The sequence below is a fragment of the Haemorhous mexicanus genome, chromosome 4, assembly GCF_027477595.1.
Source record: "Haemorhous mexicanus isolate bHaeMex1 chromosome 4, bHaeMex1.pri, whole genome shotgun sequence".
NCBI lineage: Eukaryota > Metazoa > Chordata > Aves > Passeriformes > Fringillidae > Haemorhous > Haemorhous mexicanus.
The window spans coordinates 41,684,682-41,828,860 of NC_082344.1; the positions used below are offsets into that span (position 1 = coordinate 41,684,682).

Here is a 144,179-nt window from a genome sequence, read left to right on the forward strand (position 1 = left end):
ATAAAATTTGGTACAAATGCATATATGAATCCATGTATTTGCGGTCAAAATGCAAAAATTTTTCATGGTATGCAAATTACCAAAACATTTCTGAGTATTACTAGTTGGTCTTGTACTTTAAAAAGGACATCCTTTTAATCTCTTCTTTTAATCAACTTTTTTCCTTAGGATTATCACCTCCTACAGTTCACTTAATTATACCCCATAAATTATGGTATGAACTCACACTATTACTTTTAATTTTTTTTGTGAGCTTAGTGGATTTGGTTTTCCTTTTCATCATCAGCTTCTTTGCCACAGATGAACACTCCTCCCAGTTTAGGAAAGCATTATTTTGTCTAATATTGCCATTTACGATTTTGTTTGATCTTAAAGAAGAACAACAATAAATCTCAAATATCAATTGAAAAGTATTGCATAACACAAATCTGCCTAGGATTTACAGGAACATATAAATATTCCCCCACTTCCTGGTTTTCCCTTAGCATTAGGAATACTGAAGGATGATAGGAATTTCTTTAAGGAGCTCTGCTTTGCCTCCCTAGTGAACATCTTCTCCATAGTTCCTCACAGGGTACCTCACATTTGGATGATGAGGCTGAGAACGAGCCAGGAGGAGAAGGATGAAGAACTGTGTTGGGACTTGGCTGGGCTCAGCATCCGGTTTGATCCGAGCCAGGTGAGATTAACCCTAATGCCAGTCTCAGCCATGTGCAGCTGGAGCAAAGCAGACTGGCAGAGATGCAGGAGGAAGCCAGGCCCAGCAGTGAATTGCCCAGGGGCAGTGATTTTGAAGGGAGCACTAGGAAAAGGGTTAGGGGAAAGCAAACATGAAGGCACAACGCCTGTGGATACACTGGAGGCTGGGCACTGAGAGAAAGAAAAGGAAGTATTGAGCTTGCTGAAGAAAGGCAGGGGAAAATACCTGCTCATACATGTATTTCCATGTGTTAAATGCTGAGAATGAGGCTTAACATTTCTGTCAGAAGGTTTGGAAGATCTGTAGGGAAAAAAATTAACACTGAAGGCCAGAAGCCTGCTATTACCAGAAAGCAAACAAGCTGAACAGGCTAATGAAGAAAAGTCAAAGCTGCTATTATCTCCACAGATGACCGTATCATTTGCAAAGTATCTGATAACTGTGGTAGAATAAAATTATTGCCATTTCTTGTGCGAAGAATTTCACATAATCATTGAATTTACTATATTTCATTAAGGCTGTCATTATTATTACTGTAGCACAGAGGTTAATTAAAAAAATCAATTTATTGGACAATGCATTGTATGCATGTGTGTATATTTAAAATATCTTAAAATTGCAAGCACTTAATGTGAATTATTACATTGACATCTCTCACATGTAAAAATCAGATTTTCCAGGCTCAAATCCCCACTTGTCTTTCTTGTGTTAGTGAAAACAACCTTGCTGCAATGGGGCTAAGGGCTATGACTGCAGCAAATGTCCCCTTCTGCATGACCCCTGAGCTGCTTTAAGTGATACAAGCTCTACTCCATCATTCCATGCAGTTGCATATATGACACATCAGCTCTGCCACCATGTTTCTCATGCTGGGAAGAGATCCTGAGGTCCTGCTGTGACAATTAAAGGTTTACAAGTTTCTCTCGGCCATCTGCTCCTTTCAAGAGAAGCATGGCTTTAGACAGTCCAAAATCACCATGTTTCAGGTAGCATTTGCCCTTTGTACCTTGTTAGAAACTCTCACTCCTCCTAAAGCCCTAGTCCTGTATATATATGTATTATATACCTGTATCTAATGAGGTACAGGTCTCAAGACCAGCTATTACCTTGCAGCTGGGGCTTACGAGGAAAGGAAAATCTTATCTTTCTTTTTTTCTGCCTTCCTTTTTCATTGTTCTCATCCTGCTTTCCAAGCATGTGGTACATCACTGCTCAGTGGCATTGGTACATACCCTCCTCAGTAGAAGCAAGTTTTATGTTGCTTCAGTTCCAATTCAAATCATGGCACAAGGAACAGCAATGTTGTGGAGAAGCAAATAATGAAAGGAAAGAAGAATATGAATTAAACACCTTGATGAGGTATCTGTGCTGAACATGTTTCATACTTCAGAAAAAGGCATCAATATGAGGCATCCAACACTGCCTTCCTGGGAAAGGTTTCCATCTGCTTAGTCAGTTCAAACCAGGCAGCTGAGGAGCCTGACACTTTGCTCTGTGTTTGACTGTGATTTAGTTTATTATTCCATAATGTGATTGTACGTGCAACTAAACTAGCTGAATTGTGAAATTCCAGGAATTGATTCGCATGCTTTAACAGGGACATTCATTTGTTGAGGATAAATTTGTTTCCCCATGAGATTTATTCTAAAATTAATATTTATCCTTACAAAGAAATACATGTGAGCAAAGCTATTTAATAAAATCCAGGACTTACAGTCTCAGAGACCAAAATATTCTCTATTAACCTCAGGAAAGTGATTCATGCTAACTATCATTTTTCTGGGCAACTGAGAAGAAAAAATATTTAGACCCTTTGAAAACCTAGCTCTAATAATCCCTTTTCTGGCCTACACAGTATTTCTGTCTTGAGTAACTCAGGATGTAAAACCACAGGATATTCATGCGAGTCTCTTGGGATTTTTGTTTTGTTTTGTTTTTTAATAGCTCCTAAAGTAGATGCACCTGCCCCCAAACCATCCCTTTCAAACGTGGGAAGCTCAGCAGTGCCAAATCAAAGACCAACTGAAATGATCTTCCCTGAGGCTCAGATTTATCTGACCAAACTCCACTTTACACAGGGAAGGAAAGAGTCCACAGCAGCCTGTGGGAAGAACCTTTTTTTTTTAGGATAAATTTCTCCCTGCAGAGTAGCTGCAAATCTGGCTGATGCTTAGACTACTGCAAGCCAAAGATGATCCACTTCTCTACTAGCCACCATCCCTGTTGGTGTGCCAGCGGAAGCACTTACCTGCCTCCATCACTGCTAATAACTGTTAAACACAGAAGCAACTCTGTGATGTGTTGGGATCCTCTGCAAACACCTGAAAGAACAAGAAACTATAGTTGAAAATTGTAAAATTAAGAAACTGCTGCAGTTCCTCCCTTGTAGAAAATACAACTTAGAGGAATTCATGTGGGCCAGAAAGAGCTGGTAAAGACTCTGTATGCTTTGGACTTGATCTTTCCAATTGATATCTACCCAAAACGGAGGCAGTGCTGAAATGTGAGACATAAATTGGCTTGCTGCTTAACAATATATGTGGGGTTTCTGTGCAACCCAATGAAAATAAAATGATAGGATTTTTTAAAAGAGTGCTTGTAAAAATATCCCCTTTCCTACTGAGATGAAATTTACTACAGTCAGGTCTTTTATAAACTGAGCTGTGTTCTTCAGAAAATCAGCTACATAAATACTTTGGTAACCCAGAAGTGAAAATTTTAAAAATGCACTGGATCTTGATGATGGAAAAGACTCTGTAAACTGTTGCCTTTGACTATTATGGGAAGTATAGTATAGATATATCCTGTCCTAAAATATACTACATCAACTGAAGGTGAGTTGCAATCATGGTAATGTTCAATAAGTACTTAAAATCAATGCATGCATATTACAATTTAAATAATTGCATTAATATAGGAATAAAAGTTGCATACATAATTTTAAATTAATTTATATATATTTTCAGTTATAGTGTAAATCCTCTTACTTTAGATCCTGTGGGAAAAAAATACAATTAACTATTTTGAAATAATTACTAGGCATATAATTTCAGTGTCTCCTGTTTTAACTACATCACCAAACTGCATGGTGCATTGGTTTGAAAATTGCCATTCTCTCTGGCAAGGTGTGAACACAGAGCCCCACATCTGCTGTGCACTGTTGTGCATTGTCTAAATCATGCTGATTCAATGTGTTATCTGCTTGTGCTCAAAGCAGAAAAACTGCTGCTGAGGGAAACAGTCCTGCTGAGGAGTAAAATAATCTTGTGCAAAAGAATAATCTTGTGCAAAAGATCACCATCTGAGTGGGAGACAGGGACTGGGAAGGATATCTACACCAAATTAGTTTTTTAATCTGTTTTGTAACATGTTATTAGTAGTATTTATACTACTAATAAATAGTAAGCTGTGATGAACATGCAAAATTGAGTATCTAGGGCTGAAATCCTCTTAAAATGAAAGTTTTCATTTAACTGCAGCCTTTTGTCCAGCAAAAACCTGCACCAAAATGATTAACCTATAATGTTTTGTTTGTTTCTTATAAGCACAATAGGCACAAGTTTAGATTGAGTACAGAAGAGTTTATAGAAGGCAAGATCCATGCAGCCTACCTCAGGAAAAATCAGCTGAGGCTGTCAACAAACAGAGAAGTCTCTGGAATAAACCAAACATGCTCAGACTTTGAAGTGAATCACTTATGACTGATGTGCTGTGCTTTGGGAAGCTCCTCCACTCCCTTGGCTTGCGCTGCTCCTGCCATTATGATGCAAGTCCTTATTGAGAGCACACAAAGAGCTCCATAACAGCTGGTGAACTGAGAAGCAAACACATTGTGGAATTGTATTTTAAATTATTTTCATTAGTGGTATCAGGTTAGCTGGCACAGCTATAGATCTCTCTTAACCCTTTAAATTACTTTACATGCATGCAAGAAATGTAGTATTGTTATTGAGATATCAAAGTATTAGCTGCTGTACCATCCAGAAATCAGTATCCCCAGCAATATTCAAAGATCAGTTTCTGCTGAGCTGTTCCATATGACACTGTAGTATTGGAATCTTGCCCAATTCTTCTTTTGACTGATATGTCAAAAGTAGAGCAAGCATGACTTCTGCTACCTGGCACTTCCTAGACTATGAAACTCTGCTCTTAGAAAATATTTTACTCTCTTAGTCTTCAGATGTATGATTTCTGACACTAAATGCTGATTAGGAGACATATTTAAAGAAATCTGTGCAATAGCAAGGTCTGTAGGAGAAACAAGCCTCTTCCATTTCTGGTTACAGTGACCTGTCCAGTATAGGCAAAAAAACACTACACAAAGAATTAACAAGAACACAAAGTACACAAGTGTGTTTATTACATTTTGCAAGCACTTTGTTCTACATTTCAAAAACGCCACCATCAAGCTGTTGGCACATTTATGTACAAAACAGATTAATTGTAATGCCTGCTACAAAGCATTCTTTGTGAAAATACAAACTCTAATACCAGAGAAGAGCCAAAAGCATTAACATCATTACATGAGTTTAAAAGACATAGTTTTAAAAATCAGCACAAACATTTTAAGACACAAAACTGAAACACTACAATATAGAGTCCAAAAAGAGGTTCCTAATACTTTTTGCAGAACTGTAATACCTGTACTGCACATTATCAGAAAACTGTTGACCCCGTAGGACAGCTTAAGTGTAAAAAAAAAATCCAAATCAAATCCAAAACCCCAAATCAAAAACACAACCAAAAAAAAAAAAAAAAAACCCAAAACAAGCAAAAGAAAAGAAAAAGAAAAAGAACTCAACCAACTAATACTACTTAATGCATTATCATGCCACAAATAACTATAGTATTACCTTCTACTTACTACAAGAATTGTTAAAAATTACTGATGATGCATGACTAGTAATAGTACAAAGAAGAGTTTTACTCAAGAAGTTTTATTAGAAATGCACTTACACTGAGAGAGAATTCACAATGGTCCAATAAGTGCACAAAACTACCTAAGATTTTTAACACTGACAAAAATGTCTTGTCAGGCTACATCACTTTAAAAGACACTTTACAGCATTCTTGTAGCATTAGAAATAGGCAAAATAAAAAGAAAAAATCCACCAAATTTGGTCCAATAATACCGACTTTTCTTAAATAGGGTTTTTTGTTCTGTTTTTGATACAGGTAATTCTTTCAAATTAAGATGACCTATCATTCTGATAACATTTTCATATCAAAATAAAGGTTCAAATATATTACTACACTTTGAAATAATAAGCTCTGTAGTGGTCTTTCACCTTACTTCAACGTAATACAGGTAAACTGTTATGTGTAGGAAAGCTAGAAGCCAAGCTATAACATTTATGGAAGTCTCCTTTAATATATCTTTTACAGTTCAGACAGGTGCAATCCATTTAAATTTTTAAAGCAGGTAAAAAGACATCTGACTCCTATGGTCACTGCATTTTTGATATATTACTTTCATAAATGTAGCTAAGCAGTAATTTCTTACATCATCACATGAACAGCTCCAATTTAGCATAACCATCATTGAATTAAAGAGAGATTATTCTGTAGAAAACTATGAATAACTATATCACTTAATTAACAGTTGTCTATATACCATAACTCGTTAACAGGTAGCCGTGGTATTGAATTCCTTCAAAAGGCAAGTGGCCATGCATTGTTAGCACCACGGACTGCATGCTCACAATACAAACAGGAATTATCACCCATGGAACTTGAAACAAGAGAATATTCTTTAAAAACATCAATAATACAATGTTAACAAAGATAAGAAGCACTTTTTTCTTTTTTTTCTTTTTTTTTCTTTTTCGCTTTTTTTTTTATTTTTTTACCCACTATTACAAATTTAGAAATTGCACCTTTGATTGTTTAAAACGTTCTTAGGACCTTCATTCAAGTTGATCAGGGTCCCTCTGGCAGGTTTTCCATATATAAAGGAAAGTCATCAGAATGTTTTCTTTATATATTGTACATCATGTACAATGGTCCCTTTGAAGTATACCTGTAGTTAAAGTAGTTTTAGAACTCAAAACTAAAAAGTATAAAAAGCTACTTTTTTTCCAAAAACATATAAGAAACAATGCAAAAGGTGTTATGCATAACACATACAAAGTGATTAAAAAAATCAAACACATAGTTGTATTTGACAATAGTTTAGTATCCTTGACCTATCGGAACTAATTAGCCTAAAGGGATTCGGGAAAGGCTATTTAGGAGCTTTGTGGTATAGAATGATCACACAAAGTAAGAACTAATTAAGAAACCAAGTGCTAGACAACCAAGAATTGTATGTAGGTGATATGTAAGTCACCCAAACTATCTTTCGTGAGAAGCACTTTCAATTGTTTTTAAAATGGTAGGATGGCCTTTAGTTAAACAACAAAGCATTCACATGTTAGGAAGTAAGACAAGGTTTCTTTTATGTATAAGCATTGAGCCGCTCTTTAGAGCGAGTAGAATGAATATCATGCAGCTCTTGTTCCTCCTTTGACTTAATATCCTCATATTTTTGCATTCTGCAAGCATCTTTCACATAGGCCCAGTTGGCAGACAAGACCATGAGATAATGAACCTGCAAGAGAGGTAACACAGCGTTAAGAAACAATAGAGGTAGACAGAATAGAGCACATGTAAACTTGGAGGCTGTAGGGTCTCATCAGCAGCAGCTAGGCATTCTTGTGTCAAGAAGTACTGTAGAACCATGATGGCAAATTCAGGCTTCATTAACCTTCAGATTACTCATCTCATAGCTGTTACTGTTACTATAACTAGTACTTGGAAGCAATAGATATAAGAAACAAAACCCCAAGACCTGAAAAATCTGAATTCCAAATCATCCCTGCATTATTTTTCAGTTAGTCTGCAAAGGTACATGCAAAAATGCCTTCTAGGTTATGTATTTGTTGTACACTTTAACCCACTGAAGAAGTTTTTGTTAAAGTAGTTCTTAAGATCAAAATATGCCATAGACACATCTTATGATTGCATATCTAATACAATAACAGAAAGTTTTGCTTCTTAATTTTTCTTAAAGTTAGCATTTTCTTTCCATTAAGCCATGACTTACTTTCAGCTACAATTGTAACTTTTTATTTAACTCACAAGTCTGGAGGAAAATTGTCAGTAACTGAAAAATAAGTTCAGTTAGGCAAAATATGACAAAATTTAGTAAAAAAAAATTTTGGATCTTTGTTTACTCTGTATTCAGTCAGAAAATAAAAGTGTTCCACCAGGATATTCAACTAGTTTATGCTGGGACTCTCTGGACATTTATTCCTTCCCTAGCAGGCTTTCAGACACTTTCTGATGAGAGCAACTCTTTAACTTATGTTAATCTTCTTCCTCAGAAGCAATGGACAATTTTTTGAGATCCAAAATATTTCACCCTTCTCTATTAAGAAATCGAGGAACTATTCTGGGATTATTCAGTTAATGGAAAATGGAATAATAATACAACAAATAATAAAAAAACACCTTTAGATTATGCAAATTCTCCTTTTCATGTTGTACTATTGTACATATGAGTATCTTAGATTCATATTAAATGAACAGATCCATTCTTGTACATTTGGGTTTTTTTCTTTTGGGATATTTGGACTTTTTTTTCAATTGTTTGTTGGCAATTGTTGCTGATTAGTACAGGAAAAAATACATTTCTTAATCTGTATAATTAAGATCAAAGAAAGTATTCTGAAGCCCTTAAAAAGACCAGATATTTTTGCTACCTTTTTTATCCTTATGTTTTATGTCAAGTTTCCAATTAATCCTTATTTGAGGAATACTCTCTGACTTGAGGAGACATAAAATAGAAAGAAGTTGTTCAGAGCATTTTTCTTTGTTAAAAAATAGACTACTTTAAAGGCATATTGGTAACAGTCTGACCTTCATTAAACACTCACACTTTGCCCATCCCTTCCTTGTGAAGATACTGAATCAAACTACTGTAGAAACTGTTGAAAACTCTTGGAGTTCATATTCAATGTAAGTAGGAAGACTTGCCATGAAACACCTGCTTTAACTGATATCATCTCAAATATACATTCATGTTTATAATGACATATACATTGAACAGTACCACCACCTTTGTTTTTTATTTTAAGTTCCTCGATAACACTGCCGCATTAAGGAGGTCATTTCTAAGTGGCTGTCTAATTGCATTTCACAATTCCATGACCTGAATAGCCTGAAGCCAGTGAGGCCTTCCTTAGTCAAGGCTTATTTAAATTGAAGCCAGGCAGATTCCACAGTCTGCCTCAGGAGGTTTCAATTACAGACAATATGCAAGGCACTGCAGGGTCTTTCCATACCTATTCCTGCTTAGATTTCTTCATAGGGTGAAAGCATGTTTCAGTGTTTAGAAATTGAGGAGTTGGCTATTTGGGGTTTCTTTTTTTTGTTTTATTTTTCCATGCAGGACATGTCACTACTTCCCCAGGACCCAAGTGTAAATAACTTCAATTCCTCCCTTTACATGCATCTCACAACCTGCAGAAGAGCACAATCATACTGGGGAGAAGAACAGACCCCTTTACATTTCCCTTGTTCCTATTTCAGGAGACCTGATTGCACCTCCACCTTACAGGACATCATTTCTGTGGAAGTTAAGGCAAAAGAGTTACCAGGTCACGTGGTAACTTTTGAGAAAGGAAATTTTGCATCTCATAATGAAGTTTTTCCACAGTGTTTCAGGGGAAACACAACAGGTAGAATGTATACTGGCTTTACAATCAACTGTTGAATGCTAGAGCTTACATTTAAACCACTTCAAGTCTTCTGTTTCTATCTAACACAACACTGACAACTGTAAAATTTATAAGTATGAATGTATAAAATTTGCTAGTAATTATCTATTCCAAATGCCTTTGTTATCTATTCAGACATAAGAAAGAACAGTACTGCTCAGAATCCTATATGGTACAAATTAAGTATGATTCAAAAGCCTGGCTATTTTTTTTTCATGATAAAGACTCTCAAAAAGCATTACAGCATAAATAATTCTATCAGGCTTTGGTTGTTTTTTCCCCATCTTGCATTGACATAAGAATGATAAGTTTTCAAAATAAACTCTTTGACTGTGTTCTTTGCTGCAAATGAAACTTTCCTTAACATATACTGTAAAATATATGAGGTTTTCTGTATATCAGTCCTAATATGTAGGACAATTCACCTTTTGAAACCCAAAACCAGCATTCTCCTTTGCAGACTAAAGAGTGATTTGGGAAAAAAATTCCAACATTCATAGGCATATCTGAGACCAAAAGATATGGGGAAATTGTGATTTGCTATCAAATGGTTTTGCAAGTTTTAACAAGTTATTTGGTGATTTTGCAATAAATGACTACTTTTTGAAAAATATTGTTTTAAAAACCTGTTTTATTAAAAGTATCCTGGGGACAGATAGACAGAGTATTTATGAATAAGCTGATTCTTTTGTGAATTTTGTAGAATCATATTGGCATTAAAGAGTTTAAGAAATCTTCAGAAATTACATAGTCTGGTACTTGCAATTGTTTATAAATCCAGAAGTGAGGATATAGTGGAGTATATTCAAGTCATAACTTAAAATGTCATTTCAGGAAGCAGATTTTGCCAATTCTGTCATTCAGCACTGATGTTGTACTACTGCTACTGGCTGGCCATAAATACAATATACTTACCACTTCTGTCAGATGGACTATTCTGGTTTAAAGTAATTGTTTGCAGGAAATGTTTTAAGAGTGAATTATATTAATAAGCTTTTTCTTTTGTAAAAGGCTGGTATTTTAATCCAATTTTCCTGTTTAATTTCACAAACGTGTTCTGGATATACACAAAGACAAATGTCATCCTTTCATATTTATGATTATTCTTGAAGCAGCACATGTAGTGAAGGGCACTGGTTCTCCAATGACTGAAATGACTTCTGCACACTGTTTCTCACTGCTGATGCATTACCTCTGTCTACTAATTTGAGTGTAAGATCTGGAGAAAAAAGATACCTTCTTCTTCCTGGATGAGATAGTTAGGACCCCAAATTAATTTCTCCTCCTTGAAATAAATTTTACCTGGGGAAAGTAAACTTTCTTTAAAGGAGAACCTTGTAGTGTCTGCATGTCCAACCACAAAATTCTGTATTTTCCCTCATTTCCCTTGTGTTTGGGGTACTATGGCAAGTGTGAAGCTCATGTCAGCCTACAGATGTGGTCTGGTATGCTGATTTTAGAAATTACACTACCAAAGATTGGAATCTGCTAGTCTTTAGGTATCTAACAGGTTAGAATGGTGGTTAAAAACAAACAGTATAGTTAGAAACTTGAAAAAAACTGCTGCAAACATTTAATGAAGCATACATCTACCAGCACTAGGACAGTATGAAATTTACTAGCACTTAGAATATTAATTTATATTTTCGTTAGAACAGTGTTATCATGTCTGCTGTGTGTGTTATAGACTTTAACAGAAAGCATGCTTGGGAATAGGTAATCCTTCAAAAATATGTGAATAAATATACACCACCAAAGTGAATCCAAAGGGTATTTGTGCCCAGTGTAATGCAGCTATGTTATCTTTGTTATGCTGAGCTTTGAAGGGACTTTTAAAAAACTTCATTGAAAGTATTATGTATTCAAACTATGTGGCACAATGTATTTACTTAATTTGCTTTCACTGAAGATGTGTTATTTTTAATTTAATATCTTTTGGTGGCTATTTGAATTCAAACCTTTTGTTAGAAATGTAGAATTTTCATCTGAACAAAATATCATTTTATGATATCTACTGAATATACTTCAAAATAATCACACAGTGGAAAACTAATTATCTCTTAGATTTAATTTCCTAACACTAACGGTATATGATCATAATTGCTATATGGTCACCAATTTTGGAACTATAAGCAGAAAAATTTCAGTTTGAAAAAACAATTAAATCATTATTATTAATTTTATTCTATTCTTACACTTATTATTTGTGGGCTTGAAAAAAAAACTGCATTGAAAATCTATATTTTTCATTTAGCTATCTTTGCTGTTTGCAGGGTGTCATGCAATAATGAAAAAATGGCAGATAACAAAAATCATTGATGTAAGAGGAGTACTAACTTCATTGAATATTTTCTGAATGTACTTTTTTATAAATGTAATTCTAAGGATAAAAAAACAAATCATGGCCTTATGATCCATAAAAAATTACTTGTACAAGCAGCACATAGGAATCACTACCACTGACACTTATGAAAGCATCAGAACCAAGTAACAGTCACTTTTAATTTCCCACTCCAGCATGCATAATGCAAACCTACACCAGCAGAGAATTGTGAGTCTAAAAATATCTTTATGCTCAAGCAAATGCAGCTGACAAAAGACAGAAGAGCAGGGTGCTAGCTCACATACTTTTTTCTTAGTGGAACCTTCTCATTGACAAAATGTCAAAATTTAAAGTGATCTTCATTATAAAGGAGCAGAGAAATTAGTCCTGACAGAAAAATCAACACATTCATATATATTCACAGAACTGACAAAAAGCTTCTGCTCCTAAAATAGCAGTGTGGCAAGCCAATGAATACCCAGAAAGGCAGAGATCATAAAAGTATAATACTATGGTTACAAAATAGACATGTGAATTCAGACCCTTGTCTGAATACAGCAAGAGAACAGCAAAAATTCTTAGTATGTACTTAAAGGTGTTTTATCAATTCAAAAAAGTAATCATGATACTCTACTTGAAAAGGAATCCACCAATATATTAAAAAAAAAGAAGAAAAAAAGGGAGAGTACTGAATAACAGAACTACATTTTAATAATAGCTTTGAGTGATAGTATGGAAATTGAAGAGCTGATCCTAAGTCAGAACCAGAAGGTATCAGCAATTTAGATGAGGTAGAGAGGGGTATGGTAGCTTACCATAGCAATGACTGCTGCTCCAGCTCCAGCAAGTGCCACAATGAACAAGTGGAATGTCATGTTTAGCTGCAAAGGGAAGCAAAGAAAAGGACTTCCATGGTTGTACAGCAAACAGAAAATGAACAAAAAATCAGACTAACATAGAACAAATAATTACCTTCCTGGTGCCACCCTTCCACAAAAGTAATGAATAGAAATATTTTTCCAAGAGATTGATATCACCACATGTAATTGTGCTTGTGCTTGTTTTGTTACAATGCTCATGTCAGGGAAAAAGCACAACTCTATTTAAATATACAGCATTTACATAAAAAAAAATTTAAAAAAATTATTTATTTAAAATAAACACTCCAGCACATTTTGAGGGTTTTGTTTGGGTTTTTTTTTATTCTACAGTACTACAATTCTAGCTTACAAGAATTATGTTTGTGGAGGCTCCTCCAGTGGCAGAGACAACCTAAGAAACCCCATTTTCCCTTCATTAACTGTATTTTTCCATCCTCATATATTATCCACTTTCCTCTCAAATTTGTTCATAATGATATAATATAAATCAAGTTACTTACATAATTCAAATTAATCACCATCTTTACCTCACCCCAAACCAAATGATTACATTTGCTTTTAATGTCAGTGACCCGGTTTAGGCAGCAGCCACAGAGAGTCAACTTCACAAGAGCTGATTTTGGAAGGTGGTTTTGGTGTAAGGGAGGATTGTGTACCTTCCTTCTAAGATTGATTCAACCACAGTAAGATCCAGTAAAACACTTAGCATGTATTGACCCTTCTGGCTTCAGAGGGATGAACATTTTAGCCTCTCTTTGTTTTAGGCAGATGTAATTTTGTTTGTCCTGTCTTCATCCTTTATCATTTAAAAACGAAACCAGAATCCTCAACTGCACTGAAACAGGTGGCATTTGCCCAAGGGAAAAACTACAAAGAAAAATGTACTAAGAGCTACTATCCTAATGCTCTACAGGGTTTGGCCAAAGCCATTTGCAATCTTTACTCTCCAGTCACAACAGTAGTCATAAACCCTTCAATCAGTGATTCATTATATGGACCTATTTATTGTGCAGCAGAGGCACTGGCTTTCAAAAACTTCTCAGTTACAAAGGATAAGATACTGGAATTATTAAAAAAACCCCAAAAAAAAAAAAAACATAAGCATATTTAGAAAACAAATGGTTGGAGAAATTGCACTGACTCAATTTGGTAAAAGACTAGGAAAATTACTTGCTTGACTGTAGTTTTCACTGTGGTTTAATTCATCACCATAGCTAGAATTAGACCATTAACAGTAAGAAAACATATATCAGCTACCTTGTACTACAACATATATTATGGATTGCCCAAAATGCTGATATTTATTTACCTCATTAGAGTCACACATCTTGATGAAACTTTCTGATGAGGTGCAAACCTTCTTTTCCTCTCCAACAGTTACAATACCTGGAGAAGAATAAATATTCACATTATTTGCAATTCCTGGTACAGATCAACTTCTTGTATATGAGAAAAGCTAAGAACTTATTTTAACAATGGTATCTGGGGTTTGTTAACAATCAGGAGTCTGGAGCAACTCTCCTGTGAAGACAGCCTAAGGCAGTTGGAATTGCAGAGCCTGGAGAAGAGAAGGTTTTGGGGAGACCTTTAGCAGCCTTCCAGGAACTAAAAGGGTCTGTCAAGAGAGCTGGAGAGGAACTTCATATAAGGGCATGTGCAGTAGAACAAGGGGTAATGGCTTGAACTGAAAGAGGATAAGTTTAGTTTAGACGTAAGGAAGAAATTCCTTATTGGGAGGGTGTTGAGGCACGGAACAGAACATGTTTCCCTGAGAAATGGTGACATTCCATCCTGGAAGTGTTGAAGGACAGGTTGGATGGGGTCCTGAGCAACCTGATCTAGAGGAATGTCTCCCTGCCCCATGGCAAGAGGCTGGAACTTGTCTTTAAGCTGCCTTTCAACTAAAACCATTCTAGAATTCTATTCTATTTCAGCCAGCACAAAACACATTATCTATTTAGTAAAAGCCCCAGTAAAAAACACGTAGGTAACAATTGTTCTGCCATTTTTGAAAATATCTTTATTCCCAATTTTGATCAGCACAATGATTAAAGAACCAGAAATTATTTGCAACCAGTTTATACACTTCAAATGTTCACGAACCTTCTCTACCCTCATGTAGAAAAATGTGCTGTGTATTGGTTTCAAACATATTGATCTGTTATAAAGCTTCTTCCACAAGTTAAAGAAAAGCATTACAAAAACTTATACTTTATTTTTTCTCTTTTCAGCAATAATAAGTAGAATCTGCTACCTTGCTTCCTTTAGCTAGTGTCCAGATACTAAATCAAAAACTATCTTCAAGAAAAAAACTGCAGCTAACTCAGTTACCATGTAAAATGGTTCTTTCCTAACATCAATCTGTGTTTTTTGCACTGAATCTACAGGAAACAGGTACATTCACAGAATACACACTGTATATGTTAGTGTTCTATGAACACTCTAAATAGAATTAATACAAAAAAAGGCATGAATATTAACAAAATAAAAAGTCATAGAAAGAAAAATAATACACTTGATGGGATCTATACAGATAATTGCTTTTTAAACTCACCTGCCATGCTGTGTAGGAGGAAAAAACCAAACAATAAAAACCACCAACTTGCCTTCCTTCTCATGACAGAAAAATGTCAAATATTTAATTTCAGGTTAATTGAAATGTTTACTATCATTGAAACCATTTCCTTGCAAAAGGAAATGGCCAAGGAAACAAAAGGAAAGATAAGAAACTGTCTGTTGAGAGTATGATTGCACAAAGCCCTGTGGGTTGAGAAATCATCAAGATCATAACATGTAGAATCAAACCAGTCTTGTAGAAGGAAGGAATTGAATACCATCACCAACACAAGAATTCTCAGATATTTTAAGATCACAAATTCCTTTCTACCCAAATTTCATCTTCTCTCAAAACACACATAGGTGCACAACCCCACATTATTCTAACCTCCAACATTCAGGCTTTAGCCCCACTCTCTCTCTATTTCTCTTTCCACCACTATCTTAGAGTGTCACTATCAGTATTGTTGGTCCTCATCAAGGTTTTTGAAAGCAATTAATCTTGTGTCCAAATTCACCTCTGCAGAGACAGCTGATACCCCAGGATATAACATCACAAAATGAAAAGTCATTCTCCAGATAGATGACTAATTAAGCATTTTAGACAAGTTACAGCAATTTTTGAAGAGACTAAGCCAAAGCCCCATGCCAGATTTTTATTACTCTGGGAAGATTGACAAGGCTGACTCAATTTTTGTCAGGATGGGCAATGCAGTTTATCTTTTATGCACTGTCTAGACTAGTGGGTAAAAGGGCAGGGAGGGACACTTAACAATTGCTTCAGAAACACTGAACAGTTCATTTCAGATACATGGAAGCAAAGCAGTGGGATGCTTTCTTTTGTGAAATCTTACTTTTCTTTTAGTGCTTTTGATTTACATACCATACTGGCGGAGATCCAAGCAGAGGTTAGCTCCATCCACTACAGTGGCATTTCGGCAAATGGTCCACAGGTTGAAGTACATGTAAACAGGCAGGGAAGTGAAAGCTGTAACTCCAAGCCAGGCCAACATAAAGATGTATGTCAGCATGATAAACTGCAGTGAAAAAAGGAAAAACAAAACAGTGTTAAGTCAGAATTGAACTGGTTCACCACTGGAAGAAAGGAACAACAGAGAAGTAACCAATGCATCTATGACTGGCTTTGTCTGCTTCTGTCCTTATTTAATTTATGGTTTTGGCCAGATAATCCATTAATGATCAGGTCAAAATGATGCCAAAGCATCAGCCTGGTGTTTCTGAAGAACAAGAATGATGCCTCCAGAGTGCAAGCTAACTCCATGTTCCTCGCATTCTGGTGCCAACGATGGATGCAAAGCAATGTACCTGAAGTAGAGACAGCTGCAGGCTCTGTGAAGCATATCTGTCCCACTCTCTCATCACCACTACTCCATAGTTAGGACAAGTGGCCCTGTGGTTGTGTCTTCCACTACCAATCATGAAGTAAAAAAATTAAAATTAAATACTGTAGGCTTTGCTTCTTTTGTTTTTAAAATTGGGCTCTTAATAAAAATGAGTCTTTATCTGTGACTGCCACAAAGTCTCTCTGGCAAATCCTTTTGGCATTGAACCAATGAGACTATATTTTTGCCATTCTGTAATTGCATTCATACATATTTGGGATCTAAAAGCAAATTCATCATTCAGAAAAAAAGTAAGCAAATGTCCTATAAATATGCAAACATGCCACCTTGCTGCTCCTTTGCTGGCCTGACACCACTGGGAAATACACTTATTAATAACAAACCATCTTTTCATTTTATGCTGTGGAAAGGATATGAAGAGGCTACATGATAAAATGAGGAAATTGGTTTCTAAATATTGAATCCAAATAGCCCCAGTATTTGTTGGCTTCAGAAATGCTGATGAATCTAAACACATTACTGGAAACAAAAAAATTTCATCACACTAATATCACACAAACATTTTTTTAGCTGCTTGCCTCAGAAAAATATTGGTCCTGAAAATAAGAAATAGGAAATATTTTTGAAAGCTAAATAAGCTGATCAAGTATCTGCCAAAAATTAAACCTTAAAGAGTGAATAAGGCGAAAATTGATGATATTTTCTTTTTTTTGTTTTGGTTTTGTTTTTTTAATGCAAGATCTCTCAATTCAAGTAATACAGGAAAAAGCCTAATATATGTACAGATTTTAGTTATGGAAATCAAATAAAGTCAGAATCCAAAAGGTTGTAAATGGTACTAAAAATTGTAGCAGTGTGGCTTATCCACATTGATCTGACCAGGAAAAGCAATCCAAAGCAACAAAAGGTCTGAATTCTAAATGAGATACATTTATTGTGTTGAAGTTATGAAATGGATGTTCTTAAGCAATATTAAAGAGACCTTAATTTGATTTACTTTAACTCACTTCCAAATATTATTAAATAAAAGTAATTTTAATTCTGAGGAAGTGTGTTTACATAGGGATTTAATGTAGTTTAATTAATCCAGTTTAAAATTTATTTCAGATTAATTTTCCTGATTGTCTCTAGGTAAATGAGCCTTGTAGTAGTAGTTTGAAAAGCTGTTTAATACTTTTGATAACAGCTTTCTATCCTTTTTTTTGAGTTAGTTGTCCATGCTTCAATATCCATACTTTACATTCATGTTTACCAGTTTGAGGGTTAGAAACTGTTTTAACTTTTTCCTCAACGTCCAACTAGTTTAAAAGAACAGCTGATGTGTCCAATTTACACACAAAGATTTCTAAAAATTCATTCATGCAGGTAACAGCAGTTTTCCTTACGAAATTTTCCCAATAATCCACTTACTACAAACCCGGCTGGTAAAATAGAAAAAGTGATAGCAAAGTCCAAAATAGATATGCACCCTTGAATACTGCTTTAGACATTTCCTTGAGTTGGTTGCTTTATATATTGGAAATTCTAGCCCATCTACTGCAGAGCAAATAGCTAACACAAGTAAATACTGTTCTGTGCGTGCTCCTTTTCCTGTTGTTGTTATTGTTCTTTTACTGTTTTCTTTTTTTTCCTTTCCATATTACAGCGTTAAAATTAATGAAGAAATATCTGTCTCCACCCCAGGCACACACTTACAAATTCCTTGGAAAATTATATAGAAATGTAGATTCAGGGATATGAGATCTAAATTGCTATGTCAGATCTTAATTTGTTATCAAGAGTTACACTCATTGTTTTTCTAAGGCAGGAAATAAATATAAAATAAGAAAGAAGTCTGTCTTTGTATAGACTTTAAATTCTCATTAATTCTAGAAGTGTTTTCAAAGTAAACCAGCCTTCTAGACTATATTCTTAGCTTGACAAAAACAAGTAAGTCTGAAGTCATACTTGTGTTCCTTCTAGAATTTGTGAAATAAACAATACTTAATGCATTTAGTACTTGTCTCAGGGTAGGACATCCAGATAATTTAATGAAGTGCTAAATCTTTTAAATTAGTTACATCACTGAAATGTAAGAACTGTTTTTATGACTGGGCTCCATATAGATTTGAGAATCTTCCTATTTTGTGATTAGCACCAAATAGAAAAAAAAAAAAAAGATAGGCCTTTTCATGAGCATTACAAATTCTTTTTAATATCTTTTTATTTTCTGATCCATAGTAATGATAAAGAAGCCTACTCAAAAATTTCAACTGAGATAATACAAAGCACTAGTATAGCAAGGAGGGGGAAAACAGAGCTCATTAGCCTCTAAAAAAATCTGCCTTGGGCATAAAATGGGCAAATGTCATGATAGCTGCTGTGAGTCACAAGAGCTGCCTTCTCAGAGAGAACTGTCTGCTTTTTATGGAATGGATTCTCCTAAAAACATGAATCTGATTGGTTGAGTATCTCAGAAAAATTGCTCAAATGATGAATTCATTTTAAAAACATATTTTAGAAAAGAAAGAACTTCAGTTTTCCTCTGTCAATGTCTTTCAGCTTAAGAGCCAATGGGCAATGACATACCTAATTTCATGTCATAGCACCAAGAGCACCAAGAAGACAGAAAAATATGGAAGTTTCCTTTGTTTATGTAAGAATAACTAAAACACAAAACTTCAAGTTAAACTGTGTGGTAATGATGGGTTATGCCTGGAAGCTGCTATCACTGATAGCAGTGAAGCAAACCACAGAAATGTGTTCTGGGCAGTAATATACTTCTTGCTGTAAGAGCAGTAAAAAAAGTTTATCTTTCTACAATAAATTAGTTTCTAGCAATAGCAGGTGGTAGCTTCTTTTTATAAGTGAATGGAATTATGAATTATTTGACTTTAAAAAAAACAAAGGGAAGAAAAAAGTCTTTTTTAATATCATTTTCTCTGCTATTACAACCTTCCCTCTTTGCTCAAGAGAACTTACAAGGAATGCTTAAGGAGCCTGTTCTCTCCAGGAATTAAATTCAGAAGCCAATCTCCCGAGATTCAAAGGGATCTTTCTCCTTTGAAGTAGCATTCTGCTATGTGACAAGCTGAAGATTTCTGGAATAGCAGCCTAGCATCTTAAAGTGGTATCACAGCTTGTCCTTTAGCATCCTAGCTATTGTGTTTATAGTGAGAATTACTTTCTCTGATCAGTTTGATTTTTCACTCTAAGGAGCCAAACACATAAACTCAAAACAAAGTAGAAGTGGTAGTGAAATTCATCTACCAAATAATGAAGAAGAAAGATCACGAATTTAAACTCAGCTCATATTTGCAAAGAATAGCTGAAATGAATAATTATTTGAACAAAGAAATATTTAACCTTTTTAGTGTTTTGGCGTTTTTGTATCATCACTGTGGCAGGCAAAATGCTCTTGCCAGATTTTGTAAGCTTTTCAGTGCCTGTAATGGCTTTTCTGAGTTATAAATTATCAAAGCAGGCGAATCATCAACCTTCTGGAATAATTTAAGTAAAAACAAACCAATATCAGGAAGCAGGTATTTCAGAGCATATTCTGAAATTGTTTATGTGGAGCACAACTTCCCTGATGGTCATAGATGGTTGAAATCCTTTTTCCACTGAAAACATTACTCAAATCCTATCTATTTTAATAAGATGAAGATTTCAGTAACTGGTTGGTTTGGGTTTTTTTTCCCTCCTTCTTTCCTAATTTATGGGTACTTGTCCCATGAAAAGCACATTCATTAAATTTCAAACACTCTTCTTGTTTTAGTTTTGTTATAAATAATTTAGTACCCCTGAAGAAACATTGTATGATGGCTTCAATGACCCTAGGGACAGAGACAGTGAAATCATATCTAGAAGGTAGAGTTTCTACAAACAGAAATGGAATGAAAAGGAAACAAATTAAACCTCATTCATGTCATTTTATGAGGACACTACTGCTTACAACAAGAAAAATAATACAGAAATATAGCAACAAATTAAGTGCCCAAATAAAACTTAACTCCAGAGAGCTCACGTTGCCATGTAATTTTATCTTTGTTCCAAACCACTCAGTACTTACTTTTACACTTTCTCTCAATCTCATCATATATTTATTTTATATGAACTCCCTGACGTGAGCTCTCAACACAGAGAGCAGCAAAAAGATGTGCACCTTGTTGTGTTTGCATCACATTTCGATTTATTATCCTATGACACACACACAAAAAATGTTTACTTTCAGCTACATGAGCTAAGAGGTTCCTTCCAAACCTCTTCACTGCTTCAGAAATTCTCTTAAACAGCTTTTGCCAGAGATCAAAACCATACCTACAGAGATCATGTACATCCATCCTGCTCTGAGCCTCTCATGCTTCATTATGAAACCCTGGCTTTGCTGGACATCACCCAGAATAAGCCCAGGGTGAGCCTGGCTGTCTCTTATGGGAATACTGGGAAGCAGCTGGCCTCTGCAGCACAGTGCAGTCCTGGTTTTGGGTGCTTTTTCCAGAACAAGGTGCTGTGTTGGATTTTTTGGCCACACAGAAGCATGAACAGAAAGATCTTTTCAATTTCTTCCTGAATTGTCCTGTCTCTCAAGCATCACATTCACTTTCAATTGTCCATATATTCAATTTCAATACTACTAAAAACTTATTTAGTTTTAGCACTTTGCCCAGCCTCAAATTCATAACTAACCTTTGCCTTTCAGGCCCTCTGCTTCATCTTGTTCATTTTACCCAGAAAAAATTCCTCTGAGTTATTGCTACTGTCTCTTTACCCCGCACATATTCTGCATAAATGCATTTGCATACTCTTTTTTAATTATTTATTGCAGCTGACACATATTTCCTCAACTGCTGAAATTTGTCTTGATGCAGTTGTGCTGGGAGAGTACTGATAGAGTGCACAGTTCTCCCTTCAGGTTACAGGAAGTCAGATTTAAAGTACTACACGTGTTTGTTCCCACTTCAGGCCTGTTGTTTATTTGCATTCAATTTTCTATAATTCATGGTTCTGACTGCACCTTACATCAACAGTCCAGACTCAATAAGGGCTCTTCATCAATAAAATTTTATGACAGAGCAGTTTAATGATTAGATATTTGGTCCTGCTCATCACCTGTATTATTACCTCACAGGAATTTAGTTCTTCTTTGCAGAGGTTCAGATTTAATGCAGAAGATTTTTGCAATTTTTTTTTCATGTTTAAAGAAGACTCTCTCCATAAACACTGCCACCTCTTCCCAGTGATTTTTTTTTTGTGTGACAGTTTTACTTGTAAAATTCCCCATATGCAAATATGAAAGAGAGTGAGTATAAAACTTGCTGAGTTCCTCTGGGAAACATTTTAGCAATGCAGAAGCTCAAACAGCCTCAGCTGCTTATTTTAAAATGTTATCTATAAACAAAAATGCAATTATTTATTAAAATGTAAATAAGTGACAAAATGAAAAAAAAAACCAAACAGTTGTCTTTAGACATAAACATGTTAAAGGAGGACTGTTGGGTAGCTCACAAGGAAATGGTGTCTAATATTTTAATTTCTGTACTAGCTAGCATCTCCAAATTCATGCCTCATTCATGGAGAGAAATAAAAAAATGAAGCAAGAATATTTCAACTGGTCTATTTTATATACAATGCTTCTGGAAGAGACTGTTGTTCTGATATCATCACTAAAAGCACTGTAAACCACAGAAAATACACACATGCAAAGTCTTTTCTATAACATCACTTCCATTGCTAACAATCACTTGTTGGACATTTATAATTGCCTCTACAAAACCTGTTCATCCTCTCTCTCTCTCTCTCTAACATATTATACTCCCAGGCACAGCTCCAAAAGTCTTGTTGAAACATGGATAGATTTCATGGTGTGCTTTTACTGTCATGTGGTTGACATCCCTTGGCTTGCATTCAAGTCAACTGCTTCGAGAGAGAAAAAAAAAAGCCAATATTGGTCCAAATTTCTCTCCATAGAGGGACAGACTTCTCAGGTTTGCCTAATTGAAATTCATTCATTTACTGTATACTACCTAATGAGAATTTTCTTTGATTATTAAAATATGTTAATATAAAAATATAAAATCCCGGAAAACTGAAATTATATTTTGGAACAATTTTGTTTGGCTTTTTAAAACATTTTTCTTCTACAGACAGTTTAGATGGAAGAAAAACTGATTTTGTCAAAATTGGATCAATTCTCACTGTTGCTTTTGGCTTTTCATCTGCACATATATTTTTCTAAATGTGTATTTCAAGGTTAAAATATTCCATGCATTATTTCTATTGCTTTGGAAACCACTTGGATGCATGTAAAAAACTGGCTTTCTTTCTGATTCATGCTGTTGATTTGTTGGTAGCAGTGCAGGAGGAGATTTCCACAGTCATGTGAGAAATTATTCTCTGAGAAATTGATTCACTTTTTGAAATATTGCTTAGTAAACAAATTGGTGAAATATCAGTTTGAAGATGGGTTTGTATTGATGCAAGACAAAAGTTTTACCTTAAGGTGATATAATTTTTCTCTTTGGTGCTTCCTTAGAAACCAAATATTGTAATTTATTTTTTATTTCTGAATTTTCTTTAGAATGTTGATGAGTTTGTAGCATTGTGTTGCCTGAAGTTATCATTAGTTGCTTTATGTCCTTCAGGCAAGACCATAATTTTTGTAGTCTGACAGGCTTCTGAAGCTCTGTAGAAAGCATTGGATCTTTACTGCTGCTTGACAAAAGCAGAATTTCCTATGTAATTTTTTTATAATTTTTCAAACAGGAATTACTTTTTCCCAAAATGCACATGCTATAGTTTCACATTCACAAAGTTATCCTTCTCCTCTTGTTTTCCTTTCTGGTGCTATTTTTCTAATGCTAGGAAGTAGTGTCTGGGAATGTAGTTAAGATATTTGCTTTGTATTTAAATGGAATTGAAGATATATAACTTGCTTTTAAAAATGACTTTTTAAAATATGGATATCTTCATTAATTAACCTTTTTCATGTGCTCTCCTTCCTATGTTCATGCCACATAACTATTCAATTCGAAGACATTAAGTACAAAAAACAATCAGTTCCATCATTATCTTTTCCCTGATAATGTAGGCTGGTCTTAGTAGTAAATTTACTTGGTTATGCTACCAAAGAGCTGATAAATTTTTTATAAACCATACTCTACTGGTTTTCAGTGATGACAAATTTTCTATACACAGATGAAGATGTAACACTCAGCTGGGAAAGGACTGAACAATGCAGATTGTTTACATTTTCCACATCTCCAAAATTTGCAATGCAACATTTTTTTAGGAAGTTTCCATGGTTTGCAGTTGGACACAAGGCAGTGAAGCTTAACCTAGCAAGCAGAAGTAATAGCTATAAGTCTAAACAAGTGTGTCACTCAGGGTTAATACTTGGCTGTCAAAAAAAGGTGTTTTCTTTCCTGTTATATTCTTAATGGGCTTTGAGAAGCCTGTGTGAAAATGAAGGGGTAGGGACCTTCCTTGCTTTATTCCTGTCTTGCCAAGCATTCAAAGTCAATAACACAGTCTTTTAAGATTTTATTGTGACCTTAAATAAATTTAAAAGTTTCCCTATTTCCTATGAAAGCAATGACCAAAAATATTTACAGAGCTAATTATGAATTCATAGGACATCAACAGGAAGATGCAGTTCATAAGAAGAACAAAGGCACATGGGTTTTTTTTATTGTTTTTTCACCATAAAAATAATGAATTTGTGATAATTCCACTAATATTCCAAGGCCTAAAAAACTATAAAAAGAGTAAGATATCTAGATGCAGTTAATAAGTTAGCCAGATGAGAGCAAGAATCAGGGAAAAGTGTCATCATCTGATGAAGCATTCAAGTTAAAGCTGAGATGGATTATTTGTACATGGGGGAAATAAAGCTATCATCTTGAGCATTTTATGATGATCCATAAAAGAAAGGTAAAGCCAATGGAGAAACTACTCCCAAAGTCAAGCATACTTTGGAAATGTATGACAGCAATTTATTAACAAAAAAATAATTGCTGACTGAGTTTACATGCCAAGAAAAACAATCTGTCATCCATGTGCAAGACACGAAGCACCATGTGAAACAAAACCATCCAGTTTATCACCTCCAGCAACAACGTTGCTGTCAGCGAGAGCAAGACCAAGAGAAGATGGGAAGGTACTGGCAAGGCAAATTACAATGTCTGGCACACCCCTCTATCAAAGGAACTAATGAATACCACAGTCAACAAAAGGGCTGCATATACAACACATGGGAAGGTATGGGAGAGAATGAATATCAAAGGAAAGTATGATTTTATATGTGCAATATTACTGAGTGAGAAAATCTGGAGCTGTGCAATAAAGAAAAACAAAAAGGCTTCCACAGAGTACAGAAACAAGACAGAAAAAAAGTAGATTCAGCACATAGAAATACATAACAAAATTTCTGAGCTCGTTGCAAAATATTTCTAAAAATGTAACAAAGAGTGAAAAAAATAATTTGGTTTATTCTTTCTTTTCAAGATGCCATATGTATATCAACAATGCAGTTGGGAGAGAGTGACATAGAGATGACTCTTCTAACCATTCAGCTGAGTTTTGGACTGCTGCTAGGGCTTGTTCTTTCTATTTTAAGATCAAGAGCAGAAAACTACAAGGAACACAGCTCTCTAAAGAAATTCCAAGACTGGTTTAATATCCAGGGATAAAATTAATTCCAACAACCTATAAAATTGCTAATATGTTTTCTTTCATCTACTAACTCCAGCAGTGTTTAGATAGCAAATGTTATTCACCTAAATTCCAGCTAAAGGGGCCAGGCAGGATACATACAACTAAATGTATATAGTTGATTGAAGAGCTTAATATAAAAGACATAACTTAAAAGACTTGAGAGTTTTTCTCTTTGCAGGAAATAGGACAGTGACAAAAAAATTCAATTCACCTGATAAAGTTTGCCTAAGCTGCCCTCTCCTTTAACTACTGAAGGAGCATAGGCCTTTTTCTTGACATCCTTAATTAGGTGGGATATATCTGTGCCATAATATAATCCCTCTGAAGCTAACTACTCCATTAGCTTCTGGGTAATTTGTGGGGAAAAAAAAGTCATGTTGCTGGTTTTCAGTTGAGCAATCTGAAAGGTCAGAGCACTATGAATCTCACCTTCCCCATTTCCCATGTCACAGTGTGAAACCACATACAGCATACACAACTAAACATGTATGAGGACATGATTTTTAGATACTTTCCCCAGTTAAGATGGGTTTAAAGGATTCTGGACCCTTAATTTACTCTGAAATTTACAATTTCTGGACCCTTAATTTACTGATTCTCCTCTGCTGTCTTGGAGAGAAGGTCCTTTATTTCCCACAAATATGGCATGAGGCACACTACATTCCTCACATGGAGCAGAATTTAACAATAAGCAAGGCCTCCCTGTCTGTCAGATCAGCAGTTTTACCCCAGAATATCCAGACATGGTATCTAATTTTCAGAAATGAGAGCTTCATTTCCAACATTCAGAAATAATACATCTGCTCTGGGAGGGAAAGCCAGCTGAGCCTGCACTGAACTCTCTTCCTCCTGTTCCACAAAGAATCAAATGTCAATATGATGCAGTTTCACTGCCTCTAGAATAACTGGTCTTGTAAGGAAAAGATGAAGTGATGAGTTCACAGATGGTTTTTCAAAACATTTGTGCAGCTTCCACGGTTTTTTGCTTTTTTTTTTTTTTTTTTTCAAAATAAAATCTGGAAATATTTGGGAAGTTCATGTTTTACTTTAGGCACTCAAGAAGCATGTATGAATTAGCCCAAAGGTAATCAGATATCCAGAATTATTTTCAAAGGCAGAAAAATCCTTGTCAGTAATTAAATGGAATAGTCCTAAAACTAAAGATACAGAAGGTATATGTGAGTGAAGTTTAGAATATAAACTATCTTTCTCTAGAGCGTTAATGTAGTTCTTTTGAAGAGCAAGGTACAAAGAAATAGAAATACAACTACCATAATTAAGTCTTCATATATTTTTTCTGATGAAATAAAACTAAAACCAAATCTCCTTTCCCATTTTATAGCATAACATGAGGGGGAAAGTGTCATTGTACTTCTTTTGACTCTATGAGCAGATATTCTAAAACAAGGTGTAAATGAGGCTTTCCATGGCCAAGGCAGCTGAATATAAATAGGAAGGGTATTAAATTGCAAGCATGACAACAGTGTTACAGTTGGCTCCAGGCCTGTCTCCCATTCTTCACTGATCGTGCTGCAGCACAGCTATATATGAATGTCTATTTAATACTCTAAAAGCGTGTTCAGGCACGGAAAAATGAGGGCTAGAATGAAAGCCATCCCTCCTCGAATGTGACTGCCATTGTTTTACTGCTTTTGTTTTACTTTTCACAGTAAATTAAGTCTGCACACAGTGCCAGTGAGAGTCCTCACTGTCACTTTCACAATTCCTCTCTCAGATGTGAGAGGCTGTACTCCATGGCAGCGCTGACATGACTTGGATGCTAAGCTTCTGAATGCTCGTATCAGCTGATAAGTCAGCTATACATTCACTGGAAAGGTTAGACTGAGCTGCTTCTTTTTCCATTACTTCAGGCAAAAAAAATTCCTTTTGCCCATTCAGAGCTAGAAACTGAGGTATTTGCAGCTAAGGAGGGAGGTCAGGAAGAGCACATGAAATATTCATTCTGATGTTGGTGTTCTCAAAAGTCTGCTTTTCAAAAATATTTTTTAAGATAAAAAGGTGGGTTTTTTTATGTATTTCCATACATAGAAATATAGCTTATCCATGCAAAGTTAAAATAATTTTTTCTTTCTTGAATTTTAATTGATTTTTTCCTACATTTTCATAATAGGTTTAGTCACAGACATAACAAAGTTGCTCCTGCAAAATAATAATGACAAACAACTGATGGCAATTGTAAAGCTGAAGGGCTTCATTTTCAGACTTTAACTGAAATGTTAAATTTTAAACTTCTATTTAGAAAGACATCAACAAATTTGATGTGAAATCATGTCACAACTGGAATTTTTACAAAGGTGTTTTTGATGTGGAGCCATTTTTATAATTTTAATTTTTCAAAACAACAAATATCCTCTGTGTACATTTCTGTTAATATTAAGGCACTGCTAAAAGAAACCAACTGTTTAATCTTTGACAGTTTAGATTTTTAATATTTACAAAATTACTACCTCAAAACTGTATACAAGGAAGTTTTCTTGCAACTTGTAGTATCTGCCAACCCTTCTCAATAGCATTATCTCATTTTGGCAACTGTACAGAAATAAAATTTATTACAGCACTATTTTAGCAATTGAACAATCTGGCCTTGACACACATTACTGATTTGATTTCATTTACCTCTCCACTATTCTTTTTGTTGTTCTTAGGTCTTATTTCTTGATAACATTGCGTGTGTTATGGAACTGAATAAATTCTAAACACATCTGTCTTGGATTGAAACATTTTGTAATTCCAAATATATGTATTTTTTAAACCTAAGATGTTATTTTTTTTCCCTTAAGAATGTTAAGTATGAGACAATGAAAATCAACCTAGTCAAAAGGATATCAAGTTTTAATTGACATATACTCTCTAGAGTACAGACACTAAAGCCAGAATAATAACCCAGAATAACTCCAGACATTTGTATAGCAATCTTACTGACACAGCATCAAAATGAGACCAGCAATCAAACAGCAGGTTCGTGGGTTTTTTCACCAGGAAAAAGAAGAAACTGACTTCAAGAACAAGGACAAGAAGGTATTTAACTCAAACTGATTGATGAGTTGTTGTAATTGTGGTCATAAAGAGTATACAGCTTGAACCTTAGCTGCACCATGTATATCAACCCAGGGCTTCTCAAAGTAAAACACAAACATTGCAGATTACTGATGAGGAAAGCAAAGTGTTGAAGGAAATAATTTCATCAATAACTAGTAATAACAGTGATATTAACCATGGAATAGCTGCTTAAGCATTCCTTTCCTTTAGACATATACTACAGAGTTATAGTTATCAAAACTGAGAGAAGATGTAGCGCTGCTCTGCTGCAATACTCAGGACAGGCATTCATAGAAGCTGTGAAGAAAAAGTGTTCTGAAAATTTTGCTACTCTGTACAGAATTGGAACTAACTTAGTAGCTCCTCAGTGAATACAAATTAGAGACTTCTTTCCAGAAGATGAAAGCAGTGTTGGCATAAGCAATGACTGCTCTTAATTTAAAATGTTCTCAGTTTTTTTTAATATATTTATTTAAAGGTTTTAAAGCAATCTTAGTCAAAGCGCCAAACCCATACAATGATGACAAGAAGAAAAGGAGATAAAACCACAGATTATTGTGGAGCAGGTTGCATCTAAATAGTAATGGCATACAGACTGCATTCTCCAGTTTACAAGATGCAGGTCAACTGTGTCCAGTTTAACCTTAAATGTCAGGGTATCCAAAGTACTCATTTTTATAGTCTTTGTGTGACTGGAAGTAACTATTGCTTATATTTGTTCAGACTGTATTGCACTTAATTAAGTATTGACAGTTATATCAGAGCACAGTGGGAAACCCAACCCTGCCTGCTAATTAATATGTTATTTATCAATAATATAGCATAAAAACTAAGTGTACTCTAACACCCAGATCTATTTGGCTGTATTTATCCATTTAGTGTTCATCACAAAATATGAGGTTTTCATGCAGACTGTGTTTTCAGAAATATCCAGCTCCAGCAGCTACCAAGTACAGGCCTCTTAGCTTAAATGCAGAACAGTCAAATACCAAAAAAGTAAGTTACTTACCTGACACTGAACAGAAATTTTGAAATAATCCCATTTGAAACAGTCAGCAATTTTACTATGATAAACTTCTAATTAAGTCCTAATGCAAATCAAAATTTTTTGAATCCAAATTTTCCAGGGTCGTAAGTGAATGGTCTCTCCAAACCAGAGATTAACACAGGAGTAAATAATGACCTGTTTGCCATTTAGAAACAAAATAGAACCTGATGACAGGTCTCAGCTTGCTCCAAAGAGGAACAGGCAAGATTTCTGAAACAACTGAAAATATTAGTAAGGGAAATATTTCATTCCCAGTAGAGCTGGAGGCCTTACAGTTTTAGTCCTGCTCAGTACAGCTTATGTTGCTGAGGTAACAAGCTTTCTCACTCAGCTGATGGAACTCATTGCTCCTGAGTAGCAAGAATTACTTAGCATTTAACCAATACAGAGAATATTTATAACGCTCTGTTCTCCTTTGCTGTAATTTTTGAACAGTGAACTGAGGAATCAAAAAATATTAAAGAAAAACAAAACCGAAAATAAACATCACAAAGCACTAAAAATATATACAGAGCATATTGAATTTGTCATAAGTACAAAAGCTTTCTTAGCCACTTACCCAGGCACTCACACATCTGCCACAAGTGGTGATTTTGAAATCTCCATAGAGATCCTTGATGGCACCAGTTGTAAAGAATCCCTCCACCATCAGCAGAATGCCATATACAAAGAATGCAGCTGCTACACCATATATCACGTACTTGAAGATGTCAATCCTGTGTAGGAACAGCAAAAATTAATTATCTGCATAAATATTTAAAGCTGACTCTGAAATTTCAGGGTGAGATAATCAGACCCCCTGAGTCTCAAACTGCATGACTGACTGGAAGTGTAAGTGCTGATGTGCCATAATGACAGGTGAAGCTGAGGACAGGAATGAACTTTGAAATAAAATAGTGTTGATATAAGAAACACTGGGTCATTGAATCTAATTAAATGTAAAAATGGATCTGTTTAGGTTAGACAGCAAAAACTGTCACATCGATTTAAAAGTCAGTTACTTTTCAGTTTTTTGCCTCTAAATGTAGTGGAAAAGAAAAAAAAAAAGAAAAAGAAAGGAAAGCAAAAACCTGACACTTCTCCTAAGACATACATTCTATCCAGCACTTAGGTTATAGAAGATATTTAGTTACAAACTTCAATAAAACTTTCTGCACATACAAGTCTGCAGTGTCAGTCTGTGCTACCTTCTTGTTGTTATTCTCCCACTTATTCTCCAGGGGGCAAAGTGTTTGACACAGAATAATAAAGTCATCAAGAGCAACCCCTTACTTCCAACCAGAAACATATTATTCCAGAAGTAATGAGGTCAGATCATCTGGAAGTCTTTTATAATGAGGCTTTAAAATATCATTTCACAGGCACACAGCTGGAGCAGTGGAGGGATGGCTTGCAGTGTGACAGGCAGGGTCCTAGAAGGCTCAATTCACTACAGAGATTGCCTGGGTTGTGTGGTTGATCTGCCCAGCACTGCCTGTAACTTCAACCTTGGCTCAAGGAGACTGTGCCTCTTAAAGGTTCTCTCATGACCAGCACTTGGGACAAGATTTTTGATAGCACCTCTCTGCTCTTTTGTCTAAACTTTGAAACATCCCTACTGATCATAGCCTTAGATCAGCAGATTTCAAAGTTTTCTACTTGAACTTCTCTAAAAAAAACTAGCCACTGTAAATTTTCAGTTTGTTGATGTGACAGGGAAGGAGCTGTGCAACTCTTTATAAAATTGCTATATTCAGATTTAAGATGGTACTAAATTCCAGTCCTAATCTCCAGGTCAAGATAGTGACATCTCCTAACAGAGAAAGACAAAAAATAAAGCTGAGAATCTTTAGGATCTGCCAGATGAATTTTGACATGCTGTTACCCACACTGGGTATTTTCTCAAGACAATGATTAATATTTTTAATGTTATGAAAGGAAATAGTTAATGATAACAATTCCTTAGGAGCACACTTTTCATCATCACTCAAAAAAACAACTAATACACATTTTACATGTATAATACAATAGAAAAAGCTCAAAAACCTGTTAAAATATCTTTGAGCTTGAATGGTTTTCAAAAGATTCAAAGTCAGGTTCAGGTCTACACTAAAAAATGCAATCAAAATGCAGTTAAACTTCTGACAGTACTGGGGATGGGAGAAGTACTAGAAATGAATGCTTCTGGATATGAGACAGGTTATGTTTTTCCCTAACATTCTAATACCAAAGCACTTCCAGCTTTTTTTTTTTAACATTGCTTTTTGTTTCATACTCAAATGAAAACTAGAGGAAGTCAATTTCTGTATGGAATAGATACTTGAACAACTCAAAAGAGTGAAAATATTCAACACTCTTGATGGTATAAGATGATGCAGATTAAATTTATTTTAATATACATAATACATTGCAAAAATCCAATTTCCCTGATTTGACAGTAATTCAGCCATCGTAACACTTTTTTTTAAACATCAAAACTGTGTTTTAAGCCTGTCTTGCCTATAAGTGATTTAAAAAAAGGTTACAAAAACAACAGCAACTTTGTGACTATTCCATAAAAACTCTTCCAATTCTTATGTATATACATACTTTAAACAATGGTGACCTTCACCAGTGGTTGAAGTCTGGGAGTTCTGCCAGCAGCAGCTCCCCTCAGACCTCAATGTGCTCAGTTACAACCTCTCATTGCCCTAAAGAGATTAGGACTTTTGAGAAGTCCAGAGACTATTTCAGTCCTTACAACAGCCCTTTAAACCATCTGTGCTGAGTCTCCCACTGAGCTGCTTGTGTCAAAAAGTGTGCTAAGAGATCTCTGCTTTTTCCTCAGCCTTATGTGCATCTACAGGAATAACTTTCACTTAAGCCTTCCTTTCATAAAAGGAAAAAATTATATATAGCCCAACAGTAGCCAAATATAGAAATCTATTTCTTTCTCATCCACTCATTACATAGAGGTCATAAAACCTCTACTATATGGGATGAAACAGCCAGGCTTATTCCAAGGGAAAAGGATCTCCTGTAAAGCAAAAAGTAAAAAGATAAATGAAAATGGTGAGACAATCCCTCAGCTACCTCTTTAAAAGACAGACAGAGTCGCATTGCAGTGTAGCTACATTTAGTGTCTGCTGTATTTAAAGAAAATGTATTACAACAATAACTTTATATATATGTGTATAGTTTTGAAGATAGCACTGCTAGTGAGTTATTCTGCAGCATTTAATACAGTTCACATAAACTTTTATTTTCTCATTAAGTTATAACAGGAAATAGATAGACCTTATAAAATGGAGATTGCCTTTCTTTAAAATAAAATGTGATTCTTTGTGGATGAACTCACGGAGATTAATTGCCATCTGTGCTTCAGCAGATTCTCAAAAGCTGCAGACAGAGCATGAGAGCAAGTGGGGAGGTAGAAGGGAATGGCAGAAGGGGAGATGAACGTGAGCCAATGGGCAGGATGGGTGAGGACAAAGAAAAAGAACAAGAAGGGCTTACACTTGTGTAAGCTGAAATGGAAGGAGAGATGTGGGTAATGAGCAAAGGAAGGAGACAAAGCAATAAAGATAAAATTTTGTTCTTCTGACAGGATTGGAAAACATACTCTATTTTACAAAAAAATAATTTATACTGGAGAAATATACATTATTATTAAGACTACTCTGACCTAGGCTGCTGAGTAGAATAAGCTGAATGATTATCTAAACTTAAAATAATTGTGAAAAGCACCTTGAAGTTAGTAAAAGATTAAAAAAACCAAAAAACAACAGAATAATCTAAGCCATATATTCGTCTTACTCTGGTAGATTTTCTGTGGATTCTGGATCTGCCCTTCCTCACGACACTATGGTCAGAAATGTTAAAAACATTATTGTTTTTAAATTACAATTTAAATCAAACTGATCCTTCAATTTTTAGTTCTTTCTCTGCTGCCAGGTCATTAATTATTCAATATTAACCAGACTCCCCTAATTCATTAGCCTGAATCTGGATTCTATCCAACAAGAAGCATATTCAAAATATCTCTAGAGAAAACACTTTCTTCTTCTGGCAGAAGGTAGTCAGGGAAGTCATCAATGCTAACTTCTCTATGAACAGGTTGGAACTGAAAACAGTGTAAACTATCCCAGCAGAGACAAGTCAGAGGTGACTGAAAATATTCTTAGTGAGTCAGACCAATGTTGCAGGTTTCCTACTGTGCGTTTTCATGGTGTTTTGGCAAACTTAGGTATTAAAGATCATTATAAATCAGCAATAAATAAATAATTTCTTAAACAAATTTGTCTATGTTCAGCAGATTTTTGTGAAAAGTGTTTTAATATAGCTTTGGAACAATCTACATATTTGTTAGGGATTTTTTTTTAATTTGGCTAATATAGGGATGCAGTACAGACATTTATTTGTAATTAACAGCTAAAGTTCACACTAATTTCCACGATTCTTATTCTACCCAGAAAACCATTATATTCTAAAAAGTTATGTGTGAACTTTAGCCTAAATGAGTGATAAAAGCCTAATATTCCAAAGATTTTCTTTGGCCTACCCACCAGAACTCCAGATATTACTGTGGGACTAGTTTTCCTGAGTTTATAATTCTGTGTCATGTTTCTATTCCATAATTTATATTATAAATTCTCCAATATATAAAACAATATTAAGATATTGCAGATGTTAAGTAGAACATGATTGTCAGTGAACTGTACCTATACTTCCTGATTGTAAGAAGTTTCAGGCAGTTACATCTATTTCCAAGCTAAAAAAACCCCAAACATAATAAGAAAAATAAAATACCAGAGCAATCAAAGTACCAAAATGTTAATAAGATTACCATAGTACAATATCCAATGAAAACTGCCTTTTTTTGGAGCCTGCATAGAAAATTTAGAAGGATGAGAAATTCATGCAAACGTCACCATTGGAGTAGAAGTGCTTCTCCTGTTTTGGAGGATTGTTCAGTTTTTTAAATATTTTTTTTTCTTTTTGACAGGGAATTTTGAATGCTTGATGTTTACATCTAGAACACACAATAACCTCTGTTACTCTGTAAACCAGCAGAAATGCTGGCCTTCATGCTGATCCTCTTGCCCCCTAAGGGACTGATGCTAAGAGGGTGTTAAGACACTGAGACAGCAGCCTCCCCCCTCTTGTCTCAAGCATGTAGAAATAACTTTGCAATTGTGTTTTCAGAAGACAGACAAGATGCAAGGGGATGTTTGCAAGCAAAAAGGTCTGTTTAGGCTATGCAGAAACCAAGCCCCCTGGAACTTTTGAAAAGATGTGCTCAGGCTTTCCTGTGAACCAGCTGGGAACAATTGTCTTGGTGTCAGTTCATGATACTATTCACTTAAATACATCGAGCAAAGAAGATAGCTGATACCATTAAACAGAGGGAAATTTTTAGGAAAAGGAGGAGACAAGCATAGACAAACTCCAGGAGGAAAACAAACAGGGAGAAAGAAGAATTTATTAATAGTCATGTACTACCTGCAAAGTGAGACAAAAAAGCCCAAGTAAAAGCCCAAATGAGGCAAAAGAAGCTGAAGTATTCTCACTGTGAAGGGAAAAAGAATTGAAAATACTAAAAAAATTTCAGCATAATTCCACAAGGAATTTTTTTCTAGATTAGGTTAATAAGGAGTCTAGCTTCTAAATTTCAGGTGGGAAGAAAATAAAACTGGAGTATAGCATGCTCAACTAAAGTTCATCAGGAAAGGATAAGAGAAAGGATTAACAGTAAATAAAGGATAAGACAAAAAAAGACCAAAAAGTAATTTTTATTAAACTAGAAACAAAATATAATAGAAAGAAAACAGAGACTTGGGTTATGTATTTCTGGAAGAAATTGTGTAATCATAGAAAACATTTGCTCAAAACTGAATCCAGATTGTTAGTATTATATAAAGAAGACATCATCCTACTATAATATGCAAGTTGCATTCGTATTCTGCAAGGGCCAGATTTTCTTGCTCTGAAACAAAGCTGATGTGACATAAGTGCCCATTGGTTTTAATTTGTGATGTACAACTCTCTACAGCCATGCAGAATAGAACCCTAGAGCATCATCCTCTAAAAGTTTGTCGCTTCCTTCCTAAGAATGGAACAGTTAAGTACAGATTTCTTACAGAACATCTAAAAAGCCATATAGAATCCTCAAACTAATGGAAGAAGAGCAAAAGCAGCACAAACCACATTTCTGGTCTGTGACTCTTGTAACTTTCTTGAAATAGAACAAGATCCAGCGTAAGAATTTTAGTAATCATGAAAATTTTCATCCAAAACACTGACTTTTTACTACGACAAGGCTTTTTACTGATGGACAAGGCTTCTCCTCAGCATTGTTTGGGGTTTTTTAATAACCTAATTTTGTTCTGTCCAAAACTACTTTCTTAGAAACATTTTAGAGATACTAATTACAGAAGAGATCAGAAGCCTCCTTTGTCTGAAGGCAAAGCCCCAGTGGAACTAGTGCAGAGTATTGTGCTGATTTCTGGTGGAATTATGTGATGGTTGTTGTACACTACGGATACTGAATTTCCAAACAATCTTCTGTAGCAGGAAAATGTAAAAGATGTTGCAAAAGCATATTTCAGGATTTGTGAGCGTTTCATTAGTACAGCTACAAACTTGGAGACATGCAAAGTACATACTGACAGTGTAAAACAGACAGCTTGTTACTGTATATCCAGATTGATATCATAGTAGTGAATTTATCCTTTTCAGATATCCTGTGGAACAGAGAGCTAGTTTTACACGGCACATAAAGCATATTTAGCCATATGGATATTACATATAAAGATACACTTTCCATTTTATCTGTTTATAAAGTAAGCTAAGACTAAAGAGAAATAAAGGCAGTTAAAAAAGAAAAAGATATTTCTATGGAGATGAACCACCTATTAAGAAAGGGAAAATCACAAGGCATTAAGTTATTATAGCTAATCTAAATTCCAGTCAACCAGGAAGGAGAGCTACTTAACGCAGTACTAAATAATACAGATGTCTGCTGAAAAGTAGGAGACTGTATTTGCACAGAAGAAGACCAATGAATTCTTTATGTAAGATCACTCTGCTGGTATTCACATGCATTGCTATGAATTTTCCAGATTATTCCACTGGTATTCTCATGTGGTGAATTTCCTTATTCAGTTTCATAAAACGAGGACTATGTCTTTGCAGGTAATTGCCAAATCCTAAATTTTACTTACATAAGTTCTCACTGGTATTGCCTTTAACAGAATAAAAAAGGTTGGACTACATAATATAGCTGAGTAGGTGGTAAATGTGACTTTTCAGTGCTGTATAATCTTGTAAAGGTCATGTTCTCAGGTGCTGATATTTTTTGCCGGATTTAATGCATCTGCCAATGATGCCAGATCTAAAATCCTGTGTTCTGCATCTAATATTTAATAAGCTGTATTTGTCCAGTGCTGCTATTTGTATGTGACTCAGTTATTCCAATGAAATAAAGACTGTTCTCCTTAAGTAACCTGAATCTTCAATGACTTTGTGCTCTCTCTGGTGGTACCTGCCAAATTATAATACCTGAAGAAGACACGTGGGTCAAGGTTGGATATTCCACACAGAGAATGGAATTCTTTTCATTCTTCCAAAATATCTCTGTTGCTGTTTCCAAACATGCTATGGCACAGGCCTGCCTCAGTTAGCAATTATTTGATACAGAGCCTTATATGTTTTGCTTTCCAGAAAACAAATAGTATTTAAAACATAATATTTGTTCAAATTTAAAGAATGCTTCTGTAAAGAGACCAAAAATGTATAAAGAAAACCAGATTACTGCTATTGTGTATTAAGTAGATGCCTTAAACAGAATCATCACACAGTCTAATGCAAATGTTTATAAATATCACATTTAATATTAGCTGTCCTTTACTACGGGGCACAATGTAATAACTTTCACAGTGTTCCACTAATATGAGTGTAGAAGGATTGATGATAACAGTAATATTTTAGTGCTACCCCCATTTAACTTGTGATAGCAGAAGAGTCAACAAAAAAAAGACAGCAAATCATACCATCCATTTATCTACCTCTCAAAACATTGCTTTTTATCCCTAAGAGGGGAGATATAAAAGATTCTACACCATTTTGGTTTGTTTTACTCAAAAGAAAACAGTTGTATATACACATGTGTATTACAAAACACTACTGTCTAATAAACCCTGACTATACACTAACAGAAAAGTCATCAGCAAGCATCAAACCTGGCCACAGCAGTACCTGAAACACAGGTTTCACATCCTGAAAGGAAGGAAATTTTTAGACTTGGGAAGGTGGCACCAATAGAGTGTCTATGCAACTTCCCATAGAGAACACAGTGACAACAGAATTACAGATTGCAACTCCGTTGAGTTTACTATTTGGTTTCACACCTTTAAAGAAAGTGAATTTACAACTACCTGAATTAGCTTTGGCTGTAGTAGGAAAATGGGTTTAATGCTACTATCAGGGAGATTGCTTCATTTTCCACTCTAAGAGCATGATTCCCCTGTTCCATGGCCTATATATCACAAACATGTGACAGATGGCACTAACTGGCTTTGTCTACTAAAGAGAAAGAACTGGAAAAGGTTGCTGCTGGGAAATACACAAAACATACCTTGTGCTGCTGATTTTCTAAAATCTTCTTTTGGAATTTGCTCCAAACACCAGAACAATATAAAAGTCCAGCTCATGTGATACATGCTTGATAATCATATGTCTCTTTCTGCTGACGTAGCAATGTTCTCAAAATCAGTGATTAAGTGAGAAAATCTAGTTATACCTGGTACTTTGCAGATAGTGTTCACTGCATTTTATTAAGTTATTAGGAGAATGACTGAAATTTACATCCACCTCAAGCAGATGGCTCAGTTTTATTGAAATCTACAGAGCTGTTAAACTGACAAAGTCAGCAACATAAACCATTCACTTCTTGCAGTTAAATATTGTAAAAGCAGTTTTCAGGATAATTTAAAGCATCATATGTATTTTCTTAGGCTTCCTTTGGATCTCAGGGAAGTTAAATAATTTCTCTACAGCCACTGAAAGAATCCACATCCCAAAAAAAGGCCTATGATTTCTGCAAATTCCCAAACAAGCATTCCTTCCCTAGGTGGGGGAGTGGGTGGAGGGAAACAGCTACCATTAGAACAGTGATATGGTTGATAGTGAAAAAGTCTGGAACTGTAGGGAGTCAAGCTTCCCAAAAATCTTTCAGAAAGCAAAAGAATTAGAGGTTAGTCTCAATGAAATGGTCACACATTGAAAATTCCAAATGTCTTTATGGCCATCCAATTTATTGAGAGTTTACGGATTTAAAAATTACTGTTGAAAGAGAGTCTACCATTCAGCAATGTGATTTTTGTAGATATGTTCTCTCCAAAAGGAATACCTGTCTACACAGCATTTGTTCTCATGAATTTGAACAAATTTGATTTATGTTAGCTTTCAAGTATTTAGAGTAACAGTTTTACCTTTCTCCCCAGAAGAAATGAAAGTCAGGCTTTAATCCAGTGCTTTGAGACAAAATCCTTTTTAAAAAACTTATTGTCTTTTTTTTAAAAAATTTTTGGGTTTTGCATCTTATTACAGGCTGAATTTTGGGTTGTATTTTTCCCCTATAAACAAGCAAGCAAAAAATCACTCTCTCTACCCTACCCAGCACCTCTCTAGGTTGCCTCCATAACTTTGGAATTATTGACCATGATCATTCTGTATTGTAACTTGAAAACAAAATCATAAATTTGAGAAAATTTATGTAACTGACTGGGATTTATAGAGTTCAAATGGCAGCTACAAAACTTGATTATAGTTTTTTAAATTACAAATATTTACTACTTGTCAATATTTCCACAGCAGATATGATGTGCAGCTGTTAAAGACTCCTTGAATTCAGACAGTAATCCAGGGAGCTGGAATGAGGGACCAGTCTGCAGGACCAGCACTCAGATCACCTCTTTTATTCCACAGGACTGTTGCTCTTGGCTGAGTTCCCAAAGGCTGAACTCTCCTTTGCAGGTTCTTTGTTAATTAATCTCCCCCCAAGTGTCAAAGCATCACGTGGAGTGTGGGCAGCCCAGAGCAGCCCCAACCCTGTGGCCAGGAGAGACTGAGGTGGGGTCTGAACCCCTCTGGCTTCACTGAAATGTGGTCCTGGACCATGGGAAGGCAGAGGAGAGGTCAGGCAGGGACAGTCAGGGCTGTTGATGCCCTCAGGGACATCAGGCATTTCTGAATGGCATTGTAGGACCTAGGTATTTTGGCTTTTATTTTAAGCATTTAGAGAGTTTCATATATTTTTTAATGCCCCCACCATGCCCTACTTTCTCTACAGGGGTCTGCTGTTTCTTCTAAATTATAGCCAGTAGCTGCATTGGCAGAGATAAAAGATACAGGGTGGTTTGTGAGCTGTGTTATTTGCATTCAGAACCCAATGCAAAAAGTTAAAACAGCCTTTATCTCTTGCTGCCCACATAAATAGCTCTCAGATTGGGATGATTTTTATGCTGAATGACATTTAAAATCCAGCATGCTAATAAAAATATAGACAGAAACCATAGGCATGATTAAACTGAATCTAACACACTTCACTCCACTGCAGCATCTGCCTGGCACATTTATCACAGAAGGACAGACTCCAGGCCAGCCTGAGACACTTCACAGCACTAGAAGCATTAAGAGCTCAAATGTGTTAAATAACCTTTAAAAAGTACAGTTGAGTAGGGCACACTGCTAGATTTTTTTGAAGTTCTTCTAATTTTTAATCAGAAAAATAAAACCCCTAGGTTTTATTTCCATTTCAATATGTATTGTTTTAAGGATGTAGGCACTACAGCATTTATTTCTACTTACAGATTCTTTTTTCTGGTTTTTGGTCTTTCAAAAGTATGATTACTATAGAGCTTTTGTACTGCCAACAGTTAATCAATACTTGTGAGAAAATATCAAGGATTTATTCTCCCTACAAAATTATTTTTAAAGCAGCGTAATATCTACTTAAACAGGTAGAAAATTAACAAATTTCTTTGCAAGCCACACAGGTTACCCAGTTCAAAGCAATTACTTATCTGCTTTTAATCAATATATTTGATTAAAATATATTGTTATATATTCTACATATTCTCCTCCTACCTTTAAGACATAAGTTTAGATATACCTTTCACAACTGAATAAAATCAAATTTCATTTTACAATAGGTCTAACAAGGAAAGAACTGGGTTTAATATCTCTTTAAGTAAACAAAGAAAACAAATAGGTCCAAAAGCTACTAGCTAAGAAAAACTAATGCCGGGGAAAAAAATACAGTTCCTTAATCTTTTATAGTGAATTTTATGCATTTGGACTATATTCCCTGACTGATTCTTTCACTTTAATATGTGACAGAGAGAAGCTGAAAAACGTGCTATGAAGAGGAAGCATTGATTTGTGGCTGTTCTGCACTAATAGCTTCCTAGGGACTAATAAAATAAGTTAGAGCCTAATAAAATGACTGATCTTTCATTCAGTATAACAATGACCCTTAGCCACCAAGTCAAGCCAGACTCATCATTCTAAATGACAACAAAAAAAGGCAAAGCAGAAGATACATCTTCCCCTTAACCCAACCTGTTATTATACAAGGACATAAAAATTCCTTGATCCAAAGAAGAAATTTTAATTTGGTGCAGCAGTGACATACTTATTTGGTTCATGCTCCCTTCTGGCTACTAATCCCACAGTGAGTACACCTACAATTTGCAGAGAAGCTTTGGAAAGGATGCTGATAACATACCCCAAGAGAAGTAAAGAAATTTCAGATTCCATTTCTAGCTCTCATGTAAACAGTGGTACCCACTCAGATCAAATATCCATATATCTTGTTCATTTTTGAATCGCAAACAATGAATGTAAGGAAAGAGTAAGAGCAGGATCAACAGGATAAGCTCCAACACTAGTCTAGCCTCTGTGACTTCCTGAACTGGATAAGTTTCTGTGTCTTTAGAAATCACTGATCAATTTGTTTTCTATGATTGTCCAGTCTTTCCTTGATGCCTTAAAAACTTCTGGCATCCATAATATGCAAAGAGGTTTCTAGTTTTGCTATGAAAAAATTGAAGAATTTTCTCCTGCTGAACCTGGTGCCTACTACTTTCCTCAAATACCTCAAACATTTTGTACTGGAATAAAACAACAATCCAGGCTTGTCTTATTCATAATACTGTGAATTAATGGAAAACTCATGCAACAGTTCTTAATTACCCCCTTTCTAGACTGAAGAATTCTCCTACACTCAATTTTTAACCGTGTACCTCCTGCTCTATAATTCTATCATTTTCTTTGTGTTCTTTCAGGAACCAACATTGTATACAGTATTTATGAAATGAATTAAAGATGGACTTATGTAATGGCATAAGTATGTTCTCTGTTTCATTTTGATTTTTCCACTTGTTGGTGCTTGGTTTGTTTTCTGATCACTGCTAAGCCCTGAGATGTTAATTATGGAACTCTGCACAAGAAAAGGTCAATGTTTTTAATGATCAAATCACCTTTATGAAAAATATTCATGAAAGAAAATAATTGCAAATTTAAGGATGGGCTTCTTCAGCTTTAGTTACAGCCATTAGCAGCTAGGTAAGAAATTGGATTTCAAATATCTAATAAAATTATGTTTTAAACAGACAATTTTAAAGAGACAAAACATTTCATTTCAGCATAAAATAAACTATTTTTTTAATGTAATAAATTTAACAAAGAGAAGTTGATGCTCAGCAAAACAAAGGTCTTCCAGAAATAGATTTTCAGGAGTAACAAGGCATGAAACCTTCAAAACAGCTTAATTCTAGAAAAACCAGAGGCAACAGAATTTTGACATTTCAAGTCTCAGGGTTTTGAACAACTCCTTGGTTACCTCTTTATTGTGTTTATTCCCAGAACTGATACTTGTTGCACAAGCCTGCTTTATCTATTCATAGTTTTGTGGCCACAGGGTTTGTTTGTTTGTTTGCTTGTTTTTTAAATGCAATGATGCATGGAACAGATTTATCGATATTATATGAAGCAAATTTTAGTAATAAATTAATTAAAGCTGTGGGATATTTAATGGTATTACAAATTGCTTGTAGATACTAAAAATATTAGCTTGGTCAAAACTTCATCTGCTAAGCTTATCCAAACCATTTTCTTTATGATATTCACTAAAAAAAAATATTTTCTTGAGTCAAATTTATATCCCTTGTGGAATATTTTGGCAGTTTTAAAAGGAAACAAGGGAAAAGAACTTACAGGGTGAAGGCATCAATAACATCTCCTGCAGATCTTGTCATCTCAAAGTAGGTTTGCAGAATGTTGACGGTTCCTGAAAGTGCTTCATGTCCACAGCCACAGAACAGCGCAACTCCTGCGTAGAGCAGGATGGTGGCAATCAAAGACGCGTAGGGAATGCCTCCCAGGCATTTGATGCAACACTCGAAGCATCCTACAAGAAAGAAAAAAAAAAAAAGGTTATATGTTTCTAAATTATATCAAAAAGGCAAAAAGAATGTTTTTCTGATGAGAAACACTTCTGAAAATTGAAGACTGTAGGCCAAAGAGAGTTTAGGTCAAGTATAACAATGCAGACAGTCAGAAAACCTGTGAAAGGTTAACCCACCTTCTCAGTTGCTACTTGACCTAATAAATGCAGACATGCCATCTGATTAACATGAAAGGTTAAACAGTCAGTTCCGTGCAGAGCTTCATGTTTTTATTCAGAGCAGGTTACAATGTCAGTCCTAGGTTATATCTATATTACAATTCCTGCTGGCCACCTATCAGATTACAGAGGACTCTCAACAACAGGAAAACCATAAAAAAAAAAAAATCAGTCCAATACCTTCCATCATCATAGGTTTATTTCCATTTTTTTTTACATACTCATTTGACAACAGAATTGCTCCTGCCCACAACACCAATTCCTTGTGTATCACTCAAATACCTCACAAGGATAAATAATGACATCCACCAGAGCACTTTTTTCCAATTAGAAAAAAATATAGTTGAATTTTCTCTCAATATATTTCATTCTATGTGATGTTTCTTAAATGAAGGTAATTGCTCTTGAGTTCTAAAAGGCCAACTTCTTGTCCCGCCATCACAGTGTCTAAAACAATGCCCAGTTCCACAAAAAACCCACTTCAGTAAGTGTGCTCAAGTTTCTGGCACTACCCTGCCTAGTTTCATGAATGCAGCATCTCTGAATCTTCCAAATCTCATCAATCCCATACCACCTCTTACACCCTGTGGAACTCTTCCTATTGCTGTCTGAAGGGACAGGGAAGGTGGGAACCACTGGCTGAGAGAAGGCAAACAGGCATTGACTCAGTAATCAGAAGCTGTGTTTTCTCCTTACACTACCAGCTTATAGCAAAAAGGACCTGGAGAGTACACAAAGTGAGGCATATAGATTTTAAATACTTATACAGACAAGACCAACTAAAAATTGCATATAAGACGCTCAGCAGGTATGATTCAATGTATTTTAACTTGTTCCAAAGGATTTATGCTGTGCTAATTATAGTACCAGAGATATATCAAAAGAAAAAAGCCATTCTTTAAAGACAGTATGTCTACTTTCATTATGTCTAATTCTCAAATGTAGCTTCTCTGTGTAATTTCATATTTTGTCTTTTAATTTGCTATATTTCTATTCACTTTAGCCTAGATAAGCCAAATAATAGTTCTGTCTGTCTGTCAAAACCTTCATTTACTGCTTTTAATGAAAAATATTAGTCATATATATATATGTTTATCATTCATATATATATATATAAATTTATGTACAAGATTGCCTGAAGAGAACAATTTAAGCCATTTTCAAATAGGTACACATTTTATCCAAATAGAAACTCCTTGCTATTTTGTAAATAAAAGTAATATTATGGAAGGCAGTATTCAAATGGCTGGATAGCTCCTGGTAAAAAATATGGTATAATAAACATTGATATATTAAAATAAATATACAAAAGACAAAATAATACCCAAGGATATATTTTAGTTGTATAAAAAGAGAAAGAAAGTTTTAGCTTGAGACTACTCTTGTTTAATGCCAACTTACTGTATCAGAGCCAGCTGTGAAATACCAGAGGTAAAGTGTGCAAATCCATACATTTAAACTGCTGCCAAAGTCTTGCTGAGTAACCTGTAGTACAAATCACACACCTGGAGCATTCACCACACTCTACCAGGGGTGTAACACCTTCCAGGCTTTCAGGTGAGAGCATTCCATCTCACTGCTCCCCCATCTCTGAGCCCATACATTACTGGGTGAAGAGCAGATTGTCCCTGAAATCCCTGCAATTCCACTGCACTGGCAGCAGGCAGCTCCCCTCTTCAGCAGCACAAGGCTTCTGATGTCCAGGGATGGATGAGCCTTTCTTTAGTGACAGATTACAGGGGTTTTATAGCCAGGGACTCAGCCCTTCTCATCAGTGCAAGATCTTAGGAACAGACTAGAAAAACTTATAAATGCTTTTGGAGTAACTAATTCTGCATGCAGATAACTGTAGGAATCTCTTAAAACTTCTTTGGTCCTTTTTTCTAAGATTACCCAACTGTGATTAATTCTTCAATGTTTAAAAGACTATACACATACAAAACAAAAAAAATCATTCACTGGAAAATCTTTGTCTTAAAGACAAAAATCTTATGAAGTATATATTTGAAAGAAGTTCATTGAACAAGAAAAACAGGACAATACATAGTTACCTGACAATAGAGTTGAATTCAGAGTTTATCACAAAATGCCCATTGCCATTTTCAGCACAGAATAACAGCAGGAAAAGCCTCAGAAAACTAATACCACTGTCCAACTATTGACATTATATGAGAAAGTTAACAAGAAGGGGAAAGATAACAATAGGGTAAAACAGGAATGATGTATGAGGCCTTGTAAAGTCAAAGATGAAAAAATAGCATAGACCTAAATATTTTCAGGGACACATGGACTTTAGGGAGTGTTTCTTGATATTGCAATAGCTTGGTGCAGGGAAGAGGAAGAGAGATTTTGTAAAGATTTCTTTTTCCCCTTCTGAGAAGAAGTGGAAGAGAGAAAGTTGTGTTCACTGTTGTCTGGGAGCAGCTGGCTGTGCATGACCTCCTGAAGCTGCTGCACCTCACTCTCTAGGTCCAGTGAGGGTCCAGGTCCACTCAGATGTTCCAAATTTGAATGTCATCAAAACCCACAGCCAGATATATTACTTGAGCTTTCTTATATTGAAACAGTATAAAAGTATATTAAAATAATGTAACAAAGTAAAAACAGTATGAATTATTACAATGTAATTATGTACAATCCAAGGAAAATTTATTTAAAAATAAATCAGGTCTTTTCCCCATCACTTCAAAATTTGTAAAATAACTGAAACAAATGTATAGTTTGTGAAGAAGTTCTTCTATCAATCTCTCACATTAAAACTGTTCATGTTTATAAGCCTTTAAAGGGAAGCTTTTATTGGTATATTTTCCCAACTTGAGATCTTTTCATTCATAAAAAAAAAATACTGGGAATTAATTCAACCACATGAAATTTTCAAATAATCATATACTGTCAAAGCCTTGCTCATTTACTTCACTCTTCTATAGCCCTACTACCTTTCTGCCCATTTACTTCATGAGTAACTCAGTGCTGGCAACTCAAAACTAAAGAAAACCAATGAATCAGCATTATGATTTAAAATGGATATTACACATCATTCATAAACCACACAAGGTAATGTGCCATAGGTAATATCTGCTCCAATTCTTTTCTTTCAGTTGCTCAGAATGTGCAAATGGCTGTTTGATACCAGAACAATAGAAATGCTATTTTAACCTGCACAGTGACATTGAATCACCAGCACAGAGTGTGACTCAGCTGAGAGATGTGTGTGTATGTCTGTGTGAGACAGGCAGTCATTCACCTCTCCCAACACCCTCTTCACAAGGCACTTAACACATACAGCCACAGAAATAATTACTAGGAAAGATGAAAAAGATTCTACGCTCTTTGATGTTTGTTCTCATCTTCAAATGCAGTTTTCAGTACTTTTCAAACTGGTCACTCTGCACAATACACTTGTGCTATATGATTCAACATCCACTGTTCTTATTTTGCTTATGTGTACCAATATTTTTCCTTCAGGTAAAAATCCAAATCTTCTGGGGCCATGTGTGTTTACCAAAACTGCAGGAAGTAATTGAAAACACTATCCTTTTTTTTTGTGGTTTTCAACATGAAAGTCTGTACTGCTCCTTTTTTCTCTATTTTATTAAAATCATTCCATAGAGAAAATTCAATCGTGAAATACACAGTCGATGATAAGAAATTTTATTTTATGCAGATAAATAAAACTCCAAATACTGACTATATTCAGCTATCAAAACACAACATATTAATGTTACATAATATTCATCCATTCCCAGTCAACAAACATCTCATAGACAGCTACTTCTTTGTTCCTCTTAGTACAATTATTACTGTCTACACCAGAAATATTCTTGATATAGATCTCTAAACTTCCTTATACAGTCAAATCTGTGCAAATCTTTTCTCATTTCTGGGGTTTGAGTGCAAATATTCTATTATATCTTCAATTGCAACAGCCAAAACTAAGTTGACTTTCTGTTTATACAATCTCTAAATTAAAAAGGCAAAAAAAATTAGAAATTGAGCAGAAGAAGACATTTTCCCTGTGATTTAAATGTAATTGTGCACACAAATTGCATCACCACAATAATTTCTTTGTTTGTGTGTTATAAGTGAACTCTTTCTCCTCATAGTAGATCAGGACATATAACTAACAAATGAAATACTCAATCCATTTTCTGCTATTTAATAGGAAAAAAAAAGATTCAGGGCTTACAATTTGTGCCACTTCTGTCTGTGAGAGTTAAATCAAAGACATCAGAACCAGTTTCAGAATGCTGTTATGCTACTGCCATTTCCATAAATGGTTAAGAAAATCCATTCACCCCAGATATTAACATGAAGAAAATCAATATTAAAAATATATAGAAAGTAAACATAGGAAATACAGAAGGATATTCTGGCTTTGTTTTTTTCATCCTTTCCAACTCATTTGCAGCTGGAACACCTAAATGATTAATTAGAGACAACTCCATGTCCAAAGAATTACTGATTAATCACAGCTAATTACCTCTCCAATGGAAACAAGTACCTCTGAAGAGCATACAACATTTTAATAACATTCTTTCTTGAATTACTTTTCTTAAAGAGTTTTCTACCTAATATTAGAAGACAGGACAATAGAGTCCAAGTAAAATGCCTGAGAACTACATAAACTTGAGGAGGGAAACAAAATAACAAAATCTTCTCTGTCTTCCATGCCTGGCTAGGCATGCATTTTCTTCATATCTAAATTTGTACCACTTGTCACACAGCTTTCATGGCCAATCAACTCAAATGCAGTTTCACAGCCCCATCATGAAACATGCAGATTTACTTCTGAATTCTATTAAGCTAGACTTAACCTCAAGTCAAACTACTGTTATGTAATATTTTGATTGATAAACACAGCCATCCAAACACAATGTATTGAACAAAAAGCAACACTTTTTACTTATATCTCATTCCCTCAAATTACTCAACATGCAACATGATTTCCTGATCTGAAACTGGACCCCAGGACTACACAGTACAGCAGCAGGTAGAAGGAATCCAGCTCCCTCAATACTATCACAAGGACAGAGGAGGAACAAGACATCCACAATGTGGTTTTATAAAGCTGCAAATTAGGTGAAGCAACATTTGGGAATGAATCATCAAAGATTACTCCTGTACTTTGACTTGGAAAACCTGCTCAAGAAGTGCTGCATGCACAATCCCATGTGATTTGGTCCCAGGCTCATTATTGGAATCCATCCCACTCTGCTTCACCCTCTCCCATTATACAAGATCTACTGGAAACTAGACCAGTAATGCTAACAACTGAAGTTGTTTCTTAATCTTGTTCAGGAGATGATTTCTCAGTTAGATTAACCTTCAATAAGAATGCTTTAAAAAAATTACAGAATTACCCATCAAGCAACAAAAAGAAATTTTACCACAAAATTAATTCTGATATCCTGACTGCTATGACTACAGTGGAAAAGTAAATTCAGCATTGAACACTTGTAAGAAGCATGTTATGTAGAAAAGCAAGAATAGTGCCCCAACAGACACAAAAGGATTTTAGGAAATAGTCAACTAATTGCATGAAAATAAAAAACAATTATCCTTTTATATATTAAAGGTATCCTTTTATATATTAAATATGTATCATTACTGGATCTACTTTGACTTATCTCCACAGTGTGACTGGATATTAGCTAATCAGATATCAGCTAATACTGAAAATGAAATTGTTAGTCCTGAGGCTTTTACAGTCATTCTGCAGTTAACAGCTGCTTCAGTTACTGCACTCAGCATGGGACCAAGGCTAAGAGGAATCATAAAAACTTTTTCTTATTTAGATGCAAAATGCCTCAAACTAAATTGACATACTTAACACTGTGCATTGTCAAAATCACTGTATCATGAGACTCCCACTGGTCAAGATGACAACTTTAAGCAGTGGAGATATAGTCTGGTTATGCTGGATCTTGGAAGCAGCTCCCACAAGCCCTTCCCTTTACCAGGGCATCTCTGTCCTCAAATTGCCTTGCATTAAGAAACATACCATTCCAGAAACCACCCTTGTGGGCTGGTTAGGATAACATTGCTGCCCAAGGAATTATGTGGATGATAAACACATGCAACTTGCAGCCAGAAACTGCTCTACAACATCTCACACAATTCCTCCTTTAACTAAAAAGCAACAAAATATTACCTTGGCAACATCCATCCCACCCATGCTCTGATTCTCTAATTTAGAGAAATGTTCAGTCATAAAAAGAATTTGACTTCAGATATTTAAATGATACTGAGATTATGTCACCATGGATAAACCAGGTCCACACACAGATATTCCCCAGTGACCCCAGGCCAACAAGAAAAATGATCATTTTGCAGCATAAACCCCACAATTTTCCATCTTATTTACTACTACATTTTGTCTACAGGTTGATACAGGATTTTCACTAACATAGAAAAAACCCAATAAAATCCTCCAAAGAGGTTTCAAAGCAAAAATGAAAAGAAAACTTTCATACTTGTAATAAAGTGGTTTGAAAATGCAGGAATTCTTCAGTGAAAAAAAGTTCACATTTTTATTGATAGCTTTAAGAGGTGATGTTTTCCTATGTGGCTAAATGCTGAAATACTTGGAATTGAAGCAATAAAGGTAATATACTGAAATACTTGAAATTGAAGCAAAAAAGGTAAAATATTTGATCCTTCAACTTGTTTTGAAATTAAGAAAATATTCAAAATCTTCTCTATAGTCATTAAAGCAAAAGGAATAGAGTGGTCACAGTCTAAGGAACATAACTCAGTTCAGCTCAGTTTTAGCTACCATTTTTGAAGAAAAATTGAAATAATAAACTGCTTGCTCACTCTATCCTATAACAATATTAGATTGCTCAGCACTTCTACTAGGAAAATACATTGTTGCAAAAACTTTTCTAAACTGAACTTAATTACTTGAGAAGTTTGTTGGAGATTTTAGAATTCCAGCAGCAGCCTAGGTCGATAGTCCAATGCAAATTCAAGGGTTTCCTGGAATGCAAGCAGTTTTTAAGGTTTGTAAAACCTCCTTGTAGCATCATCAATATTTTTAGACGAGAAAAGTGTGCAGCAAAATATTTTTTTCGAAAAGTAAATTACTAAGACCTTCAAAAACCTAATTTAAAATTTCATTTATTAATAACATTTTTTATCCTTAGTGCATATGCAAATTTTAACTTTATTTCTTGCATGGTAATTTTCATTTGAAATATGGAGAGCTGGAGATTGCATGGTATTTTAATAAAATAGGAAGGGACTTGTTCTAGTCCCTTGTTCCATGTTAATCACTCAGTACTCCAGTTCAATTTGTAGTGTTTAACAAACTGCACTCACTACAGAAAAATAGGTAATTCAGCAAGCTCACTAATAATCATGGTACCTCCTACATCAGAAATACAACTTAGATTTGCATTTTCATCATATGCATTGAACACATTTCTTCACTTATAGTCAAGGCAATTAAATCTCAAATGGATTGTTTATATAGATACCTACTAATTCACCCTCTTAATGTAGAGTTAAATGATACAAGCTATTTTGTCAATGAGAAGAAATATTGTTTCAAGAAGCCTCCATCTCTAACACTTAGCTATTCAAACAACTCTGTTTAGGAAATCCACCTTGCCAAGTCACCTATAATATCTGTTTTCCCATCAACTGATATAAAAAAACTTTCAAAGGCAAATCAAAGATGTACTTCATATTTGAGCTAAATTAAAAATAAGTTTTCAGCTAAGTTTAAAGACCCAGCTAACATAAAAAAACATGATTTTAATTCTCATTGAAGCCCAAAGCATGACAACAAACAGCAAGGAAGAAGAGACCCTCTCCTTCTCCTAGTTTAGGAGTCACATGTGTGCACTAATCCCAAGATAGCAAACAAGTTTCTCCTGTTCCCTCCATCTTAACTGCTCTGAAATCTGGAGGGAAAAAACCCCAAACAGGCTACCTATGGCCTCTTTTCCTCAATAACTGAAACACAGCTTAGGATAGCTGAATGTGGATAAATACACATATATCTTTATATACACACATACAAAAATCCATTTTCCATCATAGAGAACAGTACTCTTTTATCAATAATCAAACAGCTTGTTGGTTTCCCCTATTGCACCAAAGTGTTCTGCCAAAGTATGTGCTGAACTTGGATAACTCTCTAAGGAATGATGAGAATCACACATTAATGAAAGAGCACTGTGAAGCAATACACCTGATTAGAACCTTTTGGCAAAATGCAGATCTAAGATCTAGTGACAGCAGAGAAACAGTGGCTTGGCAGCAAAGTCTAATAAAGAGTCACGATCAAAGGTTTAGATTTCATGCAGTGAAGGTACATTCCAAGCTTTAGCAGAGACTGCACAACATCCTGAAAAGGTACTCTGTATTTCTTCCCAATTCCATAACTCTCAACAACAAAGAGAAGCTACCTTGGATTGAATGGAAATTCTTTTTTAAAGCAAAATGCCTCGTTTGCTTTGCCAGTCAGACAGGAAACTAACCTTTTCATCATTCTAAGGTTGTTTTTCTTCGCTTCTTTGATGGACAGGGAAATGATCATCCTGCATGCTGCATGCTTCCTTTAAGGTACCAGTGGTACCTTTCCCAGCCCTGTCAAATGTAATTCTAACAAGAACTAATTTAAGCAAAAGCTCCTGGCTGCACACCCCACAGCTTGTCAAAGAAATTGGCTCAGCTACTATTTAGGTACCTACACAAGGCTCCATTTAGTAAGGTATTGAGAATGTGCTTGGCTGAAAACCTGTGGCTTGTCTAATTGACTTAAAATCAAATTAACACCGTAACTAACAAAATATACAGAATAAGACATAGGTATCCAGAGCTAGAGGACATTACACCAGTTGATATGAGACCTTTATTGTTCCACACTCATATGAAAAATACTGCATATGAGATATTTATGAATGTCCATGTTTTTGTTTATCTGTGCCCAAGGAGGTATTGCTTCTGGTGAGAAAGAAACACATTATTAAGAAGAAATGTTGGGAAAGGGACCTGTACATGCTTGGTAAGATTGATTTTATCAGTATCAGTATAGCTTGCCATGTAAACCAATGCAATCTTTTCAGAAAAACTATAAATTAAAATAATTTCATTATATATATGCAAAAATTTATACATTCACACCTCAGTATTTCTTGCCATGTAAACCAATGCAAACTTTTCAGAAAAACTATAAATTAAAATAATTTCATTATATACATGCAAAAAATTTATACATTCACACCTTGGACAGAAATGAGTACTCCTATTTTGGACATTGATGATTACAATAATGTACAGAACCCTGTGTTGTGATTAGCTGTTATAGAGTCTTCAGTACATTAGGTTCATTGCTGTTTAATGAGACAGATCTCAATCTAGCAGTTAATAAGTATTAAAGTTACTGACACAGAGCAGTCACTGCCTAAAATACAAATCATTCAGGCATAACACAGTCAATCCTCATAATCTTAAAAAAACTTTATGGCTGATTTAACACAGACAACATTTGTCAGCTTCAAAATTGCTCTAAAGCTAAAAGGACAGGAATAAAACAAACTAGCTTCACAAACATGATACAAATCATGAAGATGAGGTTCAGTTAATTCAAAGACTTTATCCATTACATGTGGATCAAAGATCCATGTACAAAGATCATGTATCCAAGATATGTACATTAAATAAATTAACAATTTATTATTAATAACAAATGGGTTACAGGAATATTATATATATATCAATAATGCATATATGATGATGGAAACAATTACAAGTTTTTATTGTTTGATTCAATTGAAAACAATAACTTGTAACACTAATTCCATGTAACACTTACTACTCTAATTATAAAGAGGATGACAATGCCATGAATCATAAAACTAGAAAATAAGTATTCTTTTCATCTCTCTCATCTAGAGTTCATAGAATCAATCTCTCAATTCTTTTCCTCAGCCTTGAACGGAACTACTTCTCCCAAAGGAAAAACTATTATGAAGTATGTACTGAAATATAAATTTTTTCTTTTTTTTAGTGCATTATTCAGATCTTGAAAACCCCAAAAACATTGCTTCATGATTTTTCTGTGCACACATCTGTTAAAATGGAATGTTCTACAAACATCTTAATGGGTATTTTTGGGTTTAGCACACCTTCATTTTAGAGAAGTTAGCATCCTCCTTTTTTTCAAGTGTTGGAACAGACAAACAAACAGGCTATTTGGCAAGTGATTTTCAGTTTGGTAGTGAGAATAATATTAGTATGATTTCCCAGAATACTTCCATTTATACTGCCAAAGCATACATTGCTGTCATCATTTCCAATTCTTAGTGTTTAAAACTCAGAAATAACAAAAATGCAAGTAGACGTGAGATGCAAATACTTAGATTTCAGGAAATTTTCCATCAGTTGTGTAAGGCATAGTGGTCAAAAGCATATGAATAGAACACTAAATATTCAGCATCCTTAAATGATCTTTTTTACCTCGCAAATCTTTTCACTGCTGAAGAGGATAGGGTGTGTATTTTTTACAGCTGTTAGCTGAAAGCAGTGGATTTCTAGAACTCAAAAAGTCCAAACTTTTGGAAATTGCATCAATTAAAACTTTAATTTAATTGGAATTATATAGCCCTTTCTCTTTATTCTACATCATATGCAACTTTTGATTCTAATGGCCTCATGTTTTTAGATCACTTTTATCTCAAAAGCCTCTTTTTGCTTCATCTACTCCCTTTACCCTAAGGCTGTCTTCAACTTGGCTACTCCTATTCCCTTGAACACCTATTTTCCTGAGAAACAATCAGAGCTGATAATCTTGCTAGCTCTCTTCAAAGCTGGGAGACAGAAAACTCATCTACTCTGGGGAATGAGCAGCAGGAGCACAGCATTGCTTCCCTCTTCTCTCCCCATCCTTGTTCACCACCCCCTCCAAGGCACTGAAATATTCCTCAATGAAACAGACATGCACAGGCTGTCATGTTTACTATCCAAAAGGGTAGAGCATCTTCAACTAAAGTAGTAGAAAAAGGAATTACAAAAAGCTTCAGTATGAAAGTTTGAACATTCTGAATATTTCTGGCTGGAAAGAAAACCAGTTAATGGCAGTATTATGCAACTGTCACTTTTACGCCTTGGAAAGGCAAAAAGAAGTAAGAGATAGATCATGACAGGGCAGATAACTGCTGTCCTTCAAGACATGACTGCTTATGAAGACTGCTCCATGAAACTAATCAATGACATTGTACATATTTTTAAAAAATATATGTGAATACATATAACACTTTAAAATGTGCAACTTGAACTCTTCTGTAGAATAACCAACAGCCTAATCTGGTTTAAACACACAAACCAATGAATCTATCAATAAGCAGGTTTGCAGCCATAAATAAAACACAAACATCAGTATTTGTTAATGAACTTGGAATATACAATCTACAGGTATCATTTAGTCAGTCCAAAGTTACACATCCTTTTATTTTGTAGATAATAATTTGAAAGATACAGGTCATAAGCAAAGTCTCTGTGGGCCAGTATGTTCCATGATTTCTCAAGTCTACAACTACAAATCTTAGTGATATAAAATTGAAGGGTTTTTTTTAGAATAGAATCATTAAGTTTCCTTCTACCAAGACCTCAGATTGAGTTATGTATTTCTTCTGAACAGAAACATCTGCAACTGACTTCCACTGGCTTCAAAAAGTCCATATAAATAAAACCTAAGCTATCTCCCACTGGAGTTAAATAACCTTTCTTACTGACTCCCACAGGAATAGAACTCAACAAGTATTAAATGTAAAAACAAGTCTTAAAGTAAAGGAATGAATAACTGTATTGAGGAAAATGGCTCTCAACCAAACAAAATAGAATCTAGTGCAAGATCAATCTGCACCAAGCATGCATTTCCTTTTTACTCTCTATGTAGAGTGGGAAAGGCATTTATACTTGTACACTAAAATACTAAAAGACATTTACAAACAGTATATGGGACACAGGAAAACTGAAATCATATTTCATATTACTTTAACTCACCTGCTGCTTTGCCATGAAAGACTGCCTTCTTGTTTCACAAAAGTTCATATGTAAGATACTTAAATAGAATTATTTTTTTCCTCATAAAAATCTAGAGTTAGAGAATCATTTTTAAGATGGGCACATGAAAGCAAGGAAAGATCTGTGAAAGACCAAAGGCAATACAAGGTGGGAAACATGCTAAAAAAAGGAAATAGAGTTGCCATATAACATTTTCAACCTAATAATGGCAGACATCTACTAATCATTGTTTTAACCATTGGTTCCATTGATTATGAAAGCAAGCCAGACCATCCTAATCCTTACACAAAATTGCATTAAGAGTTTTCTTATTTTAAAATTTCTTTAGAAAGAAATAAATTTCAAATAGTACAGAATGAAACCTATCTAAGTGTGACTTGCACAAAATATAAACTACAAGACTGCATGAAATTCAGCACTACCCAAACAGCTCAATTAGGTACAGTTTCACCTATAGCTCTAGATAAAGATAGCATCTGACAGCTACATACCAGTTCATGCTTCCTATGCCTTAACTTTAAAAAAGGGCAATGCCTGCAGCCATTGAGTCAAGTTTAGGTTGGCTTTAGGCTGTTCTATTATTACAAATTTTGTTCTTCCTAAATCCTAAATACAAAGGAAAGGAAAGCTTTTACATGAAACAGAAAAAGAAAGGCCAATCCTGAAATAAAGAAGCACTGTCCAGCAGCCAGGATCCATGATGACTGGCTCTCATTTCTCATGCCTCTCCTTTTCTGTTAGCTTGCTCTACAGCTGGAGATCTCTGTAGTTCTTCACAGCTGCACCACTGTGATGGGCTCCTTGCTAGTCTCACATATCACAGCCAGAACTATCTACTTTCCAGTAAATTATTTTACTGAAGCAGTTCCAGAGAGAGAAATCAAACAAAGCAAAAATCAAGATGATGTATCACATTTGCATAGAAACAATAGATGCAATAAAAAACAAGTGCAAAAGAATATTTCTCAGTAGTAATAATACTTTGGCAGTGAAAACAAAGTCTTTCCAAAATTACTTGTTGTATATAGATTTATATTGGATTTTCCTTCTTTAAAAGATGTGTACTTATTTAATTATAAAATAATAGAAAACAGAAAATTTTCAAGTAATGTTTGTCTTTAAGATGCAAATTCTTTTTCTCATAACGTCAAAAGATTTGAACTTGAAAGATTTCTTATGTAATATGTGTAATATATTTTAATATAACATAATTTATAAAGTATCTTACGAAATTTGCTGGACATTTAAAACAACGTCACAATAGAAAGGGAGCAACAGATATTTTAGGAACACATAGCTATTACTATATAAATAAAAGACATTTGTTTCTTAGAGAAGTGATTTTTTTTTTCCCCAAAGATTACTGATATAAGTCCAGAGTCAACTGTGGTCATATTTGGTGAATGAATTTATTTTCATTTTATTACCTTCAATTAAAAAGTCTTCCTACTCATTCAATTAACATGAACAAAATAACAAAGGCCTCTTTGAAAAAGCAGTTCAACATTACATCTAACCTTTTAAAAAAAGCTTTTTCTTTAGAGGAAATGAAAATATATTCATTTTTTGTATCAAAATTAAAGACACAATGGTAAAGAGCTAAATTTTTAAATTTGAAACTGTCAGAATTAATCCATTGCAGCTTTTCTGCACTAATTAAATTAGGTTAGCACATCTATCTCCAGAGGTAAGCCATTTAGTGTTACAAAAGGTCACAGTCTCAGGAAGTCTTACTGAGCTCCTATACAGTCTCTTTACTGTAACACTATGCTAAGAGCAATATATTTTACTCCTGGGAAATAAAAAAGTACAGAAGTGAAAAGGTCAACAGACAGACAGGTTTAAGGCAAAAAAAAAAATATAGGAAGAACACAAAGACAAATGCATTTGAGGAAAAATAATTTGCTAATGTAAAAGATATGCATATATGTATATCCATACCACATTTATGTATAAGTATTTATGCAATTTAAATTAAGTTAAACTCTAGGTTTTCTTTGAAAAACTATTGGAGAATATATCTTTTTTTACTGCATCAATTTTTATGTCCAGGGCAATTATGTCTAGGCCATTCTGTCTGGGTTTTCTAGTAAGCTTTACAATGCCATTATTCCAGGGACACATATTCTCCTATATTTACATGGGAAACTCATCACTCCCATGTGAGAACAAAGCTCTGTTGTACTCAGCAGCTGCTGCAGTGTGATAACAGGCCACAGTCACAGTACTCATTATGGGAATACAGAGAAAATTTTAAAAAAGGAAGAAATAGATTCTTTGTGATCTGATATCATCCATACAAACAGCAAGTAGATAATTATTTATTTTCACTGCCACTACACTTCTTTTTGCAGTAGTGAAGGAGCTGCACTGAGGTATACAGACAGGCAAAAGTGTTTTGACTACTTTAACAGGTGTTCTGAACAATGCTTTCACCCACTTGCCCCGAACATTCCAGAAAAATGTTCCTTTAAACCAATCTGTTGGAAGGGACTTTATGATTTTCACAGATTTTTTTAAAGTTTGGGGGGTCTATTTGTTTTTAAAATGTTTTAGCATTTTCAAACGGATGTGTAAATTTAAGCTATCTTTCTTTCTTTACCTGTTTTTTTATAAAATATTATATTAAAGCCAAAATTAAAATACACATTTTTTAATAAAGCCAAGTGATTTCTCTGAATTAACAACTAATAAAATAACTGTTATTTCACAAATTTAGCTGTTTCAGAATAGAGTGTTAGTATGCAGAGTGGACAAATGACTTGTATTTTTAGACTTTGAAGAAACAAGTCAGGGGCAGGCTTTGGTTCATTGTAAAACTTTCCTTTTTTTCTTTTTTTTTCCAGTGAATTCTAAACAAAGATTAGTCAGCCTTCCTACTTTGCCTCTTGCATTACCTCTTCTACCTGGAGGTATTTGAAGAGTTCTGAACTTTTCATTTGGGATTACCTACATTATCTGCACTCTAGACAAGCTTATTCTGATTCACTGCCAAGAACCTGGACTGTACCTTCTCTTTATGTGCAACACAAGAAATGAAACTGAGAGCAGCAAACATCATACAGGGAGACACCCAAGGATTTGGAAGAAAGCTGTTTTGCAGACCAAATCTTCAATGTATGTGGAATGAAGGAGACTGAAATACTGAGTTTTAAGTGAACTCCACATATTCTGATTAGATATCAATAACATGAAGAGCCTACCAACAAGCTGAAGACTAAACAATTAACTATGCATAAGAGAAATATGCAAGTTATTGGCATTTACATTTTGATGGGTGTTTACAACTAGATGTCATACGTGACAGCAGAAACCAGGACACTGGTTTACTATTTAATTTACTGAAACAACATTCATCTGAGAATTTCCATTTTATGAACAGGATATAATCTAACATGGAACACTGCACTATTCTCTGTTAGTCAAGACACAAAAAACATGAGCAACATGTAAACAACTCATGCATATAATGCGGTAAAAGTATCGTAATTATACATACTTTGTTGTTAACATTGCAGCACTGTTGGTATGGATTTACAACTGAAAACAAATCCTTTAGTCTTTTTCATTACACACATCCAAATCTAATGGTGCCTGAGAGCAGGTGAATGCATGAAAGCTCTCTCCTCAATGAATGATCTTCTCCCCACGTGAAGATTTCGGAGCTCTGTATGCTGCAGGCAAACATCACTAGGGAACACTATGAAAAGCATTCTAACTGCTATTGTAACAACTATAATTGACTCTAATTCCACACATTGCAGATAAATATCATGGGAAATTTCCAAAATTGTGCTCAGACCACTGTTAGTCAATCCACTACATTCTTGTAAAAAATAGTATCTGACATTCTTTTCCATTTTAATGCAAGGAGCATATCAGTGTGTTACATGGGTTTTGACAATCAGCTTTCAACCATGGGATAACAGTAACCAGGCTAGGTTACAGACACCAGCACGGGGAAAAAGAAATCATCTGCCTCCAGGGATTTCATCTGCTTCCTGGCCTAGCAGAATTCTTCAAAAGAGATGGTGGAAAAAAATCAATTTGCAGTAAATTATTCCCTTGTGTAGCTAACAAAACTCACTGAGCACTGTGAGTACAGCAGCTCTTTGAATAGCTAAATTCCTGGTGGGCAAATCTCAGTGTGGATGCAGGATGCACAGCCAGGGAGGCAGATGTGTACTTACTGATTATATTAAAGGGTAAATATTTAGAGGTCCAGCAATGCTACAAAGTTACCTTAGGTGTAACCCTGAAAGACTCCAAACAGACATTACTGAGTAGGTTCCATACAATAGCAGGTGTGGGCACTATATACAGCACAGGCAACATCTTCCTTTTCCAGTTACATAATTTCTCATGTGCCTTTCCCTATTCTTATTCAGCATTAAACACTAATGAGGCTTTACATAGCAAAATGCAGACATTGGAAAAAAGAAATTCTTTGCTTTTCTGTACTGGAATCACTACAAAACTTTATTTATCCAACTTGGTAGACTGAAAATTCAGACTACTTCCAGTGGCCTCAGGTTTACAGACTATTGAAGAGTCTGGGTGAAGTAAAATTCTCACACTGTTTACATAGACTATTGAATAGAATTTCAATAACTAAATCAGAAATTGAAGAGTCCTTTAGTAAGCCAAGAGACTAGTTAACACAAGAAACAAGTTAATGGAGATGAAATGGATGTTAGTTTTTTCTTTTTTATCATTTGCTAGTAACATTTGAGAGCACAAGTGTTTCTCCTACAACACAATAAACTCACTTTATAAACCAATGGTCTTCTGGATAAACTATAGTAAACATTACCTGCAATCACATACAGTGACCTCCAGAAACCCATCTTTAGCATCAGAAAACTCACAACTAGTTTTTTTTTTTTAAGTTTGTTTGGGCTCTGAGCCATGAAAGAATGACACATATGCAAAGCAATACAAAGCAATTTGCATGATACGAGTAAATGTACAGTTTTATGCAAATAAATTTCCAATAAAGGGCAGCTCCTCTTGGAGAGAAAAGCAAAGAAAAAAGCTGCAATTTCCATAAATTGCCAAATAGAACAAGTAGAAACTTGTATTTTCTGCCAGTATAGAGGATGCATGCTTTTCTCTAAACATTTGGTTACGAAGGTAGCAGACAGTTTAATCTTGAATTTGCAAATAAATCTGACTTTCGTACATTTTAAATTCTGACAAAAGAAGGCCAGCAAAACAGAGCCAAACCAGCATGTTTTTCATCAGACCCTCACACAAACTCGTCTTTTCTGTAGCTTAGGATAGCACAAATACATGAAAGTTGACACTACATTTTGCCAACTAATTCTAGTCAGCTCAGTAAAAAAGTCCTACTGAATCTTTAAGTATATGTCCTCTAATGACAGAAAACTGCTCATTTCCACAAGCACAAATGGCAATATGTTTATGTGAGCTCATCTAAATGACCTTAAAAGACTTTCTTCTGTTTTCTCAAACAGTACCTTCTGAGGAAAATCACTCTAAAGAGGCATGAAAAGGTCAACATAGTGCTTAAGATGATGATGATAAAGAACCCAAGAATCCTAAAACTTGGCCATACCTTCTGACAGAAAGTGTACATTTCAGATCCACTCAACTAATATTTAATAAAGAGGTCAAAGACTTCAGAAAGTATCTAATGTGGTGGGGCAAATACAACAAAGGAAAACTGCAAAACACACAGCAGGGTGCACCTTCATCCAAACATACAGCATTCTAGTAAAAATCCTTTCTGTTGGAGAGCAGATGGTATTTCAGCATGGAATAATTTGCAGCTCTGCTGATGAAAGATTTTTTGTAGGTTTTTTTTTGCTTTGGCCTTTTTTATTTTAAACCTTACTACAGCTTGAAAGACTCCTACCAACAAGCTTTTGAAGAGCTATGCTGGCTGAATGGGCTCCAAAATTGCACTAAAATAAGAAGGCAGTTCATTTTCTAGATGATTCCCACTCCCACACACCTAAAGTTAGGATGGTTAAGTATCACCAAAGTGTTTGTTCATGTTCTGCTCCATGTGCAGTTTTATATCAGAGTAAACACCCAGTACAATGCCTGGGAGTCTGGTGCAACATTTATTTCTCGTGCAGTGGTAAGGTACACTGTCACACATCCCGTTTCCCAGCCTTCCTGGGAAAGTTATCCCTGGCCATTATACTGGTGTCCAATGCCAAATGGGCCTCAAGAAACACTGAATATGTTCCAGTTAATTTTTTCAGATAAAAAATCTACTCACACACTTTCTTGAAAAGAAGAGGATCAGAATTACTCATTAGAAACACACCTTTGTGCAAAGACAGAGAGGATTATAATTCCTCATTAGAAACACATATGAAAGTTTTATTTTCTTGGTCACACACACACACAAAATTGACTAATAGACATTTCTGGTTTCTGTTCTCAAGACCTCTAGGAATGTCTTCTCTGAGGGATAAAGAAAATCTCCACTTGACTACTATCCAAAAAAGCCCGGACCTTTTAAAGGTCAGCAGCACCACATTACAGGTCCTCCTGAGACAAATATTTCTGCAGTCATCAGTGCACTAGTATTACAAAGACAAGACAAATAAAAATGCAGAAGTTTGTAAAAATAGTATCAGTAAAAAATGACAACAACTGAACAAAAAGAAAGCCAACCTGCATTAAGAAACAAGATAGACTAGAATACTGTTGAAATTGCAGAACCATTATTAATACTGTTATTTAAAATAAGACTTCAAAGTAAATTTTTTCAAAAGAATAATATCTTTCAAAGGTTCCAAATATTCAGAGCAACCAGGGGAACTTAATGTGCGGTGAGTCCTTTACACAGGAAACTTATAAGAATTTTAAGAATCTTCTAGCAAAAACCCTACATCTTTGTCTCAGTAAATTAGAAACAAACTTACAGTGATATTGGCAACAAAACATGAACTTACTGCTTGTCAAAATCAGTTAAAATGTTAGAATCTACTTCTATTGTGCAGTTTGCATTTCCAAATCTATAGTCTTTTCACTATGCTGTGTTTTGGCTGTAGGCATTTGTGTGACAGCTGTAGGTAAGATGGAGATGTACAGTGTCAAAAGTCTCTAAGAACTAAATAATTTAGAAGACTAGTTTTTAAATCTCCAGGAATAGTTTTATTCTACTGTTTTATACACCCATAGGAACACAGTTTCAGATAAGATTCCCTTAAAAAAGATCCTAGAAGAAAACCACAGGCTTAATAGTTCATAATTATTTTCTCTACTAAAATGCAAATACACCCATGTTGTAATTATTTATGCTATGAAAAATATTTAGCACCAAGGATTATATGTCAATATTTCCCCTGCCTGCAGAACAGGAAAAAGAATGATAGTGCTTTTTTTGATCCATCATGGGCATCTGTCATAATATAGGTACTCTGCATTTTACCTTCTCCTAACCCCAGTTGTTTTTGACCTGAGATCCCTTTTTTCCACTCCAGAGTCCTCACAAGTAGATTTACAATGTCCAGTTTCTCCAACAGGCGTGGATATCTTCCCTAGAGTCAGAAGGGTTTTCCATGGATTATGCCCAGGACAAATGTACTACAGAATGAAAATAAACAGGCTATGAAGGCAGCCAGGGATGGAGCAAAAAACAGCTGCACTTGCAAGAGAGGGTTATTCAGTGGACTGAACCAAAACAAAGTTAAGTTTTATGAAAATTCTTTGGCCAATTTTTTCATTAAAACCTGTGCTTAAGATCTCATGATGTTGTTTGTGCTGTTTTAGACTCCCCCTTAGGAAGGAAAAAAGTCTTAACAAGAAGACAGAAGACAGGAAAAAAATATGGAAGGAAAGACTCAGAACTGATATTCTTAATACTAAGGAATGCATATACATTTTATATGTACAAAAATTTTTTAGAACATTTCAAAATCAATTTCATATTATTTGAAAAATTTTTGTGCCAAGGCCAAAATTCAATTAGGTTTAGACCAAATAGAGATTTCTTTTGTTCTTTCTTATTTCAAAATGTATTTTTTTTACTATGGGTACATAATATGAATAGTTTTTTTCTCAATATTCCTTCCCCTTCATCGCCCCATATACACCTTCACGCTGTGATATCAAAGTGTTTTGGCAATTCTTTTTTTAATGATGAAAAATTAACTTAGAGCATTCTAAGTCAAACTAAGTCTGCCCAAGACGCATAATAACATAGTGTCTATTTCCACTGCTTTACAGATCAAGAGAAAGGATTCCAGAATGCAGAAGAAAAAGTATGTCACTATGAAGTCAATGTTAGCATGGTGCTGAAACCTAGACACATTTCTGTCTTGAACCACTACAGAAAATCTTACAATCTTGCTGACAATCTGAAAATAATGGACTTTTTCTTTTTTTTCTTAAAAAGAGTTGGGCTGGTCAGTGAGTTTTTGCTTAAATAAATCATTGTAAAGAGGCAAGTTCAATGGGAACAAATGATTTCAGAGGAAAATATTGTTTGGATGAATTTTTGTCATTTTTGTCTAGACTGGAATGTCTGTTTAAAAACACAGCAGAACACAAAAATTTGACCAGTGGTTACATTCAAAGGAGAGATGTAAATCTATTTTAGAAAGCTGATATTTATTTCTGACAGAACTATAGCTAATTTTTCATGATTTGATGAACTTAACTTTTTTCTTGAGACAGTAAATTTTTGTAATTCTAAATCATACAGACATGCACAGCAGTAGGCCCAGGTATCTCCATCAGAGCAGTTGTGCTGTCACAGAGCAGCACAAGCTCCATAACCCACCTCAGAAACCCACTCTGTTGTTGGCCTACATCCTCTCCAGTGTACACTGATAAGAATACCTAGGCTGGTTTTTTATGCATGAAGCAAGATCAGAAATGTCCCCAAGAGCTGCAGACACATTTTAGCTTCTTGTTTCTTCCTCCCTTTAAATGCACTATCATTTTAGGTCATCAATAGGTCCTCTGAAAGCACATAGCCCAGTCTTGTATCATTGTGACAAGATTCTGAGTCATCACAGAAAGTCTTCAGTCCACAGCGTGGATCACCTAGGTGGCTCTAATTAAATTTTATTGTATACACATACTCTATAGCTTTCATAGTAATCCTATTTTCTCTCAGCAGGCTTAATAATCTACAGTTGTTTATTTTTCTGACATAAGTCTGTTGAATGCCTTTCCAACACTTACACTGACCATGGGATGAATAAAGACATGCAAAAGACAAAGGTTTTCTGTAGCTGGCTTAATTGAGATTATCTATGCAAGGGTGAAGAAATAATTTAAAGATAAAATGCAGTTAATATTTTCTAAGCAAGGGAACAGGGGTGGTGGCAATGTAAGTAAATTAAAATAGAGTTTACTACAGTATGGAACTCGTCAAATATTTACTTCCCTCAAGTATATCCAAAAAACTACACAGGCTGACAATATTTTCCATATTAATTTGGGGGATTTCAGCACACATTAAATTCTCAAACACAGTTTTGCTATCAGATCCCATGCATGTGTTTTTTACTAAGGATGGATTTTGATTTTTTACATTGTGTGTCATAACAACATTAATAAATTCAAGATATTAAAAGTGGAAGAAAATAAGAGAGGTAATGAGACTTATTTAAACTAAGAATAAAACTATTGTTATCAGATACAACTATTTACGCAAATAAATTTTTCTTATTACTTTAAGATTCCTGTCCAGACAAACCACTGTCACATTCCATTGAAAAGTGCAGAATCCAGACAATTAATATGGTAGTATGTCCAAGTATAAGTCACCATTTTTTTCTAAACCCAACCAGCTACTTCACCACTTCACAATCTGCCTCTATCTGGATTTTCTACTTCAAGCTCCAAGTGTTAAAAGTGTTAAGATTTATTTCTATGTAGCTGGATCAATGAGCTTTTTTGCACTAGTTCTGAATTTTATCTCATCTGCCAAGGTTGCAGAATGATGTGGCATAAATGAACACCTGCTCTTGAAAAAAAAGCTATCTGAAACACCAGGCTTTGGCAAGATCAGTACAGAATATCCCTGTCACCCAGAAAATCTGTTACAATGGCCAGCTGCCAAGGCATTTGTTCCCAGGGAAGCACAGGTTAAAACTGCTGTCAATAATTTATCTTAAGACAAAGAACCCAGTCAAAGTGGGGGGAAAAACCACCAATGTACATAAAAAATTACATTTGAATACATTTAAAAAAAAAATTTGGGTTCCTTCTTTTCCTCTACTTCTAAAGAGCTAGAAATATATTGTTGATACATTGAGCAATGATTCAGTCAGAATTGAGTCATAAGTTCATTATTCCCCTCAGGGACAAAAAAATTGCTGAACATACTTTGTAACAAAGTGAATTTGATGGCATAGATCTGGTACAAAACCTCCCTTAAGCCCTTGTTTTTTCATCACGTTGAAAATATTGAAATATCTATGCAAAGAAGTTTTGACTATTTAATTTTTTCTTTTGTGTGCATGTGCTCTGATAATAAGACATACAGGAAAAGAAAAAAGTGAAAGAAGAAAAGTGAAGTTCAATATCAGAAGGAAGTAGAGATGAAGTTCAGAGACAGCAGACTATAATTATATTTCCTGTCTCAAAATGTTTAAATACAGAAAAAGCTTGATACTTCTTTAAATACCAAGTCTTCTCTGTCAGCATCTTTCAGAAATGCAACTGTCTTGGGATTTTGCAAAGAATATAAACTTCTGGGACCTACTTGACATCCATAAATGTGATAGAGTCTTAAATTTTGTTTTGAACACATCAAAGAGATAGGCATTGTTCTTTTCTGTATATAAGGGAAAGTATTAAATATAACATTGGCTTTCTTCTAAAGACAGTATCAAATTTTGTTCTTCCTTAGTTGAACATGGAAGACTGGTAAGGGCTTTCTTTTTTCTTCATGACAGTATTTGGCATATTCAAGATTGAAGCATGAGCTGCTTAGCTGAGCAATATTTTGTCTTCTACCAGTGTTCAGACACTAAAGTTTTAGCAAAATTCCATCACATATTCTCTTTGTCTTTATATTATCTCTGTGTATTGGTTTGAGTATGACACAGCTTCTTACAAGATTTCCTTTGATTTCTCCAATAAAATATCTGTGTTCCCAATGGCTCCAAAGTCAGGTTATTGTGGAGTTTAATTCAGTGTAAGAAGCAACATTGGCATGTAAATCTGGAACAAGGCTTTTAAAGGGAACAAAAAATCTTGTGCAAATAATTAAGAAAGTAATATGGATGTTTACTTCCATAGGTTTAGGGTGGGGTTTTTTCTCCTACAAATAAAGAGGTTAACAGGAATTTTCATTATTGATAAGACTTGTTTGCTTTATTGATTATTGAGTTATTTTATTTGCCTTATTTGAATGTCAAATGTCAAAGCCCTGAGGTAAAGTTAAAATGAAACTGATTCCCCAGCCAAGGAGAAAGCTCTCAGGGACACTAGGAAGCTTTATAGAATATCCTGCTCTGATCTCAAAAGATTTGATGCTTCTGAAAAAGAGCAAAGAGTTTGAGAGATTTATTTATATTCTTGACAAATTTGGCAAGGAAATGCCAGAGGGTTTATTGACCTTAAGTAAAGGCTTCCTCTAGTCTAGTTAAACTGCTGTTTGCTTTTGGGCAATTAACTACACATGTCCTTCACTACAGAAGCAGAACACTACATTTCTCAGTAACCATGTAGGGCAGATGTCGATTTTAAAGATAATGGCCTAAAGATATTTCAGGGTTTACAACTGAGCAATTACCTCAAATTTCAACTTGTATGGATTTCTACTTGCAGCAACTTTGTCCCTGCCCCATAGACCTGATTTCATATAAATCTTTACAGCACCATTTAATGAAACTGAAGATTTGAATACTTTTTTCCTTTAATTTTCTGCTTTTCCCAAAGGATTTTACAGCTTACTGCTCAAAGCAGTTCTGTTGGTCATAACATGGCTTATACAGCTGTAGCTCCTAAAGCTTCATAACCTGCTACAAGCAAGGTCTATCCTAACATTCTCCTTCTTTTCATGAAATTAAAAAAACATAACACAGTGACCCACCAAGCTGCTGCATTATACAGGTTATTTCCAGTCCTAGCTCTCTGATGACACAGAGTTGTAGTGTTCTGCTAGATGACATTAGGCAAGTATAGGAGTAATATATGCTAAATTCTCCCTCCTCCCCCTTTATTCTTTTGTTTGCTTGCTTTAATCTGGAATGGAACAGTAGATTTGTCTAGAACTTCTATATAAAAGACAGTAAATGATATTTAAGATGTGCAGATTTTAATTTCTATCATATGATATAAAATAAGAAAGAAGAGCTAGCTCCAAAAGGTATTTAGGCCATTTGCTACTATCAGAAAGAAACCAGTCATGCCCAATGTCCTTATATCAGCTTTCTGGTACCCTGATAAGGAAATCCCTTGCCAACAGATATTCTATATCTTTGCTTTAAACAGATTTATTTGGACTAGCTTTTCCATACATCTAACAACCATAATTTGCATCTACTTATGTAAGAGTTAACAAAGGTGTGTTCTCTTCTAATTTCCAATTCAAGAAGATAAAAGAACAGAGAAAAGAATCTTTAAAGGTTTTAAGAATTACCAAGAAATAGTTGTGGCAAAGAGATCTTCAAGGTAAAAAAAAAGTCAAGAGAACTGAAGACCCAAGCATTACATTTGTCCCTAAGTATACTATAGGTAAATCACCATACTATAAATAATGTGTTATCTATTATAATTCCTAATTTTTTTAAATACAAAAATTACTAAAATATATTAATATTTCTGTAATTTCATGGGTTATATAAAATTTAGGACATATCTGACATACTATGTAGTGAGAAATTGAAATATAAAATTCATATAGTGTGAAAACACAAAGGAAAATAAAGCAAAGCTAGGGAGAAACACGTAACTTGTCCACACATTTCATATGGCATTATTTCAGCACTAACCATTTAGGAAGTATAAATGAGTCACTAAGCAAGTTTTCAGGTTTAAGTTATTTCTTTAGGCAGGCAAATATGTTCAGATATCAGTATTTCTACACCCACTAACTGAGGACTTTACCTGGGTGCAAAAAATGGGTATCCAAGATCTTAAATCAACAACAAAATACAATATTTAGGGTAGCTACCCTAATAAAAAGCATACTCCTTGAAATTTGAAGAGACATTTTTTATTTTAATAATTTTATATATATGTGGATACTTGTAGTCACAGAGCCTGAGCTGTTAAACAACTAATTCTACAACACAGTTGAACATAACAGCAATACTACCTTCTTGATTTTAAAACAATGAAGAAAGTTCTTCAAAAAAACAAAATTTCTTTTCAGTTAAGCAAGAAATAGGGTATTGTTTGTGGGATCATTTCTCTTCTGTCATTCTTTGCTCATAAGTCAGTGCTACAATAAAACAAAACAAAACATGGTTAGCTCAAAATTTTCCCTACAATTACTGCAGAATGGTATTTGTGATGCCAAAATGTTCCTTCACAGACTGGTGCAAAGTATATTGAAACCTTGAAAATATTTCGAAAAGAAGCAAAGAGTGGCAAGATCTTTTCATTTCCAGAGGTGAAGTTTCATAAATAAACATTTTCCTGACACCTGTTTCTTGATGTGTCAAGTCTCCCTTTCTGCCTCAGCCTTAAAAAAGATGAGAAGTATTGACTAAAAGAGACAAGAGATTATCCATCTTTGCTTCTAAATAGTGTACTGCTAGTTCCTGTAGGCATTACACCAGCATTTATCTACTGCATTAAGTGAGGTAATACAGATAAAAAACATGTTGTTTTTTTTATCTTATTGGTAAATTTAGTTTATTCTAATCTCCAAATATTATTAATAGCTTGGCCTGAAAGAGATTCTCTTAATAACCTTTGAAGGGGGTAGATCTAATGTAAAAAATTGTTAAACAGTTACCATTATTTTAGAGTCCCAAGGTAGACATATTCTAATAGACGATATAGAAGGTGGTACAGCTTCTACTGCCTCCTGAAAGATCTAGGAAGGGACAACTGAAACTTTAGCAGTTGCTTTTTTGTATTAGAAAATCATACTAAATACAAGGTGAGATCTGAAACCAGCAATCAGTTACAGAAGGTCATAGAGTGCAGACAGTTTCATGTGTAGAGTCCCAGTGATGCTCTAATGGAAGAGCTGCTTTATTAAACTCTATCTATAGCTGCAACCTAGTAAAAGGCTTCACTACAAGGATATTATTTTCAGGTGTATTCCCATTGTTACTGGGAAATCTACTGGCAGTGTAGTACCAAATTTTGTTGAAAAATGATGAATGAAGAGAAGCCTTATGATCTATTGTTTAAAAAGAAGACAAAGAACCAGAATCCTTCAAGAGAAAGGAAAAGCATGGGCTGGGTTTTTGGAGTTGGCAATACACACAAGTGAGGAATCTACCGAAATCCCAAGTATGATCAGAGCTGTCAACAACAGAACAAATACAGTATGGATTTGTGCAGGCTGATTTGCACTTCAGGGTTATAAAAAACCATTCCTTAGCAGGAAGAATACATGACAGAAAAAAGTTATCATGCGTAAATTTCTTGAGGCTGAAGACTTTAGGCTTCGCTCTGTAAAATTTAAGAGACCTCAATGCTACCCGCTCTACAAAAATACTCAGCAAGGCTTAAGAAAACTGCTCCTGAAAAGTTAGAAAAACTTCTATATAATTCCTCAGCTGTAGCAACACTAGTATTTCGGACTATTTCGGTCTGAAGATTTTGAGATATTATTTGCTTCTAGACCGATCCAGTTAGAGTCAAGCTCCTTCAGTTACTGCCCCATTCATTTCTTCATGAACTCACATTATGCAGAGAGGAGTCCCAACAGCCGATTTTGCTAGAATCTTTTTATGCTCATTAAATATCTGATGAAGGCCAAAATATCCCTTCCATTATTGAAAACCATAACTGTGGAAAAGAACCCCCTATTTAACACTTATGATGCAAGGCCATTTTCTTCTAGGAATTTTCAGGCTGAAAAGAAACCTCTGGGAAACAACAGAATTAAACTCTCCAAATATTGAGGAAGAGAGAATCGGGTCCAATGAAAACAATATGCTACTTGATGACAGTTGCTTCAGCTTCATTCACTCCATCAAATCTTCATATATTTGTCATCATTGTACTTCTGGAACAAGTATTTTTTTAATGGAAATTCTGCTTTAAAAAAAGCTTCAGAGAAGATCAGGTAACAATCCCAGAAACTACCAAAACTACAAGTTTCCTTGATTATGCTTCTTGCCTGCTTGAACTTTTATAACATGTGGCATTACCATGCAACTAAATCTGTAATTCAAAACAAAAGAAAAGCCCTCACACCAAAATAAACCTACCAGAGTTTACAGGTGTTTGTCATAAGGACTAATAGAAATTGCATTTGGGGATATGGTTTAGGTGAGATCGTAATGGTGCTAGGTGGATGGACTATGAAGTCCTTTTTCAACTTTAATGATTCTGTGAACCTGAGATAATGGTGGCAATGAAGAGGAACAAAATTGGGATCAGCAGACTTAGGGATTATTCCGGGCTTTATTTTGCATTCAGGAATTTGTCCAGTAATGATAGCTGCTTTATTGTCCCACATAAACAGATGTGAAGGATCATAATGTTCATAGAAATTACTCATGGTCATATTCATTTAACTTCAATAATCAGATGGCAAGTTATGATGCAAACCACAAAAATATAGAATAAGTTTTATATTTAGCAATAATGAAGAGAAACAAGAAACATCAGAATCATATTTATCACTTTACTGATTTAGTAATTAATGTATTTAATAGAAATTACATGTAAAAAATATTTAGGGTTTTGAGTCATATCAATAAAGGTGGAACACTACATAAATTAAACATCAATCTGTGAGTCAGTGAACACCAGCATAGGCATAATGGACAAATTCTGGATCATTTTTAACAGAAATAAACTTTAACTCATTTTCCAATTCTTATTTACTCAAATAGATCTTCCAAAAATGCTTGATATATAAAAATTCAGAAGTAGCAGGTACTACAGTTCTTCTACAATTTCTTAATGACTAAATCTGTAGACAAGCTACAACTAGCACAGCTTTATGCCTAAAATCATTTGACTGGGTTCATTTCAGCTGTCACTGGGGTTATGGACAGAATGCAAATTCCCTTTAACACAAACTATTTGTATGAGCTTTTCCAATAAGACGTTCCTTCATTTACTTTATTGAGATTTACAATTCAGGATGTGTGGTAGTACAGGGGTTTAAAGGAAATAAAAAAAGGCGCACTTATGAATAAATAGGAGATTTCCAATGAAATACTGACTGCCAAAAATACTGGCAAAGAAATCATACTTGACTCACTTGATGTCAGTGGGCTCTTCTGTGTATTTCTTTGGACATCAGAAATCTTTCAAATCCACTAAAGTATCTATAGAGACTCTTTATAAATGCACATTGTAAGCATAAAGCATGTGCAGTTATAAAAGTCACAAAGGATGGCTGTACCATATAAAGACTGTGTCTGAGATAAATGAAGATTTCTAAATCTAAGTCAATGAAAATCATTAAAATGCAAACAGTGTTTCATTAAATTTTCTATTTACAACATAATATGAAAAGAGAAATCCTAACCTTTTAATTACAAGCACTTTTTTTGTATTTATGAGAAACTAGAAAAAGTAAGTTTCAGGCATTTTGATTATCTTTGCAAAACATGAAATCTTTTTCTTGTTTACTTAGCTCTGGCATAACACAGCAAAAGAGAAAAAAAATATTGAAATTATTGCTTGCTAATGACGTGAACTATCTTCGCTGTACTTTCCACACCAGAGGTATCTGAATGCTTGTATTTCTTCCCTAAAATGCTTCAAGAACTTCAAGGTAAGACACTAAAACAACACATTGTCACTAAGAGTATTGATGGGAGTTAATTTCTGCATAATCTGACGATGAGGGCAAAAATGTTCTCAATCATTTATATGCAGTTGTTGAAAGTCTGATATCATCACCTACCTCTTAAAACAGTACTACACCTTTAGGGTGAAGCTCAAAGGCGCTTGGGAAAGTCTTGTCCCTTCTACTGACCCCACTCACAACCCCATTCTAGGGAAGAACTGAGGTGCAGCAAAAAGTATGGGACTGGGTCAGTCTTCAGGATATCCAAGTGCAGATATTTTAGGAGTAATCAGCACCTCTTATAAAAAAAAAATTCTTCCATCTTAAACTGAGAGCACTAACAGGTGGCAGATAATTGGGTGTATGTGTGTAGGAGGAGTGCATGTCAAAAATTCAAAGGGTTTGAACTTTCCAGTAGAAGTTTGCTATTTGCCAGCTGCATGTGCATTCTGATTGTAAATCTTTCTAACATCTGGTACAAAAGTGGTGTCTCCCAAATATTCCAATTTTTAGGGAGATAAGGTAAAACCACAAATTAGAATGTTGATCACATACTGTGTTTAAATTGGGAATCTTGGGACCTCAGGGCTGTGGGAAGAAAAGGACAGAAAAAAAGGGACCAGGATAAAAGGTGGTAAAGATCTTGGCTGGAGGAAAGATCCTGGAAGCGATCCTTCTCCATTCAGGAGATCAGGTAGCTGGATGGAGACAATTGTTATGGTCACCTAGGGTCCTTGGCTAACAATGCCCAAGATGAGCACAAGGAGCAGAGGAACAGTACAGCTTTCTGCCCAACCCTCCTGGAACTGCAGTAATCTCTGTGCAAGGGAAGTGTGAAAATATCCCAGAAAATGTCCTTGGGAATCTCATTTGAGGGGACCGAGATGAATGGGGCAATGTGAGTGAGATAAACAAGTCGGGGAAAATCTGGTCTTGTTAGCTCTTAAACAAATCAGCTATGGGGTATTTATAGAATCTCACAGGTGCAAGCACTTAAAAACTTAGGCATCATATATATTTTATAATTATGGTATCAGTAGTATATCTGCATATCACTTTCAAGTAAAATTCATCTGTCTTTTTTAAATGCAAGTAATTTCAACCACGAAAAGCATCTACTCTGATGTGAAATACAAATGGACATAACCAAAATTTTTAAGTGACGAACAAAAAAAACCCACTAAGATTTTTCTGCCTTACAAACCAGAGAATTCTACTAAAGTATATATTGAATAATATTTTAGTCTCATGCAGTAGCCATTTTCTACTTACCAGTTTTTCCTCTATATACAGATTTCAATATGAAACAGGGTGGCAACAACAGAACTTTGGGGGAAAATTCAGTTCTGAGACTTATCAGGATTCTGCTCAAGTGCAATGATGGTTGGTATGCCCTCCTGCTTATGATTTGCAGATTTTCACAGCTGTAGGATCTTAGAAGTGCATAGGAATCTGCATTGTATTGCCAGAATATATTTAGAGCCTTCTGGAAAGAACTGGAACAGACTTCTTGAGATCATGGTTTAAAAACATATTCTTACTTCCAGTGTTTCTGGCTACTTGGAGAGTAGGACTGTCCACTTTCTGCTACAACAATCAAGTCATTCCTTCCAAGCCTGTCAATTATGGGAATTCAAAAAATCTCTGCCTGAATGACTCATGCTTTGCACAATCTTCAGGCAGTGACATCTGCATCTCATATCACTGCTTTCTCTTGCTGCTGCATCCCTGCAGACACTCGAAAAACTCTCCAAATAGAAGCAACTAAGAAACTTGTACTGATTTATTTCCTTTGGGGAATATTTTAACTGGATGAGCCTGGGGAAAAATGGTGCACCAACTAAGAGCCCTGGTAGATACCAGTCTGCTCATTTCACCTTTTATTCTGATCAGTTACCATGCCCTCACTCCACTCAAACATTAGCAAATTTAATAGGGAGGTGTGACCACTGACCCATCAGGTGTTGTGAAAGATGTTGCTCAGCCCCATGTGCAAAAGACTTTCTGCCCACCTGTAGATGCTTGCACAACTAGGCATTGTGTTCCTTCAAAATAAAGAGTTCCTTGAAAAACATAACATCAAGAAAAACAAGTCTTGCTCAAATACATAAATTAAACAATGACAAAAGATTTAAATACAGTTCCAAAGTTGCAACATGAATAATACCATATAAGCTTTCAGTTATAAGAACCACATTTAAGTCCTAAAAGAGGTTTTCACTTTCATTGCATAACACAATTTGTGAAATCCAGGTTATATTGAATTTGTAATATAATTTGAGAGATCCATTGAGGATGGAATTACAGACATTTTCTCATAGTTTTTAGAGATAAAATTAATTATCTTTTCAAGATCAGATATTCCAGAAAGGCAGCTATTTTGTCCTTAAGGCTTCCCTGATGGAGTCTCTGCATGAGAGGTGTATGCCAGCTGAGGGAGAGTGTTGATGCATCCAGAAGAAATCACACTGCAGGGCAACTCCATGAGCTTGACAGATGACCGCCACATAATTCAGAGAGCCAACAGTGATGCATCATGTGGTTAGGATAAACTGGAAATTCATTCTGCCATCCACAAACTTATACAAATGTAAATTACCTTTCAGGTGTTCTTTTGTTTTTTTTTCTGAACAATCACCTGAATCCATTAGCAATCTTCAGTAGCATTTCAGTCTAACAAAATTTTAAGCTATTACGTATAGACCACCTAGGTCAAATCCACCTCAGTTTTCCTGCAGCGTGCATATACAGCTGACTTAAACCTCTGTTAGTAACTATCAGGTTACTTCATGACAACTCCTTGGAATCAGATGGAAATTCAGATCATCTCTGAGGCCTGCAGTATGTCACACACAGAACGTTAGAGGAGTGCCAGGAACGTAGAGACGTCTTTGACTCCCACATTCAGTAATCAGCCTCTCTCAAACACACATTGTTTTCTATAAACTACCAAGAAAACTTACAACAGAAGGAAAAAACAAAAAGGACAGATATTCATAAAGTATCTCATAAGCTTTGTAGAGTTACAAGATGAGCAAGAAAGTAAGGCAGACCCATTGTTGAGTATCAATTATAAATATTTGTTTAGTCTTCATTTCCCCGATTACTGTGTAACCCAGAAAACAACAACAAAGATTTGTGGCATTTTTATTTCTACTACCTAAGTTTCTTCTGCTGACACTTAATCAATACAATTAGGAATCGATCATGCACACAAAATGAATACTTCTTAACATATCTGGGGGCAATAATTATCCTTATGAAAGGGATACAATTACAGTTTTTATTAAACTGAGCATCACTACAAAGACTCAGGCCAAAAATTCTTCTAGAACCTGAAACACATACCAGAAAGGAAGTTACCAAAGTTACATGTCTATTCTATATCCCTAGCTGACCAGGAAGATAAGGTTCTGTAATGCAGGAAAATTTGGTCCATTAAGGGGAGGAAGGAGATAACATATACATGAGGTAGTGGTGTAAAGACCATCAGCAGGATGTCTCACTGAGTACTAATGATCTTTCCAAATGAATATTAATATGTTTAATCCACCATGTGTCATCTTGTATTAAATGTCCCACATTTTACAATAATTATTTTATTAATATTAGCATAAAAAATGGATGTGTTCATATTACCCATCTGTGCCTAAAGCCAAAATCTTACCTACCACACAACATAAGGTACAGCCATGTGCTCAGGCATCCAGACTTTCTCTTATTCAGCAAGTCCATGGATCAATGATTTTGGGCTCCCAGCCAGCTCTGCACAACATGCACACATGACTTGTGTACCCACAGCAATCTAAAGACTGCTGGTGCTTTGTGGGGAGGTGAATAACACAGGAAAATGCATATGAGGGACTTTGAATGTTCCCTACTATGATGATGCTACTGGCAGTAAGATTTTCACCAAATGTGGGTGGTTTTCACCAAAGGAAGAATTTGGGGAAAGTCGCTCAAGCTTGCTGTCCTGCCAAAGGACAATTTTCTCCCACTGTATGAAACAAATGAAGGAATTTCAGGAAAAAATATTAACCCTGAGGAGGCCTGAAAGAACAGATACACAATCAAATCTAAACACAAATGAAAAGGCATGAAAAAATGCTGAAATTTTCACTATCATTTGGCCAAGAATGAAACAAAGTCAGATGAAGAAAAAAGAAGAGCTTTATGAAACTGCTACATTCATATCTGAGAGCATTTTTTGTTGCTGTTCTTGACCTAATAATTAGGAACCCTATAATAATTTGGAACCCTACTGCCTGATTTAACTGTATAAATAATTGTGTATTCCTGCATTTTTCATCAATTTAGTTCAAGTAAAATATTATTTCAGAGAATGGATAATAGCAAGGCATTCATCACTAAAAGAGCATGGAAAGTTTATAGTTCTTAAGGCTTTGGGAGCCCTTAATTATATCCCCAGCATTGTATCAAGCAGGTAACAAAGAGGGACCTCACTGGAGCAGCACAGACCAGATAAGAGCTGATACAGCAGGGGTCAGGAGCAGCAAAAGTGACTTGAGGAAGGCTTGGGACACTCTGGAACCCCATAAATACTGAAGATCTTCACCACAAGCATTATGGGAACAGAATGCAGGAAGTTAAGTGAAACAGTAAGGAGTCCACAAATCACCTGCTGGACTTAGCCACGCAGGGTGACTACAGCTGTTAGAGAACATTTGCTTAGTCTTTTGGAAGTCTGCACATCATATTCAGATTGAGAGATAGAATATTATTAATTAACTGTACAACAATCAACAAAGAGAAACGGTCAACTTTGTGCAAATTGTTTTTCTACAGCACCTCCCCCTTTTCAGTTTCTGCTGGTTTCCAGGGATTGAGGAATGAAAAGTGAATGCTTGCATATAAAGAGAAATCATGACAATTTCTCACATTTGTGACAAACAAAAAGTTAATAAACAAAATCCACCATATGAACCTAAGGTAAGGTTTCACATGTGACCTAAGAAAAGCTACTCCTGAACTCTTGCACAGGATCAAACTTTTGTATCCCCTGGCCCAAACAACATCTCAGGAAACAAGCAGTAGAAAATAAAATCTTTCCTCTATCACAATAAAGCCAAGAAAGCAAATCTTTTGCCACACATGTGAAAGTATTTTTTTTTTTTTCAACTCTTATGAATTAGCATTCCTGTGGGAGATGGTGGAAAAAAGAGAGAAAGAGGAAAATCAAATCTTACTTTTGTTAACAATTTCTAAAAGAAAAATATCATTTAAAAATTCAAGTGATGTAAACCTTATGATATGGGACTCAGTTCTTTTAAAAAAACACCAAACAAACTAAAACCCAAACTCATTCCTTTTACCTATTTTTCCTAATATTAAGTTTATTTTCTCTTTATCTTGTTATACTGTTCCCCAAGCTTTTAATAAATCCTCTAACCCTTTCATGAAAATGAATTAATTTTCTATTTATGCTTTTCTTATTTTCTTCCTTTCCAGTTTAACTAGTGCTGACACATTGCTTCATTGCTTTCCTTTTCTTTTGGGAGCTATGATTTTTTTCTCAGCCTTACATCTTTAACTGTATCATGAAGGCACATGTCTTTTTTCCTGTTTCTTTCTTTCTGTTCACTTGGAGATGTGATCAGTCATGCCTTAACCAGTGTGTTTTTTAAGACTGTTCAGCTGTGTTCCATTTTGGCAGAATTTTCTTCTCATTTTTCACATACTAACTAAATTTCTCAGTGCATTTAAAATTTGCTTTCCCAAATTTGAAAGCTCCTGTGGGGCTCTATGCAGTCTGAGCTATCCCTTCTAGACTGAATACAAGAAGGCTGCTAAACCTGACATTAAATGCTCTAATTTCATACAATTTCAATTAACTCATAACAAATTATTTTCTGAGAATTTTTATTAACCTTCCTGTCATTTACATTTTTTGTAATCAAATTTTCCTATGGCATTTAAACCTCCCAAAGTACTGCACTGCACCACATGAAAACTAATGCTCAGTCATACTACAGACACCACCATAGTACAGAGGTTGAAAACATGGTATAAACAAATCAATTTGTGCAAATGTATTATAACAAAAATAGCCATTAGGTAAGTATGCAAAATAAAGGAGAACATTATATATATATATATATATATTATATATATATATATATATATATACACACATATATATACATACACACGCATATATATACATAAAATGCACAAATGGTAATTTACTTTCTATGTCACAAATTATTTTTTGCAGTGTTTTTGTGTTATTATTCAGATAGCACCATTATTATGCTTGGCACTTTACAGATGTCTCTAAAAATGAGGTCACTGCCTTGAAGAGCTTATAATTAACCCTCCTGTGAATTATATACTAAGTAATTGAGGATATCTATCTGCCTGAGAGCTATACAGACAACATTATTCAGAGTTATATATTACATATTTGTAATTCTTTGGGTTCCAGTTTGTATTATAAGTAACACAAAAATAAAAACAAGCGAGTGGTGGAAGATTAAAGAAAAAAAATCAAGCCAGATAACTGCTTTCTCATTTGCTTTTTGGTAGATGGAAGCAAAGTGAATGGGTTACCAAGACAACCATTTCATAAAATCAGATTGTCAAAATCTGTTAGGAAACAAGTAGTCTATAATATGAGCCTTTGGCTAAATGAAATCATCTGATATGATGGAACTCTAAAATTACCTTACAATTTCAATTAAAACACATTGCACCCATTCAGTCTTGAATACTGACCACTATCATAGACTGCAATTGTCATTCTTCAAATAAATAGTCAAAGTTTAGGGAGCAGATCTACTAATCCTTTTTCCATCCCTGTTCCTCAATAATCATTTTCTTTGTGCTGACCACCATAACTGAAAGAACACTTTTGCCAAGCTAGCAGAAAAAGGTTTACGTCTTCCCAGCCAAAAAGCTGTACGGAAGAGATTGTTTAGTATTCACAATATCACTTCCATCCTTCTTTGCCCTGTCTAGGCAACTAGGGAGTTAGATCCTGTGTATATAAACCAAAGAGAAGATTGTGAGAAGAGTAAAGGCTTTGCAATTTCCATTTATTTTTGTCGCTCCATTTTTACTTCTCTTTTTCAAGTTCTCTGATGCAAAAGCAGCATAGATTTTTCACTTGCCAATACTACAAACTTGCAGTCGGTATTAATATCAAATTAATGATATTAACATCACAATCTTCAGGGAATTTATGCCATTTTTGTGACACTAGTCCAGGGTATTAACCTCTCCACAAATGGAAGAAAAAGAAAGAAAAAAATAATAATAAGCTACAGTTTATTTCTCTTTGTTTATGCATGGAATATACTCATTTTACATGCATGCAAAGACCATTTTTAATATTAAAACATAGAAATATACACACAGGACTTTAAAATCATGTGTTTCTTGTTTCACAATGCTTTTCCTATAAAAGATTTATAAGCTTAACTATAGCTTCTGAAATGTTCTGATTTTTCTCTTGGTAGGTTTCTAGAATCTCTGGAAAACGCTAAGAGCTCCAGATGGAAGAATTTTTTGAAAAGCTTGATTCAAGAGACTTCTGAATTTTGGCAGATAAATGCTGCATATGTTGTGTGGAGGTGATCTCCTGTGGGGGACAGGAAGATGATCTCTTAATGCACATTCACCAACTGTCACAAGGCTGAAAAGAGTATGCACGTATTGTGCAAAGATACTGATCAAAATTTCAAACCCCTGGTTTTCAGTGCAAAAGCTAAAAGAAATCTTAAAAGTGAACTGGCATGTTCTTCAGGGGATGAATTAAACATGCTGCTAAGTGTACACACCATTGGGAAAAAAAGTGGTCCTTTTAAACCCATATTTATATAACTGTTTTTAAAAAAACAGACTTCCAACAGCATGTTTTATTGAGGGGAAAAAAAAAAACAACCCAACTCTCAACATGCCAGCATCCCATACAACAGTCCAGCTGATATTTTCAGACTAAGTAAAGGCAAAATTCTAAACTAAAATAGCCAGACTAAAGTAAATAATTTACTAGGACAAAAAGTTAATTCTGTTTAAACAGTGGCAATACAGTAACCTTTCCACTTAAAATGTTTATTGATTTAGGTGCTTTAAGAAGATTTTCAGATCTGTGGCCTAAATATATGGGAAAATAAAAAAACACAAATCAGAAAGAAAATTAATTCCTCATTTCCCACGGGATTTCTCTACTGCAAAAAACCACAGAGCTTCCACTGGGATAAAAATAGGTTTAGAACTAATTCAGTTGTGCCACTTGTTGTTGACCATATAAATAAATCTCCCTCTTTATTCAACAGGTAAAAATCTTTATACCAGGCAGCACTGGCATAGCCCATAGGACTGTTTTGGGTAATATTAATAAATGTGGTTTTCCTTAGAAACTAGTGAACTCAGTTTGAGGATGTGGGACAAGTAGAGTGCTTATTGCAAATGGGGATCTCAGCACTTACAGGGAGATTTAACTCTCACTACTCTTCTGTAAACTCTTTTATTGCATATTAGATATAATCTAATCTGCTAAATTCTGGCAAAAGTTTATTTTTCAGTAATGATCACACTTTAGATCAGAAGGAAATTGTTCCACGTGAGTTGAAAATGCAGCCTTCATTAGACAATTCTCTCAGCCTTAGGCTCCTGGTGTGTTATCTAGCAATTTTAGCCATGGTATTTTCTGAAAAATCTTTTTATTGGGATTTTTTTTCCTGAGAAGCTGAGAAGCCTCAAGAACTAAATGTAAACAATAATTATCTGCTGCTGTGGAATGCAACATGGGGATCTGTGATTGGTCTCATGTAGTTGTTTCTAATTAATGGCCAATCGCAGTCCAGCTGTCCGGACTGTCTCGATCAGAGACAAACCTTTGTTATCATTCTTTTTCTATTCTTAGCAAGCCTTCTGATGAAATATTTTCTTCTATTCTTTTAGTATAGTTTTAATATATCATGAAATAATAAATCAAGACTTCTGAAACATGGAGTCAACATTCTCATCTCTTCCCTCATCCTGGGACCCCTGTGAACAATGTCACAAGCAATGATCTTTTTTTTCTTTTTTTTTTTTCTTTTTTTAACTCAGAAGATTATGGTTTAGTGATATAAGACTTTCTAGAATGGCCTGGTTTGGAAGACCACCTTAAATATAATTGAGTTCCAAACCCTCTGCCATTGGCAGTGACATCTTCCACTAGACCTTATTGCTCAAAGCCCCATCCAACTTTGCATTCAACACTTCCAGGGATGGGGCATCCTGGATGGGGCATCCAGGTTGCTCTGAGCAACCTGTTCCAGTGTCTCACCACTATCAGAGTGAAGCTATGATCATGATCACCTAGTATAAATCTACTCCAACTTTTAATCCATTCCCTCTTCTCCAGTCACTATATGCAGTTACAACAAGAAGTCCCTCTCTGGCTCTCCTACAGGAGGCTCCTGTCAGGAACTGAAAGGCCACGATTAGATCACCTCAAAGTCTATTCTACAGCCCAAACAATCTCAGTTCTCTCAGCCTTTCCTCACAGGAGAGATGCTCCATGTGTCCAATTATTTTGGTGGCCTCCTCTAGGCTCATTCCAACAGGTCCATGTGTTTCCTGGGGCCCCAGGCTGGATGCAGCAGACCAGAGCAGAGGGGCAGAATCCCCTCCCTCTCCCTGTTGGTCATGCTGCTTTTGGTCCAGCCCAGGACTGGATTGGCTTTCTGGGCTGGGAGTGCACATTGTCAGCTCATGTCCAGCCTCTCATCCATCACCATCCCCAAGTCCTTCTCAGCAGGGCTGCTCTCGATCTGTCCATCCCCTAGTCTGTGTTGACACCAGGGCTTGCCCCAACCCAGGTGTAGCACATTCCCTGTACTCCATGTGCCTTACCATAGCTTCTAGAGGATCTGTTCTATCATCTTCTCAGGCACAGAGGTGAGGCTGACAGGTCAGTAATTCCCAGGGTCCTCCTTTCTACCCCTTTTAGAGAGAAGTACACTTCCCTTTTTCCAGTCACTGGGACTTCACTTGACTGCCATGACTTTTCAACTAATGTTAAGAGTGGCTTGGCAACTGTATCAGCCAATTCTCTCAGGACTCTGGGATACATCTTATCAGATCCTATAGACAGATACATTCAAGTTCCTCAGGTGGTCATAAACCTGGTCTTACAGTGGGAAACTCTTTGCCCCCACAGTCCTCGGACAGACACAGACAGCAATGCCTTTTGATTCCCCAACAAGCACTGAAATTCTGAACCACCTACTACTGTGCATTTTAGTAACAATTTACATACTTATAAAAACAAAGGTTCTCATTCAAGAGGGCATATTTAAGTTTCAATCAAGCACTGAACAGTTTCCCTTGCAAAATTCAAACTTAAAATAGTTCAAAAGTTACTTTAAAAGCAGCAAGAAGTGCGTTTAAGTCTTTATTTCAAGTCTTTATTTCTGTTCTGTCATTTAACCTTAAAATTTTAAAAAAAATTAAGGTTATATGACTTAACAGAATCATTAATCTGGGTATCATTGCATATAACTTGTGTAATTACCTAAAGTATGAATATACTCTTTCTATTCTCTAAAGGCTTTTTACCTTCCATGGCCAAATATTTAGTTTTCTTAAGTAATACTACACAATTTTTATTTTTTTTTTTTAATTATCCACACCATATTGTGCAAGTTGACATATAAAAAAAGTGAGAAAATTGTGTCACGACTTTTTCATGTAGCTCATGCAAACTAGGTATTCATCATTTGGCATGCAAAACAGTGACTTGGCTGGTTAGGAATACCAAGGAGGTAAATCCAGATGGGGAAAAAATTGAATGATTTGGTAATTAGCACAGTTCAGAAAACTTAACCAATTTGGGTGGGCTCCAAAGAAAGACAGATGTGAAAAATGTCTCTGCAATGCCTTAGTTTAGTTTGTTTATTGTTTACTCAGGTACAGATGCTGGAAATATTACAAGAATAAGTTTTAAAAAATAATAAAGGACAGTCTTTGAATAAATTGTCTTCTCTGTTACACTACAGAAACTTTCCTTCAAGGCTGAAGAATTAAGTTACCTTTTCTTCCTAATGCATTTCACTCTGAAAAGCTTTAAAATGGACACCTTAGCAGTACCTCTAGAAGAGTATGATTAGATGAGGAGTACTACCATGCAGTTGCAATTTGGTGTTTTCACATTTAGATAAGAATTACACACACTGGACCATGTAGTGTCCTAGTATGGTCTAGACACTACAGCTGAATTACCTACTGCCATGTACAGCTGCTATCTGGAAAGTCAAATGTAGACTTTTATCCTCCTTACAATATATTTATACCTATGTTTTCCACATAGAAATAATTAGTGTCAGAGGAAGAGACTTTATCACATGCTTAATTCTAGTCACTCAGCTACCACGGCCACACCATTCGACCAGGATACAACTGCTCTTTGTTAATAAAATATTTTTTAAATCATAGAACCATATAAAAGCTGATTCTAGCAAAAAAACTGCTGGCGGGTACTGTAGTTGAAAGAAGTAGCACCCAGAGTAGCAAAAATGTTGCTTAAAAATGTTTTCTAATGTGTCTAAAAGAGCTGTTCTTGGCATATAACAAAAAAAATAAAAAAACCAAGATGGAGTTGTATAGCACCAGTAGGAGTTGTACAGTAGTACTTGCAGACACAAGTAATGTTTCTGGGTCTCAAAAGAATCACTGTAAGGATTATTGACATGAAGAGAATGTGAAGAGCTAGCTCTTAAAGTATAAGCCATAAATGCAAATTGGTTTTGTCTTGAATGTGCTGCTGCCCATATGAAGCTGAAATATATGCAAAATAGTAGCTTTATCACATGCTAATGCAGACAGAACACCAGACATCCTAATGCACGAGACCTGCCTAGTACTTGACTTTACAGTTCAAACGAAATAGACAGGATTTAAGTGGATTATATCACAAGTACTTTGTGCATAAGGAATACCTTCAAAACCTTCCTAGCATGAAGCCTCTTTTAGGTAAAAAATATTCCATTTTACTAGTAAGCCCTGAAAAGTCAATCCATATAAATCCATTCAATAATTTATCATGCCAGACATTTCAAATACCAACAAATTTAGCAAGCACACACTGAGAAGGTTTGTGTTAGTTCTGAATATTTTAAAAATAGCAAAGTCACATACCTACAAATACAATATGAAGCATTTGACTGTCTTAAGTAAATCACTGTGTATTATAAATAACTACTACAAGTACTTAACTACAACTAATATAAAAAACAAAACACCGGTGCTTGATCAATAGATTGAACAACCAGCTGTCTCCCAGTCAGGAAATGAAATATATACCTAACAACAACATACATTCAGTGATTGTCTAATAATTGTGATTTAAAAAGCATGCTGATAGGCTCACTGCCAAATGTTTCACAATGTTGTTTTACCTAGACTATTTCTAGGGGGAGGGCAGTGAATAAACAGAAGTTAATGGGGAAAGAAAAGGGTTAGGTGCTTATAATAGCAACATTTTCGTAAACATTATTTTTCACCTTTGAATCTCCTCTGCCTCATATCCAGCATATGTATTCTTCCTCTTCATTATTTCCTTCAACTTATTTGTAAGATAAACATTTATGTTTTTCTGTGACCACAACACTTGATACACCTGCCAAGCAGAGGGATGCCTGGCCCCATACAGCAGAGCATGATACCGTCAAGGCTACCATGGTCTGATGCATGGCTCTGTGTCTGCTTAGGCACCTATGACACCTTAGACACCTCAAGGCTCAGAGATCTGCATTTTACTTCAGCATATACAAATTGCTAAATGAAAATAAGATTGACAGATTTTTCAAATCTTGCTTATTTAGACTGTTCACTTTAGCTTTCACATTTACAATTATGGCAAAATGTGACTCTCCAGGTAGGAGGAATGCATAGCAAGGTGTACAAGAGTCTCAGATGACTGCACTCACTACCTGAGTACACTGAAGACTTCAGAATTTCTCCCTAATCTACCCAGTCATGGGGAGTCACTAACCACATCGTGCCATTCCAGCAGATATGCATCCCCAGAAAACAAAGTACCTCCTTTTGTTGGCCAGTTGGAATCAGCACAACTTTGCTTCCAAGATAAACAAACTCAACAATTATATAAACAGAATTAAATACACAAGTGAAACTTTAAAAATTCACCAAAAAATCCAAGTGTTAAAATGTAATGTGTTTCATATACTATGCCATGACTATTCAAGATTTCCATGTTATCAACATCTTTATGTTCCCAAATAAGGTGGATATAGCAAGCTGAGAGATATTTCAATACAATACAGAACTCAGGCAAAAAATAACGTGATGAAAGTGAGACTAAATCCTCCACAAGTATATGTTTCTGCCACAGAACAAAAGGAACATGCTCATACTAAATGTGGCTTAAGAAATTTAAGTAAAATGTAAATGGTCAGGTGTTTTACTGAAAATTAATTGGTGGCCATGACTTTAAAACTACTGCAGTTTGGAACCTAGAAGGAACACTAACAGTTTAAACTATTGTACAGCCATGATGCAAGAGTATGGTATAGAATACTCATAGTGAAGAAGACTGTATGAAGAGAAAAAGCAGCATTAACAACTGTATTTGATTCTTTCTCTGTGTAAGTACAAATCACCAGTGTCACTATCTCACGAAGCAGTTTTGTATCAGTATGGACAAGAAAGATTATCAGTTAAAAAACCCAAAAAACCCCAAGCTCCTTAGGAAAAAATTCAAACCTGGAAGTTAGTATGGCATCTCTATATCAATCGCCACACAACCATGTCCATTTAGGTGTCAATACATCTATGACAATTCTGTGCTGCACGTGCATTTACAGAAATTTAAATTTGATCATATACAATGAGAAGAATAGAAAGACAAATATGAAAAGAAATATAAATCATTACAGATAAAGAATAAATCAAGGGACAACCAGTTTGAGCAGAGTATTTTTGAGTAGAAAACCAGTTTTTACTATATCCAGCTGTACAGGCCAAAGAAGAAGTTGATGGACTTGTCTTGGACCTTGCTTGGCTTTTTTGTAGCCAAAAATGAAGGAAAACAAAATGGTCTTTTGGTCATTTTTGTTATAAAATTTAGAAAAAACAAGACAGCAAATACTTCGGTAAGCCACAGTTTTTTGTCTAAACTCTTCCCAAAAAATCAGTCACCAATATCTCTATTAGCCTGCAGCAGAGTGATTTAAGTCTATGTACACAGCTTTGTAATGTAACAAAGATTAAGGTTTTTTGGCTGCTGGCTTTTTAAAGTCAATAAAGACAGACAAACCAAGGCCCCCTCATGGCACGATTCTCATCAGACTAATAGACTGGGTTAAGGAACATGTTTGAGGCTTCGATGCTCTGATGGAGCAGAGATTAAATCAATTAGGAAAGTGCTAGGATGGGCACAGCAGGAAGTGTTTTTCTGCATTAGCTTCTCTTATCAGTTAACACAGGCAAGCAAGCACACTGAACTGAGTACAAAAGCAGTGCTATGCTGCAATAACCAAGGGCGAGAAAATTAAACTGAAATTCATTTCAAATTAACAAATTTAAAACCCCAAGTTTTCCTCACTGTTCTAAGCACTAAGTTCCCAGGAAACCTCTTTGTCTCAGTTCTCCTCAATAAAAAAAGGAGAGTAAACAAAAAATCACTGCAATGCTAAAGCTTTAATACTAAAGCTGCAGTACAAATCCATCAGTAAAGAAGTTAAAATTGAAAATTGCTTGTCAGTTTCTGAAAAGCAATGATATATTACCATAACTTCTGGCTATCATTAGAAGTTTTTTGCTTGCTTAAAAGGATGACTTTTCAACAGACTTTATTGAACCCTTTTGTATGTACACAGAGGAACTGCTAATAACAGCATCCTATACACAAAAGAAAAACCAGGAGATACATATATAATATGTTCATACCATTCTTTTTGAATGGGTAAAAACAATTTAGTCTTCTTTATTGCCACAAAATTTCTGTCTTTCATTTTGCTACATCAAAACCATACTATAAATATTATAAAAATGGCTTAATAAGGCAAACGCAAACCAGTTTGAAAATGTGTGAAGATTATAAAGACATAAATAAGAAATAAGAGAAAACAACCATTTTTTATTTCCAACAATTGGATGAAGTCTACAGCAGGCAAATCATTCTTGCAGCATGATCACATCAGAAAATTCAGATACTGTAAGAACAAAGACAGTAGCATAGCCCAATGAAGAATTGCATAAAATAGCGATGCAATTACCAAAACCAACAAAAGTTAAATAGCATATCCAAAAATACAGATAAGTCTCAGTTTTTTTTATTATGCAGCTTCATATGAGACACTGTCTTTGCACACCTGGCTTGGAAACTCCCAATTTTTGGCCATACAGCCCAGCAGCCAAAAAGGAGGCACAATCCCATTCAAGCATATACTACATAGTTAGGATTCAACTTAGACAATTAAATGTTATGTAGACTGAGAATTGATACCTAGTTTGACTTAATATTATTCCTGCTGGGTTAGGCTAAGATCACAGAATTCTATAATGGCCTGGGTTGGAAGGGACCATTTAAGGACCATCTAGTTCCAAGCTCTACCATGGGCAGGGACATCTTTCACTAGATCAGGTCTCTCAAAGCCCCATCCAGCCTGGCCTTTAACACTTCTGGAGATGAGGCATCTTCAGCCTCTCTGGGCAACTGTTCCTGTGCTTCATCACCCTCATAGTAAAGATTTTTTTCCCTAATATTTAATCTAAACCAACTCTTTTCCAGCTTAAAGCCATTCCTCCTAGTTCTGACACTACATGCCCTTGTGAGAAGCCCATCTCCAGCTTTCTTGTAGGCTCCCTGCAGGCACTGGGAGGCTGCTGTATGATCTCCCCAAAGCCTTATCTTCTTCAGGCTGAACCACCCCAGACTTGCCCCATAGGAAAGCAGCTCCAGCCCTCTGATCAGCTTTTTGGCCCTCATCTGGACTTGTTCCAACAGGTCCAGATTTTTCTTGTGTTGGGGGTCCGAGAGCTGGGCAGTTTTTCAGATGGGCTCTCACGACTGCAGAGTGGAGGGCCAGACTCACCTCCCTTGACTTGCTGGCCAGACTCCTTTTGATGCACCTCAGGATGTAGTTTGCTTTCTGGGCTGTACGTGGACATTGCTGAGATATATTGGAAATCTCACCCATGAGACATTTGTCTTCAACACATTAAATAAGTTATTCTACTCTTGCAAAAACTTCTGCACCATTTTAATAATGTATTTTTTTAAGCATCTTCAGTGGTATGAACTTGTGTGTCAAGAACTATACTAGAATAATATATGTAAACAAATATCTCTTCCATTAGAAAACTATTAAATGTAGTTGCAATAATACAGATTAGGCATTTAAGATATTCCTCCTTTTTCATGTTGGTTTACTTTTCTTGTAGGCTCAGTATGAGTTATTATGGTTCCAACCTAAGCCATTTTCATTCAGGATTTTTTTCCTGTCCTATTTAATACTAGTTACTGGAAATGTATTACAAAGTGATCTGGAATACACTTATAAAGAAAACAAACTAGCTAGACAATGAGACAACAGACAAGAAAAATTTAAAATCTATATGACTTTTTGTTACTTTATCCCATTTCATAGGACAATTCAAGCATTTTTATGAATACTTCATTTAATAATGACATATAAATACAATAACTTCAAACATGGAAGGTATCAGAACAAAGAATTTCACTGCTTCCTTTGTGATGTCTCACTCATTATATAAGCTTCATTTTCCTCCCAGCAGATTCTTCCTAAATTGTCTTCCATTAGCTACTATGAGCTAGCACTTTTTCTTTCAAATAGCTCAATGGAAAAAATAATACATAAAATATAATATTATATATATATATATTTTTTATATATAATATATAAAATTCTAAAATAGAAACATATCAGCTATGTGTTTTATCTTCACCTGTAACACTTTATTTGCAACAGCGTTTAATATTTAAGCTGCTTAGGCAAAAGGCTCATTTAATTCATAGAATCTAATAGATTCTAAGTACTTTATTTATATATACAAAATTTATACCATTAAGATCTTGAATTTTGTGTCCCATGTGTCCTAATGTTATAGAAAAGGCAGAAAACAAGTCTGTGTCCTAAACTGAAGCACTCTTTGAAGACTCCAAAGGAGAATCAATCCCAGAATCTCAGCAACTAGGAGTATCAGCTGAATTTTTAGAAATATTTTTACTTTCTTATATTGCATTTCCAGCTCTGGGGCTCCAAGCATAAGAACAGAGACTTGTTGGAGCAAGTCCAGAGGAGAGCCATGAAGATGCAGTAGTTGTCCCCTGTGCAGTCAGGCTGAGACAGTTTCTCAGCCTGGAGAAGGCTCTGGGGAGGCTTTTAGCAGCCTTCCTTTACCTAAAAAGGGCTTACGAGACAGCTGGAGAGGGGCTTTTTACAGGGACATGTAGGGATGAACAAGGGAGAAGGGCTTTAAACTGTCAGAGAGTAGGTTCATACAACATGTAAGAAAGAAAATTTTGCTTTGGGAGTGCTGAGTCACATTCAATCTGCTCCAAAGAGGTTTCCCAGAAAAGTTGTGGATATCCCATCCCTGGAAAAGTTGAAGGCCAGGTTTGATGAAGTTTTAAGCAATCTGGTCTAAAGGGAAGTGTCCCTGCCCATGTTGGGCGTGGCAGGGTTGGAACTACATCATCTTTAAAGGTTACTTCCAAATAAAGCTATTATATGATTTAAAAAAAATAAAAATAAGGACACCCTGATGATGATACAAAGTGGCTGCTGATCCTATATTAAGATTGGAGTGTTTTTTCTTTTCATTCAGGTGTCTAGAATTACACATATTTAGCTAAAATTCCAACATTATCTTGGCTTCATGTCTCTTCTGCAGAACATGAAATTTTCTTGTAAGATGCACAATTTTCCTAGCTGGGGCAAGGGCAAGAATTTCAAGTGGAAGGAAAAGAATTACAAGAAAGGCAACTGTGATAGTACCGCACAATAAGCAAACCTCCAAATTCTTCCTTCAATAATTTATTTATTGGTAGCCTATTTTAAAATATGCATGCCAACACTAGACTTCGTCATCATGTTCTCTTTTTTTTCCCCTTCCTCTATCATTTCTACTCAACCTATAATTATTTTCAGTTATATTCAACATTTTCAGCAGAGATAGAATGGCCTCATTTTAACCCGACATATAGATCAATTGTCAGAATATACTCAGGGATATAGTAAATGCAGGTGAGAAGGGACTTGATCCCAAGCATATGCTGTAACCATTAACATAGCACTCTTCATCTCTGATGCATTTCCAGATCACACTTCTCAAGATGAAACCTGGAAGTCAGCACAGGCAAAGCAACACTCTACACATAGATGAACTGCACAAAGATGTGAAACTCACTAAACCAGTCACTGGCAGCTCCACTTCCAGGATGTCTCTAATGCAACTTAAGGTGTTTTGGTACATACACATTTTAGAAGCCACCAGGATTAGGCAAAACATCATGAGGTTTAGTGAGGATCAGATTAAAATGCCCATACCCAACTCTAACTCCCTTTTTGGATGAGTCCTAAATCTTCCACTCCTTTTATACAGACAGCTGCAAGAAATTCAGGCTGGGAACTTGAAAATACAGTGCTGCTTTCCATCACAGCCCACATCAAACTACTGCCACAGGAAGCATCCCTGCCAATCCAATGCAATCCAATCCAATGCAATCCAATCCAATCCAAAACTGAGTTGTGGGAGGTTCTCTGGGGACAAGCACCCAAGAAACTTTGGAGGAGGGGGACAGTAGGGAAGAATGAAAGCCCACAATAAAACAAACCACAAACCCAAACACCATGATGAGATTTTAGATCTTCCTGTTGGTATTAGATAGTTTTTATTCCCACAATTTCTTTTGCAAGAATTGGAACATTTTTTTATTTTAAAGCACAGATAGACTTTAAGACAAGCCTCTTTGGAAATTCATGATGTAGACACTTGATGCAAACCTTTGATTGCTGAGTTGAAGGACTGCTGAATATTTTGTGGCTCTAAATGTCAAAATGTACAGCTAATGTCTCTGTGCATATGTGTTGAAATAAAGGCATTCATAGTTTGTTCTGCATATGAACTGTGATAAAGTTATGCTCAGGTCCAGGCATTTCTGCTGCAGAAACATATCACAATAAGATTTGTGCTTCATTCCATTCCATTCCATTCCATTCCATTCCATTCCATTCCATTCCATTCCATTCCATTCCATTCCATTCATGTTTATTGACTTCAGCTTTTCTTCCATCCCACTACTGAAGAGAAAGGAAGGGGAAGGAAGAGACCTCAGATTCCCCCAAAAAACTTTAAAATAAAAGAGAGCAGCAGGATATGTTACAATAACATTACATACTATGCAAATAAGTTGGAGAGAGATGCTTTAGTGGCATTCCATTAACTCTGCAAGATCTTAAAATTTAGAAAATTGTTAATATTCTCTGTGATGTTTCAATCCATTAGGCTATGTTTTATGTCCATAGGAATGAAGCAAAAGCCATATCTATCCCTTCCAAAGCCACCAATCAAACAAATACTGAAATTATTGAAATTATTTATATTATATATAAATAATATGGAATTGCAAAATGTACTAGAAGAAGCCCCACCTAGATGGATCCCAGCAAAAGAATCTTCTCCTCATCTCTGTACACTAAATTACATATGTGTTTTACCTTTCACTTGTAGTAGGCTACTCAAAAGACATGACAGCTGGGCCAGGAAAGAGTTGCACTTTCATCTTGAGTTACAAGTAAAATATTTAATCAAAATAATTTCAAAATGAAAATTCATTTCTGCTCTTTCTGGAAAATTATATGCCATTTATGTCATTTATGCCGTAAATCACATTTCGAAAATCAAAGTGATAGAATTTTTAGGCTTATTTCATTTGGGGCATCTGGGCATTTTTGGTGCAGGGGGAAGTTATTTTTCCTTAACATCTTAAAGATATCCTCATCCCTGACACACTTTGCTGTCTGAAAGTTGGCAGCAGCTTCCTGTATTCTCACTGTAGTCCATCTGTTAAAAGAGATCCAGTAAGTGTTTAAGATCTACTTTGCTACAGGTACTAGCTGTCTCCATATACACAGTCTAGAGGAGAAAAGGGCATCCCTGAAGATGAACAAAATTTAATTCTCATGTCTTTTGACTATCCAAAGTTCATTTTGGAAAATACAGAACACATTGAAAATAACAGTGCTACGAATGGGAAACAGGAGCAGAGAAAGCTGTGAGATTTAAGACTGTGCCATATGTCCTCCACTGTCTTGTGCACCCACTTGAAAACAAACTCCTTAAGCACAGCCTCTAGAAATCTGAGTCCCCAGTGCCAATGACTGGCGTTATGGCCGTTTTATTTACTGTCCCTGGCTTTTTTTGCAGCTCTGTCTCTCACATTCTTTAACACTTTCCATTGAAAGATGAAGTATTTATTCGCAAACTTGAAGAGATTTAAAGCCCTGCAGAGGCAAATAATTTAAGATCTGACTATACATCAGTGAGGTTTGTGAAGTTTTATCAATTTCTGTTAAAGCAGCACAGAGAGTTATAGTCAGAGGACTACTTGGGTCAAACTGAACAGCAATATGTCTAGCTATTTTGCTCAGAAGAAAAACATACAGCAGAAAAGTATTAAAGAAATAGACTACAAGAAACTGGAAACTTCCTAAAGGAAAGAAAAAGAGACAATTCTTTTATAAAAGTAGTTCTAAAAGGCTGCACAACATTATTTCCCATTTATCAAGGAAAAACAATGTTTTCAAAAGCCATGAAGTTTCTCCAAACTTGAACTGAAAATTAATGAAAAGGAAAATTTTCTCAACTCTTTTCAGCAAGAACAAAATACAGAATTGCTACTAGATTGCCAACCTTTAAAAATTATTATGTACTGCTGGTTTCACTTAACCTTCTTATTAAAAACATACCTTCATAATAATTTGTGGCCTACCTAATAATTTGGCAATAAAGTTGAAAGGTTAAAACGGTCAACTACTTCAGAAACTGTAATACAACTTTTTTAAAAATTCAAAACCTACTTTCTCCCTTTTTTTGTATTAGTAGTAGTATAATAATCAATTATATTTTTTTTTTATTCTTCTATTCAAAGTTTGGTTTAGTTAAACTATGCAGGGAAATAATTAAGTCAGACAGGTATGGTTTGAGAAAACAGGAAAAAAAAAGATAAGTTACAAGGGACATTGGGAGAACTAAGACCTGTTAGCTCCACATTTTTTCCCTTTTGCTTAAAATCTTCAGAGAGCATTAGAAGGCATTGCACCAGATCATGACTCAGCGTTCATCTAGCCTCAGATTTAAACTTGAATGACTTCTATAACTAATTTTCCCACCTTCTACTTTCAGCTATTTTGTGTTGGAGCTTTCCTCCTTCTTATTTGTCCAGGGTGCCATTTTTTATTAGGCCATTTACTTAGAAATACTTTCAAAACCCATTCTGAAATTCCTAAGTAGTTTGAATTTTTGCTTGTGTATAAGACAGTTTCCAAAACGTATTTTTACTGGTACTTATGAATCACCTGCAGGCCCAAAACATGAAGTATGAAATATTTACCATGCAATGAGGGTTTACTCGCCAGAAGAAGTAATTTCTTTTGATCAGTCAAGGACAGGAAGCATATGAGTTATGAAGGTGACAAAAGTGATGTGCTTTCAAGTCCACATGTGCAGCATTATAACACTGTCATTTTTAGGGATTTTTTTGATTAGCTGAAAACTCTGTGAAAGATACATTGAAGCCTGGCTCCCTACATTAGCTTAGCATGAATGGCAACATAGAGCTGGCTGTTGCTACTGTTCCTACTTCTGTAGCTGCTTTCAGGAGAAAACTACTCTTAGGAATTCCTACCTGAATATCGGTTTTAGGTAAAAAGATTTTGAAACTACAGAACCTTACATGTCCTCAGCCCTGTACAACTCTTTATTTTACAGAAATAGATGGTTTTGCCTAAGTCCATACCTCTTCCAGTCATCAGCTGCTCGAGTGAAGCAAATGAACATGCAGTCCATGGCATTGTCAGTAACAAAGCTGTTTCCTCCAGATGCAGGGTTTTCATTGATGCTGTGATGTGGGCAGTGGGAAATGCAATTACAAAATTCCTTCGTTTTCCCTTCACATCCCTTTTCTTCCCATTTTAATGGTAACATACTGGTGGTCAGTGTCAACTGTAGGAATCAGTTCATTGGATCAACAATTACTATGAACTTGTGGATGTTCAGATTCAAGTTTTCTCTGTGATCAGACTACATTTCAAAAAGTTGTTATTTAATGATTTAATTAAATAATTATTTAATTATTGCAGATGTTTTTTGAATGTTAGCATACATGAGGATTACAACACATGAAATTTTGCTTCTTTATAGACTCATAGTAAAAAGCACTTTGTCAGTTTTTCTTGTTTTCGGGAGCCGTGGAAGAGCAGAGGAGAAAATGACAAACCATTGCAAGATCTAAAGCAGTTATGAAATATTTATCTTTCTTGTGTTATACATTAGAACAACTAGGTCTGACTGATGTATAATGTATTCAATCCCACCCAACTAAACAATATCCAAAGACTTTAGAACAAAGCAACATAGAACGCAGAACACGGAGTGAAGTGCTGTGCACTGCTTAATTTAATTTGTAAGTTCGCATTTCTGTCCCTCCCACCATCAAAAACAATAGACACATTAAAAAAGGGGGGAAGAATCCACTGCCTGTTTCAGCATCCAAGGGATTTTTCCTCCCTGCCCTCCAGCAAGACCCCGTGAGAGCAGCAGGCTGGGAGCCTGCTCTGCGCATGATTCCTGGACCACTGCCGTTGCCTTGCCAACGCAAAGAGAGAACTCGGGGCTTACATCGGGCATTTCAATGCAGTGACCCACTTACTGTCTGTCAACAAATTCACTGGGACAATAGTGAGTGTAACACATTACAGAGATTAAATCCCAGGGACTGAACTACAAAGATGTCTGGAAAAAAATCTTTGTCAGTTTGAATAGCCAGAATGCTATAAACAGAGTTAACAGTAATATGTTTTAATCCTCCCATATATTTGTTGCTTTAAAGGAGAAACTTCTACCATGATAATCTGTATTCATTATTTGTGTATTTATTTTTTTAACCAGGTTCACAAAACAAATATTGCCATAAGAGTATTTGGAAGGAAATAGCTTTTGTGTATTGAATTCTTGGCTAGAGCTGAGTAGAATTAAGACCTGAAAACCTTCTTTCAAGCTGTAAGAATGCAATGGTTAATTTAGAATATATTTGTACAGATGGTTATGGTAGGAGCAAATCGTTACAAAAACCCCCACAGTGATTTCTGCAAGACAGTTAGATCATGGATTTATATTTAAAAATTAACTATGTGCAGGCTAGTTACAGGTTTCCCATTCAGTTCTTCTCCTTTACAAATATATTATTGTAGGCATATTCAAAATCTTCCCCCTTCCTTCAATTCCCAGTTTCCTTCTGTTCTTTTCATTCTCTGCAAATAGATTATTCAAACATAAATAATTTGCTTTAAAAGGCTGGCAACTACCAAGAGAACTAAATATACATAATGGTATATTGCCAAATGCGAAAAATGTATGTTTAATACATGTTTACCTACATTCTTCAGTTTCTTAGCAATATTACCCTGTCACTTTAAATGAAAGTCAGCATTTTTTTTTTAAATGCATGTGTCACCAGTTACCAAATGGAATTATCTGAGGAACCATGCAGTGAGCAAAAAATAGCTGCAGCCTTCTGCAGTATCTGTAGAAAAGGCTCTTTTTTAATCCAATGAAGGTTTATTTATATGTTTACTCTTAATATTTTGTATATTTCGATTAGTTGCCTGGCTGTATGAACCCATATTGCAGCAATTAGATATTACCAAAATTCTTGGTTTGGATTGTTTCTCCATCACCTACCCCTTGCAGAAATACCTTTCTAATTAACACCTAAGAGTGGGTATTGCTTCACATCCTGAAACTGGTATTTCCAAACCTCTGAGGCTTGCAGACTCCCATAGTTTCTGTATGATATTTTTTAAAATATTATTTTCAGGAGGTGTGGAGGGGGACAAACATTCCTTATGCCTGTATGAGATTACTGGTACCAGTTAATCTTGAAGGTGAAAACTTTATTCTAAAAATGTCAGCATCGGTGAGTGGTAAAAATTTCAATTCTAGATTTTATATGATATCCCTGCAGTATTGCCTAATAATTTGGTTAGTTTGGAGATATGGGGAACCACACACCAGCCTTTTTCTTCCAGCCCTTTCCCATGCACATTCTTTATATTCCACACTACTGATCACCCAGTCCTTCCTCTGGGCTCTTCCAGCTTTGTCTCTTTCCACAAAATTAAATCCCAAATTCCTCATCTCTTTAAAAGGCTCCCTGGGCCCATGCCACTATGCCATGCAAAAGGAACACAGGGGCACTCCTTTCTATCTCCCAGGATGTTTATCTTTGTTTATGATCTTGTCTTGTTCCATACACAGTCTAATTAATGTCTGCATTTGCTGTTAAAAATATCAGAAGATTATAAAACCACAGAAGTTAAATTCTTTAAGCAATACATATTTTATCAAATCCATAAACTCTCATTCTTCAGAGATACTACATACCAGTAATAGAGATACACAGCTGTGTTGATTTTCTTGTTCCACTCCTTTCCCCTTTTCCATACTACTATATGACTTCTCTCATATGTAGTAACTTGCATTATTATGCCAATATTTTCCAATGTAAAACACTGTTTGTATTTACTAATTTTCCAAAATCAATTATTGAGGATGCATTTGGCTCTGCATGGTGTCCCTCCAGGCTGAAATCTCTAAAGTTACAGCCAAAATATCTCACACTATTCCAAAGAGTGAAGTTAAAGGAAAATATATTAATTCTCCCTTGGGGGTGGGAAATCCAGCAAGCTTTTCTTTGAACAATTTTAAGATTTCTTTTAGGATTTACAGGAGGGACTTGAAAATGGCAATGGGACAGGCATACTCTCAGATATGTGCTCTTTGAAGCATTCCTAAAAATTCCTTTAGACTTGTTCCATGACATTTGTGATACACACACATACACAGAGATTTGCTGTGTCTGTAGAACAAATGCTGTCAGGGATACAGCCCAGGTCTGCTGGGCCATAGCACAGCTTCTCCTGCATCTCTGCAAACCAGGACATAGAAAGAATCATCCTGAACTGACTGCATCTTATGGAAACCCTATGGCGCCCTTGTGAAGAGGGAATATCTGTTTACCAAATGCTCTCCATGATTTCCAATTCCTTGAAACTCCATGAGAATTCTTACAGCCCAGTCTGCTGTTCTTGATTGCAGGACACTTCAACCTTCCAGTTCCCCTCTGCTCCCCACACCAAGTAATCTGCTTTGCATCCACCAGCGACTAAAAGTAGGCGTCTCCTCAACACATCCTTAAGAGTCGTTGTGAGAATGATTTCAACATTCTTGCCTCTCTGCAAGTGAAGCTTTCCAAATGCTGTCAATTCAAACTGGGAGAAAGTACTGCCTCAGCTTTCTCTCCACTTTTCAAACCACATCTGCAAGGGAAAAATCAGACTCTGCTAGATGCTGTTGGGTAGTCCTCCCTTGCACAAGTCTGGCCTTTCCTCCTAATTAGCAGCTTAGGGAAATCTCCCAGCAGATCTCAGTCCACTGCTCCCCATCTCCATGAGAAACCACTGCAAAATGCATTTCCCAAAGCCAAAGACTGAGGGCAGCAAAAATGAGAGAATTCAATCTTTTGTGCTAGAGGAACATTCTGTGATTCATGGCACATATTGCACTGAGCTTTTGGCAAGTATCACCAAAGAGCAGCCTTAGCAGTGGACTATGCTAAAGCTGCTGCTCAAAGTAAGGTGATGTTTTTATATAACTTTTTAAATCAAAATTAATGGGCACACCCTATGCAGCACTGCAACCTAGATGGTGATACTAGATAGCTAGAGAACCATGACTGTGAGAATGATCAACTCCCAGCTGACCCTGAAATGGTGCAGGATCTGCTTCTCCAGCTGCATCCCTGCAAATCTAAGGAGTCTGATGGGATTCATTCCAGAATCCTGGCAGAGCTGGCTGATGTCTTCACAAAACCTCTGTGGATGATTTTGAGTAGTCTTGGGAATCCATAAAGGTCCCAGCTGACTGGAAACTGGCAAACATTGTCCCAGTTTTCAAGAAGGGAGAGAAAGAAAACCCCACTAGAGGCCTGCAAGTCTCACTTCAGTGCCTACTAAAGTTATGAAGAGGGTTATTCTGGGAGATATTGAAAAACACCTGAAAGACAACACAGTCCTCAGTCACAGCCACCATGGCTTCATGAGAGGAAAGTCCTGTTTATCAAATCCTATTTCTTTTTATGACAAGATAACCCACCAGTTGATGAAGAGAAGCCAGCTGATGTGATCTTTTTGGATTTCAGTAAGGCTTTAGATACTGTCTCTCAGAGGACCCTTCTGGACAAAAAGCCCAGCACACAGCTGGATAAACACATCCTGTGGTTGGTGAGCAACTGGCTCACAGGTCGGGCACAAAGGGTTACAGTGAGGGGGGTGACATCAGATGGGGACCTGTCACCAGTGGGGTTCTGCAGGGCTCCATCCTCAGCCCTGTGCTCTTCAACATCTTCACAAATGACTTGAATGCAGAAGGGATACTGAGCAAGTTCACAGATTACAGGAAACAGGGAGGAGCTGCTGGCAGGGAGGCCCTGCAAAGAGCCCTGGGTAAAGTAGAAGACTGGGAAATCTCCAGCCACAGGAAGTACAACAAGGGGAAGCAGCAGATTCTGCACCTGGGATGAGGCAGCCCTGTATGTACAGTACAGACTGGGGAATGAGACACTGGAAAGCAGTGATGTAGAAAGAAACCAAGAGGTCTTGGTTGGCAACAAGCTGAACCTGACTTATTGTGCCCTGGCAGCCAGGAGTGTCAGCCATGTCGTGGGTGCATCAGGCATAGCATCACCTGTTGGACACTGGAACAGGCTCTCCAGGGAAGTGGTCACAGCACCAAAGCTGACAGAGTTCAAGAAACATTTGGTCAATGCTCTCAAGCCCATGGTGTGATTCTTGGGGCTGTCCTGTGCAGGACAATGAGTTGGGCTTGATGATCCTTGAGGGTCCCTTCCAACTCAGCCTATTCTGTGATTCTGTGATACAGAACTAAGAGTTTGTGGGAATTCTGCAGCCAGGAGCAGGCACAGCATTTTCTGTCTGCTTTCTTCTGTTGCCTGGGGGAATTGCTTCAGTCCTGGAAGCTTCCTCTCTGGCTAAATTCTCAGTGCCAATGCCGCCCCGACAGCTTTGCACAGATCCAACATCACTGCTGCAAAAACTCCTTCTAGCTGAAAAGTGATTTTGGTTTTCTTCCCTCAGCTTCTTGCTTCAAGTAGGAGGAGCAAAATATTATGCAGGTATGATATCATATTCCCTAAACACAGAATAAAGGATGGTGACCCTCCTGTCCTAAAAATTCCCTCTGTACATTAAACCTTTGCAACCTGTAGTTAGCTAATTTGCTGGCCATTGGCAATCCCAGCAGCTATCCACCCTCTCACTCCAAGTAAGACCATACAGTCCTGTCTGTGGCCCATCAGATGTATTCCACTATCCAGCTCCTGTGAGTGCAGATCTGCACCTAACACTACACACTAAGTCTCTACCCACCTACTGCATCCTACTGCATCCTTAGACAAAGAAACTCTAATTACATCTCCTTAGTAGCCCTGTTATCATCTGCTTTAGGAGAAAGGAAATTCATTATTCAAATTAAAGAGGCTGCTAAAGGAGAGCTAGCCTTACTGTCATAAAACAGTAAACTGCACAGGACTACATTAATTGTCATCAACTGTTAGCGAGGCCTGACTTGAAAATCAGGCCTCCACATAACACTTAAAACAAGTCTGGGGCCTTGTTTTTGCCTTGTGAGTAGGTGTTTGTGTTTTCTTTATTTGTTTTCTTTCTTGTTTGTTTTTTTTTAACAGGTCTTCTATTGTTTCACCTTTTTATTTTGGTTCCAGAGCTTTCAGAATACATCCTCGTCACATTTTCAAGATGTCTCATTTTTTTATGACATTAAGACTGATATTTTCATTTAAACATTATCACTTAGTCCTTGGAGATTTTGAAAATCTAAGCAGATGTGGCACACAACTTCAGGCAACAGACACCTTATGTGCTGCATAGCTGTTCAAAATTCCTTCATACTGAAAGTCCTTTTCATTCTCTTGTTGTTCTTTCATTCTCCAGTGGTAATGAATATTGGTAATCATTCATTTCTTCCAGACTAGTTCACCCTCAGACCTACCTGGCTTTGCTGAACAGTGGAGCATGAGAAAGCTGCAATTGCTTTCCATTTTCCTCTTTCCTAATTTCTCCTGGGGAGAAATACCAACATACAACTGTGCTCTACCCCTGCTGCCAGCACAGGAAATTTATGGGTCTGTTTTGCTTCATGATCTGAATGATGGCCCAACGCTTGCTGCACAACAAAAGTAAATATTCTAAGAAAGTCACACTTTTTTCTCAAAATATATTCTTGAAGGTCTGTTCATCATCATTTACAGGAATTTGTTTCTCAGAACCGAGAAAACAAAACCATTTTTCAGAACATTATATACTCTGCTCTTCTAACAACTACAGTATAGTTTTATCAAAAAACCAAAATAGTTATTGCATGCTAGTACAACCTACTACGACTATAAGCCCCAGATTTCAGACCCAAATTACATTATTTTCCTATTCTTTTGGTACTACTTCACCTGTCTCTAATTGGGACTCAGAAAAGCACTGTTTCATGACTAAACCAAACCACTCTAAATTTACTGCCTTTTCCACCAGTATATCTCTCCCCCACAAATAGCAGTGTTTATTATGGGCAAAATCTTTTCTATATATTTATTCTGGTTTTGGGCAGATCAGAGCTGGTTTTCTTCAACTGGCATGGGCTGTGTTTTGGATTTGTGCTGAACACAGGTTTGACAATGTGGAGATGTTTTTGTTTTCACTGAGCAGGGGTTGCACAGAGCCAAGGCCTTTTCTCAGTCTGCCATGCTGGGGAGGAAGTGGGGGATGAATGGGAGGCTGGGAGGGGACACAGCCAGGACACATGACCCAAACTGACCAAAGGGTTATTCCAGACCATTTGGCATCATGCTCAGTATATAAAGTAGGGAAAATCAAGGAAGGGAGGGATGTTTGGAATGATGGTGTTTGTTTTTTCAAGTCACGGCTATGCATGTTCTCCTGGAGATGGCTGAATGTCTGCCTGCCCATGGGAAGTAGTGAATTAATTTCTGGTTTTGTTTTCCTTGTGTACATGCCTTTTGCTCTCCCTATTAAACTGCCTTCATCTCAACCCATGAGTTCTCTGGTTTTGGCTTTCCCTGATCCCACTGCTGGGGGAACAGAGTGAACAGCTGTGTGGGGCATGGCTGCTGGATGGCTTAAAACACAACAGCATGTCACAATATAAAGAAAGCACTACATTTATTAACAGAAATTTAAAAAAAAAAACAAACTTCAAACTTCTTAAGAAACTGCCATAAGACTAGATAGAATTATGAAGAGAAAAATATTTTTCTATAATGTTTGAATTCATAAATGCATTTTCATAAGTTAGTATCAAATTTGTAAAAAATTAATGCAAATCTTTCCTTTGAATACTTCATGTTTGAAAAAAAGACTGGAAGCAATTGCAAATATGGACTGACCTAGTATTATCATTAATCCTCTCTAGCAAGCTAACTGTACTACTACAGTTTCTGACTGGATATTGAAGATAAAGTTTCATCCATTTTTTCCCAACCTACATACTAGACGGTCTATACTCCAGAAAACTTTGTATTCTACACTTTATTTTTTTGAATAGCAATAAGTCCTTTCTGCCTACTTTTATATATCTAGGGAAGCCTGTAATAGTCTGACATTGCTTTCAGTCATTCTAAATGCAACATTTGTTGTCTGAGGGCAGAACTGCTCTTCAATGTTATTCAACGCATTAGTGGCAAACACTAGGTCCATCATGTGCTTTGACATTAAAACTGAAATACCAAAGGCTGAAGAATACTCATAGTTATCACAGAAAAAAAAAAAAAGAAAGAAAGAAAATAGAACCAACCAACCTTTCAAATTCTTTGGAAGCAAGTAAATTAAAACCAAAAGTGTTACCAGCATTGTCAGAGCCTCCACATAATCCCTATGCTATTGATGAAATATATAATAAATGCTATTTTAAGGAATTTTTTTTATTGAAGCCAGTAAGGCCAGAAATTTGTTTTTGTAATGAAACTGCTGAGATTTTGTTCATATCACAGGATTTTTGGAGCTGCTTTTAAAGAGGACTTCAAACTTGCAACAAAGCAAGGGATGCAGAAGACTGGTTATTTCTGCAATTAATTTAATTGTACATCTTTTTAACAGACAGCAGTCTTAAAGGAGGGGTTATAAACAAAATTTAAACAAGATAGCTTGAATAGCAGACATAAATCTTGCTATAACAGTGTAGAGCTCCCCACAATGCTTTCTTCCACTAAGAAAAATTAGATGGTGGTGCTTACAGTTTTGGGGAGAGACTGGATGCGACGTGATGGGACCACGTCACACGCACATGCAGGAAGATGCTCAGAGGCTCTCTTTGCATGGGCTGTATACCAAATATATTCAAAGAAAGCAGACACATTTAAGAAACAGTATTTTGAGTATATTTCTGTTAAGAGTTAGGCCTGTTAATTTTCAGCCTGAAATTTTCTTTGGGGGTTTTTGGGTTTATACTCCATGATGTGCTGATAATACAAAGTCTATATTTTTTGCTGCCAAAGACAGAACAAATTTTGTCATCATTTCAGTAGCTGGAAATGTTGCAGTCACCTTCCTAAAGAAAAATAGCCATTCACCAGAAGAAAATGTAAATTTTTTTAAACAAACAAGCAAACACAGGCTAACTTGTCTCTGTTGGGTACCATTTCTGTAAAGTGAGGTAAAAAAGGCACTAATGGCTAGTAGAGACACATCCATTCTGAACTTTCCATAGCACATATTATAATCACTAAGAAATTCAGGTTTTTTGAAGGGAATGAAGTTAACAACTTTCTGAACTGTTCCTTCCTTTGGCATGCTGTACCGACATCCACCATATGTATATCTCAGCACTCTGACTTACATTATGTCTCAGTTAAAAATCAAAGGTCTGTCACTCTTCATTTTAACAACACATATGCCATATGTATAATGAATGCAACTCCTTCAGGTTTGTTCATTTAAATAAAATGTTTGATTAGGAATTAAGGTGAGACAGGAAAGAATCCTCAATTACACTGCATTTCACCCTTACTAGCAAAGAACATCGAGTGCCTGCAATTTATTTTATTTACAGATTAGTAAGTATTCCCTAGCATACTTCATCTTGCTTTAATATCTAGATGACTCAACTGAGATCGCATTGTAGAATTGTAAATACTACCACCAATTAAAGTAATAAACAAATCAGAATGAGTGGAAGAAATGAAAGTTTATGTATGTCCCATATTGCTTTTCACAAATGGGAAATCCAGACACAGTGAATTACAGCAAGATTTTTCAGGGTCCCAAATCATTTTGCAGTAATTTCTGAAAATCAAACTGGAAAATGTAAATGATACAAATTATCTGTTTCAGATATTCCATATCTCAGTCCAGAATCTTAGATGATGTCCCAGTAATTTCACAAAACATTATCTCTAATGGAGTAACTTATGAATTACTGGCTGAAAGGAGAGCTTACTTTTTAATCCAATAACATAACTTTTAATACCTTCACTATTTTATAACAATTTCATTCCTCAGAATTACCAAGCATGATGGAAATTATTGCTACGACATATTTTCTTTTTGTAATTTTGTACTCTTACTGAGAATCATAAAATCATAGGATATCCAGAGCTGGAAGGACCCACAGGGACCATCAAAGTCCAACTTCTGCCCCCAAGAGTCACACCATGTACCAGAGAGCATTGTCCAAATGCTTTTTGAACTGTATCAAGCTTTGTGCTGTGACCACTTCCCTGGGGAACCTGTTCCAGTGCCCAACCACCCTCTGGGTGAAAAACCTTTTCCTAATATCCCCATAAAAAGAGAATTCATGTCTACTCATCCCTACGGATGAGGCACACTGCTGAAACTACCTGAAGGTCTTTGACTTGATTTTTGAAGGTTTTTCCCATTATCCCATTTGTTGAAAGGCAATTGTTGGTATTTTGCAAAGTCAGTACACTAAAGAGATTTCTTTGGCAACCAGTTTATCCAAGTAAGTGTTCTGCCTCATGGAGCCAGGGACACGGAGTAAATTCATTAAGAAATTTATTTCATTTTCCCTAGAGGTTTGCTTTCACTCACATTAACATTTTCATGCTTCTGTTGCAGGAGTTTCATAACCCAGTTCCACAAACAGAAAACTATCATCTCAGCACTGCTTTCTTTAAATGTTAAAATAGATTAAGATGAGTTGGGAGAGTTCACTGACATAAATATCATCTTATTCATCTTGGCTGCATACTCCACCTCTCATGTACAAAAACTGAGACAGTCTCACAAGTATGTATTGAATACAAACCTGCACACTTTTTGCTTCCAGTGTCCATTACCATTACAACTGCAAGTATTCTGACCAACCACCCATCTTTTTAGCTCAAATATAACAAAAAACTGAACAAAACCACTTTTTTCTGTGAGGAATACAGTTCAGAGATCTAAGTTTTTCCTCCTATGTCCTTTCAAAAAAAGCTTAAAATACTTTTAATTGTGTGATTTTTGAAATATATTTCCTCTCAAATCCAACTAGAAAGCTCAAAAATAGAATGGCAATATTGCTTGCTTTACCACCATTAGGTGGCAATTAAAGTTGTAATATAGCTACTGGGAGATTTTTCTAGAGATTTTTTGTATTAATAGATACTGAAAGATTGTGTATTAAATTAAAAACCATTAAAATATACAGCATTCCCAATCCTGACAAAATATTATGTCTTTGTGAACTGGACTTAGAATTTTGTGTTTTGGTAGCCACAAACTATATAGATAAACAAAATCAGTTGTGGTCTTCAGCACACTAACAGTATGACAAGGTGGCCACTGTCAGGAATATAAATGTAAGATAAACTAAAGAGAAGGAAAACAAATAGCAAATAAGCATGCAGAATGACGTTCTGGGCTAAAGAAGGTGAACTGATAAACCTTGAACCAATGTCAGAAGGCCAGAGAATATCAGAGCACACCATCAGCTGTCAGGCCCACAGAATCCTTTATTCTTCTACAGAAGAGGGTGGGTTCCATTCCTTTTTAAGCTGTGCAGCTCCCCAACATGGAGACATAGGAGTGAAATGGAGATAACAAGCTAAAAGACAGCACTTCAGCAGATGATAGCTCAGAATAAATGAAAGCATAGCTGGTAGCCACAAAATGAAAGAGGCCTGCACTTCTGCACTACCCTGATACAGAGGAACCTAAGAAGCTTCATTTAAAGTCCTTTTCCTACATATTTGTCCTTAAATGGGAATAGTATCAAAATAGCAGAAAACAAACTCTAAAGTTGAAAGAAACTGTCCTCAGGCATTATGTTTTTCAGTATGAAAAACCTCCAGAATGACCAGCTGCTGAGAGGTTTTCCTTAGTAATGTGGCTATTATTACATTGAATATTCATACCTATTATTGAACTTCCATGTACTGCTAATACACAGTATCTTCTGAATACATCTGTAGGCTGAGTAACTGAGATACAGAGCACTTATTAATTACACCACTGCCATTGAGGAGGTAAAAGACTCAACTGATACCAGCTCTAAAAACATACTAGAGAATCATTTCCATAAGATGCCTTAAAAAAATTTCCAAAATGTCAGACCTTAGGGCAAGTGCTTGCCCTCTACATATATGTAAAATCCCAATTCTCCCTCTTTTGAATACTTTACATTTACAACAGCTTTGTTGGATTGTGCAAGAAATACAGGACTGTAAACAGAAATTTTATCATTTTGTTCACTAAAGTAATAAAACTGTATACTGACAGGAGTATTTGTCAAACATTATGTCATAGAGAAACCTAGTTTTAGTTTAAATGCAAACGATTGCCTATTATGAAATGAGAGCACACTGAATTAGTCATTTCCATTAAATCTATGAAGTAGAATTGCCTAGCAACCAAGAAAATTAATTCAGAGACTAAAATAAACACTGTGATACTGACAGAGCAACTGCTATTCTACCTCAATAACCATAAAGACACCAAGAAAAGAGGTATTTTCTTAATTCTACCAAGCAAAGGTAAAACAAACAATTTCATAAAATGAGTCATAATGGACAAAGAATAAAAACAAAGAGTCAAAGCAACTGCACACAGCAAATGCAAATAATTACGCTATTTTTACATAACAACATTGAAATTAAAAAAAAATTGAAAGTTTTTCATATTCCAACAAGGGTGAATGAATTGTTGTGGAAGTTTCTAACATGTTTACCCCCTCACAAAGGAGAAATTTGTTTCATTATGTTAATTCTATGCAAATGTTCTATATTTTAGAACTTACTAGTTTAACTTATTAAAGAATTTATGACTGTGCTTACCTGAAAAAATTCTGCATCATTACTACCTACTTCTACTCCCAGACAAATTATTCTTAATCACACTTCGGTAGGAAAACTTTTAAATTATACAGTTTATCACACTGAGATGGTTATGAAAAAAAAAATCAAAACATTAACAGATTAAGGACAGTGAGGATGAGTGCAATAATTTAGTTTAATGACTGCTACATATTGCTTGTTACATCTGGGCCATTGTGTAATTCATTGTCCCTGAAGGACCACAAAAAGCCTAGTAAAATTTTCCCTTTAGAAATAAAACAACCACAATTCTGTAACAACATTGTAGTCTATCACCTTGTCAGGGTATTAGATTAGAGGAATGGTCACAGATCAGGGATTCTGGGGTGGCAGTACTTTTGTACCTCCATCAGGAGACAGTCCATCTTTCCAGCCTGAGACACAGAGTTAGTATGGAGTCAAAAAAAACCAAAAAAAAGATCAGGAGTGATTTAGGCAAGATTAACACAAAGGAGAAAAAATATACCCCAGAGGATATGACAAGACAGCAACTGCAGCAGCTACATCAAATCTAGCTGAGTCTACATTAAAAGATAATAATAAAAATAAAACAGTAAAAGGTATAAATCAAGACAGACAAGCAGGAATAACTGTGCATTAGGAGGTAACTTCCCAGGCAGGGACACAGCTAGTCTGCTCTGAGGAAAGTGTATTTCAGCTCTTTGGTTGTGTGTAATACTCAAAAAACACACCCACCACCAGCTACAGGTTCTTTAAAGTATTGAAATACACATATTACAATCACTAAATCCAGTTCAGTGGTGTCCAAACTGGATTTTAAAAGTTCGTACTGTGAATAATTATGTAATAAAGTAAATGTACTCATCTAGAAGGGGATATGGCATGTAATAAAGGAAGGATATGTGCTGGAAGGACAGACAATACAGATGGCATAGATATATAACAGATCAAAATGAAAAAATATTAACAGCAAAAGTCCCCATTAGATAAATGCAGCCATAAAGCAGATAAAAGAGCCCAAATGTCCTTAACAGGTTCCCCTGTGTCTTAAATATTTGATGAATGTACCAGATGGGGAGGGGGAGAAAAATATCTTGTCTGAACCACAAGCATAAACACAGCTGACCTAAAAGACCTACCCACCACTAGGTTATAATTACTCCAGTGTATTCACTAGTGAACAATGTTCATAAATCTAGAATAATTTGGAGAAATTGAAAGACAACATCTTTGAGAAATGGTAGCCTCCATATGCTGCCAAACAGCTGGAACTAATTTTCATTTTCTGGCCTTTGTGCCACATGTCATGGGTGTGGTGAAGTATACTTTTTTTACTGAATTCTTAAGATCATCATAGTGATGAGCATAATTTTTTATTAATTTTATCTATATTAATAAAGTGGTATCATAAAAACAGAAGATACACAAATTCTACACATAGCTGAAAATAGTACCTTTTTTCCCTTTAAAGTTTTTAATAGCACAGTTCATATGGTAAAAATCTCAGAAAAAAAATGCATAGTACTCAGACTAGACATTGTCAGAGTCCAGAACCTTTTAATAAAAGAAAACCTTGTAAAAGATGTCCAGTTCAGAGGGATTTATTAAATCTTCCCCAGTCTACCCAAAAATACAGGCAAATAACCAACTTACTGGTCCAGACATACATTCAAAGATCATTTATATTTTGTTACAAGAGGACAGCAAGAGAGAAAACACCAGTGTTAGTCTTGTACTAGAAGCAAGAATTTAATGAAAATAAACTCCTGGATAATCTTAGAAAGCAGACCATGACCATGTTGCAGTAAAAAAGGTAAAAAGAAGGTCACCAGTAGCCTGCCTTGGGAAAAATTCCATCTGCACAGTAAATTTGACGATCATCTTGGCTTAAGTATGTGAACAGAACATGCAGCAAAATTGTTCAATACCACTAGAACATCCAGTATACCCTGTCCACGAGTAAATCCAAATTCTACTAATTCAAAAGAACACTACAAACAAAAAACCTTTTTAAAAAAAGGCATCTAAGAAGAATATTATTTTTTCAAAAACTGCAGACAGCCACAGGAGACCCGAAGCATATTAATCACTGTAATACCATGTGATACAAACAAAAAAACCCTCAGCTGATAAGCAAACTGCATTCAACCTTCCTTCCAGTTTCCCCTCAAACCCTTTTAAATTGCATCATCATGTCTTCTCACAGATATCCTGCCAAAAACCTGACAGCAACATGCAAATTTCTCCATGGCATTGTTAGGTCTTAATCTTAGACATTAATATGCTTCCTTTCTGCTTATATTGGCATAAAAGCAATGGGATTACCCACAGTGCATGGCATCAAAGATGTATATTTAAATGCACAGAATATTCTTAGTTGGAAGGGAACCACAAGGACCATCAAGTTCAATTCTTAAGTAAATGGCCCATACAGGGATTGAACCACAACCTCAGTGATTGTCTTTGCAAAATCAGAGCTTTGCTCATTGATTTTTGAGTTTTACAGATTTACTGATGTCTGTAATTTTTGGAAGTAATCAAGAGCCATATATGCACTTACAAGCAAATCTTAGTCTTTTCTACAACATTGGTAGGCAGTGTGGATAAAAGGGGTCCTTAATGCTCTATCAGAACTATGAATTTTCCAGCAAAATGTATGCATTTGGTAGCAAATATGTCAAGACTAAATAGTAGACACGTTTTGTGACTCAGAGGAGTAGATGTCAAGCTGAATATGAGCACCTGGAAAACAAGACACTCTTTCATTTTAATCTAGTTCAGCCATCTAGTTAAGTAACGTGGCAATAAGGCACCTGACTAGCATGAGAACTGCAAAGAGAACCTGCAGGTGTTTCCAAGGAACTGCCATCTTCCTACTAAGAGGAAAGGTGGGGGAGATCATGGTTATGTTTATTTATAATGTCAAAAGTGTACGTTGGTCAGAAGCAGTGTGTCAGTAAAAAATTAGAAGGCTGAGAAATTCTCTGAAGATAACTGTGCTGCTGTATTGAAATACCACAACAAATAGGAAAAGCATTTTATATATCTAATAGACTAATTCACAATAAAGTAAATCACTGTATTTGCGACAATCAGCCAGAAATGTGAATTCCTTTTCTATAAGGGACTGGTTTATCAACAAATAATGAACAAAGGCAAACCATTTTAAGCAGGAAGCATTTTACTAAAGCTACTCAGTTTAAAAATCAATAACACAACGTTCAATAATATAATTGAATACCTTCATGACCAACACAGTGGCTAGTGGTCAATGGTCCCTTTCTCAAGGCATTTTCAGACACTTACTTTCATCCTCAGTTATGCATATTGAGTTACTATTTACAATGACTTATCACCCCGTTACCCCCATAAATTCAAGTACATGTTCTTTATTGGTTATAATGTTTTTGAAAAACACTATCTTTTTAGAGTTTATAAGTTCTTTCACATTATTGCAGATTTCAAAATATTATTTTATTTTACTATCATCATCATCATTATCAGTAAAATTAAAAATTATTTCACGGACATCTGGTCAGTTAAGGTTTTCCTCAATGGACTAATCCAGCAGACAGAGAGGCTGTATTTGGGCTCACTACACCCAGTATCAGATACTGCATCCTCTCCTATTGCAGCTGCCTGGCCTGTTTAACACTGTACTCAGGTAAGGCACAGAAGCATTTGTCTGGTCCAAGTGACAGCAGCACATTCATCTCAGCCATTCCCCTCCTCCTCCACTGGAGAGGGAGCAAATCAAACGTAAGCATCTCAGAGAACAGATCCCAACTCCAAGTTGTGTCATGAACATAGTAAATAAATTATGCAGGAAAATGTGGCTGCAAATAAATTTTCATCACAGAGGTTGCAGAACAAGCAGACCAGTAAAGAGCAAGGAGTTGCTGAATATATATCACTTAGTACATATAAACTAGGACACATTACGGTTTTTAAGTGGCAAAGGGCAAGGATTAATTTACTGGACAGGTTAAGGTAATTTTACCTGTCTATCACCATTCACTAAAAAAGAAAGCAATCCTCAACTGAATGACTTCACTGTTACTTAGATAACTCACAAATGCTCCCAAAGCATTCATGTTACTGACAGTAACTTTCAGTGCCTCAGAGCCGAAAATCTTTTGAAGGTTGTATGGTGTGAGATGAGTCATAATGGTAAAAGAGACTGGGAACAAACAATGTAGCAGATGGAAGGAGAACACAACAGGGTGTATGTAATAGCTTTCTTCAGGAGAGATGAGACTCAGAGCTTTGTGCCATCCAAGCATAGGGATAAGTACTCGGTTTGGATGGGTTTCCTCATCTCACCCTGCAGTACCAATCAAAACCATGGCATCAGAACCTCAGGATCTACTCCTGAATAAAAATAAGCAAACCTAAATTCTTAGCTGTGGTCAAAGCTCCTCACTTGAGAACTGCAAAGATATACTCCATGCTCTTCCCATGGTTGTTTTGTAAATGCTTTTAAACAGATTCACATTTTGCCAGGTGCTTACAATTGCGTGTATCTTAATAGAGTAAGAGATGATTTGGTAGGAAAGCAGGGGGTGGGAGGCTTTGACAAACTACATAAAGAAAGCTGAAGTGATTCACCAGTAGCAGAGGGTGCCACTACACTGTGGAGCCTCCTACACTGGCTACATCACCTTGCTAAGCAAGGGGGTGCAATACCAACTTCCTTCACCAGAAACTAGGCCAACAGGTCAATTGTGATAACTCTTTCCACATATGTGAAGTGATATACTTTCCTTTTCCAACTAACAGAATCTTTCCTACCTCTCATCACTTTAAGATAAAACCAGACTTACTCTCCCTTTGCCCTCACCTGTAGCCTCAAATAGCTAGAAGCTGCCCACAGCTGCAATATTAGAATAGTAATTTTATGGTGTTATTAGTAGCCATGAACATAGTTGCTGCTTTAGCTGGGGAGAAAACGTGCTTAAAATAAATGTTCACTATTTTAAAAACATCATTAAGATGTATGTTTCTATTAACTTATGTAAAACCTAAATGTTCTTTCAACTCTAATATTGTCTTCCATCATAGTTTAGTGGTGGACTTGGCAGTGCTAGGTTTATGGTTGCTCCTGATGACCTCAGAGGTCTGTTTTGACATAAATGATCATATGATTCCCCTATTACCATATCAATTTCAGTCTTCTGAAGCCCTCCAAAGGTATTTCAAATTCTACTGCTTATTCCTTTCTTCTTCCGTTCATATTGCCTGTCTTGAACCTCTATCAGCACAATCATCAATCATCTCAACATTTTTTTCATTGTGCCTTAGTGCAGAGCAATCCCTGCCTAATCACTTAGCTATGCTGCTACTCTCTTCCTTCAAATTCCTCCTTAACGTCCAATTTTGCCTGGATAAAGTCATTCTTCTGCAACCTGAGAAGTAGGATGTGACCAGCTATGACTTAATTAATAAACATCCAGCACTTGTCATCTTCTATTACATGTTCCCAGAAGAGATTTTAAAATGCTGCAGAATTTAATTTCCATGTCTTCCAGGCATGGAAAAGTAAAAGCAAAAGAAAAGAAAATGCTTCTACATAAAAATGAAAAGCAGAACAACAATCAAAAAGAGCTACTTTTTTTTTCCCTTTTTCTTTTTTTTAAGAGGAATTTTTAAAAAAATCTGCACTCTTGGGGTACAAATAGGAAGATACCGACAAGCGAGGGGAAAAAATATTTTTGCCTTACGTTCTTTTAAAATTAGGGCAGTAGAACCTTTCTCCAAATCTCATACACCAAAAGTGTAGCAAATGCATTTTTGTTGGTCTAGTTTTGTACCAGAACCTCAGCAAATGCACTGCTCAATTCAAAAATTGATAGTAAATTTATTGTGACATTCCAATGCTGAATAATGTGGAAGAAAAATGAAACTTTCACTATGTGAACCAAATAAAAAAATCCTCAGAAAGTGTCCAAGTGCAAATGTCAGGTGCATTGTAAGTGTAAAAAGAAGAGTAATGCTTGCATTTCAGCAACTGTTATTTGGAAAAATGTTCCAGATGGCTGAAGTATAAATTTTGGAAGGAGTACTGAACTCCTACATAACTAGTAAGAAGGAGATGAAAATTTTAGAGGGGAAAAAAAGTAAAAGATAAAAATTAGCCTTCTTGAGACTAATGTATTGAAGTATAAGAGTTACCATGGACAAGCTAAGAGAATACATAAGCCATTTTTTTGTGTCAGTGGTGTTCCTTCACAAGACCCTAGAGCACACATACACAACAGTTCCCAGTTTTGTTAATTCCTACTTGGTGTATATCTTTGACCCTCTCAATTTTGATGTTCTGAGTTTGATCCCTCTGCAGCTGAGAAAATGACAAGACTTATTCCTCATTCCTTGCACAGTGGAACTGAAGGCTCTCTAACTCCCCACTCCCACATGAGAAAGATTTGTGCCAACACATCAATGTGGGACTTGCTGCCTGTCTCAGAAATTGGCCATGTGATAAGATATTAGCAGGAATTTTGCATTTTACTCACTCGAATTGGCTGAAAATTCTCCTGAAACAGAATTGCCAAACAGCATATTAGCTAATAAAGTATTTCATATAAGATTAATATTCACCTTTGCCTTTTTTACATTCTGTTTTTTAATGGCTACCAGCTGCCTATATTTTTCATGGGTTTTAAAAAATCATATGCAGTGTTTAAAATATGAGGCAAAACAGCCCAAAAACATGGGGGGTTTTTTATCATTTTCTGCTCAGTTCTCCAAATAAAACTACTGGGAGGAAATAGCATACTCTCACCTAAGTATATGGAGAGAAAAAATAGGTAAAAACTATTTTATCAAGTAAGCAAACATCATGATTATGTGAGGCCAGCAGCATTTCCTCCATTCTTCCATGTTGAATTTTAGTGCAGGCTACTTAAAATGGGTTACAAAGTCACCTTGCCAAACTGTTTAAGGTACTTACCAGAAATGACTGCACAGACACAATATAAAGTGAAAATAATTTGTATATTAGGTATAACAATCTCTCAATCCTTCTCTATAAGGAACCTAAGAAATCAGCTAAATCAAATTTCATTTTGCTACCTCTAGAGTATTGTCCTTCCTATTTCCTATTTTTTGGAGTAATTGGAAACCCAGAATAGCCCCTTTTCTCCAAAGGTGAGCCTTTACTTTCACAAGATGTCAAAAAAGTTTTTTATAAATTCATATTGCTATTTTGATACAGTATTTTTTCACTAATTAGTGTAAATCAATAATTTAAAATACATTCAACACTTTTTTCCCAAGCATTTACATCTCCTATGAAAAATCTTTTTATTATAGCTTATTTATGAAATTGACATCCAAGTGTCAAAATAACCATGAAGACTTAAATTTTCACACATTGAATTGAGGATTCAATCTGCCTTGGGGCAGTTGGAATGGTTTTTGCCCTGAAAGAGTGTATATAAAATCATAATTACGTCCTATTAATGCTGGATTTTCATGCCTAGGTCTAGTATAATGTTGAGCCTGTAAGAAATACAAAGTTTTCTACTATTAACAGAGACATTCAATGTTAAAGATTAAATAAGCAAGCAAGACTAAATTTATTTACATCATTATCTTAGAATAAAAGCCTAATATGTTGAATAATAACATATTCCAATTACAGCTCCACGAGTCAGTGCTCCTTATATAAGAATATTAAGTAAGGTAGCCTGTAGTTACTGCATAAAGGAGAATAACTCTTACAGCATTAGAACAATTAACTTCAAATTCATATTCACTGTTATTGCCTTTTTCTTTAATAAACCATATTGATTAACTACTAAGGAGTATTAAGCAGGAAATACAGTGAGATAGTTTGCCAGATGCTAAAATTTATTTCCATATTTAGCATTGATTACAAAGGAAATTTATTTACTCTGTTAGTGACTTTGTTAAGTGAGTATTTTATCTGATATTCTTATTATAACACACATACCTGTAAGGACAGGAAACAATAAACATGATAAAAGTTAAGACCATTCTACTCTGAAGCAACTTGCAAAAATCCAGTTTGAACACAAGCTTGGGAACTAAGTCTACTAAGTTGAAAACATATTCCCAAAGTAAATAGAGCTTGACCTCTGCTCACCATGTTTTCTTTAAGAATCAAGCTCTACAAATCCAGATTTGTATGAAGAACATCAGCCAGCAAATGTCCTTTAGTTGCTACTCATAAGGCCAAATTTAAACACTATGTCCAAGTTCCTTTTGAATGCTAACAACATAAAAAGGATCTAACTGAAGATACAAGGCTGTCACTCAGTGTGGCATTTACTCTAAAGAACAAAAAATAACTGCTCTGCTTTATTTACAAGTATTGTCACCAAACAAAATCAAAGTGCAAAATACTGGGATTTCCTCACTCTTATTTTAACCAACTTTGCAACAACAGTCAAAAAAGAAGGAAAATTCTTCTCTCCTAGAGGTAAATAAAAAGATTTAGAAGACTAACTTAGAAAGGTTGTCAGCAGTGTTTGGACTGTTCAGCTGTTGGTATTTCTTAATAGGAAATAAAACACATAATTTCATTCATAATTTTAATTTCATTTCACTACTCTGTACTATCCTACTAAGTCAGTCTGCCATTTTCCAAAAAGTACTGAAGTAAGAGGATACAATTTACCCTCTCAAGGCTGAAGAAGCAGAGTCTGTGTGTCCATTTTACTGATAGCATCCTGGTCTCCTTATGATTTTCTTCCAAAACTCCGCTTAAAGCTGTCCTTTACTGCTATGCTGTGACAACAAATGAAAAACTCTGATAATAGGCTGCAGATCCACTTATATTGCTAATGCAGGCCAAACATTCTTTTCTGGCATTCAATCCTTTCTACTCACAATAACACTAGATTTTTTTTTTGCTATCCTACTGGTGAAATCTTAACTGCATTAGGTGTACTACAGCCAAGAGAACTTATGTAAAATTAGGTTCTCCCTCCTATTTGCTGCTCTACAAACACATGATGCTCCATTCATTCCCAAGAGTTTATTTTATGTAGGAATTCAAACTGCAAAATGCAGTTATGGGTGAATCATTTAAAAAGTCAAGTTCATCTTCCATGTAGTGCAAATGGTATGATTTACTGTGCTCCAGAACATTTCTCTTTTTTTCTGAAACAGATTGTGGAGAGAATTATCTATCACTCCCCTGTACCAAGTTCCTTACAGTGCAAAAAATTACCGTGCCTGCCCTCTGAAAAGTTCTTTATTGGGATGAATAACTGGGGCTGGGGACACCATTGCAGTCTTAGTGTTATCTCAGAGAGAAGACCTGAAATGCAGGAACTGGAAATACACCTTTCTCCACATCATAAAGCTATCAGTTTGACATCATTGTCTTTCAAACACTGACAGCTGAGACCTACCACTGCCACATGCAATTTATGCATGAGGTTTTCAAAATTAGCCTGCATCCATAAAGACATCAGTGAAATTTCTGCCTTTTAGTGGACCTGATATTTTTTGGAAAATAAACCCAGTTTAGTTACCCTGGGTTTTCCAGACAGCAAATCTGCAGTCAAATGTCTTAGTATGTTAGAAGTCTAGGATGTAGCATAATGTAAGTGTTACAGAAATTGTGAATGAGTTGATATTTCTGATATGTTATCACTTTTTACCTTCTAGAATATATTTTAGTGTTAATTTACTTCACATTTGAGACAGACTTCCTACACACTTTCAGTTCTTGGACAGCTAGTGATAATTGCAGAGCAAATACCTTTGAAACCTCCTTCCCAAACTTTACTGAGTTCCTAGCAAAGGAAATGGGATACCAAGGGGAAGAAAACAGGGTGGAGGAGGCACAACAAGTCTTCCAGTACTTTAAACCAGGAAATTTATAAATAGAAATTATTATTGGTTTCAATTTTTACAGCCTTATACTTGAAAACTGCTGGACAACAGCCTTATCTCATTTAACCATATTAAAGGTAGTGATGCCAGTATGAAAACACACTTTCTGCATCCAATAGAAAAAAAATGGGGAGGGGAGAAGATGAACCTTACTTTGAAGTGAGTTTCTAATAATTCATTACTTTCAGACAAAAAAAAAATAAATGGAATGTATTTCCCTGTTTATAATTTTCCAAGATACAGACATAAAGAAATCATAAGTATTAAACATTAGCATGTTGAGAGACTGTGGCAAAAGGTCATTATTTGGAGCCACTGTGTTAAGAATTATGTTTGCACTTAATTATATCTTATTTGATAAAATTCTCAGAAATAAAAAGACTTCCAAATCTGCTAGAGCTATCTTGCTCGTGTTTCTGAAACGCATCAATATGAAGTTATTCCCTTCCATCATGGCTGCTAGCAAGACGTAATGCTGTTCAGTGGGAGGTTCAAAGCATCTGCTGTGAAAAGCACAGGAGCTGATAAGCACTGACAATTTATACTCCCATTGATTTTGTATAAATCAGAAAAGAGAAAGAAAGAAACATTTTCACTCGAGAGGGCAGGAGGATGAAAAGTAGAAAATATGAATTACCATATATCTGGAGCACTACAATTAGCAAAATTGGTCTGGATGACCTGGAACTATCCTGTGGATATCAATTAAATACAGAGTAGAAAGATCACACTAAATGAAAGCAAAAAGACCCCAGAAACTGTGAAAGAGAGCTATCATGTCATACTAGTACCAGTCAATATTTTTCAAATGCAAAATGCAAAACTTAAGGAGATCCAGGATTTCATAATCATCCCTATACTTCCCTATCATACAGTCAAGCACCTCCAAAAATTCAAAACAGAAAATATTTTTTGATTTTCCTCCTGAATTGCAAATTTTCTTGAAACTCCAAATATATTCTAGAAGTTGTTATAACCCAACAAGGGAACATGACATCTTGAAATGACAAGTTCACAGGTGTGGTGACAGAAATTAAGCAGCATCCCCCTTCACACCAATAAGGAAAAATACATATGATTTGTGAGCTCTTAACATTCTTGTGCCACTGTCTGTGGTGACAGCTGGGTACCACTAAAGGGGAAAAAGGCTGAACACATGGCATTTTAAATAGGGGTGGGGGTTAGTAGTGTTAGCTGTTGTAATCACACTATTAATCACACCATTTTGAGTGGCTATTGGTCATTCAACTGCTTATCATACGAACAATGAGGACACAGTTTATCAATAACAAATTCTTTCAATATACAAAAAATATTCAATTTTTTCACTGTGGCTTTTTTTTTCCCTGTGGTTTTTTTTTACCCCCTCTCCCTAATAAGAATTTAGGGATTTTGAATTTCACACTGTTTCTTCAGGCAACATCATTTGGTAGCAATGACGTATTTTGATTTCTTGGTCACACAGTTCAATTTACTAGTTTTAAGAAGCAAAAGAATGCATTTCAGAATTTTTAAAAAAGCATCTGTTCTATTTCTAAGTGTAAAGCACCCTAAACAATTTGAATCATAGAGTAAAAGTATTGATTTTTACCTTCAGGAAGAAAAACCACACCAAAACAAAACAGAAAAACTGACCTGTCTGTACTTTCCTATTCTATCTTTCATTTACAAATAATAAAATTCAACTGAAGAAACTGCTGTAATCAAGTACTGATGTATTTATTTATAAAAATAAGTATGTATACACATGGAGCACACATATCCTCTTTTAATGTTGTCATGACTATATACTGTGCATCTAGATCAAGTCAAGACCATAGACAATTCAAAGCTGCATTCTGTCTAAATGGGTCACTTATAATGAGAAAGCACGACATTAACATGTAGGAAGCAGATTGATCAGGGAGCAGAAAAACAGAATATGGCATCAGTGGAGAAAAATATGCCTTTACAGGCAATTAATGCTAAAATATTTGGCAACTTCCTATATCCTCCTCAAAGAATGGAAGTGAATTAAAAAAATGTAAAATGAAAGGAATGAAAATTTAACATAGCAAATATTCACTAGGATTACCCTTTGTGCTTGCAGTAAAGAAAAATTAAAAAAGCCTTGGTTCCTTTCAGTACTGTTATTTCTCTTGCACAGAATAACACTTAAGTGAAAAGACTGAAAACACTGTGTCTCCCAAAGATCCACACATTAATTAATTGTCCACAGTCACTTTAAATTGGATTTTTAAGTGCTAACATATCCCATAACATTCAGTTGTTTTCGTTCAGAAGCCGTGGAACAGAAATGCTCTGAACATGCTGTGTACATCTTGCTAAAGCAATTTCAGCTGCAGCCTGCAAAATTAATGTCTGCAAATCTATGCCATGCAAATATTGGAACGATAGCAAATCTGCTGCAACACATTACAAAACCAAAGTGGCAAAAAGGCAGAGGGAAATTGCAATACTGCCTAATACATACAAAATATACCCCAGGTCTTTGTTCAGTCTGGATTCTCATTCAAGGTGTAAATACTGGTTACAATGTTAGATATCCAACTGCAATCAGCTCCAAATATTGTGTGAGTAGCTCTCTCATAGTTCACACTAGACTCCCTTGACCCAGCTAGACAAGCGTGAAAACGTGAAATAAATGAACATTAACAAAGGCTGGTCTGGAAAGCAGGCTGCATTAAATGCTCGCAACATTATTCTTATAGATGCAAAATTTGCTACCTAGATTCTTTTTATACTAGGTATCAGCTGACAGTCACTCTTTTAATGCTATGTGCTCCTGCAGAGAGAAAAATTAAGTAAATAATATGAAAATAATATGTCTTTCCCCATCTGCCACATACAGATATCTATTCCCCAACCTTACAGCATGCTGCTAAGGCAAATAAAGAACAGCAAAATAATTATCTCCATGCAAAGAAAAAGCAATTTTAACACAATACCTTTCTGTGTTTGCCCCTCTTCCATATTCTCTTCCATGGCTACCTTTCTTCACTAGAAACAGCTACAGAGAATTAATCAAAAGCTTCAGTCAGATGTAGGAAAAAGTGTGGATTTTTTTTTCCCAGGGAAGCTCCAACAGCAGAGGCTTAGGCAAGTCCTCAGAGCTTAGCTAAGGCTCCCTCACTCTCCTTGTTTGCTTGGAGACAGGCTGTCAAGTGTAATTTCATTCAAATTACTCTTCCGTGAAGATTATCAATTTTTCTTCTCAAAGCTGCCCATTGTGTACCACTGTAAGCAGGTATTCAAATGAACAGCCTGTGAATTTTGGGGGGAAATTTGGTCTGAGCCCTTATAGCAATGACACCGATTCATAAGCCTCACTTTGCATATAAAATGGAGTAAAGAAATCGAGGTTTGTATTGAAATCTGTGTTTAAATTGGAAACAGGCTGTACTGAAAACAGATGGAGGAGTGTCCTCCTAAGGGGAAGCAGACCACCAACCCATAATTCCCCCTATTTGCTACTGAAGTGGGAAAGCCCAAATGCCTGTGGGTTCTTTATGCTGTATTACTTGTCTTTCTCTCTCTCTCTCTCTCTCTCTCTCTCTCTCTCTCTCTCTCCCCCCGCCTCTCCCCCTCCTCCTGTATCAGCACATTTAAGAATAAAATGACTCTTCATTTCTCTTCTTCTCATATATCTGTATCATCAGGAACTAACAACGAATGAACACTATTGCCCTTACAGTCTTCTAAGAAACATCTTTATAGCAATACAATTTTGTGCATATGTATATGTGTTTACACACACAAGCACAATTCAACACAAGACATTAATCACTGCAAATTCTCTGCTCTGTACACATCCTCATTGTCACAGTAAACAGGAACTTAGTGGCAGTTCAGAGGTTTAAAGCAGTTCTTGCATCAATTCTTTTTCTGATTCCTCATATCTCAAATTAGCTTTCTTCAAAGCTCTTTCAAAATAACTGGATCTTAAAATGGTGAAGCACCACATGTGGGTATGTACACGAGGAAGCACATACAGACACATACACTGCTAGGAGTTTGCTCTGGAAAAACATAGGTTAAATACACTGTGAGGGCACCTACTAATTTGGGGAGCTCTGCAGTCTGATTTGGAATGCAAATTGGACGCTGCAGTCTAGCAATAAATTAGCATTTTTGTACCTTTGTCTAGAGAGTAATATCTCATCATTTTAAGACTTTCATTTCACCAAAAGTGCAAACTGAACACAATTCCAATTTTTTTTTGCAGGTTTAACTTCTCATCTTTCTGGGGGAAGTGACTAAAACTTAAACAAAAATAAAAACTACTATGGCTGAAAACTCCTATTAACATATGATAAATAGCTCATCCATTTACTTTATGCTATCTAAATACATTGGCTTAGTTCTGCCTTCTCAGCCACTAAAAAAAAAAAAAAAAAAGGTTGTTTACTTTGCCTGGTTGGGTTTTGTTCGGGGTTTTGTTTAGGGAGGGGTTTTTTGAGGGGGGGTTATTGTTGGTGTTTTTGCTGTTCTTTACCCTGTTTGCATATAAATCTGTTCAAATCTGGTTTGCATCAGAATAATTATCATGCATGAAGTTAAATGCATATATATAATTAAAAACTAAATCATTATTTATAAGTCAACACATTTCCTACCTTTTTTTTTTTTTTTTGTCATTTTAATTCATGTTTCTAGGGCTCCATTATCATTTGCTTTACTTCTCAGATCTAATTGATCATTTAAAAATCAGCACATTGAGAAGGTCTATACATATAGAAGTGCTGCAAACACCATAGGATCTAAGGATCTTCCATCTTTATGAGAATTATTCTTTTAGACAGTTTTTTTAGGAGAGGCATATTTCCTTTAAAACAGTTCTCCTGTGCAAGTCTCCTCTGTTATTCTTTCTCTTCAAAATCTTTTCTTAGATAAGCACTAACAAATCTTCAGATTTCAAAGAAAGTCTGGAAAATATTTTACCTAGGCTGGCAAATTGCTTCTAAGTTGCATTTCTCATCAGCACCAAATATTTGAGATGACCAACATCCTCAACAGGGATGTTTGCAACAATGGAACATATAGGTCACGATGAAACCAAATTACCTTGTTCCTTGAAACAAACATACAAACTTTTTTCAAATACAACAGGAAACAAAAAGAAAAAGGTTGGAAAGATGTAACTGGGAGAAGATACAATAAAGATGGCACAATCTTGAGTGACATAAAAAGGTCAGGAAGAAACAACGTGCTCAATAAAGGCACAGGACTGCAAAGAAAGCAGGCCCAGAAGTAAACAAAGGCATATACATACAACATGTGTTTAAGTTGTGGAAACTTGTTGTAACAGGCTGTTTTAGAGGGGGAAAAGAACCCAACAAAATAACAAGGATAATCTGAATCACAAGGATTCATGGATATGAAATCACTGAGCTCCAAATTACTGGGGAGTAGAGGAATATTTTGTGAAAAAGTTTTTGCCATTTCCTATACTACTTCCAAGGCAGAATGCTTTTGGCACAAATAAATGAGATGTTGAGCTGAATGAATCCTTGATCTACTTCCCACTATGGTCATTTTCACATCAGGTTCACACAAGCCTTAATTTTAATGACAGGATTTTCAACTTCCTAAAAAGACTACTACACTCATATGACAAAGGTTAAGATGAAATCACTGCAATTGATGAAACAAAGTGTAACATTGACAAAAAATGGCTTGAAGTTTTAGCCCCACCACTACAATACTCTATTTTTCATTGTAAATATTATTGTTATGAAGATGCTGACAGCTCCTCCTGTTAAATAGCAACTCCTCCAAACTATGTCAGTGCCAAAGCTCCTTCTTCAGAGAACTCTGCTTAGTTTTTGGGGCTATTAACTGGTCATCCACAGAGCTTGTGTGAGAGTGAGCAACAAAGAGAATGTGAAAGAGATTTCATGTAAGCTTCTTTCATATTTAACTGCACTTTATTAGCAAGGTTGAACCATAAATCTGCCTCCTGAATGTTTCTTTAGAACTGTTCCAAGGACCTTTTAAGATTAAATTATGAATAGATGCTAATCCTAAAGCCAAAGAACAGAAAAGCTCTGCAAGTCTTACATAGAATAACAAACCAAAGCAGAAAATGCCAACTGTAGGTGACTTTCTAAGCAGCAGCTACAGAGGCCTTCTTTCTTCAGCATACTGGGAAACATATTTACCACCAGTGATACATAAGCTGCTTTAAAACTGTTCAGAGAAACTACACAAGCTTCTGTTTCTGGAAACACTTCTAGCAGAGAAAAGAGCTACGTTAGTGGGAACTGCATTCGACTGCCTAAAATTCCCTTTTAATGTGAAATGAGATTATTGATGCAAGTGATCTTTGGACAACCATGCCAATTGTAAGGCAAGGCAAGGCAAGACAGAACATCCAACTGTATAATGAGACTAAATAAACAGTTAATCAAGAGAATAATTGGAAGCTGATGACATTAAGGGATCCCCTGGTGTCCATTATGATATTATAAAATGTAGCTGAGCACTTACAGCTTTAAACAGCATGACAAACACCTGACTTTTACTCCCAGTTTTGTATGGCCTTCAAATCAGTTTACCATTCCATCCTTCAGTCCTATCGATTTTCAACTACATAATAATAATGTTGTGGTGCAGTGATGTCTTGATCATGACAACATAATAAACTTGATTATGAATACATAATTTAAAAGCACAAAATTATTTATGTTGCTAATACTACTACCTCAATAACCAAGCAAGAAAAATCAAGAGCCAGCTCAGATTACTTCAGCTATCTTGCCTCTGACTATAGGAGGAAGTTGTGATGGATATGGGGAGTGAAGCAATACGTGTTCTTTGTGCTTCGAGGGAATTCAATTTGGACAAATGCCAGTCAGGTCCCACAGACAGACTGCCCTTCATCAGTTGGAGTGGTGTGCAGTTCACTCCTGGAAAGCATGCTCTGGTTTCATTATATGAAAAATTATAATGCATATATAAAAACGTTTATGAAAACATAAATTATAAAAACAATTTATGTTCTTAGAGAATATTCTATGATGCAAAAAATACAGTAGGTGAGGAAAAGTGGGACTTACATTTTAAAAGTTCACTCCTAAATTGACCTAAACACTAATGTAGATGCACAGGTAGTAATTATTTAATGTAAATTGGGCAGCAGATTATAGAAATCTGGAAAACACACACAGAAGAATTAAAATGGATGCTCCAATTTTCTATTTAGAGTGCTCCACAATTTATATTTTTTATTTAAAATAGAAATCTAACTATAAAATAATTGCACGTCATATTTTGTCTTTGGAATATCCCAACTGAGGGATGTTGAAGGAAGCATTGGGAAACTTTAAGACTTCCAAAATGTCTCTAAATGTCTGCTCTGGGATGTATATTTCATATCTACAACTCCATGAGATACTTACAGAATAATAAAACAAGAGCACATGGCCCTGAGTTTAACTCTTAGCAGACACTTACACAAGTGTCCAGGGAAAGGAGAAATGCCTAATGACATGAAAATTATCAGAATTAGTGGGGAAATTGAATGTTAAGAGAGGAAGGAAGAAAGTAAAAGGCAAAATGCAACGTTAGCAGAATATTATTGCTTACTCCATTGATGGGATTTGTATAGTTCCACTAATTCCCAATAATTATTTTTTCTGAGGAAATTACATTCTTCTAGAAGAACAAACTACCAGTTTAAAACTGGCAGCCATCAGGAGATGGCAGGATACAGGCATATAGGCATATAGCCTAAAGAAATTTCAGTACAGGGCTTCACCTGATAGAAATAAGTCTCACTATTTTCTGTGCTCTAGTCTGGATGTTACATGGATGTTACATGGATGTTACATTTGACAGAAGAATAATGGACATCCTTTCCTGGATGACTCTAATTTATTCATATTTCTTTCTGCATTCTTCTATATTCTAACATGTCTACAAACAGAAATTTTATTGAAGAGGAGAGTGAGAAGACAATCTCCTTGCATATAGCCTCATTATGTTTCACGCTAATAAGCACTAACGCCATTATTGTATTTAGAAAATGAACCTCTTTGTGAAGATCTTGTCTGGTTGAAAAATTTCCTTCAATGAGAAGATCTTTCACCACTGCATATGATATCCAGACTTAAAACACAAGAGATAAGAAGTAACCTGCTCAGATCAGTATTCAAATATATATTTCATATACGCTATATCGATCAAGAGGAGAGAGATAAAAAATGATTAACAGTATCTCTGATTCAGAATAGCAATCTTAATGTACTTCCAGACTATTATCTGGAGCTGTTGTATCATCTGTAATTTAAAACCTGCAGTCTGACTGGATATGTTTCATGATTCTTACTGGTTTTACTTTTGAAAGCAAGTAAAATTTTCCACAGTAAAATTAGTTAACAGTCAATATAATTCTTCTAAAATTCTGAAGAACTTCAATCATTTTGATACCTAAGACCAAGAAAATTATGCCTTTTATATCTTGGGATCAAAATTAGTTGTCCATCTTCCCAAAGGAATATGTTACTCATTTGCTAAGGTTTAACTCTGAAAAGATGCTCCTGGTTGTCAGATTGATGAAGAGCAATGAACTGAACATGAGTGCCAGTATAATTGAGGGAGATGCCCAATAATACATTTCTACATGCAGATTTCTAAATGGCTAGATTCTCCACATGGATACTCTAGACCTCAGCAGTAAGCCTATAAATATATTTAAAGCCCAACAACAGATACCTGTTCACATCCCCTTTCAAAACTGGACACCATGACATAAGCACAGTGTTGTGATCATCCAACAGAGTCTTTTTCACCCCAGAGAGTGCTATAGGAAGTGGATATACATCTGTATGAGTATACAGATGTATATTAGATCAAGTGATTATAAAAAGAACATGTCATATGTTGCATACTCAACACATACAGTTCTAGCAGACTCTGTTTTTATCACGTGACTTGGACTGCACTCTTTTCAGAGGTCTTCTCCAATCCAAATCACTGTGATTGTCTTCTAAGATTTCCTACTGGTATAACTATCACTGAAATATTCCACATAGGTTTTGGCACCATCAATGTAAAGCTGGTGCTGAAAACTGGAAGTACTTAAAAACTGGCCACAGGCATGCCTTCAATTTAAAAATGTACAGTGTTAGTATGGTAAATTAAAGAATAAAGGTAAGGGGCACCTACATTATATCAGAATATCTACAAGAAAACAGATCTAATCGGAAGTTTTTAAAGTTAAGTTGATCTTAGTGTAATTTGAAACTAGACATTGGAGAATAGAAATTATATTCAAATTATTTCTTTCAAACACTAGAGAAATTAGCCAAGATTGGATTCTTGGACCCACACACACACACAAAACTAAATCTTAATCTGTATTTTCTTAGCTTAATTGATTTTTAAAATTTATTTATGAAAACTTTATATGTATTTTTAAAATATAAACTTTAATTTAATTAGGTCATAGGATTTCTCTGATTAATACTTGCATTATGTGGGAGTTTGGACTAAATGACCACATTAGACCCTTCTGAGTTTTAATCACTTAATTATTTAAAGCTGTAATCACGTTTGCTGAGAGATTTCACACCTTAATGTGCTCTGAGATTCCCTTGACTTTTGTGGTCTTTGTGCATCAAAGTGCTCATTCAAATATATTCACAATTTTGGGGTCTGATGAACTGAAGAATTATTTACAGCCAAACCCTCTTTTCTCTTCCTTTCCAAGCAGTCTTATGGAGCCAAAAAACTGTGATTAAAAATATTATCCATCCAACATGCAACAACAGTCTGTGTATTTCCCCATGTGCCTCTGTTCCATTGCAGGTTATTGGTCTGTTAAAGTTTTCAAGTTTCTCTTCGGTTCTGTAGGGTTTCTGCCTTGTCTCAAACTTTGAGGAATGTCTGAAAGCACCTTCTGATGATTTCAGAAGGTGTTACATGGTATAGTCCTTCATTTTGACACGGGCTCCTAAGCTAGTAGCTAAGAAGGCAGCTGGGCACAGAAGAATACACAACACACTTATAACATATAATAACTATAACAAGAAAAAGCTAATATAACAGTATAGAAGTAAAGTAAGAGAGGGACTAAAGATAAAAATGCACAGACAAGAATGCTTCAAAACAGTTCTCACTATCAGTCATATCTTGCTCCTACTTAATAGAAACAAAGAGCTTGACCATTTCTATTGGGAAACGCAAGCATCACATAGGATGACTGAATTCATGATCCCTCACTTCTAACACAGTTCACTGTGTGCTAGTGTAAGGGACTAAATTCAAGGCACCATTAAAACACAATTATGTGCAAATCTTACCTTAAGGTTCACTATTTTGTTACCCAAGTCCTGCCTACAAGGTGCAGATGAAGGAGTTGATTTAGGGTTCATGAGGGGCATGTCTATAATTCATCCACTTCTGCTTTTCACTTCAGATTCTACAGTTTCTCCACAAAATCACAACAAATTGCCAAGTTCCTGCATATGTACAGCACACAAAATAAAAACCTATCCAACTGTCTAACTGAAATACCCAAGCTGATTAATTTAAAGTTATCTCTCCATTATTCTAGTTTAGGCATTGGCTTTGTTCATTATTTGACACAAAACAATCTTTGCAGCTAAGACTTTTAGACAACACAAGACATAGGATCAGAATATCTTTTGTTGGAAAGGATCCAAAAGGATCATCAAGTCCATCTCCTGTCCCTGTACATGATAGCCCCAAGACACACTCCATGTGTCTGAGAGTATTGTTCAAATGCCTCTTGAAGTCTGTCAGGTTTGCACTGGGACCACTTCCCTGGGGAGACTGTTCCAGTGCCCAATCATCCTCTGGGTGAACAAACTTTTCCAAATTCCAACCTAAAACGCCTGTGACACAACTTCAGACCATTTCCTCAGGTTCCATCACTGGTTACAAGGAAGTTGCAAACTGCAGTGAGGTCTTCCCTCAGTCTTTTGTTATCTAAGCTGAAAAGAGCAAGTGACCTCAGCTGCTCCTCATAAGGCTTCCCCTCAAGGCCCTTCACCATCTTTGTAGCTCTCCTGTGAATGGTCTCTAAGAGCTTTATACACCTCTCACATCCCAAAACTGCCCCCAGCACTGGAGGCGAGGCTGCCCCAGTGCAGGGAAGAGTGGGACAATCCCCTCCCTCGCCTGGCTGGTGATGCTGTGCCTTGTCCTGCTCCCCAGGACAGGGCTGCCCTCCTGGTTGGTAGGGCACTGCTGACACAGCTTCCACTTGTCATTGATGATGACCCTCAGATGTCTCTCCACGGTGCTGCTCTCCAGCCTCTCATTTCCCAGTTTGTATGAACATCTACAGTTGACACTTCCAACGTGCAGGACCTGGCTTTGCCTTCCTTAAAATCCCAATTTACTAGCATCTGCACACTTAGTACTCTTTCGAGTCCTGAATCCAAGGCATTAATGATGATGTCCCCAGTCTGATGCCACCCTATTCCCTGTAACCCTTTGTGGTGACCCATGAGCCAGTTGTTTATCTGGTGCATTGATGTCCTTATCCAGCTGTGTGCTGGGCATTTTGTCCAGAAGTATCCTGTGAGAGACACTATCAAACACCTTACTGTAATACAAAAATATTGTATCTACTGACTTCCCTTCTTCAATTGGTGGGCTACCTTGTCATAAAAGGATGTCATCAGATTTGATGAGCAGGACTTTCCCCTCATGAACTTGTACTGGCTGTGATGATGATTGCAATGTTTTCCAGTAATGCTCAGGATGATCTCCTCCATGATTTTACCAGGCACTGAAGTGAGACACAGGTATCAGTTACTGTAGATTCTTTGTGTAGATGCCAACTATATTTTTTGCTTACACACTGACTTTTCACCAACTGCATCTATTTCATCCAAGCTCTGAAAGGAACAAGAAAGTAAAAACAAGCCAGAAAAGGGAGACTAACAGTTGAGTGAAAAAAAAAGATAAATAAACAAAAGGCTGACAAAAGGCTGCTGGGTGGGTCCTCCCATTGGCATAGAAAGCATATGATTTATGGAGAATTGTCAAGCTGAAAAATCAGAGATGTTTAATGATTATTATAATGGAAATTTTAGTTGCCTTATTTTTAAAAACTTGAGAGAACACAAATATACAGTTAGTAAAATAATAGAAGTGAGGCTCTGCTTATAACAGTACCAGCAAGCTTTTTACTTCTTACCACACCCCCTAATGAGCACTGCGTGCCTGCCTCTTATAGTTTCAATGCAACAAATGTAAGTAATCTATTTTCTAGTTTCTAAAGAAACTGTTGTGCCAAAGAAAAACCAAAACATTTTTTTTTAAAGAGAAAAATTGCAGACTTCTAACACTGTTCAGATTAGAGATGAAGTACGCCTATATATATATATATATAAATAAATATATGCATGTATGTGTATATGTGTATGTGTATATATATATGTAGATTTGTGACTATAAACACACCCATACACATATATACTCCTATGTAGTTCTATTCAGGTGCAAAGTGTCCAACAAGAGAGACCTTTATGCAATATGCATGTCCCACAACAAAAGGCATGTAAATCATGTCCTGACAGAACATACACTGAGTGTTCCACTGCATCCCTCATCCCACCCCTTTATCATCCCTAGGAAATCAGAGAAAGAGATTTAAAAACCATAACTGAAACTGAGTGTTCAATTACAGGCTAAAAAAGAACAGTTTATAAATATCTTCCATGAGCATTGCTTTAGTGATGCTGGTTCAGTGAACTCCCTGGATCCTGTAATCCCTTTTTTAATCTCTGTTACTTACTTACTGCCTTTGAAAGATTCAAAGCAGCATTCAGTATTCTTATTACAGAGCAACATTACAACAGGACAAGTTGGGGGAAATAAAAATTAGCAAAACATTTTTTCTTTTTTTGAAGCCACACATTTTGGGTGGTATTCAAGCTAAGATTCCATTACAAATTCTAATTGCAATCTCTTAATACAACATAATTAGAGGATCTTCCTAATCTGGAAAACTAAATCACATAAATGGATTACAGATCAGTTTTCAGATGACCAAAAGGAAAAAAAAAAAAGGTTCCCTCAAAGAGTAAAAGCTGTCAGATGGTTAAAACATGGCAAACCAGACCACATTTCCGGAATTATCACTTTTACTCTAACAGAAGTAAACTGATTACTGGTTTAGATATGTTTTAAATATCAGATTTCTCTAAGCCCTCTTTACACTTATTAAAACATACACCCTACGCTGTAGAAATTTTAGCAAATAAAAGTATCACAAACTATTTTTTCCACTAATCCTTGTATAAATATAAATGTAAAGCCAGCACTTACTCTGGTAATGGATTCTCAGGAAGTTTACTAGTCTGTCTCTCAGACTATGGTCCAAATAATGGAAAAATCTGGGCTGAATAAAACCAGCACTTTTTATATATTATTATACTCATGAAAGTTATTCCCCTATTATTTTACCACTAAGAATTCAAGTGTGCATCATGGTAAAATGAACACTCTTCTCTGAACTCTGTAATGCCTTATAATCATGAAGATTGTATTTCTAAATCGATCTGCTAGCAGTGTAGATTATAAGAATGCATATCTACTCCAAAAATTATGTTCTTATCACTTAAAAAAATATTTTGTATACTTAGCACATAAAACCTAAAAGAAGTAATCTCAGATGTTCAAGTGTGAATTAACCATATGCATAATTTTTTGAAGGATATGTTTAATAAAGAACTAACTTGCTATGTGCTTTTTTAATTATCCTGCTCTAACAAGATTTTTTCCTCTTTAAAAATATTTTGTTGATACCTGTAATAATAATAATAAGCATCAAAATATCATATCTTTGTTTCATTTATTTTTAAAGAGAATGAGAAATTTATACATATAAAAATGTAAATATAGTTTTGCCCTAGTGAAGACACTGATGAACTGAGTACATTAATAGAGAAGAAAAACAATCACAGAGGCACTAGATTTCAAAATATACAGCAACACACAGAAAAGCTATGACAAAACAGAGAAAAAACCAGAGCATATAAATAACTGTTTTTCTAAAGTTCATATGGGGAACCCTAAAAATAAGGAAACAGGTTAAAAAAGAAATGACCAGGACAGCTAAAAATTAAGTATTCAGTGAAGGCAGAAAAACCCTGAAAGTGATGATACTGGAGGCACAGCATGCAACTAAAGATTTGAGAAAGAGTAGAAGTTAGGTTAGACACAGATGGGTTCTGCAGATCTTTCCCCACATTTTTCTAAGCAGACTGTAGTAACTTGTAATAGTTTGCAAGATCTACCTGTTAGGAACCCAGCTGCAGCTGTTACTCACTGCACATCTATTTCATTATAATATGAACTTTGGATGGAAGGATAAAATATCATATCAGAGCAAAAACAACAGTAGATGTAAAATGAAGGTTCTCCCATGGTAGAAGACACTATGCAAAAGAGATCATACTTGCTTCTCAAGTATTATCTCTTTTAACCTTTCCCACCTTTTCTTCGAAGCAAGGAACCTGTGTCTTCAGAGCAGAGGCTCAAAATATTCACAACCTGAATCATGAATTCTCTCTGTCTCTGAACCAGCACAAAAACATTTATGTGCTTATTTTTACAGATATCACTTGTTCACAGTGCTTCAGCTCATTTGAACATCTACTTACAGAAAAACTGCAATGGGGGAAGCATTCTGAAGACCTAATGAGGAATTAGTGATCCTGAGGTATATGCTGAGCCAGCTAAGCCTCCCCAGCTAGCACCCATATGTCATCCCCAGTGGCCGCTGAATGACCCCATGCTCTGTCTTGTCACGGTAGCTTGCAGGTGTTGCAGGAGGATGTACAGATGTTACAGGAGGATGTACAGATGGTGCTGTCTGATGGTCTGACATGTATTACATGTCCTTCATGAAAATTTCACACTCATTAGATCACAAATTATTGGTTTTATTGTGATGAAACAGACCATTTTTAACTGATAAATTTAATGATGAGGAAGAAAAATATAAAAGCATGGCAGGTGGTCAGATATGTTGAACCTCAACACGGAGGGAAATTCTGTGCAATGTGTCATGGACATCTTGAAGATGTCTGTCTTATGCTGACAGGCCTCAGGGGTTCCTGGCATCAGAATTGACATAGGATTAACTCATTAAAGTCTAATTATTTAGACTTTCTAATTATTCTGTAAATAGCATTAACCACATTTATGTTTGAATAATTTTTCTTATCATCAAGACCCATAAAAAACAAGTATGAAAGAACTGTAATAAACATGACACTGTATTTAAACACAAAGGAAAAAAACTCCTGTTCAGTCAATGGCGAGAAAACAAATGCAGTAAAAACTGGATTGCTCTCATGGCCTCCATCAGTAACTTTGCAACTTACATCTGTATTAGATGGAAAGTGTTAACAATATCTAGTATTTAGTCCAATCCATTTTTTTACTTTACCACTGCATGCTTCATTGCAATGATGCCTTCTTTTTCCTGCCAGATTGAGACTCTCTTCTACAAGATGAAGTAGACACGCAGTATCTTCTTATCTCCCAACATTTGTTTATTTCTCAGCCTTTTAGCCATCAAACTCTAGTGGACATAAAAAGGAAGTAAAAGGATGATAAAGGAAGTATAACTTTTCTTTTATGAAGCATATCACTGCCAGTATGAAGCTAAATTTATAAAAGGAATGCTATAAGAAGCAAAAGCAGAAGAAACAAACCTACAAAAAAATAAACCCTCTCATTTCCATGACAACAGAAACACATCATTAAGGGCCACTGAACTTCAGAAGAATGTTTTTCTCTAACAGACAGCACATTAACTGTATGTTTTTTTTAAGCATAGTTCTTCCTCTGAAGTCTTCCCATAAACAAACTGATAAGGGAATACAAGACAAATAGTTACTCTTGATATGTAAGAAGGAAAACCTCACAAAGTGGTACCTACAGGAAAAAAACAGCTATTGTGTGCCATGATTAATACATTTTCTCTCAGAAGTCCAAAAATTAGTTATAAAACTATGACAAAGCTACAAAATTCTCTCACACATATTTTATTTGAATTTAAGAAGTTCCTTTACAAAAATGTCCAAATAACTTTACTCTTCAGAGACTGTTGTACATTGTTATTTACATATTTCTATATATGTGTGTGTATGTATGTATATTTAAAATTCCTTCCTCTTTGTTGATTATATGTAAGCAGCCACAAATTTTTCATGGCAGCCCCCCAATATTTTATACATTTATTCAAGTACACACATATGCTATAAAGATGGAAACAGAACCAGTCTCTCCTAAGAAGCAAAATATACCAGTCTACTTATGTCACTATACCTGTATCTAAACTGTCCCTTTACAGAGATCTCTGTTCTGAGCAAAATTATCGTTTTAGCTTTACCTGTTGAAACATAGGATCTCTTAGGCAACACTAATTAGAAAAACACAATAATAAATAAAATCAACTTCCTACTTTTTATTTCCATCTTGTTATTCTCCCCAGCTTTTCCCAACTTAAAAAAATTCCAGAATTCCAGAATTTCTACTAAATATCAGGTTCATTAGCTGGACAACATTATCTGGACCCAAGCTGTCTGCTATATCTTTCCAATACCACAATTTCAGGACCCAACCCAACTTCATCATTGACAGCACCTCTTTAAACCTTACCAATGTCATCCAAAAAATCCAACTTATTTCAAGACTTCTTAATTTCTTGCTCTTTCATTTTCTATCAAATCAACTAGTATTTCCAGAATTCATGCCTATCTCTGCCTTGCGAGGTGACCACTTTAAATTATTTCCCCTTTCTTGATTTTTTTCCTAATTTTAAAAATAAAATTCACTACTTCAGCCCCTCCAAAATACTAATAAGTGATCATAAAATGCAGAGACTTTTAAAAAATTCTGGCAAGGCACACTGCTAAGCTTGAAAAATTATCTACTCTAGGTCAGAGTTGTTATCATGCTCCATTGAATAGATGATCAACAATGACTTGAAACATGACAATTTTCAGAAACAAAGCAACTTATTGCAACATTGTTATAATATATTGGTATGTTATAGTTTAAAAAATCTCTGTTCAAGCCTTTACAAGCATCAGAGTCATTAGATGAATACTTTTCAGCTGACTACTTTTTCTATCTAATTAGAAAAAACCTCATACCTCATCTTTCCACGTGACCTCTGAACAGGGACTATAGCAATGCTGCAGCAGAATAAAGGCTGAAATAGCTTCCTAACAAAATTATAATTAAGAGATTCAGACAGAGTTAAAGAAAATAATGTTTGAAACTGATTATTAAGCCAAAATTATTTTGGAACATAATAAAAAGACAACATGTTCAAATACACATACCTTTCCATAAAGACAACCAGAAGATACAGGTTGCGGAGAACTAGATCCTCAGCCTGAAAACTTGAACATCTAATAGCACATAAGATATTACTGAAGGAAAATAATTTCTATATCTGATCCAACAAAGATATATGTAAATCTTTTATAACTTTTTCAGTGTCTGGATAATCATTGCAAATCCTTACTTCCACATTTTAAAAATTTATTATTTCATTATTTTTACTTTTCAAAACCATTTTTTTATTTTATATGTATGTGTTTTATATTTTTACACATATGTAACTAACCTAGTTGTAAACCAAGACTAAAGAAACTACAGATCTCCTTCTTTATTATCTCTTATTTAAAGTGTTTGTGTGAGTGGGTTTCTTCAGGGCATTTTTTCTGCTTCACATTTGTATGGACAGTCCAGTATCTGCTTCTTTTTTTTTTTGCTCTCTAAAACACAATCCCAATTTTGTTGACTGACTAGCACAGCGCCTGCAGCTATCTTTACTGAAAAATTGTCAGAACAAGCTATCTGGTGACTCTGAAAAACCTCTTTGTAGTGCAGTATTTTGTGAAACGCTCATAGCAATACAATTTCAGTAGCAAACTTCCTCGCTAGCTTTCCAGCTTGCCCTGGTTCTTGGGCAAAACAGGCCTCTCCCTACAGGCTCAATGTCCAGAGTTGTGTTGTTTCTAAGCAACCATTCATTTTCAATAATGTCCAGTTGGGCCCAATGACATCCCATTCTGGAAGCTTCTGACCTGTTTAGGACAGCATTAGGAACTGTGATGGATGCATGCCCTTCATTTTTGTGTTCACCACTTAGTACCTGGAAGCTGTATTTTTGTGAGTGTGCCAGAGCTGCTGAGGAAAGGCTATTTGCTGCTGGGCTGCTGCTAATGAGGACAAATGCAAGTTTTTGGGGAGCAAAAAGATTGTTTTGAAGAGCAACTCCTCACCTTCATTTGGAAAAGCTTACAGAAGGCAGCAAGGAAACAACAACAAAAAAAAGCAGATCGTGGGGAGGAACACAACACACACCATAAACCACACAAATTTTTCCCAAAGAACCTATCAAGGACTGAGTTGATTACTACTATCAAGAATGCTGGTGAAAGATGTTGGACTAAAAAGTGAAGAGGAAGAAAGAATTAATCACCTTAACATTTTACAGACAAGAGATCTGAATTTCTATTTCAAAAGCAAAAAATTATATATTTAGGTTCATAAAGTGTCCAAATTTTAAGAAGTGGTACTCTGGTAGAATCCTGTCAAATGAACAAAATGGGAATACACAATTGAAAGATGTGCCAGTCTCCCACATTCAAGTAAAGCCTGAATTCACACACGTTTTTCTCTGCAAGAAGTGGAGGAGGGAATGGGGCTGTTGGGAAAAAAATACCAAAACCAAAACAAAAACAAACAAAATAACCCAATCAAACCAAATAAACAAAGAGCAAACAAAACCAAACAAAACCGATGAAATAAAAAAAGTCCACAAAAACTGTAGAATAAATATTTTCAAGATAAATATTTGTTTGATTTTCTTATTAAATAAGGCATCAAATAAAAAAAAACAGAAAATTAAAATATTTTCTATAAAACTGTTTTTGATTCTTAAATGATAATGATTTATCATATTTGGGATTAATTTTCTACTAATAGCATAATACTACATCTTTTTTCTAACTGTTGCAAAAAAAAGCAATAGCAAATCCCCCAGCTTTATGAATCCCAAAAGAGTCAAGACCAAGATATTTGTTTAACTAAGACAGGACAGTAACGATGTCCTCCCACAAATTTTTCTTAAAGATTACATCAAAAGAAATAGAAACTGTATTAAAAAACACGTAGGTTTAATCTGAGACAAAAAAAAATTAGAAATGAAGTTTTGGTTCCATCATCACATTATTCCTTCATTTGGTCATTTTCTGAAGGGACTGCCAGGGTGGATGACTACCTCCCACAGTCTGTCATTGCCCTGCTAGCTACTTCTTTCCAGTGATATATACCACTATAATTGTCTTATTTTCCATTATACTACCACTATGAAGGAAAAGATGTCATTAAAAGTGGTGTAACAGCTTGCAAATACACAGAGGGAGATCTGCTGAACCTTTGGCAATTGTTATCTTAAGAAACACAACTCTGAAGACATATGTTGGGGAGCATAGCTGTGAGAAATGAATAAGCATCCTTTCACTCCTTCTCCCTGACATCAAGCAGAAATGAGAAAGGGAAGTCGACAGAGGTCACACACAAAAGTGAAGAGCTCTGTAGAAACATCTCTGGATTCTAATCTGGACTGACAGCTATCCTGTTTGTTACTACTGTTATGTATAATGGACACATAACTCCTGCTTCAAAGTCAGAATAACCTTCTGTTTGAATGTTTTAAAGACAAAATTAGTAGGCCTCATTCCAGCCTCCTGAACCAAAGTACACAAGAATCAACAATCTACTTGGGCAAGTAGTGGTTCAAGATAACATGCTAAAAAATGCAGCAAAAATTCCACTAAGTAAATTGAATTATTCATGCAATTCTAAGAGAATTATCACATCTATTACATGTATGACCATAGGAAAATTATTAATATTAATATTAATGTATACATTTATACTGTTAAGATATTGTAATATGTGGATCACAAAAAAAATTATGGCAACCTTTCACCAAAAGCAGAAATTCTTTTCTATACATGTTTCATTGGGCTTGGATATATAATTTAACTATAATTGATATAATCACACTTTTACTTTCAAAATATCAATTAGAAGTGTATCTATCTATTCCTAAAGCTGATTTTTTTCATGCCTTTTCAGTTGTAAAATTGCCCACATATTCATTCTTTTATCCATATCCATCCCCAGTAAAGCATATGTGTCAGATCTCAATATTAATTTCTGCAACAGAAATTTAGACTTCATTTATTATCTGGTATATTTTTTCTCTATTAGCTCTTGGAGAAGAACACTGCCCCTAATCCAGTAAGAGGTAAGATTTCTGAAACAGCATCTAGGTAATACTGCAGAGCCCTTAAAATGGATAAAAAAGCACTGTGTTTTCTTGGGTCTCAGATCAAGATAGGTCTCCAGGCCCTTTCCCACTGGAGCTGGAGAAAGAAACAGCAAAAATGGTCCACCTGGAGAAAGAAGAAAGACATCATTGCAAGAATAACATTTCTACGGACTTATAAACTCTATTTTGGTGGTGTCCTTTATTGATATAAATCTTGTGCAAAGGGGAGAGAAATGATGAGTAACAGATGAAACAAGGGACAATATACATTAGAGAATATTTAGAATTCACATATAGTTTATTTTCAATGGGTACTGAATTTTGAAGGACAATGCACCATAACACAATCCTGCTACTGCAAACAGTCTGCTGCTACTACAGACCAAGTTATCGGGAAGGGAAACAGAATCTTGCAAACTGGAAAAAAAAAGGTTTACAAACACTCTGGAAAGGAGATATGATCAAATGAAATGCAACAGAAAAAAAACCAAAGAAACAGAAAATTGGGACATTTAGTGACTCCCAGAAAATGGTCTGGAAGGAAAACAGGTGCAGTGCAAAGGAACAAAACATGCACAAAAATAGGCTCACAGATGCTGCAAAAGCATGGGAAAAAGCCAAGGAGGAAGACACAACTTTGAGGGGAAGATACAAGAGACATTGCATGGATGCTAAAAAAACAAACAAAAAAATCATTGTCAAAGTGAAAGCCATCAAAAAGCATGGGATGCCATCAAGTGCAGGGACATGGACCAAAGCATGCCAAAATTATTCCCCAATGAAACCCTACAAAGAGAAAAGAAGGACTAACCAATGCTCTGAATTGGAGACAGCATGAAAAGAAATTAAATTGAAGGGAAAAAAAGGAAAATTATGAAAATTAGTGATTAGAAGAAAATGGAGGAGGATTACATGCGGTGCAATGAAAAAGACCAAAAAATGGGAAAAAAAAAAAGCACAGAGAGGTGGCAAAGCCGGGGAAAAAAATCAAGGAGGAAGACAGAAATTTGAGGGGAAGATAGAAGAGACAGAGCATCAATACTGGAAAAAAAAAAAAAGTTGCCAAAATAAAAGATATCAAAAGGCATGGGATGCCATCAAGGACATGAAATTAAACCACAGATTGCCCATTTGGTCCCCATTGAAATCGCAAGATTTTGTTTCCCTTCCCGAAAGGAAATGAAATTTTCTTTCGGGAAGAAAAACGAAACAGCAAAAAAAGGCTCACAAACACACAGGAAAGGAGATATGATCAAACGAAACGCAATTGAAAAAAAAAAAAAACAAAAAAATAACCCCAAAACCAGGAGATTTAGTATCTACAAGAAAGTGGTCTGGGAGGACATAGAGTGCATTGAAAATGACAAAAAAAAGGCCAAAACTCACCTCACAGATGTTGCAAAAGCAGGGCAAAAATCAAGGAGGCAGACACAATTTGCAGGGGAAGATATGAGCAACATGGCATGGACACTAAAAAAAAAAAAAAAAGAAAAAAATCTTGGCCAAAATGAAATCCATCAAAAGGCATAGCATGCCATCAAGTCCAGAGACTTGCACCAAAGCTTGCTAAATTGATCCCCACTGAAATCTTGTGACCCTGAAAAGAAAGACTGACAAACACTCAGGAAAGGAGATATGATCCAAAGAAATGCAATTGAAAAAAAACCCAAAAAATTGAAAATTGGGAGATTTAGTGACTACAAGAAAACGGACCGGGATTACAGAAGGTGCCGTGCAACGAACCAAAACGTTCCAATACTAAGCTCAGAGATTATGCAAAAGCAGGGAAAAAAGGCAAGGAGGCAGACAGAACTTGGAGGGGAAGATACAAGAGACATGGCATGGATTGTGAAAAAAAACCACAAAAAAACATTGTCGCCATGCTGAAAGCCTTCAAAATGCATGGGATTCCATGAAGTACAGTGACACTGAAATCGCAAGATTCCATTTCCCTTCTTGAAAGGAAATGAATTTTCCTTAAAGGGTAGTCACAAAATGTCCCATTTTTCTGTTTTTTTCTGTTGCATTTCTGTTGATTTTATCTCCTTTCTAGAATGTTTGTAAGCCACGTATTTCAGGTTTGCAAGATTCCGTTTCCCTTCCCGAAAGGAAATGAAATTTCCTTTCGGGAAGGGAAACAAAATCTTGCGATTTCAATGGAAACCAATAGGGCAATCTTTGGTCCATGTCCCTGCACTTGATGGCATGTCATGACTTTTGATGACTTTCAGCTTGGCAATGATTTTTTTTTTTTCCCCAGTATCCATGCCATGTTTCTCATATCTTCCCCTCAAAGTTCTGTCTTCCTCCTTGATCATCTCCCCTGCCTTTGCAATATCTGTGAGATTAGTTTCTGCAAGTTTTGTTCCTTTGCACTGCATTGCATGTAATCCTGGTCCATCTTCTTGTAGTCACTAAATTTCCCAATTTTCTTTTATATTTTTTTTTTTCAATTGCATTTCCTTTGATGCTATCTCCATTCCAGAGCGTTTGTAAGTCCTTCTTTTCTGTTTGCAGGATTTCAAAGGGGACGAATTTTGGCAAGCTTTGGTCCATGTCCCTGCAGTTTATGGCATCCCATGCCTTTTGATGCAAAGGTAAAACACCGATGGCTGGCCTGGATGGCACAGAGACCCAGCACTGCAGAGGCTGACACACTGTACAGTTTGTCCCTTTTCAAGTCCCACAGGTTTTACCACTTTCAACCTCCAATTTTCAACCATACATGCAGAGCAGTTTGAATCTAAATGGTAACCAAAGTTGAAGTCTTGGCTCTAACAGAATCCTGAGATGGGATTCCAATGCACTTGCCATGTCAACTATTTTCAACTCATATCAGTTCTACAGCATGTATTCACAGTAGGCTAATAAAATGGTGACAAACCTCAACATTCTAAGATTTGAAAAGCATCAGGTTTTCCTGATGTATAATCATTCCCACTTACAATTCCCCTGCCATGGAGGCTGCATCATTGCAAGGTCAGAGAATCACCATAATAGCCACTAGGAAGTTGTCCCAACACAAGACTACCTGCACCACTAAAGGTCTGCCTGGTAAACATTGGCCTGAAAAACATTTTCAGCTTTGTGCTGTATGTTATATCGATGAGACTAAACGGTTTTCTGGTTTCAGGTAGAAAAACTTTTGTTTATCCTATCATACTTCAGAATGTGACCATCTCAGGACTTTTCTTTTAGGCTAAAATATGCACTGCATTCTCTGGGTGTTTCATTATAACCAGTGATTTCATATTTTGTTCCCCATCTCTGAAAAAAAGCCTCAAACATTTTATAATCAATGCTCTCAGAGTATCACTCAAAATACACTCTGTAGGTGCCTATATACCCTTTAAAATTAATTTGAGATCCATCAACCAACTTCTACTCTAGGCTGTGGAATTTTACAATTGTATAACATTTTCAAGGACACTGATTTCCAGCACCCCTTGTCTGCTTTTAAATACATCATTGCATATAATTTCGTCAGGCAAGATTTACTTTCCTTTAACCCCACTTGACTGCATTAAATATTTTCAGTTCCTGATTAACGAAGTCTCATAAGAAATATTTAATCTCTTGACTGAGGTCAGAATCATCTGATAAGAATAGAAATACTTCTTTACCCCATTCTTTTACAATATTAGAATTCTTATGCCAATTTTCAGGAGCTACAGCTTCTGTTTTACAAGGGTTTTTTTAAAAACCTAATAAAGTTGGTTCTTAAAACTAAAAGGTTTTTGTAGACTGTTCTTATATCTCTTCAGGATAAGACAGAAGTGACAAAAGGTACATAAATAGAATGCATGTTTTGACAGTTAGGAGGATATCTAAGTATTGCTTCTTCCAAACATGGAGAATGAGACTAGAATCATAGAACGAATCCATAAAAGCTGAAAATTATTAACACCGTTTGAATAAAGCACATCATTTGCTGAGCCCACTCATCAACTATAAGATACAGTTTTGATAGCATATGAAATAGACTGAAGGCAGTGTTGGACTTTCAGAGATATCTGACTACACAAAATATACCATAATCTGTGACACTAACCTTGTTGCCAGCCAATATTTACAAACTTTAAGGATCTACTCCAGCTTTTGGAAGCTGCATGTATTTCATGGCCAGTTCACTTAGAGAAATTCCCAGAATCATGGAATGGATAATGCTGGAAGGGACCACAGTGGGTCATCTTGTCCAACCTCCTTTCTCCAGCAGGATCATCCTAGAGCACATGGCACAGCATTGTATCCAGACAGTTCTGGAATATCTTCAGTGAGGGAGACTTCACAACCTCTCTGGGCAATCTGTTTCAGTGCTCAGTCAACTGCACAGTAAAGAAGTTTTTCCTCATGTTCAGTTGGAACTTCCTGTGAATCATTTTCGGCCCATTGCCTCTTGTCCTATTGCTCGGAACCACTGAGCAGAGCCTGGCTCCATCCTCTTGGCACTCTCCCTTCAGCTACTGACAGACACTGATGAGGTTCCCTCTCAGTTGTCCCTTCTCAAGGCTGAACAGGCTCAGCTCCCTCAGCCTTTTCCCATAAGAAAGATGCTCCAGTTCCTTAATCATCTCTGTCACCCTTCGCTGGACTCGCTCCAGGAGTTCCGTGTCTCTTGTACTGAGAAGCCCAGAACTAGACACAGCACTCCAGATGCAGCTTCACCGGGACTGCAATTACTCATCCTGACAACTTAAGTTCAGCATGTAGAAATCAGCCTTGAAGTATCAAGGTATATAAAGCACATCTGTATTTTCAAGTGTGAGGTCAAGCCAATTGTTTCTGGAGGAACCATTCAATTAATACAACTCATATTATCTTACTGAGTTGGAGACACTATGGGGAGAAAAATAGCTTTTTCTGTGACCATTCTATTGAATTAATAATGCAATAAAAGCTGTTTTGATTAAAAAAAATCATCACATGCACGTCTCGTATTATCTGCAAAAGCAAAAACTAATTAAATAATACAGTCATTAGAAAGAAATTAATTTTGAGAATTGATCTCATAAACCTGGGAGTCTTTGGATTTAAATTTCAAAAGCACATAAAAACTATCTCATATTTCCCCAAATAAAATTACATACTAGAGTAACAGAAAATCCTCTTTCTGAAGAAGGTCCAACTTTGTATTATGCAGCTGATACATCCTCAAAGAACAGAGATTGGAAGTAATATAAACATGAAGCAAGTTAAAATTCTATCACTGAACACTGATGACGTATATTTAACTCCATAGTAATACTGGGTGATGAGATCTGATAATTCTGAGAATTTAGATATTATGAATAGAAACACCATGGAAGTTCCACATCTTGAAGTGTAACAGTGTTATTTTATTCTAATAAACTAGCATGTTAGTCAGAGGCCATGAGATTAATATGCAATACTCTGCTAAGTGAGCTCTTAATTAGCCGAACAATTTAGAAGACACAGGAAATAAAGGAATTAATTTAGCACTTTGTACATGATAAAAATTAAAAGTTAATGCTGTTCATGCACTGAATAAAAGTGGAGCCAGATGGCATAACCTATGAAAAAAGGCGACACAAAATTTTCATTTTCATTAAACTGTAATGTGAGCAGCATCTTGTCTACTAATTAGCAGAACCTGATGATCCCACTTTCAGTATATCTAACATATGTAACATATGCACTTCAGCATATGTAGAACTTTCTATAATAAATATTGCTAAAGATACCATACTATTTATTTGATCTTTTTTCCCTTGGAGTTCTTATACAGAATTTGAAGTATACAATATTGAGTTCCTATTCAGCCAGGAATATTAATTACATGAAAAGTGGAAGCAAACCACAATATTTTTCCAGTTAAGATGTGGCACTGCCTAGAAATTCAATGAAGTAGCATAGACCTGCAGCATCATACACTGTTAAAAGAAAAAATCAGAGACATGGACCATGCCCCAGAGTACTTTTATTTCAATCATTAAAAAGAATCCTCTGTCACAAAAAGGAGTAAAACAGCAATGCATTAATATATCCCCTGAAACAGGCCCAAAAATAAAAATCTAAGCAGGGGTTTGGGGCATCAGTGCAACAGAATGATAAGAAAGAAAGAAAGATTAGAAATGTCTGAAGAGTAGTAACAGAGGTTTGATATTCATAAGTTTACTATGACAGCCACTTGGTGACCTAGGACCCAGAAAAATTCCTACAATGATGTGAAACTCAGTGCAAGAGCAAACCTCAGTCATTTTTGTTACTTTATTTGCATCTCAGTTTTCAACATAAATTACTGTATTTAATCACTTAATAATTACTACCTGTCCAAATCCTCACTTCTCACCTTCTACACCTTCTGCAAGCATGAAATAAATTATCTGGACTTAAACACTTGTTATGGTGTTAATTGGAGTTGTTTTATCTCAACCTACACTCATTTGTGATTTGGTGAGTTTGCCAAAAAGAAATAACACTGAAATTACAGGCTCCAAATCCATATCTCCTTATATCTCTATTCTGAGTGAAACTACCTGAGAAATTTTTTCCTCATAAATAATGGCATTAATTATATGTCATCTAACTAGATATTTATCATTCTATTGCCTTTCATAAGGCTATGTCCATAACACTTGTCACATTGATGTATAATAATTTGCACTAACAAGTAGGAGCTAAAAAAATTCAACTGGAATCCAAATCACATCCTTATGTTGGAGATGGTTGGACAACATCTGCAGTAAAGAAAAATATCAGTTATAATTTCTTGGTGTGAATGTTGTGACACACAAGCCCTTAGTCTATTACAGAAAATCTAGAGAACCAAACATTTGGACATTTCTAGCACTGTTCTACCCCTAGGACTTCTGTAAGATGTACCATAAGCAAAGGTTACAAAAATATGACATCTTCTATTAAATGTGTATGATTAGGTTTCAATATCATCAATTCTAAAAATCACAACCATTATGAATTCAGATGTTTTTAACACTCTCATTCAGCAAATGTAAATTTTCCATTTTCCTCAAACCTCAAAAGACTATTTACTCACAACATTAAAAAAACCACAAATTACCAGACAAATCTAGATCTAGAACTTTAATTAGAGACACCAAACTTCAGATTGAAAATAAATACTCATGTTCAAGGTAGATGTCAGTGAGCCACAACCCAGGAGGCAGATTCGTCCACATCTGTAAAAAAGCAGCGGGGCTTGCTCCTTAGCCGGAGAGCTGATTCCCCATAGGGTCAAAAAGCCCCAAACAAGCAGTATTGGGCCGGATATCTCAGCCCTCCAGAGGCTGGGTGCCCAAGCCCAAACTGCTGCACAGCCGTAGCTAACCCTTAGCAAGCTCAGTGATTGTCAGCTCTTAGCTTGCTAAGGTGCTCCGGGTGATCACGGCTTTCAGAA

At 35.7% G+C, this 144,179-nt stretch overlaps 1 protein-coding gene across 1 annotated transcript; it reads right to left on the reverse strand.

The window, feature by feature from the left end:
* Positions 1-5,026: 5,026 nt before the first annotated feature.
* GPM6A (glycoprotein M6A) lies at positions 5,027-119,946 on the reverse strand. The gene is made up of 7 exons (XM_059844560.1): positions 119,406-119,946; positions 42,622-42,814; positions 29,945-30,101; positions 16,103-16,256; positions 13,973-14,049; positions 12,598-12,663; positions 5,027-7,289 (listed from the first exon to the last, which is right to left on the reverse strand). The coding sequence occupies exons 1-7, from the start codon at positions 119,440-119,442 to the stop codon at positions 7,137-7,139; spliced, it is 837 nt and encodes a 278-aa protein (XP_059700543.1). The 5' UTR covers positions 119,443-119,946; the 3' UTR covers positions 5,027-7,136.
* Between the last annotated feature and the right edge of the window lie 24,233 nt (positions 119,947-144,179).

What these genes read in the sequence shown, in the direction of transcription:
- GPM6A (XM_059844560.1), bottom strand. Translation starts at nt 119,442, where the DNA reads ATGGAAGAGAATATGGAAGAGGGGCAAACACAGAAAG. An exon ending in GTTATTGATGCCTTCACCCT is followed by an intron (nt 30,102 to 42,621) that starts GTAAGTTCTTTT and finishes GTTCCTACACAG; the next exon opens with GATTGACATCTTCAAGTACG. An exon ending in GAGCAGCAGTCATTGCTATG is followed by an intron (nt 7,290 to 12,597) that starts GTAAGCTACCAT and finishes CCTCTCTTGCAG; the next exon opens with GTTCATTATCTCATGGTCTT.